This window comes from Molossus molossus, unplaced genomic scaffold (genome assembly GCF_014108415.1).
Source record: "Molossus molossus isolate mMolMol1 unplaced genomic scaffold, mMolMol1.p scaffold_m16_p_11, whole genome shotgun sequence".
Taxonomy (NCBI): domain Eukaryota; kingdom Metazoa; phylum Chordata; class Mammalia; order Chiroptera; family Molossidae; genus Molossus; species Molossus molossus.
The window spans coordinates 89147741-89278371 of record NW_023425346.1 but is presented as its reverse complement, the minus strand read 5'-3'; the positions used below and the strand labels follow the sequence as shown (position 1 = coordinate 89278371).

General features: G+C 47.0%; 1 protein-coding gene across 1 annotated transcript; it reads left to right on the top strand.

Moving 5' to 3' along the window:
* The first annotated feature begins 33947 nt into the window (after positions 1-33947).
* MARCHF4 (membrane associated ring-CH-type finger 4) lies at positions 33948-124597 on the top strand. The gene is made up of 4 exons (XM_036254720.1): positions 33948-34654; positions 102758-102913; positions 108821-109013; positions 124230-124597. Exons 1-4 carry the CDS (start codon positions 34133-34135, stop codon positions 124595-124597), a joined length of 1239 nt encoding a protein of 412 aa, XP_036110613.1. The 5' UTR covers positions 33948-34132.
* The last annotated feature ends 6034 nt before the right edge of the window (positions 124598-130631 follow it).

Here is a 130631-nt window from a genome sequence, read left to right as displayed (position 1 = left end):
TTTCCAAAACTGGAGTCTCGCTGTCAGAACCGTCTCCAGAGGGCCTCCCAGACGGAACTGTTTGGTAGCGCTTAATAAAAGTATCCCCTGGGGCATTCTTCCTGACCTGAATAACCTTGCGATTTAGGCCCCACCCACGATCCCATCCCGGGACGAGAATTAGCATCCTCATCGTCATCATTGTCGTCATCATGAGGCATTGTGCTGAGCATTTACTGGGAATCATTTCATCCTCACCGTGATCTTATGGAACGCATATTGTTTGTATCCCCATTTTACAGATGGGAAAACTGAGTCAGCTATTCCATAACTTTTTCAAGGCCTTGTGAGGCGATTTGTGATTCTGATTCTGAAGCCCCCGCTCTTGGAGGGAAAATTAATCAGCTGACACTATCAGAGTCAGTTTAGTCCATTTATCAGCACAAGCACCCTTTCCCTTCCACAATCAGCTCCAATTTTCACATTGGTGGTAAATAAAATATTTTCCTATCATTAGTATACACATGAATGTTGCTATTCTGTTGTCAAACATGGCTCATCTTAAAGAGGCAGATCTCTACTTAAGAACTAATGGGTGAGACATATTGTTATGAAAAAGCAAAGCAATGTATATAGTTTGATCCATTAAAAAATTTTGGTATCTATAAATAAATGTCAACTCATAGAGAAAGAAAATTCAGGAACCCATCAAACTTCAGGACCAGGAGTAGGATGAGATACACTCTTCTACTTTTTAATCTACATTTTTCTGAATTCTTAGAATTTTCTTATAATAATCATATAGACCAGTGGTTCTCAATCTTCCTAATGCAGCGACCCTTTAATACAGTTCCTCATGTTGTGGTGACTCCCAACCATAAAATTATTTCCGTTGCTACTTCATAACTGTAATTTTGCTACTGTTATGAAATGCCATCGGAAATATGTGTTTTCTGGTAGTCTTAGGCAACCCCTGTAAAAGGATCTTTGATCCCCAAAGGGGTCGAGACCCACAGGTTGAGAACCACTGGTATAGACCTTTTTAAATTCTGAAATAGTAAATCAGTTTTTTTCTTTTTATTCCAATTTTTATTAATTTATATTTTGTTACAGATGTTTCTCCCCCCCCCCCCCGACACCCTCCTCCTCATCCCTAGCATTGTTGTCTATGTCCATTGGTTATGTGTACATGTATATAAGTTCTTTGGTTCATCTCGTCCATCCTCCCTATCCCCCTACTCAGGTTTGTCAGTCTAAACCATACTCCATTCTATGTCTCTAGGTCTAGTAAATCAGTTTTTTTTAATGACAAAGACATTTGCCTGTCTTACAGATTTGAGTGACGTTTACTATTACAAAGCATTCAAATCTCAGCTCTACCCCTTTTACTGGTCACATGAACACAGTGACTATTATTCCATTTTCTCATTTGTAAAGTAAAATAGAAAACAATACCATTTTGCTAAATCTCCTTGTGGTGAGGATCAAAACAAGATCATATGGGAGAGGTGCTCAGTGAACTGTGAAATCTCAGAACAGATGGGAGAGAAATGTCACTATTATTTGAGATAAATCTTAGGTCTTTTCATTTCTCTACACCCAGCACCCACTTTCTACTATGTAATGTGATCAGAAACGGATGAACACCTTTCCCTGCCCTTCCTCTCTCCCACAGAGTCGGTTAATTTGCTAAGAAAGCTAGTGCCGTGCACTTCATTCGCACCTGCCACTGATTCATATGACAATCACTTCACTGGTTTGTGCTCAGTCAGCTCACCTGTAAAATGACATACCGCCCTTTGATATATGCTAAGAGGGCATGTGGACGAGTGGATCTTGGATCCTAGAATTCCTATAGATTCATGAATCTTAGCCCCGAAATCCCAACTGGACCCCAAATCTGAAATTGGACTTTTCAGAAGACGTGATTACCTTTCCAGCTCTAGCATTCTAAAATTTGAAGAATGGGAAATTAAAATAAGTAAAAACAATTATCTTCGGAGAGTAAACTAATCAGATACCACTCAATATTCACCTCTGCCTTGTCAATAGCATTATTTATTGAGGTCTTACCATATGCAAGTTTTAAAAAACTATTCCTATACTTCCAAAGTTCTTGAGGCAACTTACAGTAAAAATTCATTCATTAAGAGATTTTAAGGCCTGGAAGAAAGCATAGGAATGAAGGGAGAGAGGAAGGTAGTTGGAACAGTTGAACTCTAATTTAACTCAGAGCTAAAGTAAAAGAGAAAACAACCTGGGCAAGGCCTTCAGATAAACACCACACAGCGAAAGCTCCCAAACGCAGATAAGTTGGGTAGTGCCAAACTTGTTCGAAGTCACCCGCTTGCCCTCGAAACACACAAGCAAAAGGAGGATGTGATGAGTATTTTGTAAAGTTAATTTTTTTTCAATTTTTATTCACTTATTTTTGTTATAACTGTTTCTCCCCCGGACACCGTCCTCCTCATCCCCCCTCTCTCCACCCTCACCCCCCCAGTACTGTTGTCTATGTCCATTGGTTATGTGTACATGCATACAAGTTCTTTGGCTTATCTCATCCACCCCCCCACCATAAAGTTAAATTTTTAACATGATTTTATAAAATTGATATAAATTATAATTCTGCTGTTATATACAATTATATAAAATGACTTGATAATTCTTCTCATTGTTTTTCATGTTTAACTGGTTTTTCTTTAGTCAAGTGATGATGGTTATAAATGCCTTCATTTGCCAAAAGAAAAAGTTGTTTTTCCCTCCAAAAAAATCCAATAATGTCTGTGAATCCAAAGATCTGGCACAGATAATTGTAAGAGAGTTCAGAGATGATGAAGATCCAGTTCCTGTCCCTCCAAAAGGTTACGGTATTTGGAGGACAGATGACAAGTAGCTAAAATGGTCAGATTGAGCAAATGTCCCAATTACGGCATGGCACCTGCTTATAGTAAAAAAGTATTTGTTGTTTCTCTGAAATTCAAATTTAACTGGGTGTTCTATATTTTACCTGACAGTCATAAAAAAAACACGTCACTCCTGTTACCAGTGGCTCAGTGGTTAGTTGAGCAGAAACACATACACATTAAAAGATGCATGAATCACAGATATACTGATACGTCAAATGTTAAAGCTAGAAGAGACTTCAGAGCCTGTCTGCTTTCATAGGCGAGGCTATAGACACCAGATCAGCTGCCGGTCCAAAAAGCACTTTTGTGTGTTAGAAAAACCCAGAGAAGTCAGCAGTGTCCCATGTCACAGACCAGGCAGAGGCCAGCCTAAAACAGGGATCTTCAGTCCCAATGTCGGCTCTTTCTGGACACCAATTAAACATACACATAGTTGTTGCAGGCTTGCCCTTGCCGGATGGTATATCTGGGCACTGACACCAGATTTAAGTCCTTCTCCCTGGAGCTCACATGTAGACGCCAGGCTTCCCTCTTCCCCTTTCTGATCCACTAGAGAGGGCTTGACAGGCCAGTGGGGAGGGAGATTTGACAGCCGCCTCAAGGGCATGTCATCACTCAGGTTAATTACACCTAGAGCACTGTGATAAGATTCGGAGCAGATGCAAGACTTTGGGTGGATACGGAGGCTGTCCCCCCCCTCGGTGCTGTCAGTCGGCAAAGGCATTTGCATATCCACAGCACAGAGGAGCAATGAGGAGGTTTATAAGCCAAGAAATTCACCTTCCTGAGCAGTTGTTCCGTTCTGATGGACTTAATAGCTTTGAGTCTGACAGTTCCGTTTTTCTCCCTCCTCTCATCTGCCTCCCCTAGCCCTCCGCCCCACCCCCAAACTCTAAATGTATTATAAAGACACAAACTCCAGTATTATTTCTACATGGTACACCCCATAATTTGGTATAAGTTTTCTCCAAGCATCTTAATTTCTCAAACTGTTTGGTCTTGGTGGCTGTGATTATTTCACAAAGCCTCTCTCAAATCTGGCACATTTTCTGCTAAGACAGCTTGTACATTCTTTGCCAAAAGCATCCTCCTGGAACTCCAATATATCAAATTCCACTTTACTTATCCATTCATGTGCATATTCATTTAACAGCAATTCAAGCATCTACTATGGGCCACATACTGTGCAAAGGCACTGGGGTTGCAACAGTAAATAAGAACCCAGAGATGTTATTTCTCCCTAAAGCTTACATTTGAAGAGCCAGACCAAATAAATAAATAAATAAATAAATAAACTAACTGATAAATGCTTAAAAGACCTAAGTAGAGAACTCAAATAGGGACTAAAGAGAGAATTATTTCAGAGTGGTCAGGAATGGCCTCTTTCAAGGGAAGCATTGAAGCTGAGACCTGAACAGAGAGAAGAGGCAGCCGTTCAAATGTCAGAGGGAAAAGGTTCTGAACCAAAGGCAGAGATGGCACAGCACACTGCCCACAGGAAGAAAGAGCTGGGCGTGTTTGAGGGCCTGAAAGAAGCCAGTGTGGCTGTAGGATTGCGCGAGAGGAGGAGAGGGGTAGAAGGTGAGACTATAGAAATTAAGACAAATCATTTCAAGGTCTTGCAGGTCATGAAAAAAGTTTCGATTTTGTTTTGAAAGCAGTGGGGAGTCCCTGAGTGGATTCATGATGCCGGAATGGCATGATCTCATGTGTGTCTTTTATTTATTTATTTATTTTTATTAATTAATTTTTGTTACAGATGTTTCTCCTTTTTCCCCCACTGATTCCCCCTTCCCCCTCCCTCCTTGCCCTGTCCCCAGTGTGTTGTCCATGTCCACTGTTCATGCATACATGCATATAAGTTCTGTGGTTTATCTCTCCTCCCTCCAACCCCTCTTCTGGGGATTGTCAGTCTTTACCCCACTTCCACGTCTCTGGGACTACCCCATTCCTCAGACTGTTATGTTCATTATATTACACAAATAAGTGGGATCATATGACACTTGTCTTTCTCTGTTTGGCTTGTTTCACTTAGGATGATATTTTCCAGATCCCTCCATGTAGTCTCAAAGGATAAGAGATCTTTCTTTCTTACAGCTGTGTAGTACTCCACTGTGTATATGTACCACTGCTTTTTTATCCATTCGTCTACTGGTGGACACTTGGGTTATTGTAAACAGTGCTGCTACAAACATGGGGGTACATATATTCTTTCTGATTGGTGTTTCAGGCTTCTTAGGGTATATTCCTAGAAGTGGGATCTCATGTGTGTCTTAAGAAGATTCTCTTGCTGCTGAGTCTGCTCTGGACAAATGCAAGTGGGCCAATAGAAAGGCCTTTTGGGAAGCCATGGCAGGAGTCTGAAGAAGAGAGGATGGTGGCCAGGCTAGATGGTTGCTTTGGAAAGCTGCTTGGAGGGGAGATGCTGGCACCATGCCTCCTTCTCAGGGAGCATGAATGTCTGAGTCCAGCACACACACACACACACACACACACACACACACACACACACACAGAGCCCCATTGCAATGGACATGAAGTCCATTTGCTTAGAAAGTTGAGGTAGTAAACTGATCTTTCTTTTGAACTGCTATTTTTTTTTTCTGTATACTAAGCAGCTTCTTTACAGGAGTGTGAATTGGAACAATTATGTTCTTTCATGATTATTAATGGAAAATGGAGGCAAAGAGGAGCTAAGTAGCTTGTTCAAGGATATAGATAACCCTGGAGCCCAAACTCCATCTCAGAGGTTCTACTTCCTACTCCTCAATCCTGTGCTGCATAGGTCCTCTGGCGAAGGGACAGCCACCAGACTTTGCTCAATATTCTACTCTTTGTAAGTTTTATCCATCCCACTGGAGATTGCCCAGGGGTGTCTACAGATGTGATAATTTAACGCTGGGGTATCATTGGTGTGGTGCAATATCCCCAAAGGCCACTAGGGGGAAAATAATAGTCCACGAAAGCCAGCCTGTGTCACTGTTACCCATCTGTCCCTCTGTCTGGACCCCTCTTTGCCTCTTGGTTTTCTATATTCATGCTTTGTCCTTTCTTATGTCTTTCTTTTAAATTTTATGTTATATTTATTACTTTTCTATTATTCTTTTTTCTCTCTGCTCCTCTAACCCATATCCAGCCTACCCGCATCATGGAACTTAACTCTATTTGTAGTTGTTTGTTGTATGTGTTGAATTGCCCCTGGTTTTCAGTTCTAAAAGAGTACAAACGAAACACTTTATATTTCTCTCCCCTAGCTTTTTCCCACTCTCATTTACTTGATTTTTACTTATGCGGTCTTCCCTGCTTCAGTAGAAAAAGAAAGGGGATCATCCCTGACTCCCCCAAAAGCATCACACAAACAAACTAAAGATCATTCAATTGTTAAGAAATTTGAAGAGTTGGGGAAGTTTCAAGAGGCCTTGAGAGCTGCATCCTGTCTCCACTATAACTAAGACAGCATCTAAATAACCATCCAAAGTGTGGGGCTCCTGTGGACCTGAGAGAAAAGGCCTTTCCTTCCTTCCCTGATTCCAGTATTTTACATTTCTTACTATCATAAGATTCTCCTAGTGTCCACTCCAAATTTTCTGCAAGTTCAGATTGGTTCTTTCCACGGCGGAAAGATATATGGAAGGAGCCGCTAGGTGTTTTATGCGTCTGTTGACCTGGGGGCTTGTGATCAGCCCCCTCCACGGAGCCAGGTTGCAAGCTGATGTTTCAGGCATTAGTGTGCCGAGGATGCAAGGCTGAACATCTGCTTCAAACAGAGCTATTCACATCTGCATTAGATGGAGGCACATCTGACTAACTCGGAGAGAAGGCACAGTCCCATTCATCACGAGGGTGAATTATCCTAATTGAGTGGTTAAGAGAATGGATGCTTTCTAGGTAGTTTACAGTAAGGGGCCTCCCACTCCTGGATGCAATAATAGAAAACCACGGGCCATCCGATCCATCTGGGAAAGAGCATTAGCATCCAGTCCACTCACCTCTTTGGTCCTCCAGCACTTGCTTCCTGGAAATCAGCTCCCTTTTAGCAATCAGTTCAATATTCCTTGAGTTTTTATTTTATTTTTCTCTTGTTAAGCTTCTGAGAGAGCAGGGACTCTCTTCTTAACCCTAGTTGTACAGAAGTGATGTGCAGTCAAGTATTACCTGCTCAAGCGTTTCAGACTTCCCGCACGAGCCTCTACTCCCACGTGCGGAAAGTGAGTCGCCTTCCACTGCCCACTCCCAGCGCACAGGTGACCCCAGCATTCCTTCCCAGCGGCCCCTCCAGCTTGCTGCAGGCACAGCTTCTCTGCTGAAACAAGCAGTTATCTGCTTTTTTTGAGAAAGTTTATAGTTCTGTTTGATGCTGTCAGTTGGAGAGAAAGCACTGAAATATATTAATTTTAAAAACTATATATTTCTTGAATAGGCAATGCTTTCACATGATTCACACTTATTCACATGCAAGAGCAAAACAGTGAAATAGCTTCTTCGGACCAGAAGCAGATTTAACATGAGGTTGTATAAGTTTCAACTTCAGGGACCCTCATTGGCATAGGACTCTTCGAAGGTTCTGTGCCTACTTCTGTACTCTTTTTGGATGATTCTTTTCTTTAAAAGTTCCCCATCCCCAAATTGTATGAGCTTCAATTCCTCCAAAACTTGACTCTGCCCCTGTCCCTACCCCTGTCATTTACCCCCCCGCATTCCCTTCACAACAGGTAAACAGTATCATCGCTTTGATGCCTATTTTTTCTGGATAGATTTCATGTACATTTAAGTAAAAGCCTATTTATCCCTCCATCCTTTTTATATAAGTGGCAATATGCTGTACACATCGTTCTGCACTTTGCTGTCTGCATTTGTGTTGAAGTAAGTTAATTTCTTCATATTTTGGTTTCCTTGTCTATAAAATGAAAATAATCGTGTCTATCCCAGAGACTTCCTGTTACAATTAAATGAGGTAATGTAATGCGCTGAGTCTTTTGGGTGGAACATAGTAAGTTATCAATAGATGTAAGTTATGACTCCATTGTTAATATTTGAAATATGCTACAATAATGGAAACTGTGGTCCTGATAAATAATAGCAGATGAATGAAACAAAATAGGAAGCCTCTGCCTCTCACTCTTTATTATTTCCGCTCCAGATACTGTTGCCCACGGGTGAAATACAAACACTGGAAAGAAAAAGTTTGTCTCAAGGAGCTTCAAGTCTAGGGGAAGAAAACGCAACACAGAAAGAATAAATTGCCGTGGACTTGACGAACTCCTTGTTGGCTGGTGTGACGGTGGGCACATGGGAGCAGACAACAGGGAAGGCCAAGTTCTCTGAAGGCTAAGGTATCCGGACGGACCTTCGAAGGATAACGAGGAATTTGATGTCCAGAAATAACAGGGAAGACGGTAGTTACAATGATGATTCGACCTGACAGAACCACAAATGCTGAGGAAAATTTGGTTAGTTAAATGAAGTAATGTTTAAGAGAGAGAGTTATCGATTGATAGGCTGTTTTTCTGCATAATATGATCTTCGGGGTCCTTTTGACACATCTGAATGAGGAAGGGGGGGCCAGGAATCCCTAGGTGGGGGTGTTATGTGGACTTTGATTAAATTTGGCATCTCAATCTCACTCTCAACTGCAATTAAAGGGGGGGGGTCAATATGAACAAAACCAGTCCCTCATGAACAAACTCAGAGTCTAAATCTTCAACTAACACTTTATCAGTGATATGTTCTAATTGGATCTGATGCCCTGAAAACTTGTCTCTGTATGACAACCGCTGTAAAACAGCTTCTAAACACAGGGACTGCATTGCACGGAGGACACAGAGAGCGTATTAAAGTGTCATTTGATTGCAACGGCAGATCTTGACACTGCTTGGAACAGTGGGGGCCCCGACCCCCTCCCGCCACTGCCCCTGGACATCAAGTGTGTAAGTAGCCACACCTGTGCGAATGCTCCCTAGGCCAGCTAACCACTGCCAAGGCCAGATGGGGCTTCTGGGTAACTGAGTTCCAAGCCACATATGAGATAAAATGGAGCTTATATCTTGATCCCAGAAATTCAAAAGCCTTGTGGATAAGTCAGCTTCCGGACAAACCAGGGCCCAGAGAAGAACCAGCACCTCCAGCTCTGTCATTAGATTGAGCACATCTCAGACCTGAGGACGGAGCCCCTGAAACTGGCCCACCCGGCATGTGGAGAGGGGACACTTCTGCCCATCTGGGGCTCTTCCTCTGACTCCTCCTCTCAGTCCAGATTTCCCCCGGTCCCCCAGACCATGCCCAACCAGTGTGTGTCGCTTGTGTGATCAGCAAGTCATTTAGGGAAAAGCCTTTTAATTAAGAGGAGAGCAACACATTATTAAATCAGATTTATTTATCACTCTGCCATCTGGCCAGAGCTCCTCCCAGCCCCCTTCTCCTCTGAGCCTGCACAGGCACAAAAAGGGACAAAGAGAATGGAAAGAGAGAAGCCCTGTGTCTGCCTGAATTTGGAACAGACCCTCCGCCCCTTCCCGAAAGCAGGGTGAGGGTCCCGGGAAGAATTCTTGGGATTTTTTTTCCACACTGTGGAAACTGAGTCTCAGTTTTCTTGCCTATAAATCGGGAACAGGACTGCCCACCTCCGCGCGTGTGAGATGCCTGGCATAATGGCTGGCATGGTTGGGCACTGGGGCAATGAGGTCAAATCCGAAGCCTGTAAATGACAGCTGTGTTACAAGGCGGGTGGTGGTGATGGTGGCAGCAGTGCGTGGCAGTGGTGGCAGGAGTGGACAACAGAATGTTCCTTCCAGGTACGCCCCCACTGGTCATCTCTCTGTGGTGACCCACAGGGGCACCCCTCGTCTTCCCCCCACAGGTGTCAGGGGAGCTCAGGACATCCAGGTCCAATGCTTGCTCGGCCCCACACCAAGCCTGGATGTCAGGCGCCACCCCGAGGGAAACGTAGCTGATTTCCATGTCTGCTTTGAGCATGGTGAGAAGAGAGGCTGAGAGACACGGGGTTGAAAGCGGCTAGGAAATGGCCTGGGGGTGTATCCCATAGGAAACAGCGCAGCGAGGACCACCCTGGAAGACGGACAGGAACAGGTGCTTGTTCTGAGGACAATCGCCACCTTTGTGGCGGCGATGAACGAAGACTGATACAGGGACATTGGAGACTCAGTTACCGCGAGCAGCATTTCTGTTAGTGATACGACTTTCACAACAGTGAGTAACTCCTGGTAAAGCACTGAGCAAAATAAAGTGTAATCTTTCTGTCATTTGCACAGTAGTGTCATTCTTAGTGTATATTACAAACCACCTTTACATATAAAACAGAAGTACATTCTAAAGCCCGGGTTATAAATAGGTTTCCAGGCCATAAATGTCCAGTGAGACATTGTAAAGTTGTGTGGAGCACAGGGGAAGGCTGGTGCAGAATCGTCACGCAGGTTGCAAAAGATCAACACGCCACGCCTTCCTCAATGTCCCCTAGTAGATGTGAAAAATTAAATGTGAATCAAATTAAATTAAATAAAAGCCCTAGCCAGTTTGTCTCAGTGGTTAGCGCGTCAACCCTTGGACTAAAGGGTGTAGGTTTGATTCCCAGTCAAGGGCACGTGCCTGGGTTGCAGGTTTGATCTCCTGCTCCAGTGGGGGTCATGCAAGAGGCAACCAATCAATGTGTCTCTCTCACATGGTGTTTCTCTGCCCCACTCACCTGCCGTCTCCCTCCTTCCCTTCCACTCTATCTAAAAATCAATGGAAAAATATCCTTGGGTGAGGATTAACAAATAAATAAATTAATTAAAAAATGTGAATCAAGTTAAATCAAATGCAAAAAAATGAAAAGACAACCAAGAAAATTAAATGTAAAAAAAAACCCACAAATGCCCTGAGACAATGAAGGACTTTTGGACTGGATGTGAGATGATATGAAAGCATTTTCATACCCTTTGCTTGGTATGATAACAAAATGATGTTACGTGAAAATACGGAAAACCTGCAGACAACAATGCAAAACCATAAATCTCAGTAGTGACCGTCTGAGTGCAGTACATCTCCGAGCTTTACAGAAAATACCTCCTGGGGCGGTGGCTCAGCTCACAGAGACTCACTCTCGTCTGGGAACTTCCTCCGTACGTTACTCAAGGTGAGCCCTCAGTTGTGGAGTGTGTGTCACGTACTCTCCTCCCCAGGGCACTGCTCTGACCCATTCGAGCCCACCAGATGCCCCTCCACAGGAACTTGGCCTGGGAGCCTGGGGTATGAGGGCTGGGTCACATTAGTGCACTCCCGGTGAGAGCCGTGGACTGTGGTGCAGGAGTGTCCAGGGGCACCCTGTGTCCTGCCCTGCTTGGGACTCAGCAATTCAGTCCTTTCATGGTTTCTCTGAAACGCCACAGAATCCTTTCCAAATCTTCCTTTTTGTTTGTGCTCAAGCCAGCTCAAGTTGACGGCTGTTATTTACAACTATAGAGTCTTATAAGATGTTTTCATTCTGGAGACAAATAACATGCCAGGAGAGGATTTACAGATTAAAGATGGACTGTCATAGATTAGGTCCCTTGGAAGAGAGAGCTGGAGAATTATTCAGTTCCTCCTTGTGTAACCAATAAAATATTGCAAAATAGTGTGCGTGGAATCTAACGTCTAAGGTCTGGTCACAAAAGACATTGAGGTTTTCACCTTCTTCTGTCTTGGGTCAGGAAGGGTGGCTAGTCCTAGCAAGGGGGAGGCCAGTCCCTACGTCATGAGGACACTGAAGCAACGTCATGGAGAGGCCCTGCGGTGAGCAGCTGGGCCTCCTCCAGCATGTGCGTGGCACACCTTAGAAGTGACTCCTCCCGCTCTGCTCAAGCCCTCAGGTGGGTACAACCCAGGCTGACATCTTGACTGCAGTCTCAAGCCCGAACCACTGAAGCTGTGAGGTAATGATGTTTGCTGTGGTTTTAAGCCACTATGTCTTAAGATAACCTGTTACACCCCAACTGATCAAAAAATAAATAAATAAATCAAACTCCTCACAATGGCCGCAAGGCCTTACATGGTCTGCCTCTTCTCCCCAGCTACATCCGTGACCTCGTCCCTGGTCTTTGCCCTTTCTCATTCTGTTACAGATACACCAGCCACCCTGACTTTTCTGAAACATTACAGGCATGCTTCTGCCTCAGATACTGTTCACCTGTGGGGTTCTCTGCCGGAAGCACCCCTTCCCAGACACTGAGATCACTTGCTCCCTCGCCTCCTTCAAGCCTTGGTTCAAACTTACCTTCTCAATGAAACCTTGCCTGATAACTATATTTAAAATTAAAACTCTTCACCTCACTTGACAATTTCATCTCCTTCCACTTTATTTTCTCCAAAACCCTTATCACTACTTAACATGCTATATATCTTATCTGTCTTCTTTATCTTTACCTCCACAAGAGTGAGGATTTTTGTTGGGTTATTACATCCTTAGGGTCTAGAACAGTGCCTAGTGCACACGCGCGCGCGCACACACACACACACACACACACACGATGTTCTCAGTAACTGTTTAAGTGAATGAATAAATGAATTAATCTAGTTAGCTTTAAAAAATGAAGCATTATATAAGTTTCTTATAGAAAAATTAGCCTTAAGAATGAAGTAAGCCTTAAGAATGGAGTATGAACCACTACCTGGAAGTATCAGGTACTGATATTTGCTATACATCTCTCTTGACAGCTCTCATCAGTGCCCTTTGAGTGTAAGGAACAGAAATCTGCTCTGCTGACCTAGAGACGGGATACCATCAAAGGCTGCCGTGGACTCTGGGGAAACCTGCAGGGCACAGCGTATCCCTGGGCCTCCAGGATCTAAGCTCCAACAGACACCAAAACTGCTCTTCCTGGCTCCGTGGGTCCTTAAGATCTCCCTCCCAAGGCAGCTCTGCCTCATCTCTTCACTTGCGCTCACCTCCTCTCTCTGAGGACCACTTTCCTTGCTCATTCATTAGTTCACACGTGGTCCTCCTGTCTGCCCGGGAGTCTCCGTGGGAGTCTCCGTGAACTTTCGTTCTCACTGGCTCAGTCCATTAGTGTCCCAGTTCCAAGTTCTAAGAAGAATGATTGTTCCAGCTTGGACCAGGCAGACTCATCTGGAAGACAGGCTCACAAATCTGTCAGTGTGCTAGGGCTCTCATACACTGGGTGGCTCAACCAACAGAAATCCATGGTCTCCCCGTTCTGGAGGCCAAAAGTCCAAGATCAAGGTGTTGGTAGGGTTGATTCCCTCTGAGAGCTGTGCCCCTACCCTAGCTTCTGGTGTTTTGGGGTGGGGTTGGTTTTCTTTGGCTTCCACTGCATCACCCCAATCTGTCTTTATTTTCATCTGGTGTTTTTTCTGTGTGTATGTGTTTGTGTCCAAAGTCCTCTTTTTATTGGATTAGGGCCCACCTGAATGACTTCATCATCTGCATAGACTCTATTTCCAAATAACATCACAATCAAAGGTATGAGGGTTAGGACTTCAACATCTTTTGGGGTGACACAATTCAAGCCGTGATAGTCACATTGAACTAGTCAATAGAGTTACAACTATAAGTGGCTATAAGGAGTAGAAGCAATTATATTTGTTGAGTACCAATGATGTTTTCTATGTAAACAAATATAATTTTTCTCGCAAAAAATGGAATTATAGTGCATAGTGTTCCATTAACAATATATTGTGAAATTTTTCTGATGTCAGTAGCACATTTCACCTTGTTCTTAATGGCTGCATAGTATTATTATGCAAATATATTATAATTTATTTAAGCAATGCCTAATTGTTGGATTTTTTTCCTTTTTTGTTTTGTTATTTTGTACAATACTGTAATGAATAGCTATGTCTCTAAACCTTTGAGCACACTAATAATTATTGCTCTGGGGTAACTTTCTGGAAGTAGAATTAGTGGTTCAAAGAATATGACATTTTAAAAGCTTTTGATGTATATTATCAAGCTGATTTTCAGGAAGTTGTTGAGCATGCCTGTGTCCCAATATATTTGCTGGTGCCCAGCAGAGTATTTTTGGTCAGGCAAAGTCAAAGAGATTACAAAATATCTTTGATTTCTATTCTTGGACTGAGATTGAATGTTTTCCACAGTTATGTCACATACATTTCTTGTTTGGGGGAACTGCCCATTCATTTACTTTGCCTAGTTTACTGCTGGACTTATTTTTATTCTTTTTGATTTGTATCAATTTTCTGCCTCAGAGATATTGACCTATTATATGTTGTAGCTATTTTTCTATGGCTTTATTTTGTTTACAATGCTTTTGAAATACAGAAGTTTGAACTCTATCAAAAATGTCCTTTGTTTTTTTCCCAACATTTTTATGCTTAGAGAGTTTCTCAGTTCATTGAGGGAATAAACAACCATGTCTATTTCTTCTTATTTCCCCCCTAATGACTTGTATATTTACATTAAAAATGTTGTTTTATATGCTCTCACTACCTCTGGTAGATTAAGTATGGCTGCAAATTCTTTGCTACTCTTACCATTGAGAGAAGAATCTAATTCTCCTCTTCTTGAATCTGGTTTTAGTGACCTGCTTAAACATGATAAAAATGATATCTGGGGATTCCGAAGCTAGGTAGAGTACCGAGTTTCCACGTGAGACATCTGACTACCTTAAACCCCCATGTTGGAGAGGTTCAGTGTAATCACGTGACCATTCCAGCTGAGCCCAGGACTCCAGCTGTTGCACCAAGGCAAAGTATCACCAAGTAACTTCTGTCAACACTAAATGGAGCAGAAGATGAATGGAGCCCTACCCAAGATCTTGACCCACAAACTCACGATATAGAATGTATACCAGTTGTTGTTTTAAACCACTACATTGTAGGGTAGTGTTATGTAACAATAGATAACTGCAACATTACCTCTTGCCTAGAGTATTGTAGCAGAAGCAGTGAGATACAGGAAACAGCACTGCAGGTGCAGGAAAATGGAAGAGTTGAGAGCTTCAACAAGAATATTCTCATCAATTGGTAATGACTGGTGATATTAAAAGTAGCAAGGTTTACAGTTGATGTGTACTTGAAGCAGAGAAAAAAGGCAAATCAATCTCACTCCAGCACATTTTCAGCAAAAGCTTTTTTTTAAATAATTGAAACCCACAGAGCATTTTTAGTGTACCATATACACAGCACTAAGCCCCAGACACAGATTTTCCTCATTCAGTCCCCAACAAACTCTCTGGGGGTGGCTGTCATCATTGTCCCCATTTACAGAGGAGGAAAATGAAGGCTTTGAGAGATTCAAAAACATGCTCATGGCCGCAAACCAGAACTAGGATTTGAATTCTTGTGTCTGAGCCTGAATGCGTGGTTGCAGGACTCACCTCCTGTTCAGGGAGATGCTCAGATATTAACTGCAGAAAGTGCCCTTTTGCCAAGGGATAGGTCTGGATGCCCTCTTCCCCACCAGATTTCACCATTTAGATGCCGCTACATCCATAACATCAAAGAGTTGAGCAAGACACTCTCCAACCTCTCTTCCAGATCTTATAAACCTGCATTTCCTGAAATTGAGCCAAGGGCCTGGAAACATGGACAATAGACATGAAAACAAGTGGTCCCTCTGAGCCCAGCATTCAGATGCCTTTTCCTACCTGGGGTCCTCCAGTCCAGACACTGGGAAGGACGAGGTAAAGTCATGTAAGCAAGAAGGTCCTGAGGGAAGAGATCCTGTCTAATCCACCCCTTTGTTCCTGGAGCCTGACACAATGCCTGGCCTCTCGGGATGTGTTTGGTGTTATCAAAGAAAGTGCTTCAAATTACAGTAGCCTGAGCTGAGACCCCAGCCCTCTGAGACCCTCAAATCATGTCAGAGAGCTTCCCAGAGTGCTGCTTACTCGTCATGTCCAGGAACAAGTCCATGAGGTACTTCATTCTGCCTCATCCTGAGCCACTGCCTTGGCCATCGACCTTCATGCTATTTCTACGGGGCACAGTACCCGTGACGGCCACTTATTCTACTTCCCTGGCCTCAAGGAGGGCATGATGTTCATTGATCTGCTGGGTCCCAAATAAGTGTCAGCTGCTTCCCTCAGCCACTGTAGCATCACTGAGACAGTCTGAGAATCTTATGGAGGCTTTTTTCTAAGTCTGGGACTAGTGAGAGAAATTATAAAAACTCAGAAATATTAAAACTATTGCTCTGTATCTCATCCTCCATATCTGCTTCCTTGCTTGGCTCCTGGCTTGCCTGGGCTGACAAAGGGCAGCTTCCCCCGTCCCAGTAGGTCTTCACATTTGAAATATTCTGGTGCCGTTCTTGACTTTTGGGCAACACAGGAGAGATATTCTACTTTAGGGAGAACAAATATTTTTGGTTTGCTAATGTGCATTTCTCTTCTTATATCCTTATAGCTAGCACCCAATTAAATTTGTGCCAGGATGATTGACAATGGGAGTGTCTATATGCTGCAAGATTAACCCCTCCCCCTTTCCCCCCAGGTGTGAATGGCCAGGATAAGACAATCACAGAATAGTGGGCCATAAATCTATTCCTTCAGTTGAGTTCTTTAGTCTTATCCAAGTGCACTTTGCTAATGAATGAATACATTATCTGACCCAATTGAGGAACCCACCTTGATTCTAACCAATAAGGACTATACCAAGCATCTTAAGTATTCAGAGAGCTTCCCCTTCATGCCAGAGCCTATAAATTCCTAGCACAAGTCCCAACCCCTCCTTTGGCTGCTGTGTGCTCTGCAAGCCCAGGATCATTAATCACTCTGCCGCCTGGCAGGCTCTTCCCGTCAGCAATAGTTTCCTGTGACCCTCCCGTCCATCTCTCTCGCTCCCCCAGCCTCTGACAGAGAGCTAGGGCTCACACCTGTCAGAATGGGGTGGACAGAATCAATCAACAGGGTTATGAATCTCTCCCACTGCCCCTCCCAGAACCCCACCATTTCATTCCGACATTTCTCAAGAGCATGCCAAGATTTTTAATTTCATTCTGGGATTGGCTAAGGGAAGGTGCTGGCAAAAAGAAATGGAAAAGAATTTAGGGGACAACAATAAGAATTGGAGATCCCTGTAGAGCTTAGAAGGGCTTTGGTGTCTGGCTGCAGCACACACAAAGGAAAAACTTCTCCAACATGTGATGCAGACGTTCCCGGGGTCCAGGAATCCGAAGGTCCATGACCCACTGTGGGTTCCTGGCTTCGTGCAGGAAAGAATTCAAGCACAAGCCAGAACAGAGTTTCTTAGTGCAGCAGAAGGACAGAGAGAAGGCTACTCCACAGACAAAGCAGTCCCTCCCTAGTGGGATATATTCTTTAATCGAGGCTCATTTACTAGAGGGGTAAGGCATTCAACAAGGGGGAGAAATATTCAGGATTTTTCCAGGAAAGGAGTGGAGACTTTTCTGAAGAGCCCCATTAGCCATGTTGTGTCCCTTTCTGATCATAACAGCATGGGCTGTGACATTTAGTGTGCTACTGTGTTACAATGAGCATATAATGAGGCTAGGGATTACGCAGGTGAAGTTAGTCACCATGTTGAATGGAGCTGGCCTTCTGATGCTTCTGAGGCATAAATCCACTGGGGGGTTGGTCTTCCCAGCTCCTTGATAGTCCTGGTAGCCCTTATTTGTTACACCTGTTTCACCACATATCCTACCTATCTCACTTGGACCCAGATTTCCACAGGGGGGGAAAAAAAACTAATGGAAGTGCAAAGAAGGCAGACTATGATGCTTTGCTTGTAGACCACTTTGCCTTATTTTTCTAAAGCCTGTCGCCCAATTTCTCCAAGGCCCAGGTCATATGAGCATAAATGAATGGAGTGACTGGTGTCTCAGTAAAAGGTAAAATTGCAAAGTAGGCCACTCTTGCCTCGTCTCAGCGCCTGGCAGTATTAGCCCTTTGTGCTAAAAGAAGCAGACACAAGGGCCTCCCTTCCATCCCCGGGAAGGCGGCTCTCCCGGTGACCTGCTGGGAAACAAGCTCTGTCTAAAATTTTCGTGATTCTATTGGTAGAAATTGCAGCCATTATAAGAAGGGAGGGTGACCCAGGCAGGGGGATAGAAAAGATATTTTTATATCTTTTCTCAGAGAACCCATCAAATCACAGAGGCCTGCCTACTCCACCTGTGTGTCAGTTTTAAATTTGGATTCAATTTTTTGGTGGCACAGAAGATCCTAAGCCTCCTGCCTCTGGGAGGGCCTCCTTCCACCCTGCGGTCTCCAGTTATTCTCCCCTCCAGCATCCAGCCAGCTCCGACTCAGCCTGAAGGAGAGCAAGTGGCTAGTCCAGCCTCGCCAGACTGGCCGTCTGTCCCAGACAAGGAGACCCGGATGCTGAGAAAGTCAGGCCAAATGCCTAATGTTTGCATGGACTCTTTCAGAAAATGGGACCCAAAGTTGGGAAGGTGAGGTGAAGGAGGATGAGTAGGGGTAGAAGAGTCAAGACACATGGCTTCTGGTCCTGGTTTTGCTACTTTGTAACTGTGTGACCTTGGAAATCATTTCCACTTTCTGGGCCTCAGTTTCCTCCTCTGTAAAATGAGAAAGTGGGATAGGATGTATCTAAGTTTCCTTTTAACTATTTTCTTTTACAGATCTAATATAATCTAATGAGACCAAATATCTGCATGGAGCATATAGGCAAAATCTATAATGAGTTAGCAGACTTTGAAATTGTGACAAGTGTTTATATTTGAGGCTCATACTTTCCTTAATTTCATTAATATTTTAGGCAAAAGCACTCAGAAAAGGTGGGCTGAGGAGGTGGGTAGTGCCTCATTTACTTTATTTGCTGGTATAGTCACAGCCAAAGGGTTCAGATTAATTTAAGTGAACTGTCATCCAAAGTACTTATATATTTTGTCTGCTCTGAGGTGACTTCTGGTGCTGGAGGCTCTATTCCTATTCCATCTGTCTCAGTTAGATTTTTTTTTTATTGCAAGGGACAGAAAACCCAACTCTAATGGACTAAAGCTAAGCAAAGAAAACGTATTGTCTCATATGTCTGAACCATTGTCACTAAAATACATTTCTTCTCTCGTCTCTCAGCTCTGCATCCTCTGTATTGTCTCATGTTGGGTAAGATTTCCCCTGTGATCACAAGGGAGCACCCAGAAACTCCCAGGGTTTCATACATTCATGTTGAAGTCTATGTCAGTTGGGATCATTCGAGCTGCAAACAACAGAAAATTGGACTTAAGTTAGCTTAATCAATAAGGAAACTTTTCACTTCCTATAAGAACTCCAAAGGCGCCCTGGCCAGTTTGGCTCAGCGGTTAGAGCGTCGGCCTGCGGTCCGGAGAGACCCGGGTTCGGTTCCCGCTAAGGGCACGTACTTCGGTTGCAGTTTGTCCCCGGCCCTGGTTGGTCGTGCGGGTGGCAGCCACTCGATGTGTCCCTTCACGTCGATGTTTCTCTCTCTCTCTCCCTTCCTCTCTCTCCCTCCCACTCTATCTGTACAAAAAATGAAAAAATATCCTCGGGTGAGGATAAAAAAAAATAAATAAATAAAAAAAAAAAAAAAAAAAAAAGAACTCCAAAGGCATAGCGAGATAGGGACTGGTTAATTAAGTGCTTCAACAATGTCATCAAGGACCCAAGTGTTTTCTACTCCTTCGTTTTCAATGTCAATTCTATTCTCAGAAAGGCTCCCCTCGTGGTGAAATAACAGCTGTTGAAATTCAGTGTCATATCTAAATATTGCAACATGCAGGAGAAAACGACCTCTTCCTCCAGCTCCTTCTTCAGAAAAAGGAAATGTTTCCTAGATTCTTCTACAAGACGACTCATGTCTGATGGAGCAGAGTGGCCCCCCTCGCTCATGCCTCCACCAACCGCTGACAAAGGGAATACAGTTACCGTGGTTGGCTCAGACCAGTGCTTTTCATCCAGGGGAGATGTTGTCCCCCAGGAACCATTGGACAATATTTGAAGACATTTTGGGGCGTCACAAATGTAGTGGGGAGGGGTACCGGCATCTAGAGGGCAGAGGACAGGGATGCTGCTCAGCATCCTAGAGATATGAGACAGCCCCTGACAACAAAAAACTAACTGGTCCAAAATGTTAGTAGTGCTGAGGTTGAAAACCCCTTGCTTAGATAATCACCTAGGGTGGAATAGCAAGTGGAGAGTCAACCACAGTGTGTTCTACAGTGTTCCGTCTGGAAATAGTAATAGTTTTAGCAAACTCTCACAGTAGTTATTGGTCTAACTGCATCACCTCACATATGCATCCCTGAACCAATTACTGTTACAGGAGAAGGCGAGGCAGTGACTGGTTTAAGTCTAGGTCAGATGTTTCACCTCTGAGCCAGGGATGAGTCAACTCTACCTGAAGACGTGAGCTGAGAGTGGGGGTGGGGGTGGGGGTGATATCCCAGAGAGAACTGGGAACGGTCATCAAGACGAGGTGAATAGATGCTGGGCAATGGAAACAGCAGATGCTCACCATTCCACCCCTCTCACCAAGAGAATACAGAGGCAAACATTGTGTTTATGCTCGGACTCAAAATAGCAGCAGCAGCAGTAGGAGGTCAATGGAACTGTCTAGGAACACTCTGGACTGGCGCCTGTGAATTGCTCATCCCACATGGTGAGTAGAAGTCCTGTGGCTTTAATTACCTCTATGTAGGCAGCACTTTTCACCTAACGAGATACTCAGTCAACCTGACAAAGTGAAATCAGAAGGAACAGAGACAAGGGAGGGAGAGGAGGAGGTGGCGGCTAAGAAAGGTGCAGAGAGAGAGCGAGAGCTGGGGTACAGCCAGGACTGTCCCCAATCCTAGATGACTTCTGTGCCCTACAGCTGAGCTCTTGGGTCTGTATCACCCAGGTTCCCTTGTCCTCTGGCTCCTGGTTGGCTTTGGTTAAAGGTTGGCAGCATCAGAAGGTGAAAGGGAAAGAGGAGAGATTGGAATATTTTTTCCTCCCGATTCCTCCCTGCTTTGCCATGGTTCTGGCAGTGTCTACATCTCACTACGTCTAGTGCTTCGGTGGGGTGGTTCCCCTTCCACAGTGTCACTTCATTCCGGCTCCATGCCACCACCTCCTCCCTTTTCCTCTTCAGACCTAAAGGCGGCATTAACTCCCTACTGTTCCTCTTGGCCGGCTCACCACTCCCCATTGGTTCCCTCAGTCGTACTTACACATCTGTGTATAGCACCTGCATTAGAAAGTCTCTGGATGTGCCGTCTGGTCTTCCCAAGAATCATGACTGACACAGCAGGCATGTGGCAGGTACAAGATGCACTCGTGTCAGACTGTCATACCAGGGTATCACAAGCCTTGACCACACCAGTGTTCCATGAGCCCAAATAATGGCCACTCATACTTGTTCCTTAAGCTTTAGACTTCTTGGGAAGCCTAATAATTAAAATGATGAATTCGAGGGTTAGTCTCCCTCTCACCTTCCAATTTCGGTCAACCTCTTTGGTCTATTATCTAAGCAAGTGGAAAGTGGGCCAATGTGTTCTGTTTGACAATGGTGACTGCCACTTCTTGATCACTTATAATATGCACAAACTGTGCCATGTACTTTATGTGCTTTGTCTCATCTAATCCACATAAGGAACTTGTGGGTTAGATACTACTTTTTTCCTATTTTGTAGAAGAGGGAACTGAGGCTCAGAGAGTTAAGTAACTTACCCAACATAAAACAACTGGTATGTTGCTAGGGTGGTTAATACCAGGGACCACCAATATTTCTGATTCTCATCTCCTTCCTGGATACATGGAAAACTGTATTTCCTATCTCTCTTTGTCATCGGATAAGGTCTTGTGACTAGTGTTGCCAATGGGTTGTGACTTCAAGCAACAAGATGCTCCTGGGCTGGTGCATTTCAAAGCTGCCATGAGATTTTTAATGCTCGATTCTTCTGCCTCTGCAGTGACATGAGCATACATTGAGGTGGGGGCAGAGGGGGTCACAAGGTTTAAGTAACCTGGGTGGCTTAAGATTTAATAGCCACTACATGTAGGCAGCTGCCCTGCAGAGTCAAATTTTTATTGTGCTAAGAAATAGAAAACATGGTGCTGTTTGTTACTGCAGCTTAACCTAAACTATCCTGGCTGAAGTAGTGGAGGAGCTGAGATCAAAACCAGATCTTTTTGAACCAAAAGCCACTGTCCTTAGGCACTGAGCAGTACTTCTCCTCCTTGACTTATTACCTAAAAAGATTTCTTGGATAGAAGTTGGCCTTGAAACATTGAGATAAAGGGGACTTAAGAAAGAAAAGTGATATTCGTGAGGCCTCTTATTAGAGAAATACAAGGTTTAGAAAAGAGATTAGCAAAAAAAACATACCTATCTTTCCTTTGCTCATCACATCAATAAAAAAAAAAAAGAAAAACATTAAAAAGAAGATTTCTTAGAAAGCTGTATAGTTATGGCCTCCAGGATTTTTGCTTGTGGCCAGGGAATTAATTGTAGCAGCTTTTCATTGAAAATGATTGTTCAACCCATCTCTGGGGACGCATGAATGGGAACACTCTCTGCCTGGGAAGAGAAGTTCCATACGGACCTTCTGCCTGCAAGCAGGGCAGGTCTTCATTGGGTCAGAGTCTCCTGTGTGGCTTCTCTCTTTCACGGTTCAATAAAAACAATTTATTGGTTTAAGGCAATTTATTAAACTTAACCACCTTCTTCTTTCAGCCTTCTATCACCCATCGCTCCCAAATCCCAAGGATCGACAGGCCATGTCTCTGTATCTAAGTCTGGAAAAAAGCCCAGGAATGAGGCCAGTGTCCCCATGTCTAAAAGCACTTTGTGTAATAAATCACAGTCCCTCAAGGTTACTAGGGAACCTGGGTTTAAAGAGATTACATTGGAAACCAAGGTGCTAAAATGACCTCATTTTCTTGACTAAAGATGATAATATTTTCCAAAAAGAAAAAAAAGATTGACAAACTAGGTAGCCCCTATTGCTCACGTATTCATATCCCGAACACAACACCGGTCTTACCTGTATCCCCAAGCATGTGTACATGGGTCCCCGAACCGGGAGTAGCTATGAGAGGATTTGCTAATTAGCATCGTGTTTACACATTTATTGTCAACTATAATTACTTGTTTATTAGAACAGAGGCTTTCCTGTTTATTGCAGTCATTATGGTCTGTCAGCAAGAGATAATGTTCTTAAATTTCATGAGTATGTGTGAGTTGCACAAATCTCGCCAGCCTTAGCTAGGACCAGCTCTCAGTGAAACTGTTCAGAGAAGATAATTCTCACGAAGGCATGGGATTTTATTCCAGTTAATGAGGAGTTATCCTGCCCAACAGAACTACAAACATTGTCTTACGCAAGGACTTGGCAATAAATTCCATCTTCGTTTCCACTAGTCTGTGTTTCTCTTCAGCCATGTTCACGCCAGGCACTGTGCTAGGTGCTTACTTGGTATGTGCGTTCTCAGTCCATTTTCACCACAAGCCCCCAAAGATCCCATTTTCGAGATAAGGAAACTAAGGCTCCGAGAGGTCAAGTGACTTGCATTGAGAGACATGCCCAGGCCTTTCTTACCACAAAGCCCTGCTTTGTCCGTTCCACACAAACACACTCACGTGCCCCCACCCCCTACACACATCCCCCCATGAGTGAATTGGAATGCTGGCTGGGCTACTTTTTCTGGGTTACACACCTGCAGGAAGGGGACCTTCTGGAAGACAGGACCAGCACTGGGAGGCAGAAGTGCGAGACTCGGAAAGGGGAGCAGAGGTATGACAGCACAGTGAGCAGGGGCCCCGGCGATGGACAGGTCGTGTTTGCTGAGAAAGTTGACAAACTTGATGCCTAGTTGGGCATTTGGAAAACCAAAATGCACTTGGCTGGTGTGGATGGGTTGGACAAACAAGGCGTTACAAATCATTAGGTAGGTCTCTGATTACATTTAACCTTTTTGCTTTTGCAGACGCTTGGGGTGGGCAGAGTTTGCAGCACATAAATGACCCCCAAGGAGGAGTCTGGGGTTGCTGTCATCATAATGGGAATAGCCAACTGTGACTGAGAGTTGACTACGTGCCAGACACCATGTGAAGGGCTGCACACAGTTTTCTCATTTGGTCTTTTTTTTTTTTATCCTCACCCGAGGACATTTTTCCATTTTTTGTTCAGACAGAGTGGGAGAAAGAGAGAGGAAGAGAGAGAGAGAGAAACATTGACGTGAAAGGGACACATCGAGTGGCTGCCACCCTCACGACCAACCAGGCCCGGGGACAAACTACAACTGAGGTACGTGCCCTTAGTGGGAACCGAACCCGGGTCTCTCTGGACCGCAGACCGACACTCTAACCGCTGAGCCAAACCAGCCAGGGCCTCATTTGGTCTTTATGTCACTCGATGAGGTTGATTCTATTTTGTTTGCGGATGAGGAAATAGGCACAGAGAGGTTGAGTCACGTGGCCAAGTTCACACAGCCGTGAACCATCGATCAGGACTCTGTCCCACCCTATCTGCACTAACAGACTCTGAGACATGCCCACATACTGAGTGCCCTTTATTATCTGAGCTCCGGTTAATGAGAATGCACCCTGGATGTCAAGAGGCAACTTTGTGTTTTCTTGTGTTTTATATTGAGGTGTTTGGTATTTACTTATACAGAGCAAAGTGCACTTAAGTGGATTTTCACATAACAATATAGTCATGTAACAGCTCTCTATATCTGTAACTATATGAATCTGAAAAGGTAGAAATGATAAACACTGCAGGAAATGTAGGTACAGTTCTTTAAAATCTCCAGGTGATATTACTCAGAACATAGTGATACAGCATGTATGAGGATGGTATTTCAGCCATCTGATTATACTTTATAGAACCCAAATCTTCCCGTTTTAGGGGCTCGTGAATGCAGATGCTCAGGGTGTATGAGGTACAAGGTGGCATTTGCCAGGACGCTAAGGGCTCCTCTTTGCGTTTATGTTGATATCCATTTTGCTTCACATCTCATGCACAGAAAAACTTTCATGCAGACTTGACATACCCTGTGAATTTCCCTGGGGAAGGAGGATACATACATTCAAGGTTTTATTATTGCTATGTATGTACCCCAAAATCAATATTTCTATCTGTCTGGCTATCGACCTACATGTGCACATTGGGTAGCCATTTCAAACAGGCTCTTTTTAAAACCACGTTGCATTAAATGGGTTCTCTGTTAAAATGGGTCACGTGTACATGGCTAGTATTTGCAGGGTATAGCAATGCACATATGTGAACTGGGGGAGTTTGTGGAACACATACAGGTTACAGTTCCATCTAGGACTATGTGTGTATGTGTACGCATGCATTACAGACACCTAGATTCTATGGTTGGTCACATGTCACTGGAACAAGGTGATGTGTTACCAAAGAAGGTGAGTCAGTGGAGAGCTTTGTTCCCATGATGGACGAAATCCCTCATGCTCTGGGGCCAGATAGGGATGGACACAAAAGAGGAACATCCAGAGGAGCCTGGGGAATCTTCAGCTGAGACCACCTCTCCCTTTGTCCCAGCCTGACTCTTAGCAGGCAACATCCCTTTCAACACAATGGAGAAGCAGATTCTGCCTTTCATGTCCACTGCTTTATTGCAGGCCTTTTGAATATTTAATAACACCATTTGCCTCTCCAGAAAAAAAGCTCGGAGAAGCCTGCACAGTCATCGGTACAGGAGATGGGCAACAGGGCTCTGGCTGACACAGAGCAGGCTGGCCAGCCATTCCCCTCCAGGAGCATCCCACCTGCAGACTCCTACAGATGGCTCTGCGCTGAGGAGGTGCCCGAGAGAGGAGGCCCTGCGTGTGCTGCAGGCCCTAGCTGGGAGTCTTAGAGAGGAAGGGAAAGTCTGAGCGGGTATCAAGTGACCAGGGCATGAAGTGAGAAGGAAATCAGAGACTTATTTTCTATCCACATATGAGAGTTTGGCTCGAATTCAGGTTACTGTGGTGTATTTCATAGAATGGTGAAGTTAGAACAAACCACAGTGCTCTTCTGACCCCAAGCAAACATTTTACACACTGGGAAACTGAGTCCCAGATTGTAGCCAGTCCCTGAAATCATACAGTTGATTAGTGGCCAAGCTGTTTCTTTCTTTCTTTAAAAAATTTATTTTTCTTATTGAATTTTTTAGACAGAGAGGAAGGGAGAGAGAGATAGGAACATTGTTGTGAGAGAAATATCAATCAGCTGCCTTATGCACAACCCCTACTGGGGATGAGCCCACAACCCGGCCATGTGCCCTGACTGGGAATGGAACCAGGACCTCTCAGTCCATGGGACGATGCTCAATCCACTGAGCCACACCAGCTGGGCAGTGGCTAAGTTCTTTCTATACCCCAAGACTCTGTTTTCATTATTGGAATGGTTAAGTTATGCTGCAAGAATAAATAGCACCACATTTTCCATTTCTTAGTACAATAAAAGTTTATTTTGCCTTTTATCACCACCTATTTCTGCCAGTCAATCCGCCTGCTATTGGTCATTCCCTGTCACATTACCCTGTTTGGTTTCTTCTTCTTCTTCTTCTTCTTCTTCTTCTTCTTCTTCTTCTTCTTCTTCTTCTTCTTCTTCTTCTTCTTCTCCTTCTCCTTCTCCTTCTCCTTCTCCTTCTCCTTCTCCTTCTCCTTCTCCTTCTCCTTCTCCTTCTCCTTCTCCTTCTCCTTTTTTAAAAAAAGTTTTTATTGCTTTTAGAGAGAGAAAGGGAGGGAGAGGGAGAGAGAGGTAGAAACATAGGTGAGAGAGAAACATCATCCATTGGCTGCCTCCTGCACACTCCCCACTGGGGACAAAGCCCGAAACCCAGGCTTGTGTTCTGACCGGGAATTGAACCAGCAACCTTTGGTGCATGGATCGACACTCAACCCAGTCTGCCACACCGGCTGGGCCTAGTTTGTTTCTTTATAGGACTTATCACCATACGAAATTAACTTATTTGTTTGCCCACCAGTTTTCCACACGAGTGTCTGAACTTGGTGAGATAAAACCTTCATCTGATGGATCCCTATCATCAGGAATGGTCCAGACTCCAGTGGTGAGCACACAAGTATCTTCTCTGCACCTTTTCCATGTCACTATCTTGCCTCTTTTTGATATCGATTTGGAACTTGCTCTTTTTTTCCTTTTATTTACTACCTGCAAACACGAGGGCACCTTTCCTTTTTGGAACTTGTTCTTTACTCACTCATGTCTGGGAAGAAATTCATCAGCTCATAGCAGGGGTGGAGCCAGCCCTGCTCCTGTGGCGCCTGATAACTGGAAGGCAGGATCCTAGCTTTGAAATTCACTTTCTAAGCCAGTGTTCTCCACAGTGGGGCTCAAGTGCCACCTGTTCCAGAATCGCCCAATGAACTACACCAAAGGAAAAACAAAAAGCAAAATCCAAGTCTCATGCTAGACAAATAAGTCAGAATCTCTGGAGGTAATAATCTACCGGGGAATTGGTACTTTTAACAAGCACCCAAGGTGACCTTGAAGACACACAGGTTTGAAAGAAGCTCTCCTAAGTCTTAAGTTCAACCCTTCAATTAAGCATACTGAAATCCTGATTTTTCCTGGTGAGCACTCACGTTACACTTGCATTGTCTTGTGAATGACCAAACTCTGCTTGAGGTCAGAGTAGAGTACCTTGAGGTACAGCAGGCATGGGCACAGTGACTGATGTAACCTGATCTCTGAAGGGACATCCCACCACTTTTGCTGTATCCTATTAATTAGAAACAAGTCACTAGGTCCAGCCTACACTCAAAAGGAGGGGCCTACCCAAGGGCATGAATATCAGGAGCTGGGGATCATTGAGAGCTCTTTTAGAAGCTGCCTACCACACCTTAACCTGAATTTTGAACTGTCTTTTGACATGGGACACAGTATGGCAGACAGATAACTGTATGAGGTACTATATCTGGTACCTGAAAGTTTAATTCAAAAGGCAGTGTTGAATCCTGAGAACAGCATAGACTTTAGATTGAGATATGCTTTGATTAGAACCTCAACTTGGGTGTTCACCAACTTATAACTTTAGACTTAGTTTCTCTGAGCCTCTGTGTTGTTTTTGTTGTTGTTGTTTGTTTGTTTGTTTTTTTATCCAAAAAGTGTGGAAAACACCTACCACCTAAGTAGCTTTGAGGATTGAAAAGTCACTTGGACAAGGCACATGTAAAATACAGATTTCCAGGTAGCTCCCCAAGATGTTCTTATTCAGTAAACTTGGGGTGACACCTTAAGAATTTCTATTTTTAATAAGTACTTTTCTAAGTACATATGAAAAAGGTGTATGGCTCAGTATATGGTAGCTATTAATAATTTGCATGAGAACAGTAATTTGGCAATTATTTTCGAAGAACTGTATGTTTGAAGAGAGTCAACTGCAATAGAATGGAGAGCAAAGCAAACTATATTGAGAAATAGAAGATGTATAAGTTCCAGCCCTTTTCTGACACTTAAGTTGTAGGATCTTAGGCACAGAGCCAGCTAATCTTTCTGGATCTCTCTCCCCTCACTCCCCCAGCCTCTGTAAATTGCCTTCTAGCTTGAATACTCTCTGTCCAGGTAAAGAAGAAGAAACAATGGCTACTAGCATGGGAGCATGGGATCCTTTTAGCTCTCCTGCCCCGCCCCGCCCCCCCCCCCACACACACACACTTGGAGAAACCAGTGCAATGGCCTCCGTAATAAGTCTTTCTGAAACTTTGTGTCTCTTAATATTTCTTCCTGAAGACTACTCACTGGAGGCTGTCATTCCTCTCCTCTTCTAATTCGCATGACCCCAGCATCTCTGTATGTAATGAAATATATCTGAAAACAACCTCGTTTAAAAAAATAAATCTATTAAGGAGCTGAGGACTTTCTGGCGTGAAATGAAAAATATTGATTGCTTCTCACCTGTTAGCAGTGAAATCCCATCCAGTTAATTAACCTGCTCAGAAATAAAGTTTATTTCTGCCCTTCACCTTCAGCTCCAAATCTTTAAAACCATTAAAATAAGTACCTGGTCAATGAATAAATCTTCTCTCAGAATGGTGTTCAGGGCCTTCTGTGATCCGCCACCAGCTTACCTTTCTGACTTTACTTGCAAGGACTTACCTTCAAGTACATTCCACTCCAGTTGAATGGAAGAGCTAATGGATTCAGCATTCCCACCGCTGCAAACATGCTTCCCCCCTCTGAATTCTAGCTATTTTAAGGCAGTTCAGGTGTCAGTTCTTGGGAAGGGTGTTCCTGAAGCTCCCCACCTCCTACAATTGCTGCAGAGTTGTAAGCATTAATTACCATCTTATTCTAAACACTCCCGAAACTTTGTATACCTCTGTAGCACGTATTATTTTATACCTTCTTTTATGCTTATGTAAACATTTATAGTACTAGACCCTTGAGGATACAATTCCAATTCATTTTTCTGTTCCCCACATCTTCCAACACAATGCCTTGTCTATGATTAGTGTTCAGCAAATATTTTTTGAATGTTTATGTGAAGACTCATTGATTTAACATTTTCTTTATTGTGGCTTTTACTCTTGGGGCTCACAACCACTGTTTCATCATCAGCACAAGGAGGCTCTAACTCAGTTAAGTGCTTTTCAGGATTTACATTATATGTATACATTTTTTAAAAATACACTTTTATTGATTTTTTTAGAGAGAGAGGAAGGAAAAGAGAGATAAAAACATTGATGTGAGAAACATTGATCAATTGACTTCTGCACGCCCCCTACTGGGGATCAAGCCTGAAACCCTGGCACGTGCCTTGACTGGGGGTTGAATGGGGACCTCTCAATCCACTGAGTCACACCAGCCAGGCAGATTTACATTATATTTAAAATAGAACTCTCAAGGCTTTCTGTCTTTCTGAAGACAGTCCTGCTGTTGCCTCCCACCCTTAGCAGCTTTCTGTTTCTAGAAACCCTGCTTTCAGTGAAAGGGTTGGAAAAGACAGTTGTTGTTTTTTATGAATATTGCCCCTTTCTGAATACAAGCTTCACATGGCTTTTCTATCTCCTATCCCAATGTACTTGCATGACACACTGGGAGCTGGTATTTTACCAGCACAAAAACAGATACTCAATTTTAGGTAAAGCAGATATTCCATCATGTATAAAAGCCTTCTCATGTATGTGTCTAGCTTGAAGGAGAGAAATGTGGTCGCTTCACTAAACAAAAGGCCATTCATTCATTCATTCATTCAATGTTTATTTTCATGATCACATACCAGAATTTAGGTGCTATATAATGTGCTGATTATACAAAAGTAGGTACTGGTCCCTGCCTTCAAGGAGCTCCGAGTCTTGTAAAAGCAGATGAATGTATGACAAGATCATTATTATACAGTGTGATTTGCACAATGTCAGAGGCAGGCACAGGATAAAGTGGAACACAGATAATTTTCTTTGAGAGCAGATGAATTTTTTTAAACAAAGAAATTCTTTTCTACAGCACAGTGGTCATGTGCTGATATCAATAATATACACATTATTTTGTACTTATTAATAGCATTAACATCAACTTCAAATCACTCACTCTGGGTCAGGTCTCAACAGCCTTGGTGGGTGCAGAGGCACAATTCAAACAGGCAGCAGACTGGGTTAACCTAGACCTAGACTTAGGACCTTGCTCCTTAGAGCTTATAAGAATGAATCATGCCCTGGCCGGTTTGGCTCAGCGGTTAGAGCGTCAGCCTGCAGTCCGGAGAGACCTGGGTTCGGTTCCCGCTGAGGGCATGTACCTCGGTTGCAGTTTGTCCCTGGCCCTGGTTGGGTCGTGCGGGTGGCAGCCACTCGATGTGTCCCTTCACGTCGATGTTTCTCTCTCTCTCTCTTCCACTCTATCTGAACAAAAAAATGAAAAAATGTCCTCGGGTGAGGATAAAAAGAATGAATCATTCAAGGAGATAGCAGCAAAGGGGTAATTTTCTTTTGATTCATGCTGAACTTCATGCCAATGATATTTTGGTGCAGAGATTTTGAATGCTATTCTGACTATGGCTCCATCATTTCTAAAGACATTATCACAGCTGTGTGGATGACTCATTGAGATACGTTGTCCAAGTCTTTGGCCCTGGAGGTGTGTGTGTGTGTGTGTGTGTGTGTGTGTGTGTGTGCGCGCGCGCGCACGAGAGAGAGAGAGAGAGAGAGAGAGAGAGAGAGAGAGAGAGAGAGAAGTGTTTATGAGGAAAGGCAAGAAAGCAATACTGCAAACATTGAGTATTTGAACAGACCACTTTAAGTTTTCTTTTTCTTGCTCTTCACATTTGAGGAATAATTTTCTACTAATTTCATACTTTTCTGCTAGAAATATCTTGAGAATAATGGAGTAGGGTGACATGAGTCAGATAAAGAAACAAGAAAATAAATTCAAATCCATTTCAAATTACCTCTTGTCAGTGGCTCAGTCAAAAGCTGGATATATTGGTTAAGATGAGTCTGTAGTATTATGTTAGATTCTTATGCTCCACAATTGAAAGAGGTCTATGGCTTGGAGTAATTAACGATAACTGCAGTGATGATCACGATCCATTCAACAAATGTGTATTGAACACCTACTACATGCCATCACTGACTAGACACGGGGGATCGAAATGGAAGCCCCCTAAAAAAACTACCATTTGGAGCTTAAATTCTAGAAGAACTTGGCAAAATGATGCTAGCAATACCCCTCCTTGTTGAAGTATTTCTTTCTCACGAGTTCCTAGTCACAAAGGGCTTGTTCTCCATTAAGTCCCAGCATCGGCACGAAAATCATAAAACTTTATTTCTTCCAGAGATTTCAGACTGACATCTGTTTCAAATGTTTATATGAGCAGGGAAATGGACTCTGGTTCAGATGTAGAAGTCTGTGTATGTGCATTGAGGGGGCGGTGGCAGTGTACAGTGGGAAGAAATTCTACAACTGTGCTATCCACTGGTACTTTCCAGCTGAGGGAAAACACACGTTAATACCTGAATTGCTCCCCTCCATCCCACTTGTCTTTCTCCCTCTTCCTCCACTTCCCGCCCTCCTCCCTTCCTTTTTAAATCCCTCCCTCTCCTCCTTCCTTCCCTTTCCTTTGATCCCTCCCCACCCCCTTCCATCGCTCAGTTCTTCTCTCCTCCGGCTCCTATTCTCTCTAGCCTCTTTCCCTCTCATCCCCTTTCGCTCCTCCATCCCTCCGCGGCGTCTGCGTCTGCCCCCACCTGCGTGACGCGCGTGGTCTGGGTGGGAGCTGTCCACTCGCCCGGGGTGCTGAATGCAGCAGGGGCGGCAGCGGCGGCCGCGGTGGCGGCGGTGGCAGAGATAGCTGAGAGCTCTCCTCGCTCCAAGAACATTGTTTCCAGTCCTCGGACGGTCAACTCACAGCCCAGGCCACCTCCCTTCCAGCACCACCCCTTTGGGATCTGAGCCAAGGGGGCAGCAGTCGCGGCGGCGGGTGCTGAGCAACGGCGGAAGACGAGACAACACCTGGCAGCAGCCTGGAATGTGATTTGCTTCCTCTCGCCTTTTATAAGAGATATATTTATACATGGTTTGGGGGATTCGCGAGGACCAAGCCGGACCCAAGTGCTGACTGCATCCCTCCTCGGCCACTGCTTCATTTCCTTCTCCCCACCTTCATTTGGCACTGCAAGCAGACCTTACCTCGTTGCATCTGCGAGAGAGGTAGCAACAGCGAGCCCAGCCAGCCAGAGGCAGTGGAGAGGGAGTGGCGGCGTGGGGGTGGGGGGCGCAGAGAGCCGGCCGAGGCCGCCCTTGGTGGGGGTAGCGGGGTAGAGCAGCCCTGAAGACCCGGCTGCCTCCCTTTTTCGCCCTACCCCCCCAGAAGCACTCTTTCCCGATTATTTGAGAACCGAATTCTTCTTCTTCCACTAGTATCATTTCATTTTTTTATTAACCCCCTTTCTCACTCCTCAGCCGCCCCCACCCCTACGCTCGCCTTGCCTCTGGTTGCATGGCAGCGCTGTCCCGGCGCGGGGGCTCAGGGCCAGCCCCCCAGGAAGGAGGAGAAGGAGGAGGAGGATCATGAAGCCTGAAGTCGCGGCCGCGCCGGACGGCGAGCAGCAGCCAGAGGACGAGCCAGAGCAGCCTCCGCCCCGGAGATACCCGGACGCCGACCAGCAGTCGCCACCGCCTCCACGGCAGCACCGGGGGCCGCGGGCAGATCCGAAGTCAGACGAGGAGGGCGACAACCGCCCAGCGGAGGAAGAGGAAGAGGAAGAGAACGCGAAGCTACTCACCCGTCCCGACCTGCCCTTCTCCAGACCCTTGTCCCTTGCAAGAAGGGACCTTTGATGGAGCCAAGGGAAGGGGGCCGCGGATTTACAGACAGCAGCAGGGGTGGGTTGGGGGCTGAGATCATGTAATTACTCTTTCCTTCTGTCCCTTCCTACACGCCCCTCTTCTCGGCCCCTTTGCTCTACCGCCTCCAGGCTCCCTTACACACCCTTCTAGCCAGGATCTTAATGCTCAGGAAGAAGGCGTTTAGTAAGAGTTAAAAGATCTTTTCTTTCCCCTTCCCCAGTCCCTTATTTCCCCACTTCTGTTCTCCTAATTGGCTTTCCCCCTTTCTGTGCAGCTTTTTAGCTGCAGAGGCAAAGCACAAGCCCCTTGCCCAAGTTCACCTGTAATTCCCCGCCCCCACCCCCAACTGCTTTCTCTTAAAATCAACGCTGGTGCTTCTGGGGTTAATTGCTCCAGTTTTCTGCCCAGGAGAATTAAAACTTGTACCAACCTCCTTCCCATCCCACCTTACTTCACCCCGCCCCTCCCCCCCATCAATCTCTTGCTACCTGAGGAAAACAATCTTTTCTCTCTGGCACATGCAGTCCTCAATTCTTCACTGAGCTAGTTTGCCCTAATCCCAGCTCAATCCATTCCAAATTTGATTTATAATCGTCCCCACCTTTTTCTATACAAGGAGAAAGGTTCCCACTGCCTAGAAATTTGAGAACAACTTAATAATCCTCTCCTGGGGAACTTTCTAACAATTAGATCTTTATCTCAAAGCCCTAACAGCCTACCCTCAACACTGTTTTATCCCCCTGCCCCTACCGGTTCCCCCAGGTCAAAGGCAGAAAGGAGGCACCTTGAGAAAAGTCTAAGGTTGGGGTGGAGTGGGGTGGAGGGCAAGAAAAGCTTTTATTGTTGGGCTCTCCAGGTTAAGTTCAGAATCAGTGACTTGCAGTCCTCAGTCCTGAGGGTAATTTATTTGCTACTTGGAGGGGTTACAAGAGGAGCTAGAGAGAAAGCAGACTCCTGCATAACACAGATACGCGGTGGAATCCCCCAAACCATCCTCTTTTCTTCAAAGACTCCAGCTGCCCCTCCTGGGCTCTCTGCTTCCACTGGGCACATGCTGATGCCCCTGAGTGGGCTGCTCTGGTGGTGGTGCTGCTGCTACTGCTGTGCCTGGTACCGCTGTGGACTGTGCACCCCGGCTCCCCAGATGTTGCGCCACCAGGGTCTCCTCAAGTGCCGCTGCCGCATGCTCTTCAATGACCTGAAGGTTTTCCTACTGCGGCGCCCCCCTCCAGCGCCCCTGCCCATGCACGGAGACCCCCAGCCCCCCAGTTTGACAGCCAACAACAACACCCTTCCGGCTCTGGGTGCCGGGGGGTGGGCAGGCTGGAGGGGACCTCGAGAAGGGGTGGGCAGGGAGACCCCTCCTCTGCCACCTCCACCACCTTTGCCACCTTCTTCTGTGGAAGATGACTGGGGTGGCCCAGCCACAGAGCCACCTGCCTCTCTGCTCAGCAGTGCCTCCTCAGATGACTTCTGTAAGGGGAAGGCTGAGGATCGCTACTCACTGGGCAGCAGCCTGGACAGTGGCATGAGGACCCCACTGTGCCGCATCTGCTTCCAGGGGCCAGAACAGGTGAGACCGTTTCCCCCTTCTCCTGCTTCCTTGTGGTATCTCCAGATCTTGCAGATTGTTACTCACCTACTTGCCCTGGAAACCATTATGTTGTGTCTAATGTGAAGACTATACATTTTAAGGGCTCCTCAATGATGTCTCTTCTGGTCAACTTTGCCCAGGAGGTGTCTGGTTCCTGATGGAGCCTGTTTGGTAGCTCAATTGTATCCTACTTTTTGTAGTTTTCTCCCAATGCTAGTATCTTCAAGCCCATGCTAAACTTCTGTAAGTATCCCCAGAATAAAATATCCAGAAGTCAGAAGCAATGAAATGAAGGAGCTTGGTGGTTCATTCATGCTTGTTGTGAAGATATCCTTTTGTGTGATTTGTCGTTAGTGACATCTTCCCCAGCCCATCTTCGATCTCAGATTCAAACTTCTTCCTTCCATGAAAGTGTGCAGAGATCTTGACCTGTTTCCTTGTTCTCATAGACTGAAACCCAACAAGCCTGTGGCTGTTCTTTCATTTGAGACTACCCCTTCCCATATTATTCTGCATTCTCAGCCATGTGTTTTAGTCACTGCGGAGGAAATGGAGAGGGATTCTAGGTCCAGGAAGACGACAGTTTGCTAAGACACTTCTTGGCAGATTCGGGTTTATCCTAGGTTGAAAGCAGGTAGGTAACTGGGGATGAGAGTGAGTTTAAGGGAAATGGAGAAGCTAGTTGTATCTATTCCTCTTCTGAGGCCTGAAACACATCAACATAGGCTGTCCCTTTCACTCTGCCATCCAGGATAGGGGATGGCAAGTACCTCATGAGCCAGAGTCATCTCAGGTCTCAGAGTTCTCACTACCCCGTTCATCCAGATTTTCACAGACATACCTACCCCACCTCTTTGAGCTCTACTTCCAATCTAGTGTCTGCAGTGTTGGATCGCATATGCACATTCCTCTACGGTCATAATGTGGCAACACTTTCCACAGAATCCCAGATATAAAACTCGGATCTAGTCATGCTGGAGAAAGAATATTCACTTGCACCCCAGGCAGGGCTACGTGATCACATCAGCCACTTCTTTGCTGACTTCCTGGAAGTGGAGGGAAGACTTCTGGGTGCTCCCTGAATAAAGGGCGATGCACTGGGATGCCATGTGGGTGTTCCCGAGTGGTCCTGGTTCTTGTTGAGGACTTTCTCTGTGAGAGGCAGGCTTAGCGGACATGTCCATTCATTTCATCTTTGCTCTGAATGGGGAAAGAAGCACTTCAGGGACAAATGATGACTGAGGCCACAGCCTGGGCATTATGAGGGGAAGTGATGTAGATCTCAGGGTGAATAAATATCTCTGAGCGGTTGAGAGCTAGATTCTTCCTTGTGATGAGGATTGCCTGAAGTCCCAAATGAAGTGCTGCCCAGAGCTGAGGACCCCTGTTAGGGGAGAAGGTCCAGGATCCCTGCTCAGTGCCCTTCTTTCTGCCTCTGCCTCACTTCCAGTGCTGGGCTTCCTGCAGAGACACAAGATGGAGTGGCTTGGCGAGAGCAAGAGGGATGCCTCCCTTTGGGGTACACCTGGTTAGGGCCTTGCCCCAATCAGGGGCCTCATCTGTTCCAAAAGAAGGAATTATTTAGTGTCTTAACTTCTTAAGCTATTTCTTTCTTCTCCCATATGGGCTGGCTCAGGTCTGCATGTCGTAGGGGCTTCCCGGAGTGTGGCTCCTGCTGAACACACCTTGTCTGTAGAGAACAGCAGGGCTGGGAGCCTGTTTTGGGTGATATTTCACCTGCTGTGTGAACTTCAAATCGCTTTCTGCCACTGGGCCCCTTTTCCAACTTCTGTGATTTCAAGACACTTTTTTCTGTCCCCCCTCCTTTTGTTATATTTGTTGAGAAGATCCAGGAGATAATGAGCATAAAAATGCCCTGAAAGGGACTAATACATAATGGCATGTATTTTGATCATGAAAAAGCAGTATTTTGTTAAGAAAGGAAAAGAATGAGATCATTAAGCATATTGTGAAACACCTTCATGTGCTACAGGGTTAGGTCAGAGATTAAAAGCTTTTCTTTCTTGTTTGTTATTTTAATGATGTGTCATAAAGAAAGCATTGACTAAAAAAGCTAACACCGAGAAAGAAATGGGCTCTGTTTTTACGTGAGCGAAATAGGATATGTTGGCGGCATTAATACTGTGGATCAAATCACGTGTCTCCTGCATATTGTTATTATATTTGGGGGGTTTGCTTTGTCTGTATAGGAGCCAGGAGATTATAATGAGACTGGGTTAGATACAGGGAACACATTTTCCCACTTTTTTGTTCATTTTTCTCCACAGCATTTCAATAAGGAAGAGAGACAAAGGGGGAGAAGATGGAGAAAACTTTCTAGAGAAGGGAGAGAGAGCACGGGGTGGAGAGAGAAGCTGAACCGTGAATATCTGTTTCTTTCTGTCCAGGGAGAGAGCTGTCCAGCAGTTGCCCACACGTGACCCTGAAAAGAGCGCAGTTTGTAATCTCAACACCGACTGTCTTAGTCTTTTCCCTGCCCAAACAAAGGAACCAAACAGCTCCCCAGTCATCTGCCAAAAATGAAGAGGTGGTCTCTTCCTGCCAAGGGCTTTTAATGTGTGTGTTGAACGCTCCAGCGAGTCCACATATTGAGAAAGGACTTTGCATCATTCGTTCATACATGCGTTTGATACATGCAGACGGGGCGCTTACAGTGTGCCAGACGCTGTTCTAGGCACTGAGTGTCCAGGAGTGGACAGGACCACTGCGGCCTCTGCTCTCCTGAATCTGATGGTCTAGTGGAGGTACAGACATTGATAACTGAACTGCTAGATAACTCAAGTGGTTTCGGATGGTGTTGAGGGCCTCGATGAAAGTAAAACAGAAAAGTGAGTTAGGAAAGAATGAAAGGGAGGGCCTGGGAGAGATGTGGCGTCACTCGGAACAGTGATCAGCAGCAGCCTTCCTGAGACGGCGCCCTCTGAGCTGACACCTCTGTGATGAGAAGGACCCTCTGGCGCAGAGGTCTGGGGAGAGCCTCCCAGGGGGAGGAAACAGCAGCTTCAGGGGCCTCAGTGTGAATGAACTGAGCATATTTGAGAAACAAAAGTGAGGACAGGCAGAGGGAGATTAACTGGTGTGAACACATGCCTTGAAGGACAACTGGCTTCGCACTAGCATGCTGATTGAGTACCCACTCTCCCCCGCTCAGCCGTTCATTTGGGTTGGGCAGGGGTTAGGGATCCATGAGTGTGTGCGACAAGAGTCTGGTCGCCAACTCTTCACTCTCCATTTCCAGTTCACGCGGAGGGACAGGGAACCTTGGGTAAGCTGAGGTCTCTGAAGCCAGATGGCCCCAGTTTGTGGTCCGAACAAGGGGGTCCTCATTTGTAAAATTGGGATAATGATAGTTCCCCAATCCATAAGGTCATCCTGAGCATCAGTGCTGTCAGAGTGTGTTGTTATTGTTGTCTCAGAAGCAAGAGGATGCTTCCTCCCCCTACCTCATTTAAAAGGAAAATGTGCCTGGATCTCAATCTGGCAGGAGGATGCAATCGTGGTCCGGCTGTGTTAGTAGGTTGCTTCCTGTGCACTCATAATGCTCTAGGCACAGTGCTTTGCTCTGTCTCCATCAAACGTCTTTATTAAGTGCCCACCTATGCCTGCTGCTCTGCGGAGCAGGGTCTAAAGACACAGGACTGATGTGGCTCTGTCCTCTGGGGAGTTGCACAGTCTAACCCAGACATCACAGAAGCTGATAGAGATCAAGAACACACAGACTGAGTCACAGGTGAATTGCGGTAATATCAGGTACAAGAAAGGGATGCATGTTTAAAAGCAGCTAGTGTGTGGGGTGCCTATTCGGAGAGGCAAGTGGAAGAATTTGCTACTTTTTCTTTCCAATTAGTCAGAGAAGGCTTCTTCTCTGTGGTTGCTGAAGACTAAATGAGATGAAATAGACTTCAGCTGAGTTCAGAAAGCAAGAAGCACAAGAGATGTGAGATACATGGTGCGAAGAGGTGAAACCGCCTCCTAGGCTGGGCCAGCTGCGGAGGACCTGGAGGTGGGCACAGAGATAAAAACCCACCATGGTATGGTGGTCGGCACCTGTTTTGGACCTCGTGGAAAGCAGGAACTGAGTCTGAAAGAGATGAATGGACTTCGTCTACCTCTCTTATTCTTCCTGGGGTCTGCTTCCCTGGAGCTCTGCGTTCAGAAGGGGCAAGACTAGTGTGGAACATCTTAGTCAGTGTTTGGGGTTCTTGTGGAGTAAGAGTGGGAAACCTGAAGACCCTAAGATGCAATAAGAATCCTGGGAATGGAGATCAAGCAGAGCATTTTAGAAGATAACCAAATGGTGCATTATTTTTTTAGCACTACAGTTCAATTTTGCATTTCTTTGTGTGATTATTCAATTAATATCTGTCTCCACAAAGAACAGACCCATCCCCAGGATTCATGGACCCTCAGGCAAGAGTATAGAGGCGTACATACCATAGGCCAAGATATTTAAAGTAATAAATCCAGCAAACAAACTGTTAAACAAACTGCATCTTATCCTCCTATCCTGACAAATGTATGTGCAAAGCATTCTGAAAGACAGATTCAAATTTATTCTTTATTTTTTTATTTTATTTATTTTTTTTGCATTTATCTTCAGATAGAACAGGAGGGAGAGAGGGAGGAAGAGAGAGAAACATTGATGTGAGAGAGACACATCGAGTGGTTGCCACTCACACGACCCCAACCAGGGCCAAGGACAAACTGCAACCAAGGTACATGCCCTCAGCGGGAACCGAACCTGGGTCTCTCTGGTCCGCGGGCTGACGCTCTAACCGCTGAGCCAAACCGGCCAGGGCCAGATTGGAATTTAGAATTGTTATATTCCTCTTAATTCTGTGCCAGTCAAGTGGGCATGTCTGGCCCTTGGACTACAGGCCACTCTGATTCTCTTTCCACTGCTGGCTCCATCCTGCGCCGGGACGAGCCTTGGACACATGCATGTACACACTCCCGCTGGCTTGTCTGAGCTCTATGCATGCCACCCTCAAACACCTGCCCCTTGTCCCCCTCCCATTTAACGTGAAGAAAAGAACCTGAAGGTTCTAGGAGTAAACTCATGGCCCAATGGGGAGAAGCTCCAGGGTACCAGGTAATCAGAGCGTGTTCTAGAAGAGACATGGCTCCTTGACCCCCACAAACTTCTCACCTTATGGGAAGTGTGAAGCTGAAGAAGGGCCAGAGTCAGGTCCTCTACAGTAAGGGACCCTCTTGCCTGGGTCTGAGGGAGTCACTGCAGAGGGACTGTAAGTTTTCCTGGAAGCAGCAACATGTGTATTTACTAATGCCTGGCACCTGTTTTATACTTTAAAGTATTTGTTGAATGAAGGGGCCTCTAGAGCTTATCCAGTGGGCAACTCCACAGGCAGAAACTGGGGAGAAGAGATTACAAGGGAGAAAACTACTCACAGCTATCAAATGCTAGAAGTGTGCTGTGCAGAAGAACAGAAGGGGCTGGGGCAGATCTGTTCTGTAGGATCACAAAGGTCAGCGCCTTGGCCAGTGATGGAATCTCCAGTGAAGCCAACTTGGGTTTTGATATTAGAAAGCACACTCTTCCAAAGCTATCCCAAGACAGTATAGATTGCATTAAAAGGGGATTCAAATGGGTGACTGGGACCAGTGACCCTCAAGATTCCTTCTGAGCTCGAGAGTTGGGGTTCATTACAGTGACATTGCTTGGGGGTCTAGAGAGATTTATTTTCCTTTATTGATTTTAGAGAGAGAGAAAGAGAGAGGGAGAGAGAGATAGAAACATCAATGAGAAGGAACATCTATTGGCTGTCTCCTGCATGCCCCTCACTTGGGTTTGGGCCCACAACCTGGGCATGTGTCCTGACTGGGAATCGAACCAGCAACCTCTTGGTGCATGGGTCAATGCTCAACCACTGAGCCACACCAGCCAGACTCTAGAGACTCTATTTTTAATCCAAGAAGAAAGAGATGAGCCTGCACCCCTTTTTAATTTAAGGAGTCATCTTATCCCAGGGTATCTAGCACCAGTGTATGCAGTGCATGGCATGTGCAAACGTGTCATTGGCAAAGATCACAAAGAACAGTCTCCATCCGTGCTCACAGAAATTCAAAGCTGTGGGCAATCACATGATTGCAGTAACCATGAATTTTCACCATGCACATACCACGGTGAACAATAGGCAGCAGATACCATCATGGACCGAAGGATGCAGAACCATCCCAGGAAAGGGGAAGCCCATCACCCCAGCCCTAGAGTCATGAGTAGGCTATTTTCACTTTTCCATCTGGGTTTTTCCACTGTAGTTTTTCAGTGCCAAGTTCAGCCAGTCCTGGTCCTATTTAATCTGGAAGCTCCAAGGACCCTTTTCTCACATAAGAGACTCACCAGTTCTCTAATTCTTTACTGGGAGACAATGTGAGAATGTTCAAACCCCACCATCGGGTCCCTGGCTTTCCCCAGATTCAGATAGCTGTTATTTACATGCACACTCATGTACATGCAAACACACAAATACAACATTGAGTGCATCTGTCTCACTCCCACAGACCAAATTAGGAACTGGAGTAGGGGAGACACCTGGTGTCTTGACAGTTGTGAAGTGATTGTCACCTCAGTTGTCTGTAGATCCTCTAACAGTGTGCACTTCAGGATAATCCTCCATCACTTGCCAGCCTGCATCTCCTTGTGGAGGCTTGGCTAATTTATTGGGTGTGGCTTCTAGCTGAGTCCCCCATACTGAGCTACTTAATAAAGCTGGTGGGGCAAGAGTGAAATATGCATTTCAAAACAGCCTTGGAGAAGGAAGGAGAGATATTGGGACTTTCTCTCTCTCCCCCCAACCCCCCCGCCCCGCCTTCTCTCTTTTCCAGCTGGTATGTTGGAGAAGCCCAGTTGTGGCCTGTGAGTTGGGGGAGGGAGAGCAGGTTCGATGGGGAGAGGATACTAGAAGGAGTGTGGGAATGAGCAAGCTGCTGCTTGTTTGCTGGGAAGGAAGCCAAGTTGGATGTGAGCCCGGACGTAAAGGAGCCGGCCAGTGAATACTGTGTGGCCTGGGCTGCACACCATCCCCTTATGAGATGTTTCATATGTAAGCTAGAGTCTGCGCGTGCAATTATGTTTAGTACACATGTGATACCTCCCTCCGCATATGTGAAAAGTAAAATTGGGGTACATAAGGCACTGACTGCCTCATGACAAAATAGGCAAAATTGAATAACTTACAATTTGAGTTTCAAGTAGATGAACACTGTCAGGAAAAAGGGAGATCTGCATATACGAAGTCAGTCCCACTCCTGGTCCAAGCCCACAAGGGGGACACATGGGCCTCAGTTCTGGACCCAGCTCAGTGCTCTCATGAGGATTGCTCCAGGGCCCATGCTCAGAGGTGTTGAGGAAGACAGATCAAATGAGCTTCCTTCTTCTTCTTTCTTGTTTTCTTTTTTTTTTTTTAGCAGTATTATTATATTTTTAATCTTTATTGTTGAGAGTATTACAGATATTCCCTTTTCCCCCCCCCATTGCCCCCTTCCACCCTGTTCCTACCCCCGGCCTTCACCACCTTATTTTCGGTGTCCCTGGGTAATGCATATATGCATATAAATTCTTTGGCTAATGCCTTCCCACACCCCTTTCCCTCTGAGATTCATCAGTCTGTTCCATGTTTCCATGCCTCTGGTTTTATTTTATTCATCAGTTTACTTTGTTCATTAGATTCCACACATAAGTGAGATCATGTGATACTTGTCTTTCTCTGACTGGCTTATTTCGCTTAGCGTAATATTCTTTATGAAAAGGTTACTTTGGATGTGGTTGAAGAAAATCAGAATCAGTTTCTCCGAAAGAAGCCTCTTGAAGCCACTGTTGTGGCCGGCATTGGGCTCTGCACGCAGGAGGGGCTCAGTGCTTGTTGACCCTTTCCCCCCCTCCTAGCACATGTTCATTCTACACTAGTAGTGCTGTAGTTGGTCCCTAGTGTACACACGCTGGAAAGCATATTTACGTGTGTGCCCACATGTGCATGTGTATATAAATTAAAGTGCCAGGCAAAGGGTCTATGGATGACCCCTTGAGACCCCTTCCACCCTGACCGGCTTCGTTTTCTGATTCTATAAGGACAAATAGTGATGATTTTTGTCCTACTAGTGATAGTGACCATTATCCTGGCTGGAGACTACTTGGCCAGGAGGAGAGCTTTCCTCATTCTATTGCAAGATAATGGGAAGAACAGAGGCTTTGAAGTCAGAAAGACATGGATTTAGATCCCAATTTGGGCCCTTCCCAGCTGGGTGATCTTGGGCAACTTATTTAACCTCCCTGGACCCAGATTTCCTTGTTTACAAAACAGAAATAAAATTCTGAGCTTGAACACTTGTCCTAAGATATGGACATGTTTCATAAAAGTTCTGGGCACACAGCAGCTGTTCATGAAATGAGAGTGATATTTACCCCATTCTGTCGGTGTGGCTCAGAGACCTGGAGCGGGGGACCCCAGGTTACAATGCTGCCTTTTCTACTTCTCTCTCTTACAAAAGCCTTAACAAATCAGACGCTATGTAAGTAAGGCGGTGCTTCTACAGCAGCGAGTCCCCAGCTGTGTTTGTGCTGATGTCAGGGATGCACTTTCAGGGCCAGGGCTGCTGTTGAGCAGATGGTCGCCAATGACTCAGCTGAACGTCCATCCTCTCCTGCCTGGGTCCTGCATTCCCAGCATGGTTGTCTTTATCCATCGCCATCACCACCATGGTCCTGGCAGATTCTTATTAAGCAGCACTCCCTTCTTGGTATGAACTCCGCAGAAAGACACTCTTCCTGGGCTCTGAGTCCCTAGAAGGCAGGAGCAGACCATGCACCCAGAGGAACATGTAGAAACAGCAGAAAAAAAATGCTTGCTCAAAATGTAACAGCAAGATGTTTGCATTCAGGCTCATCCATAGACTAGTGTTTCTGAAAGCCAGACAGACATGATGTTAAATAACATTGATCCTCAAGGAAGAACATTGTTCTTTTCAGTTTGCTCTCATGCCTTATAATTATGTCCAGGATAAAAAAAAAAAAAAACTCATTGGAGTGATAATAAGTCTTTAACACCTTTCTAACACTTGTCAATCTCCTTTGTAAACAAAGAGAGAAGGCGTCAGCCTCGGAGCCTTGGATGCACAGTAATATCTAGCTAAACTCTGTTAATCTTCTTTTGTGTGTATTTGTGTGTGTCTATTATTTTTTTAAAATTAATAGACTATTTTTTTTTTAAAGCAGTTTTAGGTTTGGAGCAAAACTGAGCTAAAAGTAGAGTTCTCACATACTCCCCTCCCCCACTCCTCTCACCCCCTGGCCAACTATCAGCCTCGGGCTTCAGCGTGATGCATTTGTTACAATGGACCAACCAACCCTGACACATAATCACCCAAAGTCCACAGTTCACGTTGGGGTTCACTCTTCGTGTTGTGTATTCTAAGGGTTTTGACAAATGCATCATGGCTTGGCTCTACCGTTATAATATCATACCGAGCAGTTTCACTGCCTTAAAAATCCACCCATTTATCCCCCTGCTCCGGCCTGGAACTCCTGGCAATGCAGCCTGGTCTTTCCCAGACTGTCGTGCGGTTGGAATCATACAGTGTGCAGCCTTTCAGATTGGCTTCTTTCACTTAGTGACACGCACTTACAGTTCCCCGTGTCTTTTCACGGCTCGATAGCACATTTCTTTTTAGCTCTGAATAATATTCTATGATATGGATGTACCACAGCTTGTCTATTCTTTCTTTGGTAAATGATACCAGGTTTTTTTTTTTTATGATAGTGGCAAAAAGTCTCCTTTATAAATACATTTATTGAATAAAATGTGAGACACTTAGAGAAAAATGTTAAGTATACAGAAAATAATAATACAGATGGCCCGTGAATACATTGAAAAGTAGAAGCAGCTGAGGTTTGGGTAACACTGACCTGGGCTGTACACTTGACAGTGATGGTTCTGAAACATCTGTGGGGCACCAAGTGCCTCAGGAAGAGGGGAAGTCGGAGTCCTAGGCCATTGTTCCGGGGGTTGCCCCAGAATCTGCATTTTCCATTCAATTCCACAATTCGGAAGTAGGTGATTGCTTCAGGCACACTGTGTCTGAGGCAGGAGTTTTTGGAGGCAGCTAAATGGAGGGGAGACATGCCTCCACCAGCCCTGAGGTCCCCAGACATACAAGGAGCACAGGTGTAGGCACCAGAGTGGGGGGCAGAGGACCATGGGACTAGGAAGGAAGTGACATGTGTCCTAATGACAGAGGTAGGAAGGGATGCCTCTTTCAACTCTCTGTCCCCGCCTCAGTGATCTGAGAGCTGCAGGTTTCAGATGGGGTAATCACAAGATGGAAGAATCTAACCCGCACGGGACTGTAACAGGAGGAGATGCAAACTATACCTGTGTTAGGAGGCTGAGACCCGGGGGTTTGCCTGTTGCCCTGCTAATGTTAATTTATCTGGCTAATATAGCCATCACTCCCCATTCCTAAATTATGTTCGAAAGGTATTCTTGAGTGACGTGACACCAAGGTCCCCCCTGAGAGAGCCCAGAGTCCCAGAGCAGGACCACAGATGTTGCACAGCTCGCTCCCTCACAGCTCACTGAGTCTGAACAATGAAGTGCTTCAGCTCAGGAATGACGTCACTCTTGCCTGCAACTCATTGGCTGGATCTAGAAACATAACTCTGCCTAATAGCAACAGGGCTAGAGAGTGTCATCCTCTTGGGTGCCTGGACAGAGAGGAAATCCAGGTATGAGTGAGCCCTACAAGTCTCTCCCTCCACAGCATCAGCACCTCCCTTTCATGGCTGTTGTGACAGTTCAATGAGATAACGCACTCCTGAGCCACCAGGACCACTTGGTCAATCGTTTTGTCAGTTTCCTCATTTACACAGGAGGAGCTTGTACTCAGGAATGTCCAGTCCCTTCCAGATCTGCTGTCCTCTCTTATGCCTCATCGGGTGCAGGAGCCTACCTGGGTCTGGAATGAATCCCACTCCTGCCTCTGCTGATAGAATATGTCTTCCTGGAAGAATGGACTTAGAGCCAGGCCTAAACGATGGATCAGGGAAAGAATCTGGAAAATGGGAAAGGAAGACTATTGCAGGCCTAGGCACAGTGGAAGCAAAGAATGAGAGATGCTTTTGGAGAAAATGTGCACAGTGGGTAAAGACACGGGGCTTTCATAGCCAGGCAGAACTGCTCTCGGATCCAGGGTTGCTATGCAGATGGGTGACACTGAGCAGGTCACGTATAGACTCAGAACCCTCATTTCCTCCGTTGTAGAATGGGACTGAGGGGAATAGTGTCTGTCTCAGAGGGGGTAGTGAGACTCAAGGCTCAAACAATATAATACATGCAAAAGTCTTGTCATAGGCCCCGGCCAGTGTGGCTCCGCTGGTTGGGTGTCATCCTGGACAGGGGAAGGTCGCCAGTTCAATTCCCAGTCAGGGCACATGCCCGGGTTGTGGGTTGCTGGCTTGATCTTTTGCATTGATGTTTCTCTCGTGCGCACTCTCGCTCTCTCTTCCTACCCCTTCCTCTCTCTCTCTAAAAATCAATAAAATATATATATTTTAAGAAGTCTTGGCATAGTGTGGAATACAAACACAATAAATTCACAAGTGATGTTGTTATCTGACCTGACCAGCTTTCGATTGTTCCAACTTTCTCTGGGAATCCCTGCATTGGCGTGTGTGCCCCTGTGAGCTAACCTCAGGAGGAGCTGCCAAGATATCACAGGAGTAGATGAAACTAAATATACCCAAGCATTGCTGGTAGCCTAAATAAAACCTATCTCACAGATCTGCTTACTCTTTTTCAACTGCACACAGAAGCCATTGTGATGAACAAAATCAAGAGCACCCTTCACTTTGGTGCTGCGCCTTGTCAGTGAGCACCGCATTCTCCATCGACAGACACTGAAAGTACAACTGTCGTCACTTGAGGGTTTGTGAAATTTTAAACACTCAAAGGGATCCAGTTGAGGGACATTTCGCAAAGCAACTGGCCAGTATTTTCTCTAAGTGTCAAGGTTATGAAAGATGAACAATGGGAGAGATGTCCCAGAGTGGAGGCGTCTAAGGAGATAGGACAGCTAAATACAGTGTGTGATCTGGATTGGATTCTGGACAGGTAAAGCACATTAGTGGGACCACTGGTGACATCTGAATAAGGTGTGTAAGCCGGTTAATAGTATCATGTCATTGTTAAGTTCCTGGTTTCTATCATTGTACTGCAGTTTCATAAGATGTTAACTGCTGGGAAAATTAAGTGAAGGGTTTGTGAGAACCCTTTGGGTTACTTTTGCAAATGTTTTCATGAATCTGAAATTACTGCAAAATATAAAGTTAAAAAATAAAAATTATTTTGATGAGGGGGTATGTTCATACTTGAAAAAAAATTAGGAATTACTAGTATAGGAAAAAGAGCCTGGGTTTGGTGGTTACAAAAACTTGGGTTAGAATCCAGGTTCTAGCACTTTCTAGTGTGGCTTTGGGCAAATCAATTAAATCCTCTGAATTTAGTGTCTTCTATCAGTACCATGGAGCGAACACACAGAATGGTTCACAGAGTTGTGGTGAGAATTTAAGTAAACAGCACCTACTATGGAGCATGAAGGGCGCTCCTGATACACATTAGCTCTCTTTCTGGTCTTGAAAATAGTGTGGAATACAAACACACAATAAATTTACTATTTATGTCTAGTTTCTCCTTCCCTCTCTCTCCCTGAGGAGGAGGATAAATGTGCCTCCCACATTCCCCAGGTCTCCGTGTGCTAAGTGCTTTGAGGGAGACACCTGAGCAGTGAAAAGGCTTGAGTGGGCACGGAGGTTTCCCCTTGACACTTACGCATATAAACAGAGTTAATCATCATCAGCATAAACAGCACTGGCCACTATGCAGTGTTCTTTAACACCTTTTAACCTCACTCCCCAGAAGTGGCACTGGGCACACTGAGTGAGTGTGGGTCGCCTGTTTTGATTCATCCCCTGGTGATCCCTCCAGGAGCCGCAGACTTCGGCCTCCGTGGAGCAATGTGCTTCTTCAGAAGGAAATGCTTTCTAGTGCTAGGGCCCTGCGTTCCAGTGTCTAGAAAACAGCTGCCCCGACTGTTTTCTAAACGAGAGCAGGTGTGCTTGAGAGTGCTGAGGTGTCCACTCCTGTTGTGTGCGTGTGGGTGGGTGGGAGCGAGCGGGAAGCCTGAGGGGTGAGGGAGTGGGCATGTGTCTGCGCGTGGAATACAGAAGGGAAGAGCCCTCGAGGGTGTTGGTCCCTGCGGCTGCTCCCGCCTTTTGCGCATCTTTGTTCCAGAGAGAGTCCAGAGAGTCTAGTCTTTGCAAAGTCAGTGCTGACATATTTGCAATACTTGCTGTCTTGTTTCTTCCTTCAGACATTCATTAAGTGTTTGTCAGCAAAAAAACAATACAAAACAAAAACAAATTTAAAATAATCCCAACCTCCCCAAAACCAACCAACCAATGAACCAACCAACCAACCAACCAGCCAACCAGTGGGCTCTGGAGGAGTATATGATATATGATTTCAAAGTTCCTTTCTCTCCCCTTAAAACACATAGAGTGAGGTTCCTCATGACTTAAATTAATTTTCATCTTTTCCATAAATAAAATTCAACTTTAAAAAAAAAAAAGGTGTTTGTTTATTTAATGGCTGGAATTTGCTTCCAAACAATCCAGTTACTATAGATGGTACAGGACTGGTTTAAATGAGGCGAAATTGGCTGATGGCTACATGGTTTATTCTACCATTTTTTCTACTTTTATATATCTTTGAAATTTTCCATAACAAAAAGGTAAGGCTTTTGGCTAATGTAAATGTTGCAAAAAGAGAACTATTAAACAACTTTTAAAAGGGCTGGAGCTAGCTGAGGGTGAACAAGACAGCTTTGGGCACAATGATGCTGAGGACCTGAGTCAAAGACAGATAGGACCTAAGTGCATCCCACTAGGCACTTCATTAGGCTTGCTCAATAATAAAATAAATGTGATGACCTCGTAGGAGTCTTCCATCTCCAAAGGTCATAATTTAAAAATGAAAATGTCCTGTTGTCCATTTTTTTTCTGGTCCACCTGGTCTAGTGATAGTAAAAGGGCCAGTGTGACCATTTTCTCAGAAGGCATTGAGTCAACACAACTGGGTGCCAGACCCTGGGAATGTGGAAATCAGATGAGGAGTTCAAAGTCTAGTGTAAGAGACCAACATGCTAAGAAGCAACCACAAGACAAGGCTCAGTTCCTTGGTCCAGGGTTCTTGGACCATTGTGCTGAAGGACCACATGGGAAGGGTGACCGGTAAAACCTGGGCAAGCTGGAGAAGGCTCACCAGAGAAGCTACTCTTTGAGTGGCCAAGTAGGGTAAGCAGGAGGAATTATCCAGGTGGCAGTGTGTGCCAAAATACCGCAATGTGAGATGGACCCTCACTCTTGTGAGAAGCATACTCCTTTCCACTTGGCCCAAACCTCTCTCCCTCTCATTGCTTCTCAGATTGCCCTGCTACGCATTAAGACCCAGTACAGCTTTCTTCAGAGAGATGAGTGGATTCAAGTGTGGGCAGGGTACAGAGAAGGGAGGGATGCTTTTCCTCCTCTCTAGCAATTGCTTCCTCATTGCCAGCCTCTCTGAACTCGGTCCTAATGGTCTTCCTGTAATTGGAACCTCATGGTCTAGCTATGCTAGGGGGCCACCCGCCTGGAAATAGTAAATCCACAAAAGCTGTGGATTGAACTGAGTTTTTATCTGGAAACTTCACGGGGTCTGGAAGGAGCCTTGTGGGTCCAGGAGCTTCCTCGTCTCTGGCTGGCACATCACCACCACTTGAGTCATTTCTCTGAGAACTGACAGTGAGTCCATGATGAACCTGGTGTGAGGAATCTGTCATTGAGCAGTCAGACAATGTCCCTGCCCTCAAGGAGCTTACCTTCTCAATGTCAAGGCAAAAACCTGAAGACACTACCTAGGCCAGAACTGAGTGACATTCAGCAAACAACTGGTCAATAATTTGGGGGGAGCGTCAAGGTCCTGCAAACAAGAGAGTCTGAAGGACTGGTTGCAGACTGCAGGCGACCAGGGAGAAACAACAGCAAAATGCAACGTGGGCCCTGTAACAACAACAGGATAGTAGTAGGAAAACTGTTAAAGTTTGAATGGAGCCCTGGCCGGTTTGGCTCAGCGGTTGGAGCATCCACCTGCGGTCCGGAGAGACCCGGGTTCGGTTCCCGCTAAGGGCATGTACCTCGGTTGCAGTTTGTCCCCGGCCCTGGTTGGTCGTGCGGGTGGCAGCCACTCGATGTGTCCCTTTCACATCGATGTTTCCCTCTCTCTCTTCCTCTCTCTCCCTCCCACTCTGTCTGTACAAAAAATGGAAAAATGTCCTCAGATGAGGATTAAAAAAAAAAAAAAGTTTGAATGGAATCTTTTGTTTGGTTATGGTGTTGTAGCATAATTTCCTGGTTCTGACAGTGGTATTGTGACCATGTATGATGCTAACATTGGGAGAGACTCAGTGGGGGGTATATGGAAACTATTATTTTTGCAGCTTTTCTGTAAGTCTAGAAGTAGTTGAAAATAAATGTTAAAAAGAAGAAACACGGACATAATCCTTAATGCCTCTCTTTCTCTTCACCCTTTCTCCATCGTAGCCATTTTTCAATCAACATATTCTTCCATTTCTTTTACTTCCTAAATCTCTCTCCAATCAAGCCATTGTCCCGGGCTGCCACCATCTCCACCCAAGCTCTCTTCATTTTTTCCCTGGATTACTAAACCTCAACTCTGATTTCCTGCTTTCACTCTTCCTTTCTCCATTTGTTTCTCTACAGAATTGTAGAGTGACTCTAGAACCGAACTGGGTTCTTAAGATTGCTTTCAGTTCTTCTGTGGACCTGCTTCTTCCAGGACCATGCCCAGCCCCTTGTCTTGTTTTACAAGGCCAGTGACAGGCCGGCCTCTCCTTCCTTCTCCAGACTCGATTATGGCCTGCCCTTACCTCCCACCTTCCGCTGTATCTTCCCAAGAGATTCTGACTTCTTTCAAGTTCAAAGGAACCATGCTCTCTTTTATCCTAGCCCGTGGACTCCAGTTTCCTCTGCTTTGGAAGCTCTCTGCCCCTTCACACATAGCCTTTGTGTCTCACTGCATTGACTTCTCCCACCCCCCAGAAGCCCCTCGCTCTGTGTATGGGCTGGGCACTGCTCCTGTCGGTTTCTGTGTGTCCCTTCGCTCATCCTGGTGATCACAGCACTCACCCCACTGCGTTGTCATCACCCTGTGTTCCCCTCTAGACTATAATCCCTGAGACGGCAGGTACTGTGTCTACTGGTGCTATTGCTCCTGCCCCTTGCGCAGAGGCCCACACACTGAGGACACTCGATGGATTTTTGTTGAATGAAGGAACCAACATTTCTAAGAGCTAAACCATGTGCACAAAAAACACTGTGGCTCCCAACTATATGTGTTTATTGGGAGTGTTGAGTGTTAAAGAAGTATAACTTACTTTGATGGTGTGTATGTCTATGTGTACATGGTGGGGGGTGGGGTGGAGAGGGGGAAATCTGTTTTAAATGTTACTTAACATAGAATGGCCATCCTATTCCAGTTCATCCGGGGGCTGACAAATTTTCCAAGATGTGGGATGTCCAGTGTTAAAATTGAGACAGTCCCAGACAAACTTGGACAGTTGGTCACCCCACAAGAATGCTCCAGCTAGCTACACTGTGGACTGCTAAACACAGGACAACACCTGGGGCACTCATTGTCTGCTTGCTGTAAGTTGGGAAGCACTTGTTAATGGATTGGCTGATAGGTGCTGGTTTTCACACTAGGAGAAAGCAGCCATAAGCTATTGGCCAGGATGCACAGAATCAAGGAGGCATGATCTCTGAGACCCTCTTCTTTGATCTTACACAGGGCAGGAGGGAGGACTTAAGACGTTAGATTTCTAGCATGGAGCTTCTCAGACTTTAATGTACATACAGACCACCTGGAGTCCTTGTTGAGCCTCTGTTCCAGACCCCGAGATTCTGCATTTGACAGGTACCCAGGCCAATACTGGTGCTTCAGGTCCATAGGTCAAACTGAGTAGGAAGGGGCTCAGTGGTTCTCATCCTGAGCTGGCATATTAAACTTATCTGGGGCATTCTACAGTTGCCCAGCCACAAACCCAGGCTAACTAAGTCAGTCTCTAGGGGAGGGACCAGGCATCAGTATTTTTAATTCTCCTCGTGTGATTCCAATGCGCAGACAGGGTTGTGAATCCCGGGGAGGGGAAGATAGAAAAATACTGCTTGATGATAAGGGCTGATTGATTGGTCCAGATGGGCTAGGCTGTGCTGTCAAGAGATTTATTGGAAGTGGAATCAGAAATCTAAAAGAAGGAGCTTATTTTGGAAAGCCTAGAGGCAAGATTCTTTTTTTAAAAAATCAGGACATAATGGTTTGTGTTCCTTGGCCATTTGGGTTTAGTAGGAAATCAACAACGTCTCTTGACCCATCTGGGCGATGGAGTCCAGTGTGCATCTCTGGGAGAGAAGGGAACCATTGCCCTGGAAGTAGCCGAGTGGCGGGTTTCACAGACTGAATAATTTAGACTGGTCCTCCAACTATTCAGAATGCCCCTTAATTCCCTTGCTTAGTGTGCATCCTAGCAGCCGTTCCAAACATTTCCCATTCTCATCAAGTGTCAACCCCATTCTCAGCAGAGGACCTTGCCTCTCACTTCACTTAGAAAACTGGGGTCAGCCATTCACACTCCATCATCTCCCCCCTTCCACTTGTCATTACTCCCTCTTCATTTCTGCAAATGTATGTCTTTACCTAGACTCTCCCTTTCCCTCCTATTTGCCTCCTTCCCACAGTGACTACACCAGTGCTTTTTGTCCCTGGCCCTCTCTCTGCCTCCAGGCATGCTCAGGTCTTCAACATCCCTTAAAGGTGTAGTGCTCTGTCTTTCATCTCCCCGTGCCCTCTGCACCTCCATCAGTGATTGCAAACAGTCCTTGGGAGGTCCCTGATGACCTAATTTAAAAGCAAGCAGCCTTTTAGAAGCCCTCCCTTGCCCGTTCCTTTGCATACGATACAAGGCTCTCCCGTCCTTGCGTGCACGCCTTCCCCTTTCAGTGCTGTCCTTGTGCATGTCCATGCGCCATGAGTAAGACTGGCTGCTCGACATCTGTCCATCTGCTTCTGGTGAGGTCTGGTCCAGACCCTGGGCCATTCCCCACATGGGGGCGGTGGAATGAACTGCATGACTGAGCTGGAATCAGCATTCCCTTCCTTTCCCCACCCTCTGCCCTGCCAGGAAATAGACTAGACTGGGAGGGAATGCGAGTCCATCACACATCAGAAGGGTAAGTGTTTTGTGAAATGTAAGTTTTTGCTGCGGATCAGTGAAAAAAAATTGGGAAACTTCCGTTCTAGTTTGCCTTTCTGTACTGCCAAACTGGGAAGTAAAAACGACACGTCCCATGTTCCCGCTACATTTCTGAAACCACAGTAAGACTATCTTCTGAAAACCAAGTCCTCCTCCCAAACTCCTTACATTGATCATGATTTCTTCAACATTCCTGTCCCCCTCCTGGGTCCTTGGTGACTTCTCCCTCTCCCTCCATCCATCCCTGATCAGTCACGAGATCCCGCCCTGAGGATTCTAGTATCCATCCCTTCTTACATTGCCCCTTGCTTCATTTGCTGGTTTTACTCTTCAGACCCAGAATATTAAGTAGCCTCTAACTGCTCTCCCAATCCTCCCAGTCAGCGACAATCCCAAACTGTCATTTATAAGCTCTATGACCTTGGGAATATTGTCTGACATTTCTGACCTTCACTATCGTTACCTGAAAAGCGGAAATAGTTACTATTTGGATTGGTTGAAAGCTATATAAAGAGTAAGGATAAAGTTAGGTAAAGGAGATACAAAGAGGCTGAAAGAAGTTAGGAACTCAGATTTAGCTTTTAGCCTCCTAATTCATCAGACACCCTGCCACCAAACCTTCTACGGCACCTTATTGCCTCACGAATAGAATATTTCAGCTCTCAGTGTCCTTTGGGTCCTTCAACTTGGCCACAGACTTCCATTTAAGCCCTCACTTTCCACAAGTCCCTGTCCTTCTGGACTGAGGGACAACTGGCCATTCCTTCCCCAGACACGCTTGTTTCTGTCTCTGCTCTTTTCCTGGGTGGCGGCTTCTGCCTGGCTGGCCCTTCCCTCTTATCATTGTCATTACAATCCAGTCTTGCAGAAAGGCATCACAAGAGCCCAGCCAGCAGGTGGTGGCCCACCAGAGACCTGTAGAAGCAGATGTGTTCAGGCCCAGACGCAGCAGACTTCTTCAAGGGCAGGGTTACGGCTGCAGATGGTCACCAGCATGCACCTGGGATCCTGCGAAGAGAAGAAAGGGGCAGGTGGACATTTTCTGCAGGCACGTAGGAAACTGAACCATAGTCAACCCTCAAATCTCTTTGCAGAGTCCCTGACTTCCCCACCATGACCAAATGTGTTCATTCCTCAGGCTGGAATAAACTCCAGAATATGTATAACACCTACTCCATTCCCACCTCTACTTAGATTCGTACCCCCTCCTCACGACTCCATAGCCACCCGAGGCCAGTCGCAGCCACCCACACCTCCCTCGCTGGCCCTCTGCAGGTCTGCCCTTAGCCCCAGCCCGTTCATCAACAGTACAGGTGCCAACTGGAGCATCAGAACACTGTTGCATCCAAAAGGGTCCTTTCTTGGAGATAGGCAGTTCTGGGTTTAACTGGCCACCCTGTCTTGTGCCAGGCAGGTGCCCTTGTGGGCTCCTGCATCCCACAGAAAACTCATCCTTGGCTTTCCTTATCTGTCACCTGGAGGGAATAGTAGGAACCAGATAGGTGGTTGTGAGGATTAACTGTACTTGAATCTGCAAAGTCCATTACAGCTTCTGAGGTCCTTGGGCAGAGGGCTCAAAATGGGGGCTCTCTGGGGTTCTGTGGGCAAAGATACACTTTCTTTGACCTGAGCTGGGCATATAATTTATTTTCAATCAAAAGAACACACGTGCACATGCACACACGCACACGTGCGCGCACACACACACTCCAGAATGCACTGTTGAAAAATGGGAAGATCCAGAATCTTTGGGCCTCTTCCTCCCAAGACAATTGGAGCTGTTGCCTCTAATTATGGGCAGTTTGCTGGAATCCCTCCCCAGCCCTGAATGTGGCCTCTGTGTATATGGTTGATATTCAGTATTGCTATGATATTGCAGTTCTTCAGGGCTGGCTGCTGTCTGGGGCTCCACCATCCTGGTCGCCCCAGCTCCTCCCTTGGGACTTACCCTCTCTGATCTCACAGAAACCCAGCAACCCTGGGGGAGGGGGTGTCTCTGGGACCCTTCTCAGGGCTACAGGGCAGTTGACTGGTTGGTGTCTGTGCAGGTCCAGTTGTTATTAAATGTTTTGAAAAACACCAATGCCCAGATGTACTGGAGTTTGTGCCTGTGTTCACCTCTGAGTCCCCAGAGCTGGGAGCAGGGCCTGGCAAAGGGTAGGTGTTGTTTGTTGACCGACTGACTGCCTGCCTGCCTGCCTGCCTTATGCTCTCAGAAATGTTCGTTTCCTCCCCTCCCCCTCACCTTCTTCTTCGTTTGAAGCTACCAGGAAACTGGCCCTCCCTGGATGCTGCCCTGTTGCTCAGCTCTCCCTGCCCCCTTCAGTTCCCCCCCAGACCCTGGGCTCTGGTGGTGCCCGGCCGAGCTCCTCAGCAGGCAGGCCTCTTCCAGGAGCCGGCGGCAGAGGATACAGATGTGCCTTGTGCCCTGAGGGCAGCCAAAATGTCCTCATGCACAAGAGACCGTGGGTGTAATCAAAGCCATTTTATTTCTTAGACAATAGAAACAAACAGAACGCAATCTCAGTGAGGACAGAGAAGGACCAGCAGGGCGCAGGCAGTCTGGAGGAGCTGCGAAATGGTATAAATTAATGAAAATGACTCTGCTGGCATGGCTCACTGCCTGCTGCCTCCTTGGAACGGGCCCAGGCCCTTGGGGGGTCTGGCAGTTGGGAAGGACAAAAATTTGGAGACTTGATAGCAAAAGGGAGGTCCTTAGTTCTTTGGGAAGCTGAGTGATTCAGGGGGCAGCGAGGAGGAGGAGGGGGAATGTGCAGGTGTCCAGTTTGAGAAACCAGGAGGCTTCAACGTCAGTCCTGGGCTGCTCCTGGCTGGGTGACCTTGGGCAAGTCACCTCCCCTCTCTGGACCGCAGTTTTCATACCACTGGGTGGACTGGGATAGTGTAGCTTCCAAGTTTCTGCCAGCCCCAATATGTGGTCCCCCCCCCTTTTTATGTACACTCCCACCCGTTTCCCCTGTTGAAATTATTTGGATTCTATATCTCTGTCCTACAGCCAGGAGCCCTCCCTGAGGGCCGAGAATAATTTTCTTTCCCCTTTCGCCCATGGGGTCCTCGGAGCATGCAAAGTGCTGAGTGGGCTGGAAGGAGCCTGCGGGAGGGACAGAGGTCTGCCTGCGGATGGCTGGGACTGGCGTGGGCAGCAGCCACGTGGGCCCGTCCACAGGAAGGGTGGGGCAGAGGGAGTCACTTCATTCCATCCACTCACGGGGAAGGCGGCTGGGAAGGCCCCTCTGCCTCTCCCTCCCCCAAAGACACTGTCAGGGTGAAGGGGCGGAGGGCATCCCGTGCAAATTCTTGGTTGAAAGGGAACTGCCAGCCTCTCAAAATAAATTTGGGTTTTCTATTCCTGTGCCACCTCATGAAAACAAACACTGAAATGGGAAGGTGGGAAGCTCCCCGCCCCAGCCCGCTGAGAAGCCCTCGTCGTGGCCGTGGGGATGGAGAAGCCGAGTTCCCAGAGCCCAGGCGGTGAAACCCATCTAACTTGGCGATGCTCCAGGGAGCGAGCAGTCTGGACGGCCGCCCCACCCTCCCGGCTTCCCGGTTCCTTTGTTTGGGGCGCGGCCGAGGTGTGCAAGGAGGGAGGGGCTGGAAATCCGGCTGCTCCATCCCGGCGACTCCCAGGGGAGGCGCGGGAGCTGGGGCTGCGCGCTGCTGGGGGGGTGAGGACTGTTTGAGGATCACCCCAGCAGGAGCTTCGAGGGCGGGCGGGCAGTAAATGCACAGCTCCCCTGGGGCTCCGTGGTCCCCCGTCACCGGCAGTCCGAGGTGATAATGGGGTCCCTGGAGGGTCTCCATGGTATCCCTTGTGAGGGATACCAGCTCTGTACTTGAGAGACTCCAGCAAAACCCAACACCCGCTTCCCCGTGGTGGGCAAATGAATGAACGAACGAGCAGATGGGTGACTGACCAGGAGGGCAGATGAGGATTTGAAAAAGACTGTACAACTGCCAGACTCCATCGTAATGCCACCTTCGTTCTTGCTGAAGAAAAACACTTCTCAGCTGAGCTGCTAAGAGAGAAAAATGTGTCTTAAAGAAGGAAGGGGGGGGTGTGTGTGTCAAAGAATGAATGGATTTTGCGTTTTGACATATTTACTAGAAATGTGGAAACTGCGTAGCACCTGCTAATTAGAGTCAGAGCCACCTGAATGCCCTGCCACCGCAGATGCCAGTGGAGCACGAGCTGGAAGGAGGGGTGGGTTTCCTGAAAGGGCTCATGGGCTCTGCCCAGATGCGGATGGAGGACCAGGGAACTTGGGCCAGTGGAGATGAGGAGCTGAGTCAGTTCTGAGGAGGGCGTGGTCATGTCACGCTGCACCTCAGTTTCCTGGCATCTTCTCTTCTGTCAGAAGCCAAGTACTTTCTTCTCTCACAGATGCCACCTGAAGGGGCTCCAGCTGGGGGGCACCTGGGGGAGGTCTTGATGACCAGGTCTGTCCTTCTTATCAGGAATGGCAATTCGGAAGGTCAAAGAGTGGTTCAAGGGCACCCTGATGTTCTTTCTTTGTGCTTAACTCTCATCTCTCTTGAGATTCTCTCCTACCTCCCTCTTCTCTGTTGTCCAACCTGGGGACAGCTAAAAGGGTAGGGACACAGGCCATGGGCTCAAACTACCCGAGTCCACCTCTTCCTGCCCTCCCTCACTTGCTGTGACTTTGGGAAAGTGCCTTGTTCTATGTGCCTCAGCTTCTTCTATTGTAAATGGGGGTACAAATAGCACCTAGTTTACGGGTTGTTGTGAGGATTAAACAGATGATTCATTTAAAGACCTTGGCAGGTAGTAGGTGCTCAGTGGATGTGGGCTACCATCTCTGCAGACTCTGGAGGGCAAGAGCTGTAAGTGTCCTAGCTCAGCTGATGCTTAGCTGTGGATGAGGGTCTGTTCAGGAAAGCGGAGCCCATGCCCGGTAGTTCACGAGGGAACTAGCTGTGGAGGTGTTGGTGGAGCTGTGGGCCCCAACGGGATGTTGAGGCAGACCAGAGAAGCCATGTAATAAGCAGTACCATCCCTAAGCTGTAGAGACAGAAGAAGGAGACAAGTTACTGCAGCCTGGGAATCCAGGCTTCCTGTGTGATCTGGGACCACTGAAGAGGGTTTGGGGGAGGGAGGGCACGGAGGGATGGAATTAAGGAGGCTACACAGCTACTGCTGACATTGCTACCTGAAGCTGGGAGGGAATGAGGAGCTACCGTGGCTTCTCTCCAGTTCCCGCCCTCCGCTTCCCACTTAGCTGAACCAGTTGGCAGTGGAAGCCTGGAAGCATAGTCCCTAGGGCTCAGTGCCCTGCGACACAAAGCAGAACAGGCAAGGCCAGGAGTGACTCCCAGGGGCCCGGGGCATAGTACTTACCCTCTTAAACTTTAGTGTTCTCAACTGCTTAAGAAAAAGTGGGGAGAAGAGGCCCCCACTTTCAGGATCCAACTCATCTCCCTCCTGAAAGTCACCACTGACCTCTGTGATCTTATAATACCTTGTCATACTTTTAGTAGCGCATGTATCACACTGCAGTTCCGTTGGGATCAAACACCTGTCTCTTCCCCTACAGTGTGGGCTCCCAGGAATGGTTCCTCCTCTTGCTCCCCTTGCTCCCGTCACTCAACATTATTGGATGAAAGCTCTGAAGGTCAGCATACAACACATACATGTTCAATACAGTCTCCAAGCAATGCCAGAGTTCATGAGACAGGGATTCCTAGAAGCAGTGAGTCACCAACAGAAAAGGCCAGGAGGGAGAGAGGTGTGAAGTTCAAGGAAAATGAGAAGTAGGAAGGTTTGAAGAGAACCGTAGGAGTGTATTCAAGGTCACACTCATAGTGAGGATTGTCAGATCTCTTGGCTTCTAAGAGAGTGGGTGAGTAAGTTTTTTCTCAGAAGAAACACATATTCAGTGTAGAAAATTTATAAAACTCAGGTAAGCAAAGAGAAGAAAATAAAAATTATCCATCATGCCAACCCCCAGAATAACCACAGTAAATATTTGGGAGTTTATCCACTCATACATATAAGACTTTTTTTTTTCTTACTACAGTAGTGTCAGTCTGTTTCATAACAGAACTTAACAATAATACTTGAACAACTTTCCAAGACTCTTTTATAACACAAATTATTAAGCTTTACAATAGTCCACTGTACACATTCACTGATTTATCTAACTAACCCCCTAGTATTTAAATGTTTAGCTTGTCTTTAATATTTTACTGCACTAGAAAATTTTACTATAAAATCTGTGTAGCCTAATCTTTTTGTACATTGTCATTATTTATTTAAGTTAATTTCCTAGAAGTAAAATGACTGATCAAAGGACATGCACAGCTCACAGCTGTTCACAAGGATTGCCAAATTGCCTTATAAAAAAAATTATTTGCATTCCCCATTTGCTATAGACAGTGGTTCTCAACCTTCCTAATGCCGAGACCCTTTTATACAGTTCCTCATGTTGTATGTGGGCGTATCTGCATGTGGGCGGAACAGCCTGGAGACAGATAGAGGAGCTGTGTTTCAGTTCCTAAGACCATAGGAAATATGTGTTTTCCCATGGTCTTTGGCGACCCCTGTGAAAAGGTCGTTCAACCCCCAAAGGCGTTGCAACCCATAGGTTGAGAACCCCTGCTATAGAGGAAATGGCTCTAGGTAAATTCACCAAACCGAATTGATCTAGTACTATTTTACCAAAAATCAGTTCATAAATGACCAATTCACTGAATGGCCAGTAAGGAAGAGAGATGATGATAGATGATAGATAGATAGATAGATAGATAGATAGATAGATAGATAGATAGATAGATAGATGATAGATAAAGATAGAGCAAGCCAAAGCTAATTCATTAAATGACCAATTAACCAAATAAATAATTGAACAAATCTACTGCCTAACATTGCTTAATATTGTTGTAAAGGCAATTTCCATCACATGGAGAAGGTTTTCATGTAGCTTTTGGAGATTGGCCTCAAGTGTGAGTGGACTGGTTGTCATTTTGTTTTTATAGCAGCAGTTGAAGAATTGCTCAGTTTGTTGAAACGGTGGGGTTTGGTGTGTGAGAGTAGCTTTAACAGTCCCAAAAGTATGTTTCCTCATTAGAAACCACAATGTTGGCATGTTAAAAGGAAATCTTCCAGTTTTTACTAATTTCTTCTAAATTCTCTTTTTAAAAATGTATATGTATTTTTTTCTTTATTAAGTTTAGAGAGAGAGAAAGTGAGAGGGGGAGAGAGAGAGGGAAACATCTATGAGAGAGATGTTCTGCATGCCCCCCACTGGGGATTGGGCCCACAACCTGGGTTTGTGCCCTGACCAGGAATCGAACCAACGACCTCTTGGTGCATGGGTCGATGCTCAACCACTGAGCCACACCAGCAGGGCCTTCTAAATTCTTTTTTATATTATTATCTGTTGCCACACTTTTAACATTTTTATGCGTTTTCAGCTAATTCCTCAATAGTCCCTTTGATTTATTTCTAGCAATTAATAAACAAAATTTAATCTGCGATAGGGGTACTATGGCCACTTCTAAGTTTCCATCTCAGCTTGAAATTGCCCAGCATTTTGAAGATTAGTAACCAATTTACTTTTTATCCTTCCTCAGTAACTTTATATTGGTGGTTAATGTCCATCCAGGTCGAGGGGCTCATCATGCTGTTCATCGTTCTCGTCTGGATTCTTGTGTTCTGCTGCTGCTGCTTGCCTTATGTCAAGTCTTCTACCAACGTCTACCAAGTCATTATATTCCAATTACTCCTTTTCAGAGACAAAATGTCAAGATTTACTGTTGGCGGGACTGTTTCCTCTGATGTTTTTTAGTATGCAAGTGAATATCTTTTACATTTTTTAAATTATATGCATTCTTAGCATTCATTAGCCAATTTCCCAAATTGCATATCAGTCTTAATGCATGTGTACAAGTTAAATTTTTAAATTCCAACGTTTCTTCTGTGATCGGATCGTTTTGGACACTTTTGCATGTCATTTTCTGTTTATCCAATCTTTAGTCATTTGGGGCATTCTTTCATCAGCTCCTCAAATGGCATATCAGCTTTCAATCTGAAGTTCTGGAATCAACGGATGCGATTGTTTTTGCCTTTTTCTTGCTTAGCCCATCTTCTGGAGTTGATAAGCTTTGAGGCCAATTAATGTTTGGCTCCTTCATCAGTTATTTCATATTTATGGCTAATGTGAGAGCAGATTTTGTGATTCTATTCTGTCATTGATATCTTCTCTTTTATGTTTTGACTAGTTTTATCCTCAATCGTACACTACATAAATTTTCTGTAAATTGCTTCCAAGTTTATGTTACTATTTATTTTTTTCCAACATATAAATTGTATGTCATTACTAGAAATAGCACATAGCTGGCTATCTAAACAGTGGGAGCAGTTCTGAAATCTCCATCTCTATACCAATCCTCCCAGGACTCAGAATCCACAGGTTACTTTAGGGTGAATTTGGTCAATTTGCTGATTTAATGAACTAACTGGCTATTTGGCAAATTTACTGTTTTAGCAAAGCCTTTCCTAGTAAAACAATCTGTTTTCATGAAAGTCCCATCTCTTTGCATACTTCCCACTATCTTAGTTTTCTATTGCTGTGGCAACAAATTGCTACAGACATAGTAGCTATAAAGAAGCACAAATTAATTATCTTGCAGTTTTGTAAGTGAGAAGTCACCGAACTGTAATCAAGATGTTGGTGCATTGTGCTCCTTTCTTCAGGCCTTAGGGGAGACTTCATTTCTGCTTATTCAGGTTGTTGTTGCAAGTCAATGTCTTGTAATTATAGGATGGAAGTCCTTATTTTCTTGCTAGCTGTAAACAGAGGGCCTTCTCAGCCTCTGGAGGCCACCACATTCCTTGTCTCATGAACCCCTATTCTATCTTCAAAGCCAGCAACAGCAGTCAGTCTTTTTCACGTTGGCTGTGTCTGATCCACTCCTCTACCTTCCTCCTCCACTCTTAAGGGCCTGTGTGATCAGATCCGGCCCATCTGGATGATCTGGGTAATCTCTTTGATTTAAGGTCAGCTGATTAGGAACTTTAATCACATCTGTCATGTAATTCATTCACAGGCTCTCTGGTTTAGGATATGAATATCTTTGGGAGGCCATATTCTGCCTTACATGCCAACATTAACTCTTGTTAAAAAAATAATCAGTCCTGACCAGTTTGGCTCAGCGGTTGAGCGTCAGCCTGCGGACCAGAGTGTCCTGGGTTCGGTTCCCACTAGGGGCATGTACCACAAAAGAAAAGAAAAGAAAATCACTTTGGCTAGGCTTATTTTCGGGCCAGATTTAGAAGAGTGAGACAGGGGACCCAACGGTTGCTTTGGCACTGTTACAAAGTCATTCGTTAGACCTTAGAGCATTTAAATCTCTTAACTACCATCTTGCTTTAAGCTACTATAACAAGTGCCCCAGACTGGGTAGCTGACACACAGCAGAAACTGATCTCCCGCTATTCTGGAGGCTGGGAGTCTGGCTAGGACACAGCATGGTGAGCTGCCAGTGAGAACCCTCTTGCAGGTGGCACATGCCATCCTCTCGCTGTGTCTTCACAAGACATAAAGCAGACAAGAGAGCCTACTGGGGCACTAATTCCATTCAGGAGGGCTCCACCCTCATGACCTAATTACCTCCAAGGTCCTATCTCCTAAAACCATCACATTGGAGATTAGGATTTCAACATATGAATTTGGGCAGGGGGACCTCATTCAGTCCATTGCAACTACTTCTGGCTGTTTCTCTTATTTTTGTCGTGGACTGAAATTCTACAAATATTTAAAAGCCCAACCATCATTGTTTTTGTTTTGTGCAGTCAATATTCAGTCTTACTTATCCACATATTTACTCTTTGAGTTGTTCCTCATTTCTTTCTGCATTTTCCATAAACAATTGATAAACAATGGGTGACAGCCCCATCCAGTGAGACGTAAACAAGGGTTCTAATGGGCCCTGGAACCAAAGCGGGGTCACACAGGGGAAACAGTGAAACAGACCATCAGACCTGGCTTCTGCCAGCTGTGTAGCTTGAACAATTCATGTAATATTTCTGAGCCTCAGTTTCTTCATCTCTTAAAACCAGTTTGTAGCCCTGGCCAGTTTGGCTCAGTGGTTGGAGTGTCAGCCCATGGACCTAAGAGTCCTGGGTTCAGTTCCTGCTAAGGGCACGTACCTTGGTTGCAGTTTGTCCCCAGCTCCGGTTGGGGTCGTGTGGGTGGCAGCCAGTTGATGTGTCTCTCTCACATCGATGTTTCTCTCTCTCTTCCTCTCTCTCTCCCTCCCACTCTATCTGAAGATGAATGCAAAAATGTCCTCAGGTGAGAATAAAAACAAAAACAAAAACAAAACCACTTTGTCTACCTGCTTGCCTTAGGGGTCTTACAGGTATAGTCAAGGTTGAATGAGATACTTGTAAAAACACTGTGTAAATTTTAAAGCACAGGCTGTAAATTGACCCATGGGCAGCATGCAGGCAGTGGGCATTTTTTTCTGTTTTGATCTACAAAGTGCTTCCTTTTTTTTTTTTTTTTTTTTTTTTTTTTAACTAAGTCGGTGTTAAAAATAATCATATTTCACATAAAAATACAGATTTCTGCCTCTCCCTCTGGAAAAAAAAATCCAAAGATCTGGCAACTGTAGACTTGATTTCACACATGTGACCGATGGGCTAGAGCTGAGCAGTGCTCATCCCCTGTGTCCCAGCTGTGTCACTCCCTCCCAGTCTCAACATGTACCCATATGCACTCACATTGCTAAGCTGGCACATCTCTGCCCACCTCTTCCCCATCTGTGGCCCTTGCTAAAGCATTTGATCAATATTAGTTGTTATGACTCACTTAAAAGTCAGAGACATACAGGGACCGAGATTTCTAGTGTGAAGTGTTGCTAAGTGCCGAAACAGGTGACGAGGGAGGTTGTAGAAACACTTTCCCTGGAACCTAAAAATACCAGATTTATGCACTGCCTCTCCTGGATGCAGGGGAAGGGCAGAATGACTCCACTAAGTTCCTTCCAGGTTTTCAATTGAGCTGGGGGTGGGGAGAAGCTATTCTAGAATCCTTATATTGGAGGGAGAAAAGGTAGAGATTTTTCATAGATAAGTTATGCATTGCAATATAATTCAACATTTGGGAAACAAAAGAAGTTTCACAGAATAGACAACAGGAAAAATATGGCACCTTTGTTTATCAAAAAGATGCATGTGTTTATAAAAACCTCAATTTCCAAAAGCACAAACAAAAACAAAACTTAAACAGGGAGGCATGGGGTAAATTACAATTCTAACCTGTCCAGGCACTTACTCTGTACTCAGTACCTTACATGGGTTAGTGGAATTGTTTTAGTCTCATAGTACTTTCTAAGGTGGGTAATATTATTATCCCCATTTCTCCAGGGGTTGAAACTGGAGCCCAGGGTGATGTCATAACCTACCAATTTCTCCAGCTGGTACCGGGAAGAACCAAATATTGAAGTCCAGCTTGAAGGACTCCACGGCCCAGATTCTCATCCACTCTACTCTGTGTTTTAATCATCAGATTACGAAGAAGGGGGGAATGAATTGTTATGAGCCTCAGCAGGCAGAAGGGGTGTAAATGTAACTTACTGCAGTACCAAAGTGTGCTGATGAACACACTTTGCTTATTCAGTGTTAGGTACACCCATTCAGAAAACTCAAGCCACTCAGAGTTACCATTGGGTCCTTGTATGGGTGGTCAAATTTTATACAAGACTGAAAGGGTACTTCAGACTCTCAGGAGGTCCTTCTAATGGAAAACTACAACTTCCGTGGTCTTAATAATAAATAGCTTTGTTTTCTGAAAGGACACCTCATGACAAGATGTCTCTCCCTTTGTAGAATCCACTCTGACCCAACCAGACAGTTCATCGATGCTCAAATTTAAATGTTGACCCTCCCCACAGAAAAAGCGTTCACGTACACATATGTGTAAAATACTACTGCAATTTCAGAAGGTTAAGAGATCCCCTGAAACTCATTCATGGACTCCCAATTAAAAACCTTTGCTCTACGTCGGCCTGAGGTCCAGAGAGGCCCGGGTTCGGTTCCCGCTAAGGGCATGTACCTCGGTTGCAGTTTGTCCTCGGCCCTGGTTGGTTGTGCGGGTGGCAGCCACTCGATATGCCCCTTTCACATCGATGTTTCCCTCTCTCTCTCTCTGTTCCTCTCTCTCCCTCCCACTCTATCTGAACAAAAAATGGAAAAACGTCCTCAGGTGAGGATAAAAAAACAAAACAAACAAACAAACAAAATACCTTTGCTCTAAAACCAGATTCCAGGGACCCCAGCCAGCCTACGACTTCTCTGATACTCCAGGTACCTCGTCACCAGTCACCAACCATCTGGTTTCAGTTTTCTTCTCTCCTCATGACTTCATGTCCGCCTCTTGCTCTCCTTGCTTCCCGGTAAGCTGGTCGTGTGCAATACATTCCAAAGGGGCTTGTTCTTATTTTGGTTATTCCCCTTGGAACTCTCTAGCCACTTTGGTAATTTATATTTACTCACTAGGACACACACACACACACACACGCACACACACACCACTTTTAATCAGTTTAGTCCTCCTTCCACAGCTATCTCAGTCACAGACACTGTTTAACAGAGGTCTGTTCACAGGCCACCATGTATGACTGTGACAATTGTCCCTGGACAAGAGGACATGATTTGGGTCAGGGGAGGCGGTCACTGGGGGGTGGAAATCTCACCCATGCTTAACTCCTCAGCCAAACACCCTGGCCCAAGGCTTTGGCTGCCTTTTCCAGTTCAAATGAACGTAGTGGATGGGACTGTGGCGGTCCTGCCTGATTAGCAGGGTCACCAAGGAGTCCAGAAGACACATATCAGAAGATAAAACACCAGTGTCCCTATCCTGGTTTTATATCACCAGTCCCTTCGGCTCCTCTTTCTCCTCAATGAATAAAACTTTCAGTGTTCCCAGGGCTACATTCTCTCAGAAGAATGGGACCCGAAGGATCCAGTTCCTAGACTGCCCCATCTCCATTTCACAGGACTCGGGTTTCTGTTAGGCAAGTCGAGAGGGAGAAAGGATGGGAATGACTGGATGATTCTATCAGCGCTTGCCCTCCTCCCTTTGCCCACTTACTTTCCAGCCATCATTCACCTCTTGGCTCAAGCATCCCCTCCTACAGCTCTTTTAGCTCCACATAGCTCCCTTACCTTGGCCTTACCACCACTGCAATTTAATATTTATTTTGGATATTTTTAAATATTATAATGTATATAATTGAATATGTATGTTATGGAATATATACATCTCAGAAAACCGTAAGTTTCAGGAGACTGGGGACCATTCTACTAGCATTTGTCATTGTATTCCTATTGCTTGGATCATGGTAGGTGTTTAACTGTTTGTTTGAATGGGTGAATGTATGAACGGAAGTAGGCAGTCCAGTTTGTGGGAAGCCTTAGAGTTTTGAATGAGGAGGTAAGGCTCTTCTGTGAACAGTAGGAAGCCTATTTCCTGGGCTAAATGACCCTCTTGTTGTACCCTAACCTTCTATATTTAAAATGTCCATTATGGTGCTGGTATTCCAACATAATCATGTCTCTCCAATCTTCCCTAACTTCAGAAAAATTTTTCCAAATCTTATGTAAAGGAAAAGGCTATGCTATCCATCCTTATCTGCCCTGAGAGGCTATATAGTGAGATGGTTTTAAGACATGGGCTTTGGAATCAGATGGAACTGGGTGTCAAACCAGGGTTGCCCACTTGCTGGCTGTATGATGTTGAACAAGTGGTTTACTGTCTCCTAGTCTCAGTTACTTTAATCTGTAAACTGGGGATAATAACGTCTTCTTCATAGGATTAAATGAACTAAGCTATATAAATATTTATCAGAGAACCTGACCTATAGGTCCTCAATCAGAGGGTGGTTTTCTTATTAAGAAAATTGCATGCTCATAAGAGAGGTGGTTAATTAAGCACCCATAGGAACTGTGCCAGAAAAGAGTTAACATGTGACATCTACCTTTCTTATTTATTTCCCAGAGAATATGAAAGGGAGAATACCTTAACAGCTGATAAAATTTAAGATTTGTTCAGCATTGAGTTCTTTGTGCTTTTGAATCTACCTTCGTGTCTTACAACAGTTCCGGGAGATTTTTCACCCACCCTTTGACAGCACCCAGAACACTGGGTAAGAGATACAGAACTTAACCAAGGCGCTGTCAGCTTACACACTCCTTTGAGCTTACAGTTGGTTGAGGACATCAGGGGGCAGCCAGGCAATAGACTGTTGTGTTTCCCAAAAGGACAGTAGAAGGTCTGTAGCCTCTTTGCTCAAAATCAGACTCTCTACAGGTCATGGTTACTTTGAAAATCGCAGACCTCCAAGGACAAAGTACAGAAGTTAGGATTATATTGACCTGATGCAGGTGGGGGCTTGGAGAGCTCCTTATTCTCCAGCTGCAGGGAGAACACGTGCCCCACATCAGGAGGTCCAGCTCATGGAGTCCACAGGCATCTGTGAATGTCTGACATGCACTGGGTGCAACTCCAAGTACTAAGGACAGAGTAGCACTACTTTGTCCCTGGGGTGGTGGGTTTGTTTTAAGGAAATCATATTCTAGAAGTATTGCAGCAAAAATCACACATTTATTTTTCCAAAAAATAATTCCATCTCTCTAACACAGACCTCCCCTTTCATTTCTGTGTGTTCTTTTTCTAACGTCTCTGTTTTTGATGATCTCTAAATAAGTAATTTTATTTTATTTTATTTTTTTTAAATCTTTATTGTTGAATGTAGAATGTATTAAAATGTTCCTTATTTTTCCCCCATTGACCTCCTCCTCCCCACTCCTGAATCAACCAGGGAGTTTGTTAAAATACAGATTTCCGGGCTCCGCCCCCAGAGAGTATGACTCAGCAGGTCTGGGGTGAGGCCTATAAATTTGCATTTCTTTTCTTTTTTTTAATTTTATTTTTTAAATCTTTATTGTTGAATGTATTACAGATGTTCCTCATTGTTCCCACATTGACCCCCTCCTCCCCATTCCCGCCCCCCTCCTGCCATTTCCCACACTATTGTCTGTGTCCATTGGTTATGCATATAAGTTCTTTGGTTTATTTCTTCCCACCCCCCAACCCCTTTCCCTTTGAGGTTTGTCAGTCTAGCAGTGAATTTGTACTTCTTAATCCCTTCACCTTTTTCACCCATTACCCCAACCCCCTCCCATCTGGCACCCAACAAAATGTTCTCTGTATCTATGAGAATGTTTCTGTTCTGCCTGTTCATTTTGTTTGTAGATTCCATTGTTGATAGATATGTATTCATTGCCATTTTGTTTGTTCATATATTTTATCTTTTTCTTCAAAAAGACCCTTCATCATTTCATATAATAACGGTTTGGTGGTGATGAGCTCCTTTAACTTTTTCTTGTCTGGGAAACTCTTTATATGGCCATGGATTCTAAATGACAGCTTTGCAGGATAGAGTAATCTTGCTTTTCATCACTCTGAATATTTCTTGCCACTTCCTTCTGGCCTGCAAAGTTTCTTTTGAGAAATCAGCTGACAGCCCTATGGGAACTCCCTTGTAGGTAACTAGCTGCCTTTCTCTTGCTGCTTTTAAGATTCTCTCTTTGTCTTGAACCTTTTGCATTTTGATGATGATGTGTCTTGGTGTGGGCCTCTTGGGGTTCACCTTATTTGGGACTCTCTGTGCTTTCTGGACTTGTATGTCTGTTTTCTTCACCAAGTTAAGAAAGTTTTCTGCCATTATTGTTTCAAACAGATTTTAATTTCTTGTTCTCTCTCTTCTCCTTCTGGCACCCCCAAGATGCGAATGTTGGCACGCTTGAAGTTGTCCCAGAGGCTCCTTACACTATCCTCATTTTTTTGGATTCTTTTTTCTTTTTGCTGTTCTGATTGGGTGTTTTTTGCTTCCTTATATTCCAAATCGATGGTTTGCTTCTTGGATTTATGTACTGTACTATTGAATCTGTGTAAATTATTCTTTATTTCAGTTAATGCCTCCTTCATTTCTGACTGTGCATCCATCATTTCTGACTCATCCTTTTTTATGCTCTTGAGGCCCTCACTAAGTTCACTGAGGTTCTCACTAGGTTCATTGAGCATCCTTATAAGCAGTATTTTGAACCAGCATCTGTTAGGTTGCTTATCTCCATTTCGCTTAGTTCTTTTCTTGGGGTTTTGTTCTGTTCTTTCATTTGGGACCTGTTTCTTTGTCTCCTCATTTTGGCTGCCTCCCTGTGTTTGTTTCTGTGTATTACTTAACGAGAGGCATGGGGCTAGCTGAGACCGGATACTGCTTGTTTGAAAGAATTTAGGAAAACCTGAAGCAGGATCCAAGACAGGCCAATCCTATGGTTAAGCAAGTGACATCAGCTTGGGTGGGCCTGAAAGTTGGGCGGGGCAGGGCCTCAGGGAGTCACCAGGGCGGGGCTACCAGTGTGAGCCAGGTTGCTGGAGTCCCAGATATGGCTTCTGTCTGCCGCCCCAGGGAAGGGCTCACCAAAGGAACAAAGGCCTCTGACAGCACGTTTGTCCCGGAGAAAGCCCCCTCTCCAGCCCTCGCTCCAGTGCCAAACAGCTCAGTTTTTCTCTGTATGTCTCTGGCGCCCCTCGATCTGCCTCCCCTCCAAGCTTAAAGGGAGAGAGTCCGATAAATTCGTGTGCGGGCCCTTTAAGGAGCTGCCTGGGGCTCCAGCCGCTTCAGCTTCCCTGAGCTTCAGTTCCTGCTGGTTTTTCCAGCCAGAAGGTATGGGGATTCTCTTCCTGGCACTGGAACCCTGAGTGTGGCATCTGGTGTGGGACGGGGACCCCTCAGTCCTCAGAAAGGACCTTCCCAGCCGAGGTGTCCTCCTGATTTTTATCCGCCACACGTGGGTGTGGACCCAGCCCCTCCGCCCTCCTCCCAGTCTGAATGTGGCTGCTGCTTTAATTCCGTAGTTGTAGGACTTCCATTCAGCTTGATTTCAGGCGGTTTTGAATGATGGTTGTTCTGTAGTTTAGTTGTAACTTTGATGTGGTTGTGGGAGGACACGATACGGCATTTACCTACCCGCCATTCTGACCTAAACAAGTAATTTTGATGATTTTCCTTAGTCACGTCATCAAAGGTTGGGGGAGAAAATCTCTTAAGCTCTAAGTGCTCCCCATTAGCTAATCCAAAGTCCCACCCATGATCAACAGGACCCTGAGCGACGAAGCCCCTGGCTGCTCCTCTGAGTTCATGCCCTGCCCTTCTCCTTATTCGTGGTGGCCTCCCTTGGCCCTTTGCTCACAGCGCACCGCTCGTCCCTCAGGGCTGTGAGCCCTCCGTCTGCAGCAGTGTTCCCTGAGAGTCACACAGCTCACTCCCTCCGCTCATGCCCATCGCTGCTCAGATTTCACCCCCTGAGAGGGGCCTTCCTTGATCACCCCCTAGTAGCTTCTATGGCTCTCTACCCCTTTATCTATAAGTAACTATTTTCACAGGACCTGTGACCCCGCTCCCCCCCCCCCCCGACATATCTATTTAGTACTTGTTTGTGCTCTATCCCCTCTCAGTGCACTGACTCACCTGAGAGCCAGGCTGTTGTCTGGTCTGGTCACTGCTGTATCCTCAGCACCAGAGCAGTGGCTGGCCCAAGAGACACTCATCGGACCCTGGACTGAGGCTTCTGCTTGGACCCTTCCCCTCACATTTTGCTCAGGGGAGGTGTCGAGGAGGTGGCCTTCCTCCTTTGGTGTAACAGTCTCTGAGGGATGAGCTGTGCATAGGTGAGCAACCGCAAATGTAAGCTTGCAGAGCCTGGAGATGAAACACATGGCGACCACTCTGCTTCCTGCGGGCGACGTGCAGTGAGCTTCCTGCTGCCGCAGGGGTGGTGCTCTGATGAGCAGCACCCCATCACGTCCACAGCTTGCCTCTGACGTCAGCTGGGAAGGCCTGGTTGCATTTGCTGGGCAAAACCCTTGTTTTTCCTGGTAATCTTGTTTTTTAATTGTACGTGAGATCTACCTCCATAAAATTTTAAGTACACAACACAGTATTGTTAACTATAGGTGCTATGTTGTACAGCAGTTCTCTAGAACTTACTCGTTTTTTTGTAACTGAATCCCAATAAATAGCACCTCCCCATAATGCCCTTCCCCCAGCCCCCAACATTGTACCGTCTGTTTCTATGGCTTTGAATTTTAAGTAAGTGGGATCGTGCAGTATTTGTCCTTCTGTGATTGGCTTGTTTCCTCTAGCATAAGGTCCTCCAGGTTCATCCAGGTTGTCATGACTGGCAGGATGTCCCTTTTTCAGTGGTTGAATAATATATATACCACACTTTCTTCATGCATTCAGACACAGTAGGTTGTTTCCATATTTTAGCTGTGGTGAATAATGTTGCAACTGCTTGACAGGGTCAGAAGCTACTTCTGGGCTAGCCTGGGCTCAAGAAGCTAGAGGATTATACAGCTACATCCCTTCCCCTTCCTTACAGCCACTCTTCCTCCCCGACCCCCTCACATCCTTTACTTCTGTCCCTTTGGGTCCTCTGGTGCCCATCCTTGCCCTTTAGGCTGGATTCTCAAAGGCAGGTGCACGGACAGCCTGCTCCAAGTAACCCCAGCTGCTTCTAGAATGCAGGTTTCCGGGCAGCACTCCCGACTTGTGGAATTAGAATTTCTGGGGGTGAGTCCAGGAACACATAGCTGTTTGGAATTTGGGCCTCAGTCTTCAGACTTTGTGCTTTGTAGTTTCAGCTCTTAGTTCATTGCTCTAAGGGCATGACTTGGGGTGTGTCTATTTTTTTCTCCTCTGTGCCTCTGGCCTCTCTCCTCTCTAGCCCCCACGCACTCCCCCAGAGTGCATATTTCTTTTTCTCCAAGAACACAGTTTCCTTCTTCTACCCTGCAACACCCTTTCCTAGAAATTCACGTTTCATCTTTTTCTTAAATCAGAATCAGAGAGCAGCTCTGTTTTGCAAGGTTTTGCATTCCTTGGCATTTTTTCCCAAGTTCAAAGAGGACTGAGGAGAGGACAGGGCCTCCTCTATTCTGAGGGAGGGAGCAGGGAGGACCCTCGACAGGAGGCACAATTAGGGACTCTCCCAGCGGGAAGGCTGCTCTCCGGGAGGCCCAGAGAGCTGTCAGGACAAGTGACCTTTCTAATCGCGGCTGACATTTCACAGCCCCGAAGGCGGAAGGGCGGCCTGTATTCTGGAGGCACTGTGTCGCGCTGTGGCACCCCAGACACCTGCGTCTGAGGCCCCAGCGACTCGGCCTCCAACCGGGCGATGAATCAGAGCGGGCAAAGGGCTTTGTTTCTCAGGAAGAGAGAAAACATTGAGCAGGGGCTTATGTGGATGGTGTGACTGTGTCTAAACCAGGGATAGAAAGGGATTGGAGGAGGATAGTGCTTCCTGGGGAATTAGCCCTGTTCCTGAGGGCTCAGGTGATGCTGATCAAACAGGCCTACTCCGAGGAAGCAAAACAGACAGGATCGTCTTCCAGTCCCTTCCGGCCCAAGGGGGCTGTGATGACTCACTTTTTACCCACCTCAACATAAAAGCAGCTTTATTTATTATTATTTTTTAAAGTATAAAACATAAGCCTTCTTATTCTAAAAAGGTCATAAAACACATGAAGTATAAGGAGGAAAATAAAAATCACAAGCAATGCCATCGCTCACAGAGAACCATGATTAACATTTTAAGGATGTATCTGTGCATCTGTACGATATTTTAAAACAAAATACAATCCTATCCTCAGTACTGTTTCCTAACCTGCATCTTTCACTTAACATCTTAGACACATTTCTATGTCAATAAAATATAAATTTAACAAAATCATTCTTAATGATTTTCCCATATTCCGTTGCGTAAACGAACCCCTTGAGGTCACCTCTGAGCTGTCCTCATGATAGGATGTTTTATAATGAACAGGTTCATAGTTAAACCCTTATGCAGAACTGAGAGTTCCCAAATGATAAATCCCTAGAAGGCACTGCTGAGTTGAAGAGTTTGCCTATTTTTAAGACTTTTGCTCTGTCCTGTAGAAAAGTGTACCTTTTTGCCACCAGGGTCTAGAGTACCTGTCCGTCTTCACCGGCTCAGTTCTGGGTGATGCAATCTTCAGTCATTGCTGGTTGTGTAAGTGAAAACTGGTTTTGACAACTTTGTTTTTTATGTGCACTTATTTCTCGATTAGAGAAGCTGAACAGTTTTTCCTACTTTATCGGCCGTCTGTTTCTGTTTTGTGAATTCCCTTGACCTTCCCCTCCCCCTCTTTGGGAGTGTTAACCTTTCCGGTATTTAGTTAAAAGTACTTTCTACCCAGTAGAGATAACTTACTGTCATACGGGTGATAAAAATGTGGCCTAGTTCACCATGTGTCTTTGACTTTATGTGGGTTTGGCCACGAAGAAGTTAGAAATTTGGATGCGATGTCACTTCTGTGGCTCCAGCGCGTGGGGAACCACATGTAGAAAGGCCTTGTGGAGTCCGTGGATGAGAGAAGTGTTTATCTGTCCTTTCTTCTCGGGTGTGGCAGCTCTCTCAGCTCATGGTCTTTTGACCACGGTCCCCTCTGCCCGAAATGCTCTTTCTCCTGCAGCTGGGTGGTTCCCTCTCATTCCTCAACTCTCAGCCTGTCATGTCCCTGGAGACGTTTGTCCTGGGTACGTAACCTAAAGAAGGTTCTCCCTACCCCCATTTTCTTTCTCTTGGCACCCTATTGTTTTCCTTCATAAGTTTTATCAAGAATTGTAGTTACACATTTGTTTGTCTACTTATTCAGTATTTGCAACCAGGCTGTAAACTCTGTGGGGGGCGGAAATCAAATCTGTTTATATTCCAAGCACCTAATCTGGTGTCTGGTACATAGTAGATGTACACAAGATATGTGTTAAAATTTGTTGAATGCTAAATTCATCTAGAATTTGTTTTGGTATAAGGTGTGAACTAGAGATCTAATGTAAGTGTCTGGTGATAACAACACACAAGTATAAAGCAGACTAGTTCTCTCATAATCCCGATCTCACTTGGAACAAAGCACTGGGACCTGGATGCAGGAGGCAGGCAGGCCAGCCCCATCAGCCCCATCAGCCCCATCAGCCCCATCAGCCCCATCAGCCCCATCAGCCCCATCAGCCCCATCTCTACCAGGACTTCCCTGTATCCATTATTGCTTTAGCGCTAAGTGCTTCCCATAATGATTATTTCAGGGCTTAGCCTAGAGAGGATCCTTAATTAATGGTATTTACTGGCTAGTTCAAATCATTTAAATGGCAGGGGAATCAGATACCTTTGATGTGTTTCATACAGTATTCACATCACCCTTTGGAAACCCTGAAAAATCTATGCTCCCTCCATAACCCTCAGAAACTGGAGTTCTCTACACTTTTCACAACTGTCAGACGTGGTTCCAAATCCAGGGACCACATCTACCAGTTGTGGGCAAAGACGAGAAATGAGGCAGAGACAAGAAGAGGAAGATGGCAATAACCGCTTCCATGTGCTTTTGACGCTTCCTGGTGCTGCCTTACGCCACGTGCCATTTGCTCCTTGGAAACTGATCAGTAGAGTTGCTACAGCAGCTTTACATGGAGATCATAAGTTTTAGTCTTTAAGATTTGTGGCCAGTAATTTTTTCCAATTTATTAAAGTAATACACTATACATAAGATAATGGAAGAAGTCACAAAAGAATTGATTTTACTCTATTTAAAAACTGTTGTAGCCTGGGTGGTTTGGCTCAGCAGTTACAGCATCAGCCTGCAGACTGAAGGGTCTCGAGTTCGAATTCTGGTCAAGGGTACATACCTGGGTTGTAGGTTCGATTCTCGGACCTGGATGGGGTCATGCGGGAGGCAACCAATTGATGTGTCTCTCTCATGTTGATATTTTTTTCTCTCTCTCTTCCTCCCTCTCTTCCACCCTATGTAAAAAAAATCAATGGAAAAATATCTTCGGGTGAGGATTAACCAAAAAATAAAAATAAAAAGCATTGTAATGAACTAAAAAGGTTTAGCTTTATTAATAATCAAGGCTGTACAACTTCAAGGAGCAATTAGATATCATGTACCTTTAAAAAAATGGAAGAAGGCACAAAAGAGGAACTAATCTTACTGCATTTGAAAATTGTTTTATTAAACCTAAAAGAACTTCAACTTTACCAATAATACACTTTGAAACCACAGTTAGATTCCATTCTCTCCTAATAAATTCATTGCAATATAAAAAGTTATAATATATAATGTTGAGCAGGATGTGGTAAGACTAATGCTTCATTCGCTATGGTTGGGAGAATGGATGGATACGTTTCTGCAATGGAATTTGCCAGGAAGAAGCAGGAAACTGACAAATGTCCATCCTACAAGGGCTCCTAATCTTACTTCTAGAAATCGCTGCTAAAAAGGCTCATCAGTGGTTCATTAAAGAAAAATGTGAGAAAACCTAAGTGTTCACAAATACGGACATGAAAAATTTGGGATCCAGCCCCAGTATGGACTATTAGAAAATCATCACCAATCATGTTTCCAAGAATTAATTCATGACATGAGTGAGATATGCTCCTGAATCCAAGAATACAGAGTTTGATTTCAAATTTTATTTAAAAATTATATTTATATTTTTACATGAAAAAGATTAGAAAAGAGAGGATAAAGTGTTAACAATGGTTATCTCTAGCTGGTAAGATTATAGGTAATATTTTGTTTCCTTCTTAATATTTTCCAAATTCTTTATACTCCATTGTATTACTTTTTATTTAAAAAGAGTCTTTTCTCCTCTGCTCTATTTCCATTCCTCAGTGGTGTCAGCGTGGCCTTGGGCTACATCCCTTTGAATACAGAATCCAGAACAGAGAGGAGAGAGCCCTCCTCTATGTCTTTACTGCCAGCCTAACACCTGTCAGACCGTATGAGCATACGCCTCCAGAAGTGGGTGAATGGAAGGGTGACACGATGAAGGGACATGAAGCCGTGGGGCATGAAAAGTGGCTAGAAGACGTAGGCAGGATTGGGAAGCCAGACTGCCCATAACTACCTGAGGTGATTGCAAAAAGAGCAAAATGTTCTGTGTCACCCCAGAAAGCAAGACCAATAGCTGGAAATAATAGATATCTAGATTTAGGTTCATTGTAAGAAAGAACAGTCTAATGACTAATAATGCCCCAGAGAGGAAAGGCAGCCCCAGTGAGGAGGGGTACTTATTGCTGGGGTCATGGCTAGGCGACAACCTGGTGACAAAATGGAGGGGGGTCTGGCATCACTTGGTGGTTGTATTGGTTGGGTGCCTTCCAAGGTGTCACACAGGTCATTGATTCTATGCTTTGCCCATAGAATGGGGAGGAGAGTCCTGGAAATATCACTTAGTTATTTCCCCCTCTTCTTGCTAGTTCCTCAGTTCCCACTGCCCTTGGAGACAGGTGGTGTGTGTTTGTGAATGGGATGGGTTGGCGCTTAGAGATCAGGAAAATGGAGCCATGTCAGGTTGCACTCTTGGCTATAAGTGACAAAAGCCAACTGAAGCTCTATCAAGTAAAATAGAAAGTGTATCAAGCCAAAAAACAAGGAAGCCAAATGATTGAAACTGGGTACAATGTGGCTGGAGCCAACCATGCTTATCTCTAGCAATTTCAATTTCAATTAATCTTTCAAACTTAATGCCGGTTTCTAATTCTAATTGGTACTCATTGGTTAACTCAAATCATTTAAGTGGCAGGAGAAGCAGATTTTTAGTTCCATCCTTTGATCCCTGTAGCTGAGTCTAGTTGCATCACACAAGTCTCTTCATATGGAGGCACGATGGTCTCTGACTGTCCTGAGTTTATGTTGTGCTTACAGGTCAGGAACCCAGACTAAGATAGTGTCTTCCTCCAAAACTCAAAATCCTCGGGAAGACCTCCTTAGAGGGCTTGGATCATGTGACTCATTTGTAAGCCAATCACTGGGTCCCAGGGTAGTTATCCACTAATTGGTTAGGCTGGGTTATATGCACACACCTGAAACCTGGGTGTGATGGAGGCAAGTTAGCCTTACGGGGCCTTCTGGGTTGAGCAGGATATAGAAAGGAAAATGTTTTATGTCCACTATAGGAAGTTCTTTCTTATTTAAAAAAATATTTTGGAAAAAGAGGTGCACCAGCTGCTGTAGATACGCATTTCACACCCACCCCATCTGGTAATTCTGCCTCTCTTTTAGCTTGCATTTCTTCTGCTATAATTTCCACCCATCTTGTTCTGTTCCTTCTTCAGGGTAGATTTAGATCAAAACCGCTTCCCTCACAGACACACTGTGAGGATTAATTAGGGTTTCCAGAAACCATCTGTAAAGTGCCATGGGAGCTTCAGAACCAGATGCTTTGTAAAGATATGTTGCCATTAGAATCAACGCTTCATTTTTTATGCTTATGGGGGATGAGTGTGAGAAAGAATAAAAAAGCAAGGAAAGTGGAAGTTTATAAACGGTCTTGGAGCTTCATTTTGGCCACGATAACTCTTCTCTTCCCTCTCCAAATACTTTGCCTCTGCCATGCACAAGTCACAGACATGAAGAACAACCCTGATAGGTTTGACTATCACACCCTTCTTTAACAAGAGTAGAAATTGGGGACAGGGGGCCCAGAGTGGGCTGTATAATTCTAACCAAACCAGGAGCAGTGCCCTGAGGATTAGCAGCTGGCTGTGTTGAGTGGCTTTCCTTTTTTAGCTCAGGTTAATGAGCTATGAATGATACATAACTGTCTGGGTGGTATGCAAACGTCATAGTCTGGTCTCCTCGGTCAACCTGCAAGCTCTCTTTCCAGGGACTCTCCGGGACAAATGGGGGCCAGCACAGTGCTCACTGGGAGGGATGAACACAGGGTTCAGGAAGCAGTGTAGCCCTGGTTCACAAGGCCCCCTTAGGCAGGACCCAGCACACTGTAGGGCCCTCCTGTCCAGTCTGCTCACCTGGGTTATGTGGGCCCATCGTCAGCCCTCAGGAAACTGGTTTCCATGGCGGCTGTAGACGGCAAGTCCCGGAGACCAGGACAGACGCTCCATGTGCCTGACTTTTCCTCTAAAAGATATTTTTCCCAAGTTTTAATTTTAAAAACATTTAAACATATAGAAAAGTTAAAAGAACAGTACAATAAACACCCATATACTCTTTAGTCAGGTTCATCATCTTGACACATTGTGTTCTATCTATCTATCTTTCTATCTATCTATTCATCCATCTATAGGTAGATATCTATACATATACATATGTATATATGTGTGTATATATCTACTGTATGTATGTATTCATATCTGTGTGTGTGTATATATCTGTGTGTGTGTGTGTGTGTGTGTGTGTGTATATATATATATATATATATATATATATATATGTATAGTGCCAGCTAGCTATCAAAAATTCTCCCCTAAACCTTTTGAAATTAAGTTGTAGACTTTATGATACTATACCCCTAAATACTTCTTCATGGCTTTCCTAAGAACAGCATATTCTCCTATATAAGCACAATACAATTATCACCTAGAAGAAATTACTATTTATACAATGCTAAAAGCTAATATACAAGCTATATTCAAATGTTTCCTTTTGTACCCATGCTGTCCTTTAAGCTGACTTTTTTCTATCTAGCTCTATCATTCAGGACATTGCCATTTCTGAAGAGCAAAGAGTCCAGCCCAGTTGTTTGGTAGACTGTCCCTCAGTTGGGATTTGCATGATCACTCCCTCATGATGTGATTCAAGCTCAAGGCATGAATTCTTAGCTGTGCACCCTTTAGCAAGTTACTCAATGACACAGAACCTTAATTTACTGATAATGTTACATACCTCATAGGGTCATTGTGAAAACCAAGAAACATACTGTCTAAAGTTCTTAGTACAGGAATAGACAAAAACAAGCACCTAAAAACTGATTGCTCTGGGATCAGCAGTATCATTAACATCATCCAGAGCCTGAGAGACCCTCTTCCCAAACAGGTTTTCATCTCCCTGGGAAACTTCTGGAGCCCTGAACCCCATTCTCCTCATCTGCAAATGAAGAATAAGCCCTGCATTGAAGAGCTAACTGGGCTCTGGTGAGAGTCCAGTGAAAAGTGTGATTGATGGCACAGTGCAAAGTGGAATGTGACAGGAAAACAGGGAAGCATCACTATTATTTTCTGCATTCGCTTACTTTGAAATTTACCCTCTTCTGTAACAAAAATCCAAAGTGGGGGCTAAAATAAAATTAATATCTAACAAAAACCTAATTCCTGAGTTTAACTAATGCAATAGTTTTCAAACTTTTTAAAAACCAGCAGAACTTAATTTTCAAACAAAGTTCATGGAACTTGAATATATAAAGCAAATTAAAATAGAGCTACACCGAGTGAAGTTTGGATGGAGATGGAGTGGCCAGGAGCCTTAGGTCACCCCTGCACAGCCCCCAGGCTGAGGACCCAGGTTGAAACACTGGAGACGGGCCCCAGGTACCGTGATGATAGGGTTTCCTTAGTGTTGCCTTAGTTTCCCTGTTGCTATCTGCTCACAGAGCCAGGCCACGATTTGTCGTCTCTTTCTCATTCCTGGCCCATTTCTGCAAGGAGTGGTACTATCTATGGACCTCAGCGATGATTAACTCCGTTCATTATTCATCATTATTAATTGCTTATAAACTTCCTTTCCTGGAAACCACACTAAATGCCTTGTACTCAGAGACAAGACTGACAGATCCCATAATGAGGCACCTGTGATGTCTTTGCCAGGAGCCCGGCCAGGAGCCTCCCAGCATATCACTTGCACCTGCGCGTCTCACATCCTGAGCTGGAGGCTGAAGGTTCCTGCAGCCCCACCTTGTGTGCAAACCACTCTTAGCAGGTAGGACCACCTGTGGCAACACACTCGGGCATTGCTCACATCGGAGCAGAGCCACGTGGTAGGACAGAAAACTGACATGTCCCTGGTCCCTACTGTGTGCCAGCCAGGTCACCTGCTTCTCTTTTAATCTTCACCATCAATTCCACTAGGCAGACAACAAAACCCTCACTGAGGTCATTTGTTCCAAGTTACCCTGCCATGGAAGAGTAGAATTCCAACCAGGTCCTTTAGACTTCAAAGGTCATAGAATGACGTATTGTCTTAGGGCTTCCAGAAACACTGTCTGTGCCACATGGTATCACTGACTCACTGTCACAGTCGTCTTCTCTCATCCTTCTAATATCGTGGAAGCCAAAGTATTAATAGTATCAGCTCATGCTTGTTTGCGATCTGCTATGCGCCAAGTGCTTTCTGTACGTTGACTCATGCAGTCCTCCCCATGACCCAGTGAGGAAGGTACCGTTTGTGTTGCGTGCAAGGACACTGTGAAACTGAGAGGGTCGGTGACGCGTGCAGCTGGAGACCGCACAGCTACTGCTACGGGCGGAGTGTTTGTGTCTCTCCCTGCACGTCAGATGTTGAAAGTCTAACCCCAACGTGACAGTGTTAGGAGGTCTGGCCTTTGGCAAGGGATGAGGTCCTGAGAATGGAGCTCTCCTGAATGGGCTCAGTGCCCTTATAAAAGACCCCTGAGCCCTGGCTGGTTTGTCTCAGCAGTTAGCACATCAGCCTGCAGAACAAAGGGTCACGGGTTCGATTCTCGGTCAAGGGTTCGTGACTCAGTTGTAGGTTCTATCTCCAGCCCTACCTGGGGTCATGCGAGAGGCAACCAATTGATGTCTCTCTCTCACTTTGATCTCTCTCTCTCTCTCTCTCTCTCTATCCCCCTCCCTTCCACTCTATGTAAAAAAAAAAAAAAATTAGTGGCTAAATATCCTCAGGTGAGGATTTAAAAAACTCAAATCCCACCAGGGAGAGGCAGGGAGAAGATGGCGTCTGGGACCAGGGAGCAGGCCCTCACCAGGCACCGCACGTGCTGGCACCTCGTTCCCGCACTTCCCAGCCTGCTGGGACTTCTCCTGTGAGAAACCAGTGTTGACTGTTTCGAAGGCCCCGGCCATGGCATGCTGTTATGGCAGCCCCATCGACTAAGCTAATGTAAAGCTGGGATTTAAACCCAAGGAGTCAGCAGTAAGGGCCAGGCTCCTAATGACAGTACTGCAGTTGGACGGGGGTTAATTACTAGCTCACTTTGCAAGTAAGAACATTGAGAGGTTCAGAGGGGCCAGGCAATCGCTCCGATCACCTGACTTTTGTGGCAGAACAACATGCTGGGGGTGCAGGATCAAGTGGGCGAGAGGCCCACACCTGGTCTAGGAGATAGAAGTGGATTCTCTCCCACTGTGTGGAGTCAGGGATAGATGAGCACAGCGGGAGCTGCCAAAACAGAGCAGGTGTGTCCACCGTTTAAAGTCCAGAGACAGATTCGGAGTTGAGATGAGTGATAGTTGATAAAAGTGTGGTAACGAGGGCCAGATATATTTATTCTAGGTAAGTTCCTGAGGCAGGGAAAGAAGAAATCCCGGTGGGTCCGGCTCCCACCTTCGGGGGGCTGTGCTCCCATCTTTGGGGGGGGCTGTGATCCCATCTTTGGTCAGTCTAAACTCAAGGCTTGCATGGTCCGGAATTGCAGTTGAACATTTAGAGGTAACCTTCTGCCTCCGACCAAGCCTGAAGCCACATGGGAGGGACTACATGTGGGACAGTGGGGGACCTTCTGCAGGAGGAGGGTCAGCTGGTCTGAGAGGATGGCTGGGGCGGGGGTCTGGAGCTGCCATCGGGTCAGTGAGGGAGACTTAGGTCCTCTTCCTGAAGCGGCCATCCTTATCGAGACATGTTCGAGAATGTTCACAGAAACTCCAAACTAGAAACAATCCAAATTTTCATCAACAGTTCAGTGGATAGTATTGTGATATACTTACACAGAGCACATTCTATAGCGAATGAGGAAGTTCAACTGGCTGCTGCGCGTAGCAATCCGAACCCACTGGGAACCGTGTTCTGCTTGGTCCCTGCCAAGGGCGGGGTGGGGCATGGGCAAGCCTTCGTGGCTTGGTCAATAGTGCCTCTGGTCAAAGCTGAGCCAGGCTGAACCCAGGAGAGAAACGAGTTCATCGGGAAGAACGAAAGCAATCACTAAGCCCAGCGGGGAAGGCTGGTGGGCAGAACCTGGTTAGGGCCGGAGAGTCAGGGAGGAGCTGAGCAGGTGTGAAAGGGCCTGTGCATTGGACAGATGGGGACAGATGAGGAAGGCCTGGGCACTGGAGACACAGCAGAGCAGGCAGGGAAGAGCGCCTTTGCCGTTGGCCAGAGAGGGAGGTTCAGACAAGACACGCCCTTGTGCTAGGTGCCTGGGTGGGTGTGGGTAGGGGGGACCACACCTGTTTTCAACATGGAGCAAATGAGAACTCTGACAGCATATCTAGCCTCTGTCTTCGTCCATTCGGGCTGCTGTATCAGAACACCATAGACTAGGAGGCTTACAAACAGCAAACATTTATTTCTCAATTCTAGGGGCTGGGAAGCCCAAGGTCAAGAAGCTAAGAGAAGCGGCGTCTGTGAGAACCTGCTTCTTAGTCCACAGACAAGCGTCCGCTTGCCGTGTCCCCACAGGTGGAAAAGGCAAAGGGAGGTCTCTGCAGTCTCTTTCACGAGGCCGCTAATCCCACTATCGGGGCTTCCCCCTCGGGACCCCGTCACCTTCCCGAGGCCTCGCGTCCAGATGCCATCACATTGGGAGTTAGGACTTCAACATGTGAGTTTGGGGGGCCCGGAAACCCTCAGTGCGCAAGCCCACGGTCTCGGCTGAGTCCAGCTTCCAGTCATCCTCACCAAGGCCCCAGACGTGTGAGGGAAGCCACTTCGGACCCTCCAGACCAGCCGAGCCGCCAGTCGAACACTGTCAGGTGGCCCAGGCGATGCCACGTGGAGAAGTGCCCAGCCGAACACTGTTCACACTGCTGACCCACAGAACGTGAGAGTAGGGAAGACAGCCGTGGTTTTAAGCCACGGGGTTTGGCTGGGTCGCTAGGCAGGAAGCCGTAAGGAGAGCCCCTGACGCGCTCTCTTGCCCCAGGACCCAGAATGTGCCATCCCCCTTTTCCAGAATGTCCTTCCTCTGCTGTCTGTGGTCAGTGCCTGTCGTTCAGCCCTCAGCCCACATATGGCGCCTCAGGCGGCCTCCTGTCCGGCCAACGTGTCCTCTTTTCACAACACTTGTCAAAGCCACAGTTTTACATTTGTTTGCGTGATTATCGCAGGAATGTTTGTCTACCTTCCTAGACCAGCCGCAGGGACCAGGATCTGCTTTATCTGCCACAAGGTCCCCCAACACCTTGCATGGCACTTGGCACACAATATGCCTCAACTTGTATTTCGTGAAGGAACAAACGAGTGACTGAATGAACACGCAGAAATGTGCTCCTCTTCCCGCCCTTTGTACGGGTCGAAGCCTGTGTTCAGTAGAGTTCTCGCAGGGCCGTGTGTGCACAGGGAAGGGAAGGCCAGGAGGGTGGGGATCTGGAATCCCTCCCCTTCCCGTCAACACAACTCCCCTTTTGTTTTAGATACTGGCATTCTTCACAGGACACATTGGAAGAAAACGTTCCAGCTCCTTTTTTTTTTTAGGACATTTTTGCATTTATCTTCAGATAGAGCAGGAGGAAGAGAGGGAGGAAGAGAGAGAGAGATTCTCTCTTCCTCGAGAGAGACACATCGAGTGGTTGCCACCCACATGACCCCAACCAGGGCAGGGGACAAACTGCAAGGGAGGTATGTGCCCTTAGCGGGAACCGAACCCGGGACTCACTAGTCCATGGGCCGACGCTCCAACCGCTGAGCCAAACCGGCCAGGGCAGGTTCCACGTACTTTTTAAAAGTATGTTTCAAGCCATTTTCCCAGACCTGCCCCTCCATCAGCTGCCCTTGCCCACCCCACCCCCCTTTCTCACGGAAACTTCCACAGCACTAATGCCTGGCAAAGGTTTAAAAATAGAACCCCCTCTCCCTCTCCCTCCATTTCCTTTCCTTCCCATCCCCCTGTAATTTGTTGTAAAAAAGGAAACTGTCTGGATGTGTTCCACGGAATAGATGTGCTTGTCTGACTAAAGAGAACAGCACGCGGGTGTATTCCTGCCGCCTGGAGGCTGAGCCCCGTGTCACTGTGAGAGGCTGGGTGGAGAGGCCGGGCCTGCGGGCAGCAGCCTGCTCCCCTGCACTGGGGGGGACCCACTGCTCACACACCCACGTGCGCGCACGTGCACACACACACTCACACACACACACTCACACACACACGCTCACATGGATACTTCATTCAGGTTTCCCCTGGAACGCGGAGGCACACATGGATGTGAACCTGAACCTAAGGAGCCCCACTTAAGGTGCTGCCAACAGGATCTCCTCCCAGGTGGTCCCCAGAATGGCTGTGGGATGCACCCGAGGAAGAGAAGAGTCCTCTCCAGGGCGAGGCCCAGAGTCAGGCAGCAGTTTAATGTGCTTTGTTAAAAGCACAAGGGTGTGGGGGGGTATGGCTGTGTGTGTGTGTGGGAGAGAGAGAGAGAGAGGGGGAGAGAGAGAGAGAGAGAGAGAGAGAGAGCAGAAAATTGGTAAGAGCAAGGTGGAAGATGTTATGAGTTGTGTGTGTAGCCAGTGGACACAGTATAATTATGAATGAAGAGAAAGACACTGTGATACAGTAGAAAAAAATGTAAGCTTTTAACGCTCAAAAGCTTAGTTTTCAATTCCCAGATTCCTCACACAATCACTGTATGACACTGGGCAAATGGGCAAATGACTCCCTCCCTTTTTTTTGTACGTGTCCGTTAGTGGGAACCGAACCTGGGACTCTCTGGTCTGCGGGCCGGCGCTCCAACTGCTGAGCTAAACCAGCCACAGCAAATGACTTCCCTTTTCTTAGCCTCAATTTACTTATCTATAAAATGGGGATAATAATACTCACCTCTCAGCACTGTTTTGGGCTTAAGTGAGATCGTGCTTATTTGATGCCCTCATGTACTAGACAGTTAAGAAACTACCCTGACTCATGGGCAAAGACATCTCTACTCTGATGATGTTTAGCAACATTCAACATCAGAAAACTAACAGTGGCTAAAATCTGTCCCCAGTAAAATATATTATTTATTAAAATCTGGCAGAAGACTCACAGCTTCTCAACAAAATTCAGAGCTGCAAACTTTGATCCAAAAAAAAAAAAAAATTGCAAGGATTATAAAGGTCACAAAATAAAATTTTCAATGACAGAAGCTGTAATTAGTGAATTTTAATGCACATTTTACTTAGACACATATTTTACCTATAACATGATTTCGTCCAATGAAAAGTTTCAATAACATTTAAATGAGAGGGAGAAAACAATTGGAAACAGTGTCATTGCTCCACATTAAAAAAGACTGATCAAAAATTAAATTGACTTAATGGAATTCTCTTAATGCAGTCTCAAGGATTGTTTATCAAAGCATAAATAATGCCCATTAAAACTTGAGATTGTAAACACAGAATCAAAATTCTCTTGGGTCCAAAGGGTGCAATTAAAACAATCTCCAGCGGGGCCATAATGATGAGGACTGTGACTATTGTGAAAAATGTTTAGGTGAAAGAAGGGTGGGGTGCAGCTAGGTGGATGTGTTGGGATATCCTGATGAGAAAGGAGAGTGTTTAGATACAGGGGGTACCAGGTGAAGATGTGTGTGCCCCTCTGCCTCTCTATTCTTTCGGGTTTATACCAAGTCATCCCTCCGAGGGGTTCAGGCTAAAGGGAAAGGCATGCACACAGGGGGGTGGTTGGTGATGACCAGCCCTTTCTTCCTTCTACATGATCGGTCCACCTAGGACACTTCGGAGACCCCCAGCACAAGCTGCTCGGTTTCCACGTAGGCCTATGATAACTCTGAGCAGAAAGGTGGTAGGCTGAAGTTCCTGGGATTGGAGCTCTTAGCCGTAGATCCTGAGTCTGTATGTGTGATGTCTGAGGCTTGGCTGGAGAATGAGGGGCCTGCCTGCCCACCCCACTACTTTCCGGGTGAGTCTTTTAGCAGCTCTTAAGCACCCCAGGCTTGCTTTTGTTTCCCACGTTCCCTCCCTCTTCTCTGCCTCTTCTCCTTCTTGCTTCTGCTGTTTCTGTCTGAGGGCAAGAGTCAAGGCAAGAAAGGAGATGTTCATGGTAAATAGGGAGAGACGTTTATTCCAGAAGAGGCAGGTGAGGCAGGTGATGGGGAAAACTGTGGCAGAGGTCATGGGAAAGGGCACTGGGGGACATGTAGCATGACCACATGCACATTCAGACAAACCTGTAATGCACGGAGCCCTGCCCTCCTGCAGCTTGCAATCCAATATTTATTGTTCCCCAGCAAGCATTAGCTGATTGAAGCCATTAAAAAATGCAGCTAGCCTTGTGAGGTAGTGAGCTCCCTGTCACTGAAAAGGTGGTGAATGATTAGGGATGGCACACATGGGATGCTTGCTTGCTGAGTTGAATGGTTTCTATGGAATCTATGAATATTTTCTACACTGTTCTAGAGTCTCAGACAGACTTGGCTGATAGGGATTTAAAGAGTAAATACAAATACGACAGAATAAAACCAAAGATAAATGATATTGACCTTATATCACACACATGTTAGGCGTTTTCACTTCCCTTGTTGGATGAGGGTGCCAGGAGAAGTAGGGGGAGGAAGAAAGGGGCAACAAATCCTGAAGAGGAACTTGCCCTCCCCCCGAGAAGTTGGGTTAAGGAAAGCCATTGTATTTGCCCTGGTCATAAACTTCTCCTTCCTCCACAATGGGGTCTAGCTATTAGTTTTGTAAATTTGGAACCTTAATTTAATAACCTTACACCCTGAAGTATCATATTCTTAAAAGACATAATTCTGGCCAAAAAAAAATCTTGTAAGATACTAAGATAGAGATCAGAAGGCTGATTTATATTTATAATGGAAGACACTTCTTTTCAATACTTAGAGTGTGTATGTCCCCTGTCAAGGGACTTCATTTTAGGATCTGATCTAGCTGAGAAGTCAAACAAAAGATAAGAAGGTTACTTAGTGACATAGGGGCATGAGGAAGTAAATCACATGATTTTTAAATGTAATTGGGGGCAAGTAAGAGAAATCTGTTCTTTTATACTCCAAGGAGCAAATCTTCCCCATGCCCTGAGGGCTCCCATGGCTACATAGCTCTCCCTCTCTGTTGCAGAAGTATAACCCTAAGTCATGATCTCTGGGTCCCTTGCCTCACAGTTCTGGGATGGACAGAGTATTTCCACTGGTTGGTGGTGACTCTTCCAGTAGACCACTTTGTCTGCTCACAGAGTGTGCTCACTTCAGTCAGAAAGAGCTCCTGCTTCTATGCCTTTGGTCTACTTCACCTTCAATCAATTCCTAGAATCTCATGTTGACTTGTTTTCCAACTACAGATCCTTTGTATGATTTATAGAATCATAAAAAGCTCCACACTTTTAGAGACTTGTAGAGACCATTTAATCTAATGCCCCAATTTAAACAATGAGAAAACAGAGGTCTTGGGGCCTCTCTGGGATACTAGCATTGGACTGGTAGCCTCATCCCCAGTTAAGTGGCCAGCCATGCTTTTCAGTACCTTGGATAGAAGAGAAAGAATAGGCTTTGTCTCCACTGACCCTAGTAATCTATGACCAAAGCAGGAAAAGTAAGAAAAACCATCCCTTGAAACAATGAGCTGATTTGTACTTCTTTAAATGGCTGTCCTGTTAATTTCCCAAACATTGGCGGTCCCAGTTGGAAGAGATTAGGAACAGGAGTCTGGGCATCCAGGTGTGATCTGGGGATCAGGTCTGGAGGAGGAAAGGGCTGTTTGCAATAATGAGAGGCCTTTCTATCTTCTTAAGATATGAATTAATGCCATCTTCCATGGGCTCTTTTCCCCAAAGGTCAGACTGGTGTCTGCTTTTTGTAAGAGATGAATTTCTCACTATTTCAGAGCAGATGCTGTTATTGGCCACTCCTATATTCTGAGTTTACACTAGAAAGAAGTTTCATTCCCCAATGAGAAGACAGGAGGTATGAATGGGGAAGAGGCGGTGAGCATGGAAGTGGACTTGAGTTGTTTTGTTTTTGTTTCAGAAGCTTGTCTTCACATCTTCATAAAGGATAAAATTCCATTTTCAAGTCTCCTTCAATGCATCTCCCTTTCCTTAACTAAATTTGTGATAAACTTTCAATAACAATTTGATAATAAACATCAAAGCATATAATAAAAACAAAACTGTTTAGTAGTTATAAGTGATAGTTTGTCACTTAAGTTTTAAAGTATTCATAAAGTTATGAAGTATTCATGAAGTTTTAAAGTCTTGAAAATTCTGAATTTTTATCAAGCTATAATCTCACAAAATAGTTTTCTGAAAGTACTGATTTCGCTTGTACATTTTTTTGTATCTCTGTTTTGCTTTCTGCAAACAGGTTTACTTCACCACCAGGTTGACAGATCATAATGGTCAATGACCAGTCCCCCAACCCCTCACTAGAAATACTCATGAAAACACATTTGTTGAGTTTCTGCATTATTCTAAGCTGTCTACATCTCATTAGGCCTTCCAACAGTCCTATTACTATTGCCTTCATTTCACTGATGAGGAAACTAAGGTCCAAGGAGATTAAACACCTTGCCCAACAGTCTTAGAAAACCACAACAAGCATTATTATATGTTTACACTAACAAGCTTACAAGGTCTTATTTTTCTTAGTCACATCCATTGACCTACACATGTCATCGCATGTTATATGTGTGTTCTAAGCATTGCCATGGCAGAAAGAGCACATACATCATCTCAAGAACATATTTTTTCCAAACATTATCATGTTAATCTTCCGCGTGAAAAAATATTAACATTGCTCTGAAACAACAGAACAGAAGTGCTGTGCCATCGTTTCAAACCACGCAAATGGACAAACGGACATGCACATGTACACGCACATGCACACATGCACAAACACACTGGAGGTGAACTTAAAGTTGGAGACCTCTCTGAAGTAGGGGTGCTGGTCGTCTTGGCTATACCAGTCACAGTAACTACATAGTGCTTTTCTCATGAAAGCCCGAGGAGCACAGAGAAAAGGGTCACGTGCTCAGCTCATGCTCATGGGCTGACCAGTCCAAGTGCACCGTGTGAGAGGGTCTTGACCTTGGCTGGAGTCCAGCTCTGGACCTGAAATTATTGGGTTTGCAGCTGGGATAGCCCCTGAATGTGGAGGGTCTATACTGCCCTGTGCTTCCTTGGGGTCATTCCCTTGAAGCTTCTCACTCGCTTCAAGGGAGAGGACCAACTCTTTGTGAACCTCCTGCCATGATGCTTTCACAGCCAATTAAAATTCTATTCCAATCCCAGCAAGGGAGCTGGCAGCCTTGGGTCTTACCAGCAGGATGAACTGGCTGCAATTAATGTCTCTTCTGGAGCCTGATTAGCTGAGAAGAGGCCAGGATACTTATTCTACCCCCAAGGCCACTTTAATTTAGGAAATGGAGGTTCCCCATCCTGTCGCCTCTGTTTATTCATCAGTGCAAACTTGTCAACCCTTTCTATTTCTTTCTACTTCACTCTTGGTAGTGGAGCTGGATCAGAGACCCAGGAGACCATCTCTCAATTGGACAGTCCCCCGAAGAAAGGGAGGAGAAACCCCTTGATTGCCTTAGTGTTCAAAGTCCAGATGATTATTATGAATTGTGGGCCTACTGTGTTAGGAACAGACTAGGAGTCAGGGATTCAACTGAAACCACAGGCATAATGTTTAGTGTTATGATGTTGAGGCTTTGAATGTGGAAGATAATGCACAGGAATAATACATTTTAGAAAAAAGAGAAAAACCAAAATGATGGAGAAGAGAAGGATATGAACACATAGGGAATGTTTTCTATGTGCCAGATATTTTACATATACTATAGCAAGAAGTCCTATAAGAACTCTATATTTTTACAGAAGATGGAACTAATAAGGCTTGGAGAGGTTAAGGAACGTGTCCAAGGTCACAGAGCTAATGTGATAGATTGATTATACTAATGGCCCTAGATCTTTAGGTTTCCTCATAGTCATTTCCTGTCAGAACGCCCGCTCACACCGACTTTCAGTAGACTACAGGACTTTCTTTGACCATTGAGATATTAGCACTCTACATTAGCAGAGGCTTGGAAAGGGCTAGTGGTCAGGGCTGTCCTCTCTCGCTGGTGGGAACTCTTCCTCCATGATGTGAACAAGCTGGGCATCCTACTGGCCGATGAGAGAGGTGTGAGCAGAAGTGGACTGTCACATCCCGGATCAGCCAGCCTCCAGCCAACTCACAGATGCATGAGCGAACCCAGCGAACCCAGATCAGCAGAACCATTCAGCCAGTTTGTAGACTTGTGAAACATAATAAATGGCTATTGTTTTAGGCCGCTGATTTGAGGGTATATATCCAGAAGCATAGTTAGTTAGCAGCTAGAACTAATTCTAGTAAATGGTAGAGACAGACATTGTTTGATCTGAAAGCCAGTACATTGTCCATTTGTCATGAAAAGACAGAAAAAAAGGTTGAAACTGTAGCAGAAAAACTCAGGTTAGATTATGATATGTTTTCTACAACGAAATTGCCCCGTCACACAAGGGTATTACTGGGAGGAGTATGGCATTCCCATATTCGGGTATCTTAAAGGACAGTGGTGGGCAATTACCCAGGTACAGGTGTTTCATGTGGGACCCTTCACCCTGGGTGTCTTAGTCACGTAGTTTGCCATCTCAGAGACTGGGCTATGCTGAGACTCTTGACAAGAATATTCCGAATCGTCCCTATCATTCATCAGTCCCCTAGAGAAGAAAAAGCTCCTATACCCAGACTAAGATTCTGCAGCCTCTAGCTGGCTGGGTGCCTCCTGATTCTCTTTGGTGGCTGAAACTCTCTCTTGAGAAAGTCTGGGGTTGCATTGCTGCAAAGTCCTGACTTAACTGCACCACTCCTACAACTACCTCCTGCTCCTTCCCTCCAGTGGAGACAAAGGTAGAAAGGAGCAGGCTACCTGCCCTTGCTGAGCTTCCTTCTCAGGGTCACAGCTGTGCTGCTACTAACCGCTGCTCATAAGAATACGGAGAAGGGACAGGACCCTGGTTATGGGGCAACAGCAACACAGGCTTCCATACTGTGATGACAGGGATGAAAACTGGCGTCATCTTTCTGAAGACCAATTTGGCAACATGTATCAACGGCCTCAAAAATGCCCATGCCCTTTTGCATGAGTAAACCCATTCTTGGACTGCCTTTTAAGGATAGCATCTTGGATACGGCCCACAAAATTATGGGTCACCATGAGAAACTTTTCATGACACAGTGGGAGAGGAAAAATGCAAGTTAAAAGCAGGCTGTACCTTTCTGATTTGGGGGAAATGATGTGTGTGGAGGGACTATAACTACGAGGAAATTTTTGATTGATAATAAATCTCTCTATATGTTTAAGACATGGCCTTTTCTCCCCCAGCTTTTGGACATGTGGGTCCTTGGCTATCTTGGACAAAGCAGGAAATTTGCCTTAAAAACCCAAGAGATTGGTGCAGGTCTAGGAATAAATGATTGAAATGATACATGACTTGAGAATGGAATCTAAAAATAGGGCTTTTCAGTGTGGCTGGATGACTGCTGAGGGAAGATGAATAACTTTTTAAACAATCATGAAGTACATGGAGAGAGAACATGGCCTTGGACTGCAAATCCCAGAAAACGACGAAAATCCGCATTTTAATTGCTCACTGAACCACCTTGTCAGGTAAAAGAGGTCAAAGGCCAATAAAAGGAAGTAACATTTTACTAGCCGGCCACTAATTAATTCGTATTTTACATACCAGCCACTGAAATGCCGCCCTGAAAACCATGGCAAAGCTGAGAATCTGGATATGATTATGTTTAAGAAAGTGTGTCCTCAGCCCGGCCAGTGTGGCTCAGTGGTTGAGCATCGACCCATGCACCAAGAGGTCATCAGTTCGATTCCCAGTCAGGGCACATGCCCAGGTTGTGGGCCCAATTCCCAGTGGGGGGCATGCAGGAGGCAGCCAGTTGATGTTCTCTCTCATCGATGTTTCCATCTCTTTCTCTAAAATCAATAAAGAAAAAAAATAATAAAGAAAGAAAGCGCATCCTCAGGTGTGCGTGTCTCCTGGGCAGGCACCACTTGGGTTCTCAGCTCCAGGGCTGCGTGCTCACCCGCGGCCGCTGGGTGGCTCCTCAGTGAGGGAGACCGTGGCCTACGGTCTCAGTCTTTTGGAGGAAAACACTGCTGGTCTATAAACACCCCCGGCCCTGGAGTCCAGAGCGTTGGCTGTTCTCTGAGCATCAGCCTCGTCCTGCGCTGGTGTTCACGTATGGATCCGAAAGGGGAAACTGGACGGCACTGGTAAGCGTGGGAGGCTCTGGGGTCCTCTTCCCCGGCGCTTTGTCTGCACAGGAGCACCCCGTCTGACCAGAGCTGGGGAGAGAGAGGAAGGCCTTTGAAGACCCTCTTCCCCAGCCCTAGAAGTAAGGAATATAGAATGTTCCAAACAAAACGTAAAATTGCCAAGATGACAGAAGCGACAACCACTTGGAGCAGCTTAGCAGAAGCTTGGAGTCAACAGACTGGAGCCTATTCACACGCCAGAGTAATTCCATTCTGCTCAGCATGCTTTTCCCTGCAGGGGACGGCAGCCAATCCTTCAGGAATAGACCCGAGAGGTGTGAAGAGAACAGGGCTGTTCTCCGCTGGCTGGCTCGGGTCTCACCCTGACAGGCACCCATCCTGTAGGGCAGACTCTTTGAAGCTCTGAACCTCAGAACCCAGAGGGGAGTGTCTGTTTTTGTTTTGTTTTTGTTAATCCTCCCTGAGGATATTTTCCCATTGATTTTTAGAGAGAATGGGAGGGAGGGAAGAAGGGAGAGAGAGAGAGAGAAACATCAATGTGAGAGAGACACATTGATTAGTTGCCTCCCGCACAACCCTTACCAGGGCTGGGGATCAAACCTGCCACCCAGGTACATGCCCATGACCAGGAATCAAACTCGCAACCTTTTGGTCCATGGGCGACGCTCTAACCACTGGACCACACCAGCCGGGGCTCATTTGTGCCTATTTCAGTGCTGCCCCAATGCACCGCCCTGGGAAAGGCCACTGCCCTCTCTGGACTTCAGGGTTTTCAGTCTAAATGCAGTGTCACTGGAATGAAACTCATCACAAAGAAGAAACACAGGTCCCACAAAGAGAAAGAACTGAAAACCACTTCAATGTTGAATGCAATCTCTTTACAAAGCAGGCAGAGGAATGACAGGGCAAAGATGTCTTTCCTCCCCTCTTCCCTTCCCTTGCTAAGCTCTTCACGACAAAGAACACTAGCCTCCCTGCCGTCTGTCCCTTCCATTCCCAGGGCAACTCAAAGCCCTCACTCGGTGCCATCAACCCCGAGTCCAGAGCCTTACCTGACAGGGGGAGGGGAAAGAGACGTGATGGCTGTGAGCACCCAGAGCTCAGTACCTGTTCTTTTACCATCACAGGAGATAGACCCATGTATGTGGGGGAACATGGACTCGGTGGGGGGGGCGCTCCAAGAAACACCGCAGCAGCCAGGAGGATGATAGTTCTTTTCTCCCCCTGAAATGAAGGGTAGAGAGCAGCCCCTGGAGGCTCCTGGAATTCATCACCCTGTCTTTACCTGCACTCCATATTCAGACGACCGGGCCGTTCACTGCAGAGACCCCTGGTCCACTGTGGGAGAGATCGGCAGCCTTTGCCCACCTCCTCTGGTTAGGATGTGAGGAGACTCAGTCAGGATGGGCAGGCACAGGAGACATCATAGATAATGAACGACAGTGAGCACTCACTGCTGGTCAGGCAGGGTTTGAAGTACTTCTCATTGTGTACTATCTCATTTAATCCTCATGAGACCCTGGTTTCACTTTACCTCTGAGCAAACTCTCCAAGGTCACAGTAATCAATGGCTGAACAAAGATTCAAAGCTTCTAGTCTGGGTCCACTGGCCCCAGTAACCATGTTATACCACCTCGCGCTTGTCAAGTGCTTAGAACGTAAGTCCCACACAGAGAAGGAACCGAGCATGCGCAATCAGTGTGAACTCCTGAGAGAGGCAGCACGGTAGCGTTGGTAAATCGGTATAGATGCAGATGATGGGACTGGGACTCCAAGTGGGAAACGTACCCATGTCCCTCATCAAGTAAGTGGAAAAACCAAGATTTGAATCCAGCCATCAAAGCTTGCATACAGGGCTTGGTACATAGTAGGTGCTCAGTAAGTTCCAGCTATTGGCATTTATTTTTATCTTTGTATACACAAGAGTCTCAAAGCAATACAGGAGACAGAAGGTTTGCTAAGGAGTATCTGGTCCAGCGCTTCACAAAATGAGTCTTAGCCGATCTTGCTTCAGGAAGAGGAGTGAGTTCACATGGAATCAGAGAACCTCTGGAGTACCTGAATTCTTTACACTTTTCCCAGGTGATTGCTAGGTATGCTCAGTTCTGAGACCCAAGGAGTCAAGGTTTCAATAGCTTAAACCCAAGGTCACCAGCCAGAGGGACACAGAGCGGGAATTGACACCCGAGAAAGACATCGTGTGTTTCCTTTGTCTGACAGCCATACATAGGCTCTAAGTGTCTAGAGCTGTGATTTGGAACATTTGTCAAATGTAACATGTCATCATAGCTCGTTTACACTCGTAACATCTGCTGTATCCCCTAAACACACTGAATGATATATTAATTACAGTGACTAAAAATTAATTCTTGTAGAATTTCACCATAGCCCCTTCAAATAATGTAAAGATTTCATACAGCGGGAGCTGAGCATTGCTCCGCCAGTGTGGAGGGCTGATGCCAGGGGGCAGCTGAGTATTTGCCCCTTAACTTGCCACTGACTTGTGCCCTTGGCTTGGCCTGACTGGTGGGAAAAAGGACACAATGACCTGGAATCTCTGAAATTTCAGCCTGGTAGCCTGAAACCTTGGAAGCAAGCCCAGCCCTGCTGCTGTATACAAATAGCCCAATTCTGGCTGGTCAAGGTTTGTCAAAATTATGTTTTCCATTTGAAGTCAGGCAGAGGTCTGAGGGTAGATCAGACTTTAATTTGAGCTCTTTGGTAACGATGGTGATGGTAATGATGAATTATACAGAAAGACAAATGGACTGTCTATTGCACATGTAGGTCATTAGTAATACACATATGATTATGAATATACACATAAAATATGACCTTTCCATCGGCCCTTGGAATACTTGGCTTGTTTATTATGCAGATCATGTTTGACTTTATGGAATCGAATGTTGTTTAAATTCAATTATTATGAGGTGAAGTTCTTTCTAGTACCAGTTGAGTAAATTTAGAGGCAGTTAGAGGGAATAGGTACATTTGTCTTATACCAGTTAAATTATAGGGAGAAAATCACTGCAGGAAAAAAAAATTGTCATGAAAATGAGAAAACATGGTTTGGAGGGTTTGGTTTGGGTCTCTGGGTGTGTTTTTCTTGTCTTTTTTTTTTTTTTTTTTCTTATTTCATGAACAGGAAAGCTAGAAATTTTTCCATGAAGAGGGAGGCAGATTATAGGTGTGTGTGTGTGTGTGTGTGTGTGTGTGTGTGTCTATGGTAAGTTGCTGGAGGAGAGTAAAACTAGAAATAATTATGTGGTTAATTGGATTTAGTGAAGATAACTACAGCTCATTAAGGCCTTAAATTTTTTTTTTCTACTTAGTAATAGAGTTCTTTCCTTTTAAATCAATTATCTTGCAACAATTCTTATTTCCTTCTGCCAGTGTTGATACACTGTCAGTCTCCTAAGCCGAGGTTCGGCCTTGGCGCCACGGAGAGGGGAAGTCGGGAGCCTGGGCAAGGCTGCTTGGGAAGGGAGATGGTAAGTGCTGTGGGTGGGCAGCCCAGCCGAAAGGTTGGCCTGGAAGGGCTTCAGGCAGCAAACAGAGTGATGCCCATACACTGCCTGACACAATATGCAGAGAATTGAGAACGGCTTGTCTGTGTATAATAATGGATCCTAGGGCCACAAGGATCTTTGAAGGTCATCACGCAGATCAGCCTGCCTCCCACAGATAAGGGGGAACTTGCTTTATCATCCTGTAGGGAGGCAGGAATCATACCCTCTCCTATTCATTTTTATATCATAACCTTTGCTGGCAAGTAGGTCTTTATGAAAGGTCATTTTTTCTTGATCCTAATACAGGTATACATTGACTTCTTAACAGGTAGGTCTATGGAATCAAGAGATCGTTGTCTGGTCTCCTGCAGGAAGGAAACACTTGGAATTGTCTAGGTTGCCTTTAATCCACCGGCCCCATCTGTTCGCCCCTTCTGTGTCCTCTCTCCCCAGCCCTCCTCCATCAAAACAGATTACAGCTACACAAATAGTTGGTCATTATCATGGACCAGTTTGGCTGTGCCCATAAAGTTGGGAAGAACGTTACTGCTAGTCCTTACTGTTAAGTCGGTCCCCCAAATATGTGAAGTTCAAGGAGTGATACACAAAGTTCTTCACTTTCCCTATCAAGTCAACGACCCATCCTCTACGTCCAGAAACCACCTAGGATGGGCACTGGGAGGCCCCGCTTTCTTTGGCACCCCTCCTTAGTCTTCTCTACAACCCCAGGGAACTTTTTCTACTCTCCGCACTCCAACACACAGAGGTTCTGGGTCCACTCTGGAGGCGATAGGCTGGTCGTAGGTTCCTCTGATTCTTGAGGGTGGAGCATCTATAGGCGACCATCACCTTCCTTATTCATCTCAACTGCGACTAGGAGAAGACTTGAAGGCATTGCTATGCTTACAGAAGTTTCCATCTCTTAATTGTTACTTAATAAATGTCTCCTCCCCATCAAGGATGGGGGTGAGGAGGGAGTGAGGGGGGAGTGAAACCCCATCTTGTTCCCCACGACCACCACCACCACATCAATCAGTGCCCAATACATACTGCCTGGAATTAGGTTCAGAGGAGAGTGGGAAAGGATGCAAAAGATTTCTGCCTTTGTGTTTATACGTTAATGGGGAAGCCAGCAAGGACATCTCTTTGATCAGAGCTGGAGAGATAAGGATCTGATAGACAAGGCTGCAGGGTAGCCGACACGCTGTGGGCAGAGGCAGCCGGATGGACAGACCTGGCTTCAGAGCCTTACTCTGCCCTTATGCTGTGCAAGAACAACCCCTCTGAGTGTTTGTGTGCGTGCAGAAAATAGGAGAATTAATTACTAGCCTCATTTAATTATTGTGGTAGGAGATGATAGAATGCCTATGACAGTGTTGGTTAAAACTGTGAAATGTTTGTAGCATTAGGATTATTAATAAGTATGCTACATAAAGGAGGAAGAAAGAAAAGAAGGATATTGGTCAATGTTTGAAGTAGGTGAGAAAGTGGACATGAAGACAGAAGATCTGCTATATCCCATATTATAGCCTCTTGCGTATTAACCAGCATTTACTGAGAGCTTACTGTGTGCCAGGCATGGTGCTAAATATATTCTCTTACTTAAATATATTCTCCAATTTCACAGATGAGCCGCTTCATTTTAATAGAAAGGACCCTCAGTGCTCCAACAATCATTCTCAATCGCTCTGCTCTAATCACTCAGGCTCTCCCGGATGACTATTTTATACCAAATCTCGGATGTCCAATAGCTGCTCCCCCCTGCACTTCCGGCTCAGGACCGCGCTTCCCATTTCTCGGGGAACACAGAAGAGAGCAAAGGAAACGCCAAATCCCTGCCTAACTCTCCGTTCCCCTCCAACCTGACGCATCATCAGCCTCGGCTGGCAGGGCAGAGCGTTCCCTCTCTTTGGAAACACTTTGTCTTTGTTGGCTGTTGGAACATCATGTTCTCTTCTCATCTCGCTGACCTTCCCTCTCAGTGTCCTCCACTGGTTCTGTCCCCTCCCCAAGCTCTGACATCTTGGCCTCCTCGGGCGAGCAGCCCCGGTATTTCTCCTTTCCCACCTACACTCACTCCTTTGGTGATTTCACCCAAGTTTGTGGCTTTAAACACCATCTGTATGCCAAGGACCCTCAGATTTGTATCTTAGCCTGGACCTCTTTCCTAAACTCCCGACTGACTAACGTATACTGCAGTCTCTATGTGATGTCTCCACTTAGACATTTCATTAGCATCTCAAAGTTGACATGTCCACAGCTGAGCTTCCAATCTACCCTCCAAAACCTGCCCTTCCCTCAGTCTTTCCCATCCCAATGGAAGACAACTCTCTATCCTTCTCATGGCTCAGCTAAAAATCAGCAGCATTCTGCACCTTTGTCTTCTCATTAATCGTGTGCAATCCATCGGTAAGTCTTCATATCCGTGTCCTAGAGCTAGACTCAGGAGCTGCTACCAAGCTGGTCCAGAACACCATCACTGCTCACCTGCATTACTGCAGCAGCCTTCTGTGTCCCTGCTCAGCCCTCACTTCCTCTGAGTCTATTTTCAGTACAAAAGTCAACGTGATCCTATCAAATGTGGCCAGATCAAGTCACATCCTTTGCTGAAAATACTCTCATAATTTCCCATCTCATTCACAGTAAATAACCCACAAGCCTCACCTAGTGCCATTTTTGACCCCCATTACATCGCTGAATCTATCTCCTACTCCTCTTCCCCTCATTCACTCTACCACAGAAACATCAGCTGCTTTGGTGTCCATAGGACATGCAAAGTATGCTTCTGCCTCAGGACCTTTGCACTGGATGTTCCCTCGGCCTGGAATGCACAGTCCCTGGATACCTGCATGGCTTGCTTCCTTACCTTCCTCGGGTCTTCACTCAGATGTCTCCATCTGATGAAGCCTTCCATAGCCGCTGTATTTAAAATTTCAACCCGCCACCTCCCTGGTACTCCATTTCCCTTTTCTCTGCTTATTTTCCTCTTAGGCACTTACAATTTACTTATCTTTTTTATTCTCTGTCTCTCTCAGACAGACAATTCCATTCACTGCTGTATCCCTGACTCCTAGAACAGAACTTAGAACATACCAGATCGATATTTAATGAATAAAAGAATGACTGAATGAGACCCAGAGAGGTTAAGCAACTTTCTCAGGGTCACACACAAGATTGTAAAGGCCTGGATACACCCAAGTCTGTTCGGATTAGAGCCCAGACTCATCATCACGCTACCCCCAAAGGCTGGAGTTTCTACCAGCTCCTTGTTTGGGCCTCTGAAAACGGCACACTCCCAGGCCTGGGGCCGCCTCTGTCCGTCAGACGGGCTTTCTTCCTTCCCGGTGGCAGGGATGCAGGTGTCTGTGTGGGTGGGAGGGGGAGTCTCGGGCTTACCTGCCACTGCCATGGCAACCAGGGCACCTAAGGACTCCAGAAGCAAGTCCTTTCAGATCGAGGGGCGGGGGTGGGGTGGGGGATGAAGCCAGCCCAAAATAAGCAGAAAGAAATCTGTGAATGGAAAAACGGCTGGAGCCTTGCACCTGCCACTTACTATGTCACTGGCAGCAAGGAGAATCCACCCTGCTCTCCTCCCGCCCTCCAGCTCAGCCACGGCCAAGGGCGCTCGGTCCCCTTGTCCTGCCTCCTGCCCTGGCACCACCCCACCCAAGCCATCCACGGGCTCATGCTCTTCTGTTCAGCATTCCCAGGGACGGGGGCCCCCAGTCACTCTCAGTGACCTCGTGGTAAGAGAGGACAACCCTGGATCAGAAGTCGGGAGGTCCACGTTCTGACTCCTTACCCCCCTCGGAAGTATAGACTCTTAGTCTTTAATCTCCACCTCTCTCTGGGGCTCAGTTGACCTATTACTTCAGTCATGGCTCCCTTCCTTGCCTATTAGATAGCAGGAGAATCAAGGAGAATCAGAGTAGAAAAACTATGAAATTAAAGTCCTCAGGGAAATGCGAGTTCGAACTGTAATATTTTCACAAGACGACTTACTTGTGCCAGGCACCGTGCCCAGAATTTTGTGTGCTTGATCTCACTCAGTCCTCCAGCACCCTTCAGAGGCTAGGAACTGCCACCGTGGAAGGAGGAGATGCAGCCTCAGAGACGTTAAGAAACTTGTCCAAGTTTGCACAGCCAGTAAGCAGGGAAGAGGCATGCAAACCCTCCTGCCCCAGGCTGTGTCCAGTGGGGGCCTGGGGATTAGAGAAAGCCTGATTTTTCTCGCCTTAGTCATTTCCAGGGCAGTTCCTGGGCCCCGGAGCTCCAAGCAGATCATCAGGAAGTGTGTGGAGTCCTTTGCATTTAATAAGCCCCTTTGATCTGAGGCGTTTGCTTAGCTCCACAGACAAGATCACAATAATCCTCTAAGCCCAAAGGCTGGAGCCTCAGGAACTGGGTCAGAAGGGCTGGTCCTCTCTCACATCCTGGTGCCCATCCCGTCCATGTGCCCAGTTCTAGGGGGTACACAGAAGCAGCCCAAATCCCAGAGGAAACAATTAGAGAATAATTAAGTGCCAAACTGTGGGTGATGATCTGGAAGAGGAAACAAGTCTGTATCTTGGTGGTGGGGCCTGAGTGAGCTGGGGAGGAGTGGGGTCTGGAAAGGAGAGACAGAAAGGAGACCGATGGGCACAGGTTTGGGGGGGACCGCAGGGGTCAGGATACAGAAGGGGAAGGAGCAGAGTAGTGTGGTAAGAAACTGAGTCTGAGGCTGGAAAGACCCGGCTTTACATTCTGGCCACGCCACTGGCTGGCTGAGTGACCATGACTTGGTCATTTAACCATTCTCGTCCATAGAGGTCCCCCTTATATTGAGAGATGTTTACCACCTCAGTTTCCATGTTCCACCACTTTAGCCTTTAACAGTTTCCTGCACAAGAACATCACGAAGTCTAACCTGAATCCGTCTGGCTGCTGGCTCATTTCCACTTCTCTCGTTCTTGAGAAACCCAGGTCTGACGCGTCGAAGCTTGTGAAGGGTCCGGGTTAAGGCCTCTTAGAGCCCTAAACACAAAGAGATGATGGCTCTCCTCCCAATGTACAGAAAAATATACTAAACCATAAAATACAAAACTTGCGTGGATGCCAAGGTCAAAACGGCTATTTTGCAGATTTATTTTCTTCTATAATTCTGGATTGCTTTCTTCATCAAAGTTAACCTTTTCTCGCAGTTTTGGTGTCCTTGCTTTCTACTGTTCGCGCTGCCTGAAGAGCTCCTATCCCGCCTCTTGGGTTGCCCAGTCTGCAGGGAGAGTGGGGCACCAGCAGCTCGAAGGCCAGCTGCACACCTTTGACCTCTCGGCCCCAATGCCAGGCACCGGCACCGGCTCACGTCCCCCTTCGTAGATGAGTATGTTGAAGCTGGGTTAGGCGTGGGCTCCAGTGAGCCCTGGGGGTCCCACATCCAGAGCCACACCAGAGAGCCCAGGTCTGGTTACCACGTGTGCCCCGGCCCTTCCTGCCCTGCCTTGGGCAGCCAGGAGTTCAGCCTTTGCCGCCAGGGGCCAGGAGTAACGTCTCTTACCCGATCGGCGATTTGACATGGCAGCTTAACAAGCCGATTGATCAAACCCAGCTCGTCTTGTTAGAATAAATGAGCCCAGGAAACGCTGCCATGAATGATGAGGGTTTGCCTCTCCCTCAGCATCTCTCCCCACACCCACCGCTCCTGTTTCTTTCCCGGAGACACGCAGCGGCTACTCCCTACCAAGGGCTCTTGGTCCTTCTTGGCCCAGTCGTGTGGGCATCTCCTGCCATCCCTACTCCTCTTCCAGGTGCCACGCTGCCCACCGGGAACCAGAGCTAGCCTTGTCCTAGACCCTAGGACCTAGAGGAACAATACCTCTTGTCATCAAACAGATATGTATGCATTTCACTGCCAGAGTTGGGGAGTGTCTGTTTCAGGCACTGTAACAGGCGCTAAGGATGCAAAGATGAATAAGATATTGTCCCTGGGAGGGGTAACAGCATAGTGACCCAGAGACAAGTGGGTAAAGTGCTATAACGGGGGTGGGGAGGGCCCTGTGAACACTGGAAAACCAGAGTGGGGCCTGTGCCTCCCTGCTTCCAGTCCCCAGCCAGGTCATCCCAGCTGCTCCCAGCGAGGCCTGCGGCCGCCCGGAGGGACCCAGGCCCCACCTGCCGGCCCCGGGCTCAGGCCTGCCCCACCTGCCATGCTTCCATCTCTGAGAGCCCGGTGGAGAGGCTGCCCAGAGGCACCTGGGTCTTTGTGAGCTGGCCTGCAGCAGGGTGCAAAGGCTCAGGACCAGAGCTCTGAACTCGGGAAAATATACTGTGACCCCCACAGTATCTATTTAAAACTGCACTAGCTATTAATATTTAACTATAGGAGATTTTACATTAAAATTGCCACATTAATCCCATGTCTAAAGTTGACTGGGACTGATGGTGACTGTCCCTTTAACTTGAGTCTGGGCCCCCCAATTTGCCCCATTGCCCACCAACTGGCTTCTGAAACTTGTGTTGCCTGTCTGGCCCTGAGGGCGTTGCAGTTTGAGACCCCTGGCTGAGCCTTTAAAGAGAAGCCAGCTGAGGCTGATGGCCTCTTTGGATGGTAAGAAGGCTTCCACAAAAGTCAAGTCACTCATTTTCACAGAAACCCTAGGACTTGGACAGCACCAAGTCAGACTTGGGGCTTAGAACTGTTAGTTGAGCTCACTGAAGTTGCCTGGCTCCACGGTGGGGAGGCTGGAGCCCAGTTCTCCTCTGTGGGGTCAGGTGCCCGTGGCCTGGCTTCAGTGGCGTGGTCTGGCCTACCCAGCCTATGGCCTGCCCACCCACCTGCCTGCCAGCCAAATTCTGGGCCTCACAACCCTGTGCCTCTCTCCCTGCAGGGGGAGCTGCTGAGCCCGTGCCGCTGTGATGGCTCCGTCAAGTGCACCCACCAGCCTTGCCTCATCAAGTGGATCAGCGAGAGGGGCTGCTGGAGCTGTGAGCTCTGCTACTACAAGTACCACGTCATTGCCATAAGCACAAAGAATCCTCTGCAGGTACAACCAGGGCTGCCTGCTGGCTGGGGTGCTGGGTGCTGGGGTGCTGGGGCCTGGGCTTCCCCCCCCCCCACTGCTTTCCTGGCAGTTCGCAGGAAAGGAATGAGGTGGGCGAGGTGGGCCAGACCGCAGACGGCATTTGGGCAGGAGGAAATGAAAGAACTTTGGTGGGTTTTTTAAGCCTCGGCAAGAAGAGGAGAAAGGAATGAGGCGAAAGGGAGGACTAGAACTGGAAGGAAAGACGTGCAGAGTGTGGAAAAGAATGAGTGATGGACAGGTGGGTGGTGGGTGAAAGCAGACAGGAAAGGACAGAGGAAGGACAAGGACAGAAAGCGAGGAAGGAAGGAAGACCAGAGGGCAGAAGAGAGCAGGATGGAAATAGCAGGATGGGAAGGGTGGGGAGAAAGACTGAGATAAAGCCAAGGGTGGGAAAAGAAGAAACGAGGAGAGAGGAGTCCTAGCGGCACTTCCCACACTGTAATGTCCATGCAGTTCACCTGGAATCTTGTCACAATGCAGACACGATTCAGGAGTCTGGGGAGGGGCCTGAGATTCTGCATTTCTGATCAGCTATCGGTTGGTTGATGGGAGTGAAACGGATGCTGCTGGTCCACAAATCACATTTCTTGCGACAAGGGACCAGAGAAGAATGGAGAAGAGACAAGGGAGGGAAGCAGAGAACAGGAGAAGAATGGGCAATAAGGGGGGAAGAAAAGGGGAGAGGTTACTGTGAAGGGCAAAGGCAAGGACAGGGCTGGACCTGTGAGAACTGAGAGGTCCTCCTACCCTGTCCCCCAACCCTGCCCTGACACATCCATCATCCCAGAGGAGCCAGCAGCCTCTGTCCCACCTCGTAAATCCTCCAACTCAAACGGCTTTCCCTTTGAGGCACGCACAGATCGAGAACACTTCTGAAAAGACCTCCACACGTGCATGGTCAGCCAGTTAGGCTGCCACACAATGAGCCAGCAGGCTAGTGAGGATGGGAACCTGAGCGGCCTGCACACCCCTCCTCCCCGAGGGGAAGGCAAGCCCAGGGGGGCCGGTGGTCTGGTGGTGATAGTGGGGTGAGGTCTCTGCTTGTGGGGGTGGGGTGCAGGGAGCTGCAGTGTCCTGGGCATTTTATTTTAGACACTATGCAGATTTTTTTCTTTTAATCCTCACCCTAGGACATTTTTCCATTTTTTGTTCAGATAGAGTGGGAGGGAGAGAGACGGAGAGAGAGAGAGAGAGAGAGAGAGAGAGAAACATCGATGTGAAAGGGACACATTGAGTGGCTGCCACCTGCACAACCAACCAGGGCCGGGGACAAACTGCAACCGCGGTATGTGCCCTTAGCAGAACCGAACTTGGGTCTCTCTGGACCGCAGGCCAACGCTCTAACCAGAGCCAAACCGGCCAGGGCTATTTTAGACACTATGCAGATTTATGTGGGGCACTACCAGGAAAGAGTGTGTGTGTGTGTGTGTGTGTGTGTGCGAGAGAGAGAGAGAGAGAGAGAGAGAGAGAGAGAGAGAGCGCACGCGAGCGCGAGAGAGCATGCATGCGCAATACATGCATGTGGACCAGGGGAGTATTTTTGTGGAAGGAGACATTAAAAGCCCCAGGCACCTCAACTATCCTGATGGTGGAACAAGGGGTCAGAACAAGAAGTGCCTCTCCCTGTGCTGGGTCCTTGCATTTTCAGTCATTCATTTCAAGTGTAGTAGTGTCTTAAAATAGCAGCATCGTTATACAGCTGATTGCATGCCCTGAGTGCATTACCTCTCCCCTTCCTTCTCCGCTGAGTCCAGCCTTGGAGAAGAAGGGTCAGAGTCCAAACCAAAGTCCCCCTTTGGCTCCAACACAGGCATTGGTCTTGGACTCAGAAAGTGAAAAACCATTTAGGACTAACTCTTTTCCTTGGGGGAGAGAGGGTATTCTAATCTCATAAGTACTGTAAGCAAATAGCAGTACTGATAGAGTGGAATTTGATCTATTAATTTATTGTTAGGTCAGTGCCGTGACTCTGTTGCCTTTGGCAATGCAGTGGTGTGTGCTTAGAAAACGCCATGTCATTTTTCCAGACAGCATCAGAAGAAGGAAGTGGTCTGGACTAGCAGCTACTGGTGTGTAGTTGTGGCCCAAATTGTCCCACTGTGTGCCTGGGCTCCTTGGGCCCAGCCAGGTGTGGGACAGCTGCCTATTAAGCCTGGGTGGAGGAACTGGTGCTCCCGGCCCCGGCAGACCACCTGCCGTACAGGACAGAGAGGGCAGGCCCCACCGCGAGCTAGCGGAGTAATGGTGGGTGCCCGGGGCCACCTCTGTTCGCTTGGGGAGGTTCCTTCCAGGCCCCACACAAGGTTGTAAGAAGCAGTGGTCATGGCAGTACATTCCTCAGTGACCCTCTGCAAGCTCTGGTTCTAGCAGAAGAGCCGCCGAGAAAGGAGTTTCAGGGTGGCCCATGGTCTTGTAGCGGTTTCTTACCCTCTCTGCTACACCCGAACTGCAATTACGTTACTGTTTAGTTGGTGCTCACTGGGGGCCAGCCACTGTTCTAAGTATGTATATACATTATCCCATTTAATACTAAAAACAACCCAACGCAGTGGGGACTGTTATTAGTCCCAGTTTACAGATGAGACAAGGGAGGCACAGAAGGTGGGCAATTTGCTCAGGGTCACCTGGTGGAGCAGGTTTGCATCCGAGGGCTCTAACCCCTGGGTCTGGCCCTTCACCTCGACCCTGTAGCGCTCAGCACTGAGTGCTGAGTACGTTTACCCCGAGGAAGACCCCACCTCGACATGCACAACTGTATTTTTGCTGAAACATAACGAAGAATGGAAATGATGGCAGTCCACACCCTTCAAAGCACCGATTAAAGAGTTATCTCTTTTAACCCTCATAATACTCTAGGAAGTGGGACCAATTATTCCCACTTTTACAAAAGGCAAACTTGAGGGTCTTTACGATTTATTGACCTCTCCGAGGTCACACTCTGCAGTGGGGGCGGAGCTCGGTAGACCTGGGTCACCGGCCGTGCTCTCTGCCCCTGGTCACAGGGAAGGAAGCAGCAGGCGGGCGTCTTCCCGCTCTGCGCGTGTGTTCGCGGGGCTGAACCGGCCGGGCGCGCAGGATCTCGCGGTACTGCATCCAGGATCCCGCTCGGAGCGAAGCTGCAGGTGTCGGGGGTGGGGGCGTGGGGGGGTGGCAGAGCCCAGAACCTCAGGAGCCCTTCTCCCCCCGCCAGCCTCTCTCCCAGACGACAGAGGCACTTGTTCTCTGCTTTGTCCTTGCGCGGCTGCTCCCGGGGGAGCCTCACGTGGGACAGACAGGATGGCCTTGTGGCTGGCATGCCCACCCTGCTGGCACCTCTCGGGGGGCCTCACGTGGGACAGACAGGATGGCCTTGTGGATGGCATGTCCACCCTGCTGGCACCTCTCGGGGGGCCTCACGTGGGACAGACAGGATGGCCTTGTGGATGGCATGTCCACCCTGCTGGCACCTCCTGGGGGGCCTCACATGGGACAGACAGGAGGATGGCCTTGTGGATGGCATGTCCACCCTGCTGGCACCTCCTGGGGGCCCTCACATGGGACAGACAGGAGGATGGCCTTGTGGATGGCATGTCCACCCTGCTGGCACCTCTCGGGGAGCCTCACGTGGGACAGACAGGATGGCCTGTGGATGGCATGTCCACCCTGCTGGTACCTCTTGGGGGGCCTCATGTGGGACAGACAGGAGGATGGCCTTGTGGCTGGCATGCCCACCGCTGCGTTTTCATCATGCTCAGACTGTAGTCGGGGGCCCTGTTTAGTTTCCATAGGTGGCAAGGGGGACGGTAAGAAGGGGCTTTAGGAATTAAGGAGAACTTTCTGTGCCTCCAGATTTGGGATTTTTAAAGTTTGGAGCAGGAACAGGTGAGGGTTATTGACGACTTAATGGCAGAAACAGAAAGCCCACTGAGGAACCCTCTTCATAGACAGCGGGGCAGACTCTGGGAAAAGCATTTGTTGTAACATGAGCAAAGTCTGTAGGATCGGGCCATCTTCTGGAGAATTCCCTTGTTATGTGTAACCCTAGGCTGGGGCCAGCAGTGGAAAATTTAAAGACCCAATTACCTGTAATGGGACACTATCTGTACAATTAAATGTGAAGGCTGATGTCCTACATCTAGACTAGCCAGCAAAATGTTTTCCAATGGTTACAATTCCTTGGGGGCCATTGGTCAGTCCAGCTGGAGCCAGAATCAGTGCTCCCATCCAGGGCATTTCTTTTTTTTTTACTCTTTTAATAAATAGTGGGGGCTCACTGTTGGCAGATGGAAGGTGGCCTGCCTTTCCTCCAGTTCAGGCTGAAATGCCCTCCTGGGGTCTTCTCTGCAGTGTGTTATGCAAATTCCCACTGTCAGGAGATTGTCCTTCCTCCACCTTCCCAAACCTGATCCTTACGAAGGTGTCCAATCTCCCTGCTTAAAACTGTTCAAGAGCATCATATTTACTCGTAGGACGAAGTAAAAATCTGTGCATATTCTTCAACATTCCACAGTCTGCCCTTGTATTTCCAGCTGTCTCTGCTCTCTCGGCTCCACTCACTCTCGTCCTCTTCCAGGTTTCCATACTCACAGGGCCTTTGCACGTGTTCTTCCCTCCGCCTGGAGCCCTCGCCTCTCCTCTTTCCCTTGTAAACGCCTACTCAACTCAAGCATTTCCGGAAAGTCAAATCCCCATTTTATAGACGTCCGCGGTGCCATGTACCTCTCTCTCTTACTCCTGATGAATTACATATGTAATTTTTCGGTTGTCTGGGTTTTCCAGATTGTAAGCTCCACGACAGCAGAAATCTTGCATGATTTTGCTTACTATTTTGTCCTCAGCACCTAGCAAAGTGACTGGCACACAGAGAATACTCACTACATATTTATTGACTGACAGTGTGAAAAATATCCCAAACTAAAATCCAACTCCAGGCTCATTTAGGCCTCTGCTACCCAGGTCTGCCATAGAATAGCATAATTTCAGAGTTGAAACTCACCCACCTCTTAGCCTTCAACCCATCCATCAATACTACTATCAGTATAATACCTTTTCTGTTTTAAAAAATGAAATGTCAGTGTTCCTATATAGTCAGTAGATTACACTGTTTTTCTTATCTCTCCCCCACATCCTCTGCCTTCTCCTTGTCTGTTGAATTGGTAATCTCTAGCATGTATATTAAATGGTATGCCAGGCCCTGGCTGGTTTGGCTTAGCAGTTGGAGCAATGGCCTGAGGACCAAAGGGTTGAGGGTTTGATTCTGGTCAAGGGCACCTACCTGGTTTGCAGGTTTGATCCCACACCCTGGTGGGGTCATGCAGGAGGCAACCAATCCATGTGTCTCTCTCACATCGATGTGTTTTTTTTTTCTCTCTCTCTCCCTCCCTCCCTTCCACTCTATCTAAAAATCAATGAAAAAAATATCTTTGGGTGAGGATTAAAAAAAATAATAATAAAATGAATAAATGGCATGCCAGATGTTGTTGTAGAAAAATAAAAATGGCCTTTGTCCTCTCAGCACCAATTAGTGAAAATAAACAGTGTTTCTCTGAAAGGAATATTCTGGGCCCTAGAATGCCACCCACATGAGCTCTGCAGTTTCACTTCCTCCTTCCCCTTTCTGTGTCTGCATCATAACCAACCACAAGGGCCTTCCTTCCAGCCCTGCCTGCCCACACCCCCATCCCTACAATAACTTGGGGTCATTTGCTGTGATATAGATTTCCTCCACAGCAGACGTACGACGTAAAACTCAGAAACTTGCAAAAATATCCATTGTATCGCTGGCTGGAAAGCCCTGGTTTAAATCCTACACCAGAGGCGAGAGCCTGGGGCGAGGGGAGGAAGAGGGAAGGGGGAGGTGCAACGGGTGACCGCCGCTCTCCTCCGCAGTGGCAGGCCATCTCTCTGACGGTTATTGAGAAGGTTCAGATCGCCGCCGCCATCCTGGGATCCCTCTTCCTCATTGCCAGCATCTCTTGGCTCATCTGGTCGACCTTCAGTCCCTCGGCAAAATGGCAACGCCAAGACCTCCTCTTCCAGATCTGCTACGGGATGTATGGATTCATGGACGTGGTGTGCATAGGTGAGTCTGGGGGCTGTCTCCATGGGAAAGGGGAAGCCACATGACGGTGAGTTAGACACATCCCTCAGGACCCACCCTCTAGAACAGCGGTTCTCAACCTGTGGGGTGCGACCTCTTTGGGGGTTGAATGACCCTTTCACAGGGGTCGCCTAAGACATAACAGTAGCAAATTTATAGTTAAGAAGTAGCAATGAAAATAATTTTATGGTTGGGGGTCGCAACATGAGGAACTGTATTAAAGGGTCGCGGCATCAGGAAAGCTGAGAACCACTGCTCTAGAAGGTCAAAGCTGCGAAGGCACCAGCCTTGAGACCTGTGAGGTCAGGAGGGGTCCGTGGCTTCAACTGGAGAGGCCAGTGGGGAGGAGGGGGTAGCAGGGAAGAGAGGAAGACCTAAATCTTTCCCACATCTGTCTTGCCTGGTTGAAAATAAGGACAAGGAGGCTTGTGGAAAGTCAGTCGGTCCGTCTGTCTGCCTCAAGCCAGATGGGGAAAGCTTCTCTGTTGTGTACCCTGTGGCTGCCAAGCCAGCCCAGGGATGCCTGCACATGTAACCCCGTTCCCTTGCAGCAGAATGCCCAGACACAGTGTCGAGGATGCCTGCCTCCTTTCCAGCTTTCCATAAGCCTATCCCAATGCCCAAGGTTTCTCTAGTCTAGTTGTTTACAAACTGGCATAGCCCCGGGCTTCCTCCGCGGCTTCAGGAGGGAGAAATGGAATACTGCCCAGACGGGCTCTGAGTCTCCCCCGCCGCGCCACCCTGAGCTTCTGTGCTTCTGTCTATTTACATACGTTTCCGTTTCAGGTACGATTCTGTTTAAAAGGCCTCGGTGTTTTAGACAAATGTTGGAGCCCCACTGCTAGGGTCCCTGCTTATCCCAAATCTGTGTTCCCCTCTCTTCCATCATGTAAGGTTGGGTGGTGGAGGGCAGGGTCTTTTGTTTTTCCCAACAAATAATGGTGGCTGTCAACCCTGAAGTCTTCGTGGGAGTGACTGAGGAGGTGGGGGTGGTCCTGGTTCTCTCTGAGTGACAGGAAGCATGCTGAAGCCCGGGCTGCACATCCTGACCTGGGGGGCTCAGGTTACCCCCAGGCCATCGTGCCGACAGCATCAGAACGCCACAGCTGTCTTCTCTGGGTGTTAGTTTGTGTGCTATACCAAAATGCTACATTGCTTTGTTTGGCGGAAAAACAGCTATTAACTAGAATTCAGCTGGGATGATATTAATGAGTTTCTCTGGGGTCCTGAAATATTACAACCAGAGAGGTTGGAGACTTGCAGACTGATTACAGTAGCCAGAGACCAGTGATGCTGGAACTTGTAAACTTGTCTAAGCACCTTGCTCCCTCTCCATGCTAGCGAAACCAATACATCACCCCCCAGTTCCGGAGACTTGATTATGGCATGCAGGCAGTGACACAGACTGCCCAGGTTTGGAGGGCTGCGGAAGAGAGAGGACTGTACACAGGAGAAATATGACTTGAGGCGTTCTCATTTAGTTCCCTCCTCCACAAAACTCCCTTCCTACTCCTGCTGAGCCCTGGTTTGTTGATGCCAAAAACCAGGTGTGTCTCCATATGGAGGTGGAGGGCTCTGGCATGGAGGGGAAGCAGTGGAGGGCCTTCCCGTGGGGGCCCTCCAGCTGCCCTTCATTCTCCTTCAGGCAGGCTTTTGAGCTGTCCCTGATGTGAGCTTCTGTGAGACATGCTTACCTGTCACGTGGTCTACCAGTCAGCTTTGGCTGCAGTAACAAACAACTCCAAAATTGCAGGGCCTTACAACAAGCATTTATTTCCCATGCATGGGTCCACGAGATGCCTGTGTCCCTGCTGGGCTTGGCGGGGCTTAGCGACTGACTGTGCACTGGGTTTGGGCCTGCTCTGAGGGTCTCTTCGTGCTGGGACCCAGGCTGCGGAGCGGTGATGACACGGAGTGTGTTCTTCTCCTAGCCAAGTGCAGGAGCGCAAGAGGATGGTTTGACCCGTGCGATGTTTCTCAAAGCTGCTCAGTGCTGGAACACTGCGCGTCCTACCCACAGACATTGGCCAATGCAAGTGACCAACAAGCCTTACAGGAAAGAGGTGGTGGGGCAGGGAAGTATCCTCCTCCTTCCCAGGTGGGAGTGTGGGCGAGCGAGGGGAACATAAATACCATCTACCACTCAGGCTCCATAGATCTGGGGGCTGAGAGAACTGAACATAGAAGAGATTACACAGTCATCCAGTCCAGCACCCAGGCTCTGCAGCTGAGAGAGCTGGGGCCCAGAGAAGGGAAATGACCTGCTCAAGGTCGCTTATCTGGGATTAGAAGGTCCCCTGAGTGGCAGTCCAGTGCTCCCTTTATCAGCCTTCTTGCATCAAAGAGAGGAGTCCCATGCTGTCACTGATGGGATACCTGTAGATGCCACCTGCCACTTTGGGCACCTGGGCCCACTTACAGGAGGAGCCTCACAAACAGCCCTGCTCTGCTCCCTGTGGCTCTGAGCCACCCTGCACCCCATTCTGGCCTGCCTGGTGCCCTGGTCTCTCCTGCTCATAGTAGCTCCTCCTAAGTAGGGCTCTGCGGCACCTTCTCACCCTCTGTCTCTCGGCTCCTCTCTATCTGCCTGCCGCCACCTGGTCCACTCCTCTCTCTCTCTCGTTTTTTTTTTTCTCTTCTTATGTCCATGTCGCATGCAGTCACTCAGTTTCTGGGAGGAGCAGAGAGGGGTCTATATTGAGAGTTTCCACATTGTTTTCCTTCCTTCTAAGCCTTGAGGAAAACATAATTTCCCAGATGCGCAGCCACACCACGGTCTCTCCATTCTGCTCTGACCACCAGAGACTGCTTGGAGACAGCCACTGAATGAAGAGGAACGCAGAGGGACCCTGCCTGCTTTGGGTGCCATCCCGGAGCGGTCAGATACACTCATATTTAGACTATCTTGTCTTTAAAAAGTCTAGACTGTTCTGTCATTACGTCGGCTATAACTGGAGCTGATTCAGTGTCATATCATGTCTCCTGGGGCAAGGATGATTCTTCTTACTTTTCAGAGGGTGAAACTCTGAAACTGAAGGATTTCTTACGCTGAGTTGGGCAGCCGAGCGGGCCTCTCCAGTGAGTGTTTTTCTGAAAGAGGCCACCCACAGGAGAAAATCCTGGGAGACAGTAATATGTGACCTGGAGAAGGGAGAGGGTGCTGACCGGCAGTCACTGAAATGCACAGATTCTCACGGTGGTTGTGACGATGGTGGTTTTGAGGGCCAAGTTCTCTGCTGCTCTGCAGTGTGCTGGCCAGTTGAGGAAAAACACACAGCAGTGCACAAGTGGTTCCAGGGGATCAGCTTTTCAGGGGTTCTCTGGAAGGGGGAAGCAGGTGGAGCCTGCGACGCCTACCAGAGGAATCTTCATGTTTAGGCTCAACTGGATATTCAGACTGACAGGATGACCAGTGAGCACACCTGGCCCCAGATTCACTCCGAGGAACACAGTGCGGGAACCATGGCCTCCAGCAGGCAGGCCTGGCTTACCTCTGCCGGGTCCTTGCGGGACACTCCATATCTGAGTCCAGGGCCAGCCTCTTGGTCCCCAAAGAATAGCTCAGGAAGAGGGAGACGAGATGCACACCAGTGGGTACAAGGTCCCCCATGGCAGAGTTTCCAGGGTCCCGGCAAAAGACTTGGCTTCCCCTTTCTTCTCTGTGAGATGGAACAAGACCCCCATCTTCAGAGTTGTTGAGAGGACTGGATAAGACGGTGTGTGTAAAGGAGCAGGTGCTCCTGAGTACCAGGGACCAGGCTAGGAGGCACCTGACACAGTAGGCACTCAACAAAGGTTTGCCGAATCCAGTCACGGCCTAGAGGCCTGACCCCGCGTCCTCCCATCATTGAGGGTCTGCTGGAAGGCCTTGGGTGCCCTCACCCGTGTCCCCTCAGTGAGAAGATCCGATTACACCGAATGCCCTGTTCCTCCTGTCTCTCCTTCGTCATCTCTCACAACGCTGTCTGCCCCAGCAGAGGAGCTGACGGAGCCTCGCGGAAAACAAATGGGACGTTCTCTGCTCCAGTGGGTCAAGTTATTGGAATTTAACAAGAGCAAATTAATTAAGGTCTTTGGCACCAGAAACATTTTTTTTCACTCCACAGGCCCAAGAGATTGGCCATCAAAAAGTCAACTTTGCAAAAATGAGGACTTCATCCTTAGCATGTTTGTTTTCCACTTGTGAGTGGAATGGGGTCAAGGGGAGGAAGGAGGGCAGTGTTTCTGAGCTTGCTCTAAATCTTTAAAACAGTGCAATATGGTGATTAACAAAATTATCTTCCAAATCTTTTTGTTAAAGCCTCCTCTGTGTGCTGTCTATTCAGGTTATCCCCTATGATTTAGAGATATCTGGTGCCTGCCCTCTAATATACAGGAATTAAAATCCTGATTTATAGCAAGTGGGCAGGGGGTGGTGGCAGAAGACCTATAAAAACATTAGTTTTCAAACTTAATTTTAATTCACATTAACTAAAAGTACATGTGTGCCATAAAGATTCCTTCCTGTCTTCCTTCCTTTGGGCTAGAAAGACCTGCCAGTCAAACCTTTTAATTCCCTGATTAAGAAACTTTGCAAATATGGAGGAGACAGCCTGATGCAGTGGAAGACACCAGGAAATAGAAGATCTAGGTCTGAAAACCGATTGGCCACTAACTACCTCTATGACCTTGGGCAAGTTATTTCCTCTTTCTATAAGTCAGTTAACTTATTTGTAAAATGAGAGGGTTGACCCTGATAAACTCCAAGGTCTTTCTAGGTCTGACATCCTAGGATTTTGAAGTTACTTCTATTGTGAGAGGATGTCACAATTCTCAGAGGTTACCAGTGTGGCTGTGGGGGAGTCTCATTAATGGTGGGCCAGGCCAAATAACCCACAGGCATCAACCACGTAAATGAGCAAGGGAGTCTCAGTCTATGTTCCATTATCTGCATGTAGCTTTTCCAACTTTCTGAATTAACTATTAACTCATAGCTCACCCATGCCCTCCCTCACCCCACATGACTTCCCATGCACAACCACCTCTCTCCACAGCTGAGCTGTAGGTGCTTGGAGGATGAAGATAACTGGTTTAGAAGCAGACACACCAAGTGAGCACTGTCCCCCCTCAAAGGAGACTCCTTGGGACGTAATCCACTTAATCCAGTTGTGATGATAGGTTCAAAACATTTTAGGAACACCTCTTGACAACCGTCTTCAGTGCCTGAAGCACAGTCTTTGGAACAGACTCGGAGTGAGTGGCATGTCTCTCTGTTGTGACTAGAAATAGCCCAATCTGATAAATACATTTTGAAGACCACATGAAACGGGCCCTAATCTGCTTTTCTCTTGCAGCCTCTAACCTATTGCTGAAGTGATTTTAATTAGGGTAACTCCAGAAAATATATACAAAAAATACCCCCCCCCCCCCAAATATCAGTGGATCAATGCAATAGAAGTTCCTGATCAGTGGGAGGTTCTCCTCCACACAGACATTCAGGGACCCAAGTCCCTTCCATCTTGTGGCCCCAAAGTCTCGTAGGGCTTTTGAGTATTTTATCTCCAACTAATAGAAAGTAAAAGAGGACATGGATAAGGGACACAAACACTCTTTCCCCCTCAATACCCATTTTTTAAACCTTGGCCATGTTTGCATAAATACACTACTTTTGTAACTTTATAATAACTCCTTTAAAATGAAGTTATGTGATACTTACTTAATAATCGTGATAATGAAATGATAACCAATATTTATTATTCATTATGTACCAAGCACTGTGAAAAGTGTTTTATGTACATCATCTTATTTACTCCCTACAATCCTATGATGTACTTACTATTATAATGCCAATTTCCTTGATGTGAAAACAGGCTAAGAGGTAAATCATCCAAGATCATACAACTAAAACCCAGTTTGATCTGATTCCAAAGCCCACATCCTTAACCACTCTGTTGTAACAATGTCACACGTATATTAAAACATATCTCCTTCTGAATTCAAATAGAAATTATATGTACATATACATACACATATATATTTCCCCCAAATATCGTCTCCTCCACAGCTGCACGCTCTCTGGAGGGAGCACCTGACCTTGAGCACAGAGGAGGGGGCAGCCCAGACACCAGCACTGCTCTGCTGCAGATAAACCTTGGTCTATGTCCTACTTCGTGTACAAGCTATATGTCTTTGGGTAAGACATTTAGCCTCTCTGGGTTCAGTTTCCTCTTCTATAGAGATAATGTCACCTACCTCACAGGGTTTCCATGAGAAGTAAGCTATATTTGCAAAGCCACTTTAGAGTGACAGACATTGTAAGCATTTCGTAAATATTGACTGTCATCACCATCAATCACCATCATCGCCAGCACCTTCATCACCACCATCCAGACTGGCTGAGAAACGCAGTTCTGTCTGTGTCTGTCCATAGAGTGAGAGCTCGAAGCCTCATAACGAAATCCCACAGAAAAATATCCACAGTATCTTAGGGCATAATTCACAGCACACTTCCAGGAACGGGCCTCTTAATTCTACCAGTGCAAAGATACTGGGGCCCCAGGGTATTTCTCCTTCCACTCACTCCTGCGGAGCTAAGCTTACTTCATGCCCAAGAGCCTCGGCACCCAGTGGTTGTCCAGCAAAGGCCTTCTCACAGGGCTCTGCGGTGCCCTGGGTAAGCAGAGCATCTGGAATGTTCTCACGCTGATGCACTGAGAGACACTCTGTGCAGCCTGACCAAGGTCAGCTGGCCCGGCAGGGGCCTGCTGGGCAGGGAACTCTTTCAGAAGTCACCTCCAAGGGGCCCACCTCTCCCTGGGTACTGAACAGGCACTGAGAGATCAAAACAGAAGGTGGCTTTGCATTCGCCCTCACTAGGTAGGTTCAGTGCGCTCTGTCCTTTGAGTCTTTGTGGAAAGAGTCAGATAGCTCAAAGCACTCATCAACCTAAGACTCAAAGCATTGGAGTCAAGCCCTGGCCGGTTTGGCTCAGCGGTTAGAGCGTCTGCCTGCAGTCCGGAGAGACCCGGGTTCGGTTCCCGCTAAGGGCATGTACCTCGGTTGCAGTTTGTCCCCGGCCCTGGTTGGTCGTGCGGGTGGCAGCCACTCGATGTGTCCCTTTCACGTCGATGTTTCTCTCTCTCTCTCTTCCTCTCCCTCCCACTCTATCTGTACAAAAAATGGAAAAGTGTCCTCGGGTGAGGATAATAAAAAAAAAAAAAAGCATTGGAGTCAAGGTGAGCCTGCCCGGATGGGGCTCCTGGACCCACATCTTACCAGTTCCTCAAGGGGGGTCCTAGAAGTACAGCCTGGCTACACGTGTGAGAAGCACAAAACTGTACCTCTGGAGAATATTGGGCGAGTGGCATGGTCAATGGCCTGTCCCCGCAGCATCTACTGAACCACCCCAGATAGCTGCTTATATTGCTTTCTTTCCCACACCTGCCTGATGAGTCTGGTGCAGGTCCTGACAGGGCTAGCCTCTTGAGGGGTAGCATCTGGGAGGCACGCGGCAACGGTGGGGCTTCGGAGGTGTCTTGCCCTGTGCTGCCTGTAATTCTGCAGGAAGAGGAGAGTGTCCCTCCAGGTCACTACTGAAGGCTCCTGGCGGTGGGAGGGGAGACACAGGTGGGAAGGCTTGTCTCCACTTCTGTGGAGTCCGTTGGTCTCTCGAGACCCTTGCAGTTCCAGCATGCCACTCATCGATAAACAGTGACTCAGATTGAGGCTCAGGAAGGACAGTTAGGAGTTGACAGAACAGGTGCTTGTGTTTGGAGATGGAGTTGGCAAGGAAGAAGGAGGAAGAGACATGAGTGCACTTTTTCTATCTTGTAATCTCCCCAGCGCCACAACAACCAACGTCATGTAGCATTGAGTCCGGGACTGTGCCATGGAAGCCAACACCCAGGGCTCACTACCTCGTCCGACCTCACAATGACCCTATAAGGAAGGCGCGTCCGCCCTAATTTACTCAGAGAAAGGCCGCGACTTACTTAAAGCCACAAGGCCAGCACGTGACCGTACTCTGAATGTTCAATGCGTGTTCATCAGTGAGTTGACTCTAAATTGTTGGGCCCAGAGTTCTTTGGGTCTAGGAAAGGCAGAACCTTTTCTCCAGTAGCCTGACATTTCCATGTCTGTCACATCTGGAAGTAGAGTATTTTTTTTCAGTTACTTATAGTTCCTTTTTTTGTTGAAAATGTAGAGCCTGCTGTGAGGTAGTAGGCCAGGATGAGGGCCATGTCTGAGGCAGTGCTACTCCGGTGCGTGCATGCACAGGCCGCCCCAGCTCTGCCCGAGCTTCTTAGAAATGCAAATTCAAACTGTTCTCTGTATCTCTGAGAACGTTTCTGTTCTGCCTGTTCATTTTGTTTGTAGGTTCCACTGCCGGTAGATATGTATTCATTGCCATTTTGTTTGTTCATATATTTTATCTTTTTCTTCAAAAAGACCCTTCATCATTTCATACAATAACAGTTTGGTGGTGATGAACTCCTTTACCTTTTTCTTGTCTGGGAAACTCTTTATATGGCCATCGATTCTAAATGACAGCTTTGCAGGATAGATAATCTTGGTTGTAGGTTCTTGCTTTTCATCACTCTGAATATTTCTTGCCACTCCCTTCTGGCCTGCAAAGTTTTTTTTGAGAAATCAGCTGACAGCCTAATGGGAACTCCTTTGTAGGTAACTAGCTGCCTTTCAAGATTCTCTCTTTGTCTTGGACCTTTTGCATTTTGATGATGATGTGTCTTGGTGTGGGCCTCTTGGGGTTCATCTTGTTTGGGGATTAAGAAGTACAAATTCATTGCTAGACTGACAAACCTCAAAGGGAAAGGGGTTGGGGGGTGGGAAGAAATAAACCAAAGAATTTATATGCATAACCAATAGACACAGACAATAGTGTGGGAAAAGGCAGGAGGGGGGCGGGAGTGGGGAGGAGGGGGGTCAATGAGGGAACAATGAGGAACATATATAATACATTCAACAATAAAGATTTAAAAAATAAAATTAAAAAATAAAAATAAATAAAAAATAAATGCAAATTTATAGGCCTCACCCCAGACCTGCTGAGCCTCACCCCAGGCCTCTGGGGGCGGGGCCCGGAAATCTGTATTTTAACAAGCTCCCTGGTTGATTCTGGTGCATGCTGAAGTCTGGGAAGCACTGTTGGAGAGTTGTCTGTGACTTTTATGCCATTTCACCGGACACCAGCAGAACATGGGGGTCGGGACGGGGATTCTAGCATTGGAGAGGGGACCAGAGGCTTCTCTAGACTTCTCAGTTAGCTTTGGCCTCTTCACCCTGTGTGATGGGAACCAGGTGCTCATAGAAGCACACAGTAGGTGCTAAGGAAATACCAAATGGAATGAACCTGTATCTCACGCTGCGGATACTGCCAGAGCTGATGGCCAGGGTTCAGGAGGGGCTGGGATGTCACATCAGGAAGAACCCGCTGACAGCGCTGTGGCGAGCTGCGGCGCGGGGCTGTGCAGGCGGGAGCACCCTCATCATGGCCACCTTCCCCCGTGGGCTGGCTGAGCAAGGGCCATTTCGCCTGGAGGTCGGGGAGCTACGATGACACGTGAGCATTTCTGACAACCTATGCAGCCTACAGTTTTGTGAGCAAGAGGAGGCTCAAAGGTAGAGAGATGTTAGAAAGACAAAGGCAGCAATGAATTCTTCTGGAACTCGGTTTTCCACAAACATAGCCCAGGGTTGGGCACCTTGTAGGTGGTTACCAGGTAACTGTTAAATTACATGGAAAATCCCAGAAAAGGACTCAATCAAAATGTACTGGGTTTCTAATATTACCATACCCTCAGATTTTTCATTTTCTCCTGCTACTTCTCTGCCTCCCTTCAGCAATAGCCTTCTTTCCTCTTGTTCTAATCAATCAAGTGCTCTCTCTCTCTCTCTCTCTCTCTCTCTCTCCTCTCTCTCTCCTCTCTCTCCTCTCTCTCTCCTCTCTCTCTCCTTCCAGTTCCTGCCCATCTTATTTCTCTTCCATCTCTTCAACCTTGCCCATCTCACCTGTTCCAATCAGGTGAGCCCCACCCATCTTCCCTCATTTAAAAAAAAAAAAATTCTGCCCCTCAAGGAATCAATAAGTAATTGGTAGAGCAGGAAGCAGAGGTGCTGCTAGAGAGTAGATGTGAATGAGGTAGTTTGTGCTTTTCCAACTTTTGCCAAACAAACATTATCTACAAAAACAGGTGCACCTTCCTCCCCTTCAGCCATCTATCCACCAAAATGGTTTAATTACTTCCTGAACACTCGACAGATAATTAGAAGGCAGCATTCAGACCAAAAATTTAAGCCACCCTATTCAATCAGGGTAAAATTGTCTGATCAAGAAGCTAATTAAGAATCAAGTGTAGTGGCTCTTATTGAAAAGAGGTAGTTTAAGGCTTCAAAAAACCCTGCTTCTCACTCCCTGAGGCCCTGTCCACTCCATCACCACCAAGGCTTCATTAGTCTCCAGGAACTGTTAGCTGCCCAAACCTCACCCATGCTCTGTCCTCGAAGGGCTTGTGATCTAGGGGAAAGAGCATAGCAGGGTTCCAACAAGGCTTCTGGAATAAACGAACAAAGGAATACTACAGTGCCAAGGTACACAGGATGTGTTCAAAAGGTCGGAAGAGGTGATGAGCGTTGGCACATTGGGAGAGGTGAGAGCATGGGTAATTCCTTGTCCGGAATCAGAGACTCAGGCAGGCCGATCAAAGTGGTCAGCTGAAGATTTATGAATTCCCTAAAATTATCAGGACAGTATGTGTGTCTGTCCCCCCCCCCCCCCCCCCAGGAAGATGGTCCTTAGCTTTCATGAGATCCTCAAAGGGGTACATACGTTAGGATCTCCTGGGCTGCAGGGAGACTGTCTGTCCTTCGGCGAACCCTTGAAGACTTGTACCAAGTGCAGTGTCAGGAGCTGTTGGAACACTGGAGAAAGAGGGGCGGTGGTAGGTGTCTTCCTCCTAGAAGCACAGCGTGTTGGAGGCTGGAGAGGCTTTGAGGTGTTCCCATCCAGTCTCCTCGCTTCGCACCACGGAGGCTGGAGTCACTCGTTGCTGTTCGCTCCTGCGTCAGCACTTACCCGCAGGGGCCACGCCAGCCGCCCCTAGATTTACAATTGCTGAAAATCCCATGGTGCCACATCCCCAATCACATCACTCACCATCGCGGGGTTCCGCCTCCGAGACCACCCTCACAATCTGGACAATCCTTCCGTTCCTGTTTTGCTCACCCCTGAACCAGCCCCATCTTCCCAGCCCTTCTGTTGTGCCCTCTGCACCTCGTGGTCCATCTCCGGCAGCCTCTTCACTGAGGTTACTTTCGTCTTCCCTTATCTGCAACCTGTCTCCCGGGGGCGGTGTTTCCCGCACGGCTGCTTTCTCTCTCATACAGGATTCTGTGGGGTCCGGAGGGGCTCCGTGACCTCCTTGCTCCCCATGACCAATTCCAAACCACCTCTCTTCCTTTGTCGTTCAGAAGCCCCACCCCTTCGCAGCACATGTCGTCATATGTGACCACCCCTTTCCTTTCTCGATGCTGTTGGCTGCTGACCACCTACACGCATTCCTAATGTGTCTGGCTCCCTCCCACCGGTCTTGCCTTCAGCATCTCTGTAGATCAGTGGTTCTCAGCCGAAGTGGTACCATCCCCTGGTGGAAATTTTGGAAATGGATGAGATTTTTTTTTTTCATTTGTTTCCAAACGTAGTTGTGCCCCAGCATTTATATTGAAATTTAAAGAGTTTTGTTATAAATGAACCTTCCCCCGCTTTTTAGTTTCTCGGTAGGGCATTATATTATTTTTTTTAAAAAAAGCAACCATAGTGTCTTATCTTATGAATCTCATTTCAGGATAAGAAAGGGGATATTAAAATATATTTGTTATAAAAAGAGGGCATTTGGTCTGATAGCACGGAGGACGGCCGACGCAGATAGTCTGTCTGACTCTTCATTGCTCCGAAGTCCTTTCCTCCAGCCCACCTCGGCCCCTCAGTGCGCACCCTCGGGAGCTTGTCCTCACCAAGAACCACACCACTCGCCAAATCTTTGAACATCTCACTCTCTGATTATCCCCCGCCCCCAACCTCTGTAGTTTACTGATTCTTTGGCTGATGTATGGAAAAGGGAAGGGAAACAGTTGACTTCTAGAAGCTGAAAAGGGCAATTCTCCAACTTCATAGACCTTTTGTCATTGACCCTAAAGCTTTCCTTTTCCCTTATTCTTTATTCATTTTGTGTCTTCACTTCTGTCCTCCCAGCCTAGCCTCCATGGGCCAGTATTAGCTACTCCCTTGTAAACACTCTTAATTCCCACCCTCCCTCCTGTCTTACTTGCCTGCAGAAACAGTCTACACTCATTACATTCAGCTCATCTTACCCCGCACATGCACCTAGCACGCAACCGATGGTGTAGAGAGAAATCACACAACCAGTGACTATACTCACTTCAAACTTACGACTACAAGTTTCAAATGGGCACCCAACACCATCAGGCAATTCTGCCACACCTCCCTGTAAGTTCACTCTCCCGCTTCCGAGATCATTATTTCCCACTTTCTTTTTCTCCACACACTGTCAATCCTTCCTTCTTATCCCTTCCCCCTTAGCTGATGACCTCATGGAAAAGAGAGGTGCACTTGGATGAGAACCACCTGGTTTTCCCACTTTCACGTCTATCCTCTTACCTTCAAGGTGCCAACCAAGCCAGTGGTCACTCATTTCACTGACCTCTCAACAGCACTTCAAAGAGTTGTCACCCTCTCTTTCCTGAAACACATCCTGCTCTAGACTCCTGGGTCTCCACCCTTGCTGGTCTTCCTTCTGCACCATTCACTGCTCCTCCAGAGCCTCCTTTGCTAATTCCACTTCCACTAACTCGCCACCAAACCTCTACACATCAGAAGCCCCGAGCTCTGTCATCGCCTCACCCAGGCGAGCTGGGCCGTTTCCAAGGCTCAGATTCCACCTCTGCACTGAGGACTTCTGTCTCCAACCAGACCCCTCTCCAAGCTTCAGACTTATATGTTCAACTGCCTTGCTGGTCCTGATGTGAGATTTCTATCAGACATCTTAAATTTGCCATGAATAAAATATAACTATCACTGTGCCTAAATAATGGTCTGCAAAGACAACCAAGTCATAATCCCTGGAACCTGCTAATGCTACCTTATGTGGTAAAAAAAAAAAAAAAAAAAAAATGCTCCCAGATGTGATTTATGTAAGAATCTTGACAATGGGAGATAGCCTGATGATTTATTCAGGTGGGCGCAATGTAATCACGGGGTTCTTATAAGAGGGATGCAGAGGGAGACTCGAAGACAAGAGTTGTAGGGGATGTGACAGTGGAAGGAAGAGGTGGACGGAGGCAAGGAAGAAGCAAGGTGACTTCTGGAAGCTGAAGAAGGCAATGGATTCTCCCCTCAAAGCCACCAGAAAGACCCAGCCTGGCTGACACCTTCAGATCAGCCTAGTGACACTGATTTTAGTCTTCTGATCTCCAGAACTATGAGAATACATTTGTGTTATTTTAAGCCACTAACATGTGTGGTCATTTGGTACAGCAGCCGTAAGAAACTCATGGTCACTGCCACCACCACCACACAAAGCCATACCCCTTACCCTTGGGCCTTAAAGATCTCGGTAACTGGTACCACTACTGAATGCTGAGGCCGAAAGCTTCCGAGTCGTTCAGATTTTTCTCTGGACTCACGCCTCCCCTGCCAGCAAGTCTTTCCGCTCTGCCCCGCACACATCCCGACTCCAGAGATCTCTCACATTCCACTGCGATCACCCTCGTCGAGGCCACCATCACTTCCTGCTTGAATCATTACATACTTCCTGCTTGAATCATTACATCACTTCCTGCTTGAATCATTACATCACTTCCTGCTTGAGTCATTACATCACTTCCTGCTTGCGTTTCTGCTCCTACTCCGGTCCTCCTCAGTTTATTGTTTCCGAGGAGCCAGAAGGAACTTTCTGAAGGCTAACTCAGATCACATTAGTCCTCCTATTAAACCCTTCTATGGTTTCCCATTTTATGCAGGATAGAATTTAAGTTCCTTGCCATGGCCTACAAGGCCCCTTGTCTCCCTGCCCTTCCCCACTCATTCACTGCCCCCTGGCCACACTGACGTCTTCTCTGACCCTCTGCATTCATTCCCACCCCCTGGCCTTTGCACATGCGTTTCCCACCACTAAATGCTCTCCTTTCAGATCTTTGCATGGATCCTTCCTTCTCATTATTTAAGTCTCAATTCAACTATCACCTCCCATACCCCTCTTGCTAAACAAGACCTTCAGCATCTGCAGCCAGGGGCTATTTAACCCTATGTTATCTTCCTCGTAGCATTTCTTCAGTTCCTGAAATAGTCCTACTGACTGGTTTACATGCCTGTTGTGTGTTTCTCTGCTACAATGAATGTAAGCTCTCTGAGGGCAGGACTCTGCCTCTCCGGCTCACTGCAGTATCTCTAGTATTTGACGCACAGTAGGTATGCAATTAATATTTATTTGCCTGATTGTCTGACATGGCTTATTCCTGACTCTACCTTACCACTGGCCAATATAACTGCGTCAGTGTTCTCTCTCCCAGGGGTGTATTTCAGCAGTGCTGGGCTATTTGCAATCAGTGGAATGTCAGACATCATTCCGCAGGTATAGAATGACCATGGGATTCTTTCATGGTGCCTTTGAGAACATGATTCATTCGACATCAGCTAAGTACTGGGGGCCATGGATACATGGAGGGGGGAAAATGCAGGGTGGGGCAAAAGTAGGTATACAAAAGTGAGTACTCAAAACACAGAGTTGACTCTTGTATTATTATTTATTAATTATCATATTCTTTTCCACATGCACAGTTGTAAACCTACTTTTGACCCACCCTGCATTTATATGACGCCTCCATGGACAGCAGGTTTGGATTTTTGTGAAGCCAAGATGTGGGTGGGTAGGTAGAGGTGGCAGAGGGATCCCATAGAGGTGCTCAGCTATTTCGTGGACCTGGTGTGGTTTGTACCCATCGAAGGTTCGCGGAGCCTGGGGATGTAGGGATGGGAACCATGAGACTCAAAGCTGAAAGGTAGGTTTGAAAAGAACAAATCAGACTATACACGTCCAGCTTTCCCACACCGGTATCCGCTTATAATTGAAGGGCGATCATAACTTGTTCCCCTTACTTGGCCTTGCTCTTCTCCCTGCTGCCCAGGTCTCATCATCCATGAGGGACCCTCCGTGTACCGCATCTTTAAACGGTGGCAGGCTGTCAACCAGCAATGGAAAGTGCTGAACTATGACAAGGCAAAGGACCTGGAGGATCAAAAGTCAGGAGGCAGGACAAACCCCCGGACCTCCTCGTCCACCCAGGCCAATGCCCTCTCCTCGGAAGAGGGGGCTGTGGACACCCCCGCCCCTGAGGAAGGCCCGGCCCGGGCAGCCAGCCAGCCCTCAGGCCCTGTGTCTGATCACCACTGTGCTTACACCATCCTGCACATCTTGAGTCACCTGCGACCTCACGAGCAGCGGAGCCCCCAGGCCGGCAGCCGGGAGCTCGTCATGAGGGTCACGACAGTGTGAGGACAGACCTGGAAGGGAGGCGTTGACCGCGCACAGGGGGGGAGGGGCCCGATGGAATGCTGGTCTGGGGAGCAGGTGTGGGAGGCCAGGTGGCTCCCCAGGGGCCAGGGCAGAGGGTGGGGGCCTTCGGGGGTCTGGGGGCAGGATTGGAGCTGCAGTGAGGGACGCTGGTGTGGTTTCGTGTTTCCAATTAGTCAATTTTGTTCTCCAACAAGAGCAAGGAAAACCAATACAAACAACCACAACGTGCAATGCAGACGGAGCCCAACACAACACGGCCGCCACGTGGGCCTGAGCACCCTGCACAAAACACCTGGGAGAGGCGGGGCTGCAGAGGGCGGAGCCGAGGGAGGACAACTGAGGAGGGTGCAGGAGGGAAGCACCTGTGGCCTGCCCTGCTGTACCCTGGAGTTTGCTTGGGTTTCCTCTGGCTGTGACCCACGGCGGTGCGGGGAGGGGAGGGAGAGGGTCGGGTGAGGACAGGCAGGGAGGACACAGCTTTTGCAGTGCTGGGCTAACCTGGATGAGTAGGATTTCTAACTGCAATGGCTTAGGGACTCTGGGTGGACAGTGTAGGGAGGGAGCCGTTGGTGTGAGCGGCCAGAGGGGGACTTGCCTCCCTTCCAAACCTTCCAAAGAGGAACTCCCAATTTCAAGTGGGCTCAAAGAGGGTTTAGGTTTGGAGATGGATGTCTTTTTGTGCCCTTGTGACTTTATTTTATGGTGATTTGGCTCAAAGATGTTTACAGGACACACACAGACACACACGCACACACGCACACGCACACGCACACACACAACTAGAGAAAAGTACAGATTTCCCGTGGGTATCTCAAGCACAGTCCTGCTACTGTGGCTTCAGCCTTCAAAGCTGTCAATCCAGGAGGGACTTTCCCTACTACCCACCCCTGCTTTGCGCCTCCTGCCTGGCGCCTCCTGCCTGGCGCGTGCTAAGAGCTGCCGCAGAGGGGGGTGGGCTGGCCGGAGGTGTCCCTGCCGGGGGAGTGGAGACCAGGCTAAGTGGCCCTTGCTGTGGAGGCCTACCCGAGGGCAGCTTGGCTGAGCCCTCAGTGCTAGTGTCCCCTGGTCCCGGAGCACAGAGGCAGGGAGCACTGTCCCTCAGCCCGCCTGCTGGCTCCTGGGACCCTGCCAGGGAAGGCCACTGGGTGGCCACCTGCAGAGTTTCTTGTCATTGCACAATGGCTGCGTCATCCATGGGTATTCAAGGGACACTGTCAAGTACTTTTTTAAACCAGTTTTTAGGGTTTTTTAAAACTCTCTGTTGTTTGTATTATTCTCTTAAAGGCTTGAAAATAAAATTTCTTTCCCTACCACGTGTCATTTTCCATAGGTGCACTTTCCTGCCTCTGTCCTTTCCTGCCTCTGTCCTGCCCTCCCCGTCCTGCCCTCCCCCTGTCCCGTCCTCCCCCTGCCCCGTCCTCCCCCTGCCCCGTCCTCCCCCTGTCCTGTCCCGTCCTCCCCCTGTCCTGTCCCATCCTCCCCCTGTCCTGCCCTCCCCCTGTCCTGTCCTCCCCCTGTCCCGTCCTCCCCCTGTCCTGTCCTAACCTCTGTGGTACGATCCTGCCTTCCCGCACCCTTGTGTCTTTCCCACCCCAAGCCTCCTCCACAGCAAGAAATCAAGTGTTTGTATCTCTGCGCTGATGGTTCAGAGGGGGAAGAGCCGGTGTGTGTGTGTGTGTGTGTGTGTGTGTGTGCACGTGCGCCTGCTGTGAAGCCCTGGGCTCCCTGGCAGGTGGATTCCTTCAAGGCCACAAGAACAACCCCCAAACCCTCCCCGCTTTCTGCCCAGGAAACCCAGAAGAGAGACCAGGGTTGGGAGGAAGTCCGGAGAGTTTCACCCAGCGGGCCACTCTGCGGAGACGGGGACAGCCACAGGAGGGGTGAACGTGCCGGTCCTCATTCCCCTGACACCTGTCCTCTGAAACACCAGAAACAGCCCCCGGGTCAGGGTCCCAAGAGGAGGCTCGGACACACGAGGCAGCCGACAAGCGCTTTCCTCCCTTTACCCTGACCTGGGCCTCCTTCCTCAGGGCCGGGTGGTCGGCAGCGTCACCGCGGGACGCGAGCCGCTCAGGACGCTCCTCCCTGAGGGGCATCGTAGTCGGTGAGTAACCAAAGGATGCACACAGGCAAAACACGTAAACAAGTGAGAGCCAACACCACCATCCAAGTCTTCCCGATGGAGCAAAGGTGTGTATTTTCCTATGTGGTCTCAGAACAGGCCATTCAGGTTAAGTAAATATTTATGGAAAATATAGATATCTTACACAGACCATCTATTTTCAGAAAAAGGACTAGAATGCAACAAGGTGCATTTCACACCTATAGCGACCATCGAGTTGTCTCTGGTGACCCACGACACTTTTGAATCCGGCCATCATTCAGAATGTGCTGCTGAAGAAGAGGCGACTAATGAAGAATCCTCAGGAAACGCTACTTTGTTGCATCTTGATGACGGGAGCTCTAAGGCTGCAAAGGTCGGCCTGTCTTGTTTATTCCCATATATCCAGAATGCACAGCAGTACGTCAGATTGTAGGGGCTCCAGAAATATTTTTGGATGAATAAGATACTCCTGGGAGAGGATGGGACCACCTTCCACATGCAGGAGACATGCCTCCTCTTCTTTCCACGTACACCCTAGCTCTCAAGTTCAATGACAGCGAAGAAAAGGAAAGTCCTCTCTTGACATCTCCACCCAACAGGACAGTCGCTTCCCTCTGCCTTGGGAAATGGAGCTTCTGGTCCAAAAGTGAATGAATTGGGTTTTTATATTTTAGATGCACCTCTGGGGAGTGAGGGAGGAGTGCACCCTGAGGACCAGAGACCGCCTGCCTTTTCCAGTGTGCAGGTCACCCTCATACCACCAGACAAGTCCCGGCTCCCTGGGGGTTACCTGACGCAGAGCAATGAGAAGGGGCCAGGGAGTTCACCTGCATCTCACCACGAGCATGGCCCACGCGTGGGACACGATGCCAGCTGACACCTAGAGCTCCTTCCATGTGCCGGGCACCAAATTAAATACTTTACATGTATCAACACGCTCAGCACTCCCACGAATGAGGAAGTAGGCACCACTGTGGTTTTCATTTTACAGATGTGGACACTGAGGCAGGGATTAAGGAACCAGCCCATCTCCAGTAGCCGGGCATCCACGCAGGCCACCCAGCTGTGATTGTCACCAGTCCGTCCCACCCCTGCCGGGCAGCTGGAGCTAGTGTCAGGGACATCAGGCCAGTGCAGGGAGCTGATCATGGCAGAGGCCTGTAGAAAGATTTGGAGAAAGTAGAGCTAAGTAATTATAAACTATTTCTGTCCCCTACAAAAGAAAATAAATAAATGTACCTAAAAACTGATTTTTGACATTGTTCAGGTAACATCCTGGCTGAACGACAGCCTGTAAAACAGCAAGTTGGCTATATCTGGACACGGAAGAATCCTGACAAGACACTGGACTTACTTCAATCACATTTTTTATAGAGTACGGGCCAGATTCCATCCGGATCCCAGAGTCTTCTGCTTCTAGAAAAAAGAAGTAAAAACTTACCCTGTTCATCAGGACTAGACTTGGGCCCGGTTCCCAGCGAGCGGCGCAGAGCGGCAGGGCGAGGGTTCTGGTCATAGCCCACAGGCTCAGGAGGACCCCTGGCTCTGAAGCCTCGTCCCTGTCTATTGGGAGAATCAACACTGTCACCATCTTAGAGCACGGAACCACCCGGATCATAGAATTCTTATGAGAGAACTTACTACTAGTTCTCTGTTTTGCGCATGAGGTCCCACAGGAACAACGGAGGACGGGCACCGTCTGGGGAAGAAGAGGGAAGCAGGCTCGCCCTGTGTGCGTGCCCGCTGCCCGCTTCACCTTGCAGAGGGGACGATCTGCAAACAGAGCCGCCTCGGTGCCCGGTGCCGGCTGCCGGCTGCTGCTCTGCTGCCCTTCTGAGGCCCAGCGGGCAAGGAGGGCACAGCGCCCACGGGCGTCCACGTTCCCGCGGGCCCCTCCCCGCCCAGCTCACAACCTGCTGGCGCATCTGTTAAACAAGGAAGTGCACACTCAGGCTTTGTGTCTAATAATAGTGCCCTGTTCCCCGAGCACTTTGGAGAAATAAAATAGCTAGACATATAGTACGCTCCATATGCCAAGCCTCAGAGCACACTTTTCATGTATATTAACTTAGTTAATTCCCAAAACAACCCTACAAAGTTGGGAACTACCATTATTCCCATTTTTCAGGTGAGAAAACTGAGGCGCAGAGAGGTTAAGCCTGTTGCCCACGGTCACGTAGCCATGCAGAGCAAAGGTGGGGCTTGTACCGTAGCAGTCGGCTGCCACACGGCAGGACGCTAACCACTGCACTACACCGCTTCTCAGGAAAGGGGGCATGCATCTAAAAGTTTTCTCCCGATTTGAGAGGCACTGGCGCAAAATGAACGAGCCCCACACCAACTGGATGTCATCTGTTCCCAAAGTCAGCTAAGGTCAGCTCAAACCTCTCCACTCCTGGTCCTTTGGAAAGGAGGGTGCCCTCATTGGGACGATCGAGAATTCAGACCCTAAAACGTGTTCCAGTTCTTTCCTACTCCATTTCCAGAATCGCCTCCACTCAGGGTTTCCGCGTTTGTCTTACAGCAATTCCTTTATTCCAGCTCAAGGTTAAGCCCAAATGTTGGACATGATTCCTCCTCCTCGATTCTCCCTCCCATCCAAACTGTTACCACTGACAGGTGTGTACGGTATAGTTTTGCTGGAAACTTGGAGGTAACTTAAAGATTATTCATATAGCCCTGGTCGGTTTGGCTCAGCGGTTGGAGCGTCGGCCTGCGGTCCAGAGAGACCCGGGTTTGGTTCCCGCTAAGGGCACGTACCTCAGTTGCAGTTTGTCCCCAGCCCTGGTTGGTCGTGCGGGTGGCAGCCACTTGATGTGTCCCTTTCACGGCAATGTTTCTCTCTCTCTATCTCTTCCTCTCTCTCCCTCCCACTCTATCTGAACAAAAAATGGAAAAAAAACAAAGTGAGGATAAAAAACAAAACAAAAACAAAGATTATTCATATAAAAACCTGCAGTGAGGGATTGCTATGAGGAAGGTCTTCACCAAGTGGATATCTCAACTATAAATTAGATATAATACCTTCAAGGACCTTACCGTCCAGTTACTGGTCTCTAATAAGAGGCTCAGCATTTCTCATCCAAAGCCTTCTTCCTGAGAGAGCCTGCTGAGCTTCCTCTTCCTTATTAACGATAAATACGTTGACGACAGAAACCCAGCCCTTCCCTCGGTCTCTCTTTCCTGTGCGCCTCATTTGCTCCTCACATGAAACTCCCCTTCCGACATTTCTCGTGTGGAGGTTTTCCCCACAACAAGCACCTCTCGGTGACTCCAGCTGGGTGCCCTAAGGTTTAACTCAATTCTAACACTATCTACCTGGAGAGGATGGCAGATGCCACAGGTGAAGGACCCAGTCCTGCAAGTGTTCCCCTCCCCCCCCCCCCCTTCGCCACACACTTCGGACGCCAGTTGGAAGCTCAGGTTGTGATCTGTGCTTATGACCAACCAGCTATAGATTAGAGGCTTTGATCAGTTTGCTAGAGCAGCTTACAGGACTCAAGGAAACCCCCTCATGCTCACCAGTTTACTGAGGGTATGAGACAGGTGCAGGTGGACAGCAGATGAGGGATACACAAGTCAGGGCCTGGGAGGGTCTTGAGTGTACGAGATTCAGCCCCTGTGGAGTTGGGGTGCGTCACCCCACTGATGTGGGTGTGTTCACCAACCTGGAAACTCTATGAACCCCGAACGACTGGGATTTCAGGCAGGTATGATCAATTTTAATTCCATTTCCAACCCCTCTCGTCTCTGGAGGATTGGCAGGGGCTGACAACTCCAAGCTTCTAATCGTGCCTTGGGCCTTCTGGTGACCAGCCTCCACCCAGGGGCCCTCTCAGCGTCACTCATGGAGCAAAAATGCCCCCAGCCCTCATCATTTAGGGCTTCGGGGCTTTAGGAGCTGTGTCA

Excerpts from the sequence above, each read along its gene's own strand:
- MARCHF4 (XM_036254720.1), top strand. The coding sequence starts at position 34,133 with ATGCTGATGCCCCTGAGTGGGCTGCTCTGGTGGTGGTGCTGCTGCTAC. Across the intron at positions 34,655-102,757 it reads GCTTCCAGGGGCCAGAACAG|GGGGAGCTGCTGAGCCCGTG; the intron begins GTGAGACCGTTT and ends CTCTCCCTGCAG. Across the intron at positions 102,914-108,820 it reads GCACAAAGAATCCTCTGCAG|TGGCAGGCCATCTCTCTGAC; the intron begins GTACAACCAGGG and ends TCTCCTCCGCAG.